The 144,179-nt window shown below is 40.6% G+C and overlaps 3 protein-coding genes and 1 non-coding gene across 8 annotated transcripts; all 4 read left to right on the top strand.

The window, feature by feature from the left end:
* Positions 1 to 18,986: 18,986 nt before the first annotated feature.
* Positions 18,987 to 28,803, top strand: Pex26 (peroxisomal biogenesis factor 26). Of its 2 annotated transcripts, XM_071610262.1 has the most exons (6): positions 18,987 to 19,092; positions 19,199 to 19,567; positions 21,053 to 21,193; positions 21,632 to 21,927; positions 23,402 to 23,548; positions 25,797 to 28,803. In XM_071610262.1, the coding sequence occupies exons 2-6, from the start codon at positions 19,302 to 19,304 to the stop codon at positions 25,898 to 25,900; spliced, it is 954 nt and encodes a 317-aa protein (XP_071466363.1). In that variant the 5' UTR covers positions 18,987 to 19,092; positions 19,199 to 19,301; the 3' UTR covers positions 25,901 to 28,803. The 2 variants fall into 2 exon arrangements, with proteins under 2 accessions (XP_071466363.1, XP_027806940.2); XM_027951139.2 differs by having other exon boundaries at positions 18,987 to 19,567.
* Positions 28,804 to 43,413: 14,610 nt separating this feature from the next.
* On the top strand, positions 43,414 to 60,199 carry Tuba8 (tubulin alpha 8). 3 transcript variants are annotated; one of them, XM_071610261.1, is made up of 5 exons: positions 43,414 to 43,565; positions 54,215 to 54,437; positions 55,462 to 55,610; positions 57,452 to 58,132; positions 59,612 to 59,881. In XM_071610261.1, exons 1-5 carry the CDS (start codon positions 43,563 to 43,565, stop codon positions 59,696 to 59,698), a joined length of 1,143 nt encoding a protein of 380 aa, XP_071466362.1. In that variant the 5' UTR covers positions 43,414 to 43,562; the 3' UTR covers positions 59,699 to 59,881. The 3 variants fall into 3 exon arrangements, with proteins under 3 accessions (XP_071466362.1, XP_027806939.1, XP_027806937.1); XM_027951138.2 differs by lacking the exon at positions 59,612 to 59,881 and adding an exon at positions 59,888 to 60,199 and having other exon boundaries at positions 43,416 to 43,565; positions 54,373 to 54,437; XM_027951136.2 differs by lacking the exon at positions 59,612 to 59,881 and adding an exon at positions 59,888 to 60,199 and having other exon boundaries at positions 43,416 to 43,565.
* Positions 60,200 to 64,544: 4,345 nt separating this feature from the next.
* Positions 64,545 to 64,617, top strand: Trnai-uau (transfer RNA isoleucine (anticodon UAU)). Its single transcript has one exon. It is a non-coding gene; the product is annotated as a tRNA-Ile (tRNA).
* Positions 64,618 to 72,341: 7,724 nt separating this feature from the next.
* On the top strand, positions 72,342 to 95,579 carry Usp18 (ubiquitin specific peptidase 18). 2 transcript variants are annotated; one of them, XM_071610260.1, is made up of 11 exons: positions 72,342 to 72,484; positions 79,137 to 79,393; positions 80,370 to 80,466; positions 81,304 to 81,449; positions 86,635 to 86,714; positions 86,993 to 87,139; positions 87,549 to 87,638; positions 88,177 to 88,344; positions 93,067 to 93,198; positions 93,738 to 93,787; positions 95,126 to 95,579. In XM_071610260.1, exons 2-11 carry the CDS (start codon positions 79,243 to 79,245, stop codon positions 95,169 to 95,171), a joined length of 1,107 nt encoding a protein of 368 aa, XP_071466361.1. In that variant the 5' UTR covers positions 72,342 to 72,484; positions 79,137 to 79,242; the 3' UTR covers positions 95,172 to 95,579. The 2 variants fall into 2 exon arrangements, with proteins under 2 accessions (XP_071466361.1, XP_027807073.2); XM_027951272.2 differs by having other exon boundaries at positions 79,120 to 79,393.
* The last annotated feature ends 48,600 nt before the right edge of the window (positions 95,580 to 144,179 follow it).

Raw genomic sequence — 144,179 nt, 5'->3', positions numbered from 1 at the left:
CACTTTGAGATCAAGGCCATGGGAGGATTCTCCTATGTTGTTTTTTTTTTAAACTGTGGTAAATTACACATAATGCTTACCATCTGAACAACTGTTAAACATATTGGGTTCATTAATCAATGTTAAAAAGTTTTAAGTGAGCCAGACGCAGTGGTGCATGCCTATAATCCCAGCATCTCAGAATATTGAGGCAGGAGAATCACAAGTTCAAAGCCAGTCTCAGCAAGTTAGCGAGACCCTAAGCAAGTCAGTAAGACCCTGCCTCTAAATAAAATATAAAAAAGGGCTGGAGATGTGGCTCAGTGATTAAGTGCCCTGGGTTCAATTCCTGGTACCTCCTCCCTGCAAAAAGAGTTTTAAGTGGCATTAAGTACATTCATGTTATTGTGTTACCTTTATCACATTCCTTGGACTCTTGACTCTTGCAAAACTGAAAATCTGTCCCCATTAAATAGTAATTCCCTATTTTGCCTCAGCTCCCACTGATGGCAGTCCCCAAACAGCCCCTGACAGAAATTTTTGTCTTTATGAATTTGACTATTCTAGATAGCATGAAACATTTTTCCTTTTGTGATTGGCTTATTTCACTTAGCACAATGTCTCCAAGTTTCATTCATATTTTAGTATCAGAAATTCACGTCTTTTTAAAGTCACATGATATTTCATTGAATATACTTTTATCCCTTTTAAACTTTTGATTATGGCCCACAATAAGAAATGTAGTTTATAACATGACCTGTTACACATGCATATGTTATGTTTTTGAAATAATGTTATCAGTATTTGATCTTATATATGTCATTAAAATAAATGTTTTATCCCAAACCACCCTTCCTAAAGGTGAAGCACTTTAATATTTCTATTCCATTTCTTTAAAAGAATACTAGGGGCCAGGAGTGTTGCTCAGTGGTAGAGCACTTGCCTCCTCACATGTTCACATGCACGAGGCCCTGGGTTCAATCTCTAACACTGAAAAACAAAACCAAAAACTGGTTACAATCCTCTAAATCAATCTCATGACACACTAATGGATTGTGTCCCTAGCTTGTAAATAATTGGTCTGTTTGGATGTTGAAGTCACCCAGGATGATAGCAAAACTTAGCATGGAGTAGTACCAGTCTTTAACAAAAAAGGAGGGACAAAAACAGCTTCATGCATTTGTCTTCGTGAATGGCCTATAATTTCAGCACAATTTATTAAGTAAAGGACTAAACATTTATACCTGTTTCTGGTACAAACAGGATAATTCATGGATTTGCTGTTTTTTTCCAATGTTTTCCAACTGCCATGGGTCTTTTGCTTCTATTTATTCATTGCCAGGGAACGTTTTTCTATCTTGGAAAAGCACCAGATATGAAGCCACTATTCATATTTATGGATTCCCACAATCTGATGAAAAGGGGATGGGGGATGGGCACCTCAGCCGCCGGTGACTGTGGCCTCTAGACCTTCCAAAGGATCCAGCTGTCCAGAATCTCCCAGAGGGAAAGGCAATATAGGGAGACGGGGGAGTAGGATTGGGCCTCCAGGCTGGATGCTGAGGCATGACTTGCCAAGAGAAGAGAGAAGAGTCTGGGAAGTATTGAAGGTCAAGGGCCAGGCCTCTCACTCAGTGAGTGTTCAGTGGGAGAAGAACTGTAGCAACTGGTGTCCTGATGATCTAAGAAGGTCAAAGGGTTTCTCCATTGTCTCCCTGGGTCCTTACATACAACTCTGGCTAATTCATGTTAAACATTAACACCAAGTATCCAGAAAGCTTCATCATCATTAATTAGGTAATCTCTGTGGCATCCCCACAGGATGAGGTCAGAATGATCACCATTTTCAATAGCAATGAAAAAGTAAGCAGAGGTGGGAAGGGAAACCAGAGAGATACTCATATATCCATCAAACTTTTACTGTGCTCTGCACTGCACTAACTGTTGAAAGTATGATGAGAACAAGAAAAAGTCTGTGCTTTTTAAATGTTGGCTTAGGATGTGAGGTAGGAATGATCAGACCAAGTATTTTCTGTAGAGGATTGCGAAGTTCCAATGATGAGAAAATTGACTTGTTTAGAAAAAATAGGATCAAGGTTGTTCATGTCAGGGGTATAGAATTCAAGGGTGAATGACTAAGTAGGGTCTAATCTTATTAAGATTTTGATGAGACTGGGTAATTAATGAAAATCACAGAGAACCCTAGGATGCCTCAAAGCTTAGACTTTATATATATAAATCATTTCTCTATGTGGCACTTTATATTATTCATTGTTCTATTGTATCAGCCCCTTTTCCTTGATAAAGGAAGTGAGGGTGAGGGGGTAAGTAACTTATTCTGTGCTAACTGGATAAAGAACCCGCATGGTCTGACCCAGACCTAAGACTCTCCACTACTCTAGGACACTGTTCAGGTCTACACTCTCCCCTCCAACCTGCTTCTGCCCAGCCCTTCCAGCTCTTACTTGCTGGAAGAACTTCCCTGGCTCAGAGAAAGGACACCTTGGGCTTCCCTTATGCTTCTCTTCAGAGATAGAAATGTATATGCCATGTCCATGTATTTGATGGGCACAGTGAAATTGGTCCTCTTTTTTTGTTTGTTTGTTTTGGGGCCAGGGATTGAACTCAGGGGCACACAACAACTGAGCCACATCCTCAGCCCTAGTTTTTTTTGTGTGTGTGTGTGTATGTATGTATATATATATATATATATATATATATATATATATATATATATATATATATATATGTTTTAGAGGCAGGGTCTCACTGAGTTGTTTAGCACCTCGCTTTTTCTGAGGCTGGCTTTAAACTCGTGATCCTCCTGCCTCAGCATCCCAAGCTGCTGGGATTACAGGCATGCACTACTACGCCTGGTTTAGTCCTCCTTTTCATATCACTTCTGAGAGGGAAGCGTGGAGCTTAGACTAGACTGTTCCCTTTCTACTAGCTAACTCAGGGAATTGGTTCCTCTGGGAAGAGTCCAGGGACATGGAGCCCAGGGACATGAAGGGAGGCCTATTCATGGTATAATAGGCAGCAATGATATCACATTTCTGGGTCAGAAGTATGTCTCTGATATTTAATCACAGCTAACCTCAGGCAAATTTCTTTGCCTTTCTAAACTTCAATCAAATGACAATACGAATAAATACCTCGAAGGATTTTGTTAAAATTAATCCTAAACTGTGGCAGTGGTACGAACCTATAGTCCCAGAACTCAGGAGGGTGAGCTGGGAGGATCACTTGAGCCCTGGAGTTCAGAACCAGCCTCGGTAATGTAGTGAGACCCAGGCTCAAGGAAAGAAAATGAAAGCTGGATGTGGTGACACATGTCTGTAATCTCAGCTACTTGGGAGCCTCAGGCAGGAGAATCCCAAGTTCTAGACCATCCTGGGCAATTTAGTGAAACCCTGTTTTAATAAAAAGATCTGGGGATATAGCTCAGTGATAGAGCTGTACCTCTGTACCTCTATAGAGTAATAATAGGAAACAGTAATAAAACATCCTTTTACTATCACATTGGTTTCCTCACTAAGTGGAGAAGTTGATGTTTTATTTTGTTTATTGTTTGTTTGTTTTTAGCATGTGCAAGCCTCTTGGTTCAATTCTTAGCATTAAAAAGAAAAAAAGAAAGAAAGAAAATGACAAAAGTAAAATAAATATTAAGCCTGATCATAGTCTTCTTCCAGTGAATAGTAGCTGGAAGTTAGAAATGGTGGAAGGAGCTGTTGCTACACCAGGAAGTTTAGAAACCTCAGTGGTTTTATCTGAGAGTCCTAGCCCTGCCCTCTCTGCTGATGGGCTCTGAACTGCTGAGATTATCCACTTAACCCAGAGTATCTTGCACACTGAAGGCCATTGTTCTGGGATGCAAAGGGACTCTGCAGTATAGCCTTAGGCATCCTGATCTAGTGAATTGCTTCCTTCAGGAGTGGCACTTTCCCATTCTGCTGGGACTAGTTAATTTACTGCAGATCCAAATAGCTCCCATGGAACTTGAGTCTGGAAGGCTACATCTGACCTTTGGTATGGATTTCCAAGGCAGGAATGGCTTTCAGTGGTCTCACACTTACTCCAACCCTGACTTTGAGTAGACAACCCTTATAGTGGAAATCTAATCAAACACTGAGTGAATCAAGGAGGTTCTTGTCGGCAGTGAATTTCTTTTCTTCTAGTTTTATTTCCCGAATCTGCCCGAAAGAACCCCTAGTATGGGCAGAGTTCCATCAAGTCTTCCAGCTAAATACTGATATTCTCCTTTTTTCTACTTTGTTGGTACAAATGCTATTTTTCAAACTTAATTCATTTCTCACCTCAATACCCTCTCTCAGGTTTTGTATTCTCTCCTCACATCAGATGGGGGCTTGGGTAGATGGGGATGGAGTCTGATCCAACAGTTTGTAAAGGGTGCTTAATTTTACCTCACAGGTAGAGACCTGCTTTAGGATACTGCATAAAAGGACAGACTCTTTTTGGTAATCCAGAGAGACTTAGTGCTCCTTCAGCCAAAGACACAACCGTGAGAAGCCTCAGGGCAGAGGGTTACAAGACACGGTGGTGAGGACTAGGTGGGGTAGAGGATGGGGGGCGGTGGTACTTGAGAGCATGAAAGGAGAAGTCAATGTTTTGTAAGACCTATAGGTGGCCTGGAGAATTGAGACCACTGCCTTACTTCTTCTTCTTCTTCTTCTTCTTTTTTTTTAAAAAATATTTTTTTAGTTATAGGTGGACACAATACCTTTATTTTATTTGTTTATTTTGTATGTGGTGCTGGGGATCAAACCTAGTGCCTCATGCATGCTAGGCAAGCGCTCTACCACTGAGCCACAACCCGGGCCCCTTCTTAATTTTACCTCACGGGTAGAGACCTGGTGACTCATTAGGACAAAGTATTCTGATTATTCATTCATTCAAGGAATATTCACAGATTGCCTCCCTGGGTTAGGAGTTGGAAATACAGAAATAAATTGCCACAGCTGAACTCCAAAGGAGTTAATAATGATTTAGTAGGAATGTATTTCAGTAAACTAGTGATTAGCGGGCTGCAATTCAGGTAAGTACAGGATGCTACAGGGACACAGACTGGGGAGCACTTAATCTACATTAGAGAGGTGAAAAGAGGTTCATGGAAATCTTCTTGGAAGAGGTTTTAATTAAATGGAACTCTGGAGGGTTAGCCAGTCCAGAAGCAGTAAAATCTTCCAAGAAGAAGGAATAATTTGCTCAAAGTCTCAGGTTCAGAGAGAGCAGAGTGGACCGGTAGATGGCAGAATGAACTTCATGATTGGAGCTGTAGGTATGAAGAAGGAATGGTGGCAAAACAATGGCTTCCCATTACAACAAATACAGTGAAATCCACTTCTGTTGCTCTTATAAGGCCCTGAGTGATTTGACGCTAGCTTAGCTCTCTGGCTTCATTTCCTACTGCTCTTGCCCTTATCCTCTTTCAGCTCATCTCCACCTTAAGGCTCTGTACCTGCTGGCTGTTCCCTCTGCTTAGAGAACTTTTCCCCCAGACATCAGGGCTAACAGAAAATAACATCTAGAAAAGCTAAGCTTTCTCTTTTGGTGTATTCACCATTGTGTTCCAAGTGGCTTAGAACAGTGCTTGGCACATGGTGGGTGCTCAGTCAATAAATAGTGAATGAAAATCATACATAATACACTGCCTTGCATTGTCTGTGTTTTTCTTAGTTCTGTTCCATCTGTCTTATTTTCTATACTCCCCCGTGCATGGTAAGCCTCCTGAGGGCAGATATCTATCCTGGGTTTTGCATCCCCCTCAGTCTCTAGCCCAGTGCCTCTAGCTTGGGGTGGTTTGATCAATGTTTGCTGAAAGAATGAGAATGGGACTGGTGGAAATACTTTTTTCATGCCTTTCCCACCAGGCAGGCTTAGCAGCCTCTGAGGCAGAAAAAGAGTAACCCTTGTCATCCCAGTCCCAGGGTTGCTATCCTTTGGATCAGAAACTTTGGTTTCTTTCCCATCACTACCACCATCATTCTCTGAGCTGCTCGGGCTCAAAAAAAAAAAAAAAAAAAAAAAAAAAGGGAATCTGATCTTTTAGAACTGCAACTGCTCTGTCATTACACACACAATTCTGGAGAAAACAGTATTTGGTTGAATTAATTGCTTGATTTTTAAAAGTGAGATATTCTAGAAAGATTTATTAAGAGATCATGAATTTGACTGCTATATTTCAGAGACCTGGCAGACATTTAGGTGATAGAGTTAAATATTCCAAACTTACCTCATCTCTCTCTCTCTCTCTCAAGTGTAAGCATTTTGTTCCTCTTCCAAAACCCAGACCTTCTCCATATTTGGGAATTTGGAATGGGCACTAAGGGCACAGCCTTGTCTCCTCTCAGTGTCTGCTGGGAGCTGTAGTTCCAAGAGAGTGACTGATGCTCTTCTGTGGCCAGCAAGTGGGTTGTCCTTTCTCAGGAGGATATATGCAAACAGGAAACCTGTATAAATGAGATGGAGGGGTGCTGTTAGGAAGCTTGCCTTCTATTTTACAGCTCTGGTTTTGATCAAGGCACCACTCTTATGTGGCTTAGTCTTCTGAACTGTAAAGTGGGAATAATTACCTCTCTCTTTTCCTAGCTGCAATTGTTTGTTGGGTGGGGTAATTAGCCAGCATCTTTTAAGTGCTTTGAGCTCATTCCAGCAAGGAGCAATTTATAAATAAAAATTGTTATCTCTAAAGGGTAAAATATTAATTTTGATTGCCTAATGGCTTCCATAAACCAACTCTTTGCCTATATGTCAAAAAAATGCTGTTGAATGCCTTGTATATCTTCCACCCTGTGTTTAAATTGTTTTCCTACATCTCCTTCTATTTTCTTTCATCATCTCTAGTTTCATATCCTCAAGAATAAACACACTCTCCCTCCTCTCTGAAAGAAAAGAGTGCCCTATGACAATGGTATAAGAAATTCACAATGAAGGAATGACTTGGACTTGATTTTTTTTTTAAAATGTTAACAAAAAGTTTATTATTGGTATTTTTCTTCCCTGAAATTTTAAATTTATATTTATTGGATACAGATTGTAAGAAATGAGAAACTAAAATATCACCAGAATCTGAATAGATGAATTACATATTATTTTGTCAGATAGACCATCAGTTGCTGAATATATCTGATCACATTAAAACTCCAAAGTAGAATTCTGAATTATGCTGATGCTCCAAGCCAAAGTTTTTTATTTTTATTTTTATTTTTTTATGTGGATGGACACAGCTTTATTTGGAATATGAATGTTATACATCCTTAACACATTCAATTTTTTTCTATAATTTTTTTTTAAAATTTTTTATTGTTGGTTGTTCAAAACATTACATAGTTCTTGATATATCATATTTCACACTTTGATTCAAGTGGGTTATGAACTCCCATTTTTACCCCGTATACAAATTGCAGAATCACATCAGTTACACATCCATTGATTTACATATTGCCATACTAGTGTCTGTTGTATTCTGCTGCCTTTCCTATCCTCTACTATCCCCCCTCCCCCCCTCCCCTCCCTTCTTCTCTCTCTACCCCCTCTACTGTCATTCATTTCTCCCCCTTGTATTATTTTCCCCTTTCCCCTCACTTCCTCTTGTATGAAATTTTGTATAACCCTGAGGGTCTCCTTCCATTTCCATGCAATTTCCCTTCTCTCTCCCTTTCCCTCCCACCTCTCATCCCAGTTTAATGTTAATCTTCTTCTCATGCTCTTCGTCCCTACTCTGTTCTTAGTTACACTCCTTATATCAAAGAAGACATTTGGCATTTGTTTTTTAGGGATTGGCTAGCTTTACTTAGCATAATCTGCTCTAATGCCATCCATTTCCCTGCAAATTCTATGATTTTGTCATTTTTTAAAAATTTTTTATTGTTGGCTGTTCAAAACATTACATAGTTCTTGATATATCATATTTCACACTTTGATTCAAGTGGGTTATGAGCTCCCATTTTTACCCCATATACAGATTGCAGAATCACATCAGTTACACATCCATTGATTTACATATTGCCATACTAGTGTCTGTTGTGTTCTGCTGCCTTTCCTATCCTCTACTATCCCCCCTCCCCTCCCCTCCCCTCCCCCCTTCTCTCTCTGCCCCCTCTACTGACATTCATTTGTCCCCCTTGTATTATTTTTCCCTTTCCCCTCACTTCCTCTTGTATGTACTTTTGTATAACTCTGAGGGTCTCCTTCCATTTCCATGCAATTTCCCTTCTCTCTCCCTTTCCCTCCCACCTCTCATCCCTGTTTAATGTTAATCTTCTTCTCATGCTTTTCGACCCTACTCTGTTCTTAGTTACTCTCCTTATATCAAAGAAGACATTTGGCATTTGTTTTTTAGGGATTGGCTAGCTTCACTTAGCATAATCTGCTCTAATGCCATCCATTTCCCTGTAAATTCTATGATTTTGTCATTTTTTAATGCAGAGTAATACTCCATTGTGTATAAATGCCACATTTTTTTTATCCATTCATCTATTGGAGGGCATCTAGGTTGGTTCCACAGTCTTGCTATTGTGAATTGTGCTGCTATGAACATCGATGTAGCAGTGTCCCTGTAGCATGCTCTTTTTAGGTCTTTAGGGAATAGACCTAGAAGGGGAATAGCTGGGTCAAATGGTGGTTCCATTCCCAGCTTTCCAAGAAATCTCCATACTGCTTTCCAAATTGGCTGCACCAATTTGCAGTCCCACCAGCAATGTACAAGTGTACCCTTTTCCCCACATCCTCGCCAGCACTTGTTGTTTGACTTCATAATGGCTGCCAATCTTACTGGAGTGAGATGGTATCTTAGGGTGGTTTTGATTTGCATTTCTCTGACTGCTAGAGATGGTGAGCATTTTTTCATGTATTTGTTGATTGATTGTATGTCCCCCTCTGAGAAGTGTCTGTTCAGGTCCTTGGCCCATTTGTTGATTGGGTTATTTGTTATCTTATTGTCTAATTTTTTGAGTTCTTTGTATACTCTAGATATTAGGGCTCTATCTGAAGTGTGAGGAGTAAAGATTTGTTCCCAGGATGTAGGCTCCCTATTTACCTCTCTTATTGTTTCTTTTGCTGAGAAAAAACTTTTTAGTTTGAGTAAGTCCCATTTGTTGATTCTAGTTATTAACTTTTGTGCTATGGGTGTCCTATTGAGGAATTTGGAGCCCGACCCCACAGTATGTAGATCGTAGCCAACTTTTTCTTCTATCAGATGCCGTGTCTCTGATTTGATATCAAGCTCCTTGATCCATTTTGAATTAACTTTTGTGCATGGCGAGAGAAAGGGATTCAGTTTCATTTTGTTGCATATGGATTTCCAGTTTTCCCAGCACCATTTGTTGAAGATGCTATCCTTCCTCCATTGCATGCTTTTAGACCCTTTATCAAATATAAGATAGTTGTAGTTTTGTGGATTGGTTTCTGTGTCCTCTATTCTGTACCATTGGTCCACCCGTCTGTTTTGGTACCAGTACCATGCTGTTTTTATTACTAATGCTCTGTAGTATAGTTTGAGGTCTGGTATCGCTATACCGCCTGATTCACACTTCCTGCTTAGCATTGTTTTTGCTATTCTGGGTCTTTTAGTTTTCCATATGAATTTCATGATTGCTTTCTCTATTTCTACAAGAAATGCCGTTGGGATTTTGATTGGGATTGCATTAAACCTATAGAGAACGTTTGGTAATATCGCCATTTTGATGATGTTAGTTCTGCCTATCCATGAACAGGGTATATTTTTCCATCTTCTAAGATCTTCTTCTATTTCTCTCTTTAGGGTTCTGTAGTTTTCATTGTATAAGTCTTTCACCTCTTTTGTTAGGTTGATTCCCAAGTATTCTATTTTTTTTGAGGATATTGTGAATGGAGTGGTTGTCCTCATTTCCATTTCAGAGGATTTGTCGTTGATATACAGGAATGCCTTTGATTTATGCGTGTTGATTTTATAGCCTGCCACTTTCCTGAATTCATTTATTAGCTCTAATAGTTTCTTTGTAGACCCTTTTGGGTCTGCTAGATATAGAATCATGTCACTGCAAATAGTGATAATTTAAGTTCTTCTTTTCCTATTTTTGTGCCTTTAATTTCTTTCCTCTGTCTAATTGCTCTGGCCAGTGTTTCGAGAACTATGTTGAACAGAAGTGGTGAGAGAGGGCATCCCTGTCTTGTTCCAGATTTTAGAGGGAATGCCTTCAGTTTTTCTCCATTCAGAATGGTGCTAGCCTGAGGCTTAGCATAGATTGCTTTTACAATATTGAGGTATGTTCCTGTTATCCCTAGTTTTTCTAGAGTTTTGAACATAAAGGGATGCTGTATTTTGTCGAATGCTTTTTCCGCATCTATCGAGATGATCATATGGTTCTTATTTTTAAGTCTATTGATGTGGTGAATAACATTTATTGATTTCCGTATATTGAACCAGCCTTGCATCCCAGGGATGAATCCTACTTGATCATGGTGCACAATTTTTTTGATATGTTTTTGTATCTGATTCGCCAGAATTTTATTGAGGATTTTTGCATCTAGGTTCATTAGAGATATTGGTCTGTAGTTTTCTTTCTTTGAAGTGTCTTTGTCTGGTTTAGGAATCAGGGTGATGTTGGCCTCGTAGAATGAATTTGGAAGTTCTCCCTCTTTTTCTATTTCCTGAAGTAGCTTGAAAAGTATTGGTATTAGTTCCTCTTTAAAGGTTTTGTAAAACTCTGCTGTATACCCATCTGGTCCTGGGCTTTTCTTAGTTGGTAGTCTTTTGATGGTTTCTTCTATTTCCTCAATTGATATTGGTCTGTTTAGGTTGTCTATATCCTCCTGACTCAATCTGGGCAGATCATATGACTTAAGAAATTTATCGATGCCTTCACTCTCTTCTAATTTATTGGAGTATAAGGATTCAAAATAATTTCTAATTATCTTCTGTATTTCTGAAGTGTCTGTTGTGATATTGCCTTTTTCATCCCGTATGCTAGTAATTTGAGTCCTCTCTCTTCTTCTCTTCGTTAGCATGGCTAAGGGTCTGTTGATTTTATTTATTTTTTCAAAGAACCAACTTTTAGTTTTGTCAATTTTTTCAATTGTTTCTTTTGTTTCGATTTCATTAATTTCAGCTCTGATTTTAATTATTTCTTGCCTTCTACTTCTTTTGCTGTTTCTTTGCTCTTCTTTTTCTAGGATTTTGAGATGAAGTATGAGATCATTTATTTGTTGGTTTTTCCTTTTTTTAAGGAATGAACTCCAAGCAATGAATTTTCCTCTTAGAACTGCTTTCAATGTGTCCCATAGATTCCGATATGTTGTGTCTGTGTTTTCATTTATCTCTAAGAATTTTTTAATTTACTCCTTGATGTCTTCTATAACCCATTGATCATTCAGTAACCTATTGTTCATTATCCAAGTGATGCATGATTTTTCCTTCCTTCTTTTATCGTTGATTTTCAGTTTCATTCCATTATGATCAGATAAGATGCATGGTATTATCTCTACTACTTGGACTTGATTTAAGCCTACCATACTTTGTCTCATTCTCCCCAACTAGTATGATGTGACAGAGAGCTCAGCTCCTAGGAAGAGGCTGATTTCATTGCAGTAGGAAGGACTCTTGAAAGATCTTAATAAGAACTTTTCTAAGACTTTTTTTCCCCCTTTCAGTACTGGGGGTTGAACCCAGGACCTCATGCGTGCTTGGCAAGCACTTTACCACTGAGCTATATCCCTAGCCCAAGACTTGAGAGTTTTGATACTCAATATCTCTATTTGGAGGAAAGAGATCTATAGTGTGGTGGAAACTGCAGCAGATGTAGAATCCGAATGATTAAAATACTGGCTCTGAGACTAAAGAAAACCATTAGTCTCTCTGGCATGGGTTTCTTCTTCTATGAAACTGAGATCACAATATCTGGTAGAGTGTTTTGCAAAATGCTGCACAAAGACTAGTTGTTATAAGAGGCAGTATGATGCTGTGATTAATAACAGGAACTTTTAAAACCAGACACACCTGGATTTGAATTCACTGAGGATTAGCTGTGGAAATCTGGTTAAATTACTTAAGTATATAAGCCTTAGTTATATTATCTTTAAAAATGGGGTAGTGAGGATTAAATGAAACAATGCATATATTGGACCTAGAACAGAGCCTGGTACAACCCATTGCTCAATAAATGTAGTTATGACTATTAATATTTTTGTGACTTTTATCATGTATCTTACTCTTGATCATCTCTTTTGGTGAAAAATCTGTGAAACACTGTGAAGATGCTTTTTAAGATTTAAAGTACTGCACATATGGAGGGATGATTATCATTAAACACACAAAGAAGAAAATTGGATGTCCCAGAGTTTTTCTTCCAGCTTCAAAACTATATGGGATTGGGGCTGGGGATGTGGATCAAGCGGTAGCGCGCTCAGCACTACATAAAAATAAAATAAAGATGTTGTGTCCACCGAAAAAACTAAAAAAAAAAAATATTAAAAAATTCTCTCTCTCTCTTTAAAAAAATGGGATCAAGGATGCACAATGGTTTTTTGGCTACAAAGAACACTAACAAGTAAATTGTTATTAGCAACAGCAGGATTTTATTTCTTGTTTAGATAGTGGGTACTACCATTATCCAACAGAAAAATAAAAAGGACAGTTTTCAGGGTAGCATAATAGAGTATAATGGCAATGTAGACTGCAATTTATGGAAGGATATTCATTAATGTGTTAAAAGCTGTCGTTTTGAATGGTGGGTTTTCAGATTCTTATCTCTTTATACTTTTTTGTTATGTGGACTGTTTTACTCTGGGTATGTATCATTTTCACAAAAACAATGAAAAGGCAATAGACAGCAGCTGCTGAACAATCAGATCTCAGGTGGTAAATCATTGGAGGAGCCTGCAGGGTGCTCCTTTGTCCCCACAGAATGTTTTCTTAGGTGTAGAAAATGAAGTTTCTGGCAACAGGGAGCAGTTGTGAAAATCATAACGACAAAAAGTCAGAGAGGAATGGAGTTCCCTTCAAGAAAACCCTGGGAAAGGAGGAAGAGATGCCCTTTCATCTCTGTTTCTTTCATGGCTGTAATAACATGGTAGTTTCAATCATAGGCTGTGTACACATGAATTTCCTTGTTTGCAATGGTAACATGGGAATCTTGTTTTTCCACCTCTTTCCCTTCTAGTCCCTTAGACTCTGGGTGTCAGAGGGAGAATGGTAAACTCACCCATTCATCCATGCTTTTGTCATGAGGAACTAGAAAAAGGGTGTGGTGAACCTACCTGTAATATACTGCCACTGTCCCGCTATGTTTCAGAACCAGACACACAGGCGAAAACATGATTCTCAGCAGGACACAAAATAGAAGAGTGGTGGCAGCATGCCTTACAATGCAGGACAATCTCTCCAGAGAACTTTCCACAGGCAAGTCGGCACGTGTTTGGATGCAACTGGTTCTGTTGGGTGCACATCTTCACCGAGGACAAGAGACTGAGGTTGAGGGAATGGGCACGTTCTTCAGAATCACCACAAACAACTGAGAGTGTTCCTAGGAAGAACTCAATGAACTGAAACTTAAGCATCAAAGTTATTGTGGAGTAGGAACAACTAGGGCTGCCATACTTGGAGTTGCAGGTATAAAACCACACAACTCCAGAGAGTGCTGTTCACACAAACTAGAACCTACTAGAGTTGTTCCAGGTAAATCCCAGTAAAGATGATTTTCCTGGCATACTGACTTACAAAGAAAGAGATCTTTACAAAATCCATTTGGTAGGAGCTGAGCAGTCCTAAATTTTTGAACTGAGCAAAACTGCCATTAGTTAAAAAATATGCTCTGAGCCAGATGTGATGGCTCATGCCTGTAATCCCAGAGACTCAGTAAGCTGAGGTAGGAGGATCATAAATTTGAGGCCAGGCTCAGCAATTTAGCAAGGCCATAGGGAGTTAGTGATACCCTGTCTTAAAATAAAACATAAAAAAAGGGGCTGGGGCTGGGGCTGGGGCTTAGTGGCTAAAGGACCCTGGGTTCAATCTTGGAACCAAAAAAAAAAAAAAAAAAAAAAAAGCTGTGACACCTATTTTCCTCTTTATTAACACTTTAGTGTTCCATCTGGTGTCATTCTTAGTCTGTTTCAGAAGCAGCTGCTGGGTGGAGTCTCAGTCTCCTTGACTAATGTGATAAAGCTCTTTCTAGCTTCAAAATTCTTGCAGAGTAACAGGTTTATTAGATTGTTGCCAAGGAAATAAAGGAAGAATATGCTAGAAAGGACATTAAGAATTACTCGTAGATAAGAAGCAGACTGGAACTTCTGGAACATCTAGGGCATGTGTGTTTTCAGTTTCAACCTGTTTCTCCCATTGGTCTCCAGCAAGGGTGCCAGAATGTCAAGACCAAATGGCACAGAACAGCTCTGGAAAACTGCCCCCTCTGGAGCGTTGCTTGCCTGTTGTTTTGCAGGGATGCAGAAATGAGTGAGACCCCATCCCAGTCCTCCAAAGGGCACAGTCCAATAGAGGAATGACATCAAATAATTAAAAGGAAATGTGGAAATTGAGAAGGACCCATAGGAGAGGCATGAAAAAAGCAAAGTACAGTTGGGAGTTTGAAGGAAGGGGTGGTCAGTTGATTTAGGTGAGAACAGCAAAGACTCTGGGGAGGAGAGAGAATATTTACACCCTTCCACATTGGAACTAGGGCCGAATTATCTGTCCCTAGAGAGTATCCATTACTCATTCCAAAGAGCAGTCTTGGCCTGGAATCAGGAAGATTTGTTCAGTTTTCGCTAAACAGATCTTCTTGGGATGGGTGAGAGAAGGTCTCTTTAGAAGGACTCCCTAGTCACCTTTAATGTAGATGAAGAGGAGTGACTGATGATTCTTTAGTTACCCTTTCTGCCTGCCTTCCCTCTTTCTTTCCTTCCTTCCTTCTGTCCTTCCCCCTCTCTCTCTTTAGTGTTGGGGATGGAACCCAGACCCTTGAGCGTGTTAGGCAAGTGCACTACCACTGAGCTATATTTCCAGCCTTGATTTGTTTTTGTTTGTTTGTTTGCAGTGCTGGGGATTGAATAGTCACTGGGCATATGATCTGCTAGAAAATCTCCAGTTATTATTCCAGCTTTGCCATTGAAATCATGTGCTTTGAGCTTGGGTAGAGTTTCTGAGCTTTAGTTTTCCTTCAATAAATAGGGATAATGATAATAACAATAATACCTTGCTCTCAGGTATACTGTCAAGCTCAAATAAGACAAGTGTTATGTTCCAGTAAGAAGAAAAACTATGGGGCCAAAATGCCCCATTAGGTTTTAAGCCCTTCCTTGCCATAGGCATGTTGTGTGACCTTGGACAAGTTACTTAACCTCTCAGTACCTCAGTTTCTTCATCTACAAAATAAGGACGATATCAGGACCTTTGTCATAGGGTTGTTGAGAATTAAAATGAGTTAAAAGTTCAACATTCAGAAGAGCACCTGGCACTTAGCCAATACCATGCTATATAAATTGAGCTATCATTATTATTGTAAAGTACTCTACAGGATGATTACTTCTTAGATATAGAAGCAGAGTTCTGCTGTGTCTATAATGGAGGAGAAAACAGGAAGCATTGAGTTTTACCCTGAACTCCAAGTCCAGGCTTTCAAAAAGAGCCATAAAAATGCTATGTAGCTGACAAAGATCTGGAACCAGGGAATCACGTCCCTTGTCCAACCTGGGAAACATTCTCTCCACCCTGCCCGCAGTTATCTCCTTAGCTTATGTCTGACCAAAGGTCCACACTTGGCATGATCTGTTGCTTGCAGTGTGTTGCTTTAGATGTCTCTGTACTGAGGGACTCTGGCTGGGTGGGATAGGTTTGAGGGAGCAGCTGTGGATGCTGTTTATTAGTCTGAAGTGTGGAACCATTTTGGAGGGAGCAAGATAGGCCAGGCTGACTGCAGGTGTGGGGATCCCTGACCTTAATGTGGAAGAGTCAAGAGTTGGACTCCAGGTCAGAAAGTAAGATTACAGAACAAGGTAGATAAGAGTCTTCCTGCTCCTTATTTTTCCTCCATACATTACACCTTGTATTAATCTGAATGATTTCATAAATGTAAGGGATTCAGTGGGATGTCACAGGCTCTCTTCTGACCCTTGCCACTGCCTTATGTGACAGATGTTGGTGTTAGTTTCCTCAGATGAGAAGAATAAGGCACAGAGAAGTCAGGTGACTATAAGTCACATGGCTTCATCACCAAAGGAGCATGTTGAACAAATCTGAATCTGCAGACTAAGGAAGTGCCCTGAGCACTTTGCCAAACAGAAGGAAGAAAACCAAGTTCCAGAGCTTGGACAGGGTTGAGAATGAATCATAATTTGGATGTTGGTGTCCCATTTTCTCTGCAAATGAAACAATTTCAACAATACAAATATTAACATGAGCCAGGCCTTATAGATAGTGGAAAACAGTTCTTATTTCTATTCCTTGTTTTATTCCAAGGATAAAAAAATGAGAGAAGGATGGGTTGGTTGCATCATGATCCCTGAGTCAGAAAGAAGGTTAGCTGGGTAGGTGTAATATATAATACCTGTTCACACTCCCACAGATAGATTTCTTTCACTTCTCTTTAAGATTTTTGTGTCTTAGCTCTAGAAATTCTGAGTACACTCATATAAAGGAGATGGTGTATCGTGGTTGTGTGTTGAAAAATCAATTTATGGGCATAAACTGCAAAGGTCAGATGATTACATACAAACTACTGTGAAGCCCTGTATATTTAGTTGAAAATTGGGTGAAACACACAAATGGAACACAATCTTATTTTTATATGATTTTGAGCACTCCCCATTCCCTCTTTAAATATCTTGACCTCTATTCTGGCTTAGTCACCACTAAATAAATTTATTTCTGGCAAATCTGCTTCTTTTAAGGCTGTGCTGCCATCTCCTGGACAAATTTGGAACACCAAGAAATTTGCTAGAGATGAAGGAAGGACTTTTCTGGGCAGCAGTCCTCTAAAAGTGGTATGCCTGCAGGATGTGGTTGCACCAGCTTCATCTTGCGAAGGTCCACTCAGGTCTATTTTCTGCTGCTCTTTCTGCTTTCCTGTTTTTTCATGGCAGAATTCAGTTCTGAGAAACAGTTCTGGTTTGGTGTGGCTGTTTTTGTTGTTGTTTGTTTTTGTAGTTCCAGCCTACTAATTATATTATTACCTACAATCTTCATGATTTAATGTTAAGTCTGAGGCAGAGCTGATTAAACATTTTGGCATGCTCAGTCTTAGAGTGACTCACACTTTCTAGGCATCTCTACTTTTTCTCTAAAGTTTGCTGTGGGGGAATGAATATTGCCTGGTGAGGAAGAAGGACTACTCACAAAAACGCTGAGAATTTGTTGGTTCTAGGGCAGTGTTCCAAAATGAATAGTGACTCCAATGATAGGGACTATTGCTGAGCACAAGGGACATATTTTCTTTCTATTGTGTCCTCACCCCTGAATTTACTATTAAAAAATGAAATTAAATGCAGATACCATTTTTTACCTCCCCACTGTTATCACTTCCATTCTCTCCTCTCTATTTCATTTATTTCTCCTTTTCATATACCACCATTTGATATTATTCTTTCCTCTCCCTTTCTTCTTTCCTCCCTTTTTTTCTTTCTCTCGCTGGGGATGGAACCCAGGCTCTTGCATGTGTTAGTCAAGTGCTCTACCACTGAGCTATACTCCCAACCTTATTTATTTCTTTTTTGTTTTTTTCTTCCATGATGGTGTAAGCTAAGTAAAAGAGACATTTTTGTTTCTTTTGTTCACTGTGGGATCCTCAGGGCCTAGAACAGTGCCTGCCACCTAGTATGTATTCAGAAAATATTTGTGGAATATTTATATTTGTGGCATTTTATATGGTCACAGTGTCCACACTTCTTTTTCCTGAGTCTGATGGACTTGATGTTTCTGCCTTATTACCTTTCTGCAGAGAGCTGTAAACCCAGAAGATGGATAAGTCTATACTCAGTGACAGAGGAAGGAAATATACATGTGAGCAAGCACTTACCCTGTGCCTGGCCTGTCTGATCTAATCAATAGGGGAGCAAATGATTCTAGGGACGCTTTGGAGAGCGTTCAGAAGGTAGAAAACCGGGGAGAAACTGAAGCCAAGAGGTTCTAGTATAAATGTGGGAGGTTAGGCAAAGCCTTGGTGAAACACATACTATAATAATAGATGTAATTTGTGTAACTATTCAGATTAGATAGTTATTATAGCTGCGATTTATCAAATACCTTTTCTGGTCTTAGCATTTCATTGTAAATTGCATTACACACCGCATGACTTTGATTTTCACCACATACTTAAATTATGTGGGCAACAAGGGTTCAAGGAACTTACCTAGCTTGTTTGTGTGATGACTGCATCCCCTGAATAGAAAGTATAGACTCAGTTCGGCTTCTGAAGAACCGACAGTGGTTAAACACATGCCATCTACCCAAAGTGCCTTACTTTGACAGTATTTCTGTTACTTCCTAGTTGTGTGACCTTCAGCAAATTATTTAAGTAGGGTCCAATGTCCTCACCTGTAAAACGGGGAGGGAAGAATTAAACGATCGCACACAAAGCGTGTTGTACAATGTCAGGCCCATTTAAAACATTGAATGAACTGTGAGGTAGGTTTGAGAAGGCTGAATATATTCTGAAAAAGCGGCCAGCTTTGCTGTTTTCTTTCAGTAATTTTCCTAGACTTCCTCCAGCAGTTCTATTTGCCACCCCAGGAGAAACTCAAGAGTTAGAAGCGTGCAGGTCGCTCCGCCTCCGTTAATGGAATTTCTTCCGTTTCGCCTCTGCCTAAACTGGCTAGCGAGGGTACCTCCCAAGACTGCTGTGGTTTTGCTAGTAGTCCATTTGCCCTTATTTCTCAACCCCTGGGCGCAGATGTTTTCTCCCAGGACCGTGACAGCTGGTGCGCGGCGTGGTGGGAGTTGTAGTACAATCTTTTCCCCGTTTCTAGAGGGCGGTTTAGTCGAGCACTGGAGACTACAACTCCCAGAGTCCCGGAGTCCGGAGCAGGCGCGTGTCCACACGACCGTCAAAGATGTCGGCCCTCGCTGCCCCATGCAGCTGCTGCCGGGCTCTGTTAGCCGGGAGAGCTCTCCGGAGTTAATAAGGCCAGGTATTCCATAGATGCAGCAATTCTGCAAACCTGACGTGTAGACTGGTTCTCAGAGTGCCAGGCTGTTGGCGAGCTTTTGTCTTGCCCCCTCCTCTTCCTTCTCCAGAATCGACCTTCGGACAGGTTGTGGGGAAGGGAAGGAAGACTTCCCCCTCCTCTCCCAGGCAGACCTAGGATATCGCGGAGTCTCGGGAGAGGCGGTCCTTCTGATGTTTGAGGAGACAGGCTTTGAGCCGAGGCTGGCGATGAAGAGCGACATCTCGACCTCTGCAGCCCCTCTTAAGGGGCTCGGGGCCCCCTTGCGGAGCAGCGAGCCCGCGCGCTTGGTCCCGGCAGCGTCTCCCTCAGTGCATCTGCTGGAGGAGGCTGCCGACCTCCTGGTGGTGCACCTAGACTTCCGCGCGGCACTGGAGACCTGCGAGCGGGCCTGGCAGAGCCTGGCCAACGACTCCTTGGCAGAAGAGCCCGAGGTCACGTACGTGCTGGGTTCGATTCTATTCTGGGTGCTCTTGGGGAGGGACTCAAAAGTTGCAGGATTTCTTTTCCTTCCTTCCTTCCTCCCTTCCTTCCTCCCTCCCTCCCTCCCAAATATAACATCTGGCTTTCCTCCCTCCCTTCCTTCCACCCTCCCTCCCTCCCTTCCTTCCTTTCTCCCTCCCTCCCAAATTGCACATCTGGCTTTCATGTTTGTGCATCTTGGGCCCATGCTACAGAGGAAGAAACTGAGGCACTGCATAATGAAGATGCGGTGGTGTAACCGAACCTATTGGCAATCCTTACTCCTGGTTCCAGCGTATAATGGCATGGTGGGGAGGTTGAATGTGTATCAGGTGTTCAACAGTTAGCTGGTTCACTAAGCAGGAAATCCTTCTTTAGGTACTCCCAGCCCCCATCCCACAATTGTTCACCCCAGACCGTGGCTGATCTTGGAAATGGTGGTGGTGGGGGGGTGTCAAAGCAGGAGTAGTGTTCTGGTCCTGTTGAAGGATTGGAATAAAGAATTAATCTGGGGCTGGGATTGTGGCTCAGCAGTAGAGCGCTCGCCTAGCATGGGCGGGACCCTGTTCGATTCTCAGCACCACATTAAAAAAATAAAAAAAGGCATTGTGTTGTGTCCATCTACAAAAAAGATATTCTCTCTCTCTCTCTCTCTCTCTCTCTCTCCCCCCCTCCCTCTCCCCCTCCCCCTCCCTCCCTCTCCTTCCCTCCCTCTCTCTCTCTCCCTCCCTCCCTCTCTCTCTCCCCCTCCCTTTCTCCCTCCCTCCCTCTCTCCAAAATAAAAAAAATAATAATAATAAAAAAAAGAATTAATCTGGAGAAGATCTTGGTTCTACATTGTTCTTTCTAATCCCACAGCCTACTCTGGCAGTTAAGGGCACCATTTCTCTATGGATTGTAAATTTGGGTTAGGGCACACTTGGAGGGTAGAAAGTCAAAGCTGACCTCAGAGAAGGATAAAGTGTGGAACTCTGGTTGTGCTTTTAGGGAGCAAGAGAGTTTGTTATAGTGAATGTTGAAGGCTTTGCTTCTGGACATCTGGAGGTACTTTACTAGGTAGTTCTCAGAGTCCAGTTGTGGAGTTCCTAAACCTATATGTAGCCAAAAGCTTTGCTCCAAGCCCATTTCTTCACTAAGCATACACTTAGTTCCAGCTTTCTTTAGATACACATGTCTGTGTTGAACCTTGATATTTTCCCCTCAGGATACCCTTTATGTTAATTCAAACTTGATTTCACCTCCATACAAAGATGCATGTTGGGCAATAGCTGATTTCCCTCTATAAAGTAATGAAGGGCAGGGAGGACCACCCATGAGACCAGTTGTGAATCCCCCAGGATGATTGGGATGGGAGAGGTAAATGGCTGTTAAGTTGGGAGCAGGAGAATAGTCCCAGGGTGTAGGTGGAAATGGAATTGAAGGGGAACTACTTCTAAACCAGAATTGGTCTTTCTGCTGACAGCTACTTGGAGGTGAAATGTTCTCTGTGTATTGTGGGGATCCAGGCCCTGGCAGAAATGGATCGGTGGCGGGAAGTCCTCTCCTGGGTCCTTCAATATTACCAGGTCCCTGAAAAGCTACCCCCGAAAATCCTGGAGCTGTGGTAGGTCCTTTTTGCTGGCACTAGATCAGTACTGGAACAAGAGGATTTTTCTCTTCTCTCCTGAATCTGGATCTAATACTTCTTCTTTCTCCTTCCCTAACCATTTCCCTCCAAAGCTAATCCTCCCTGCTTTTGTCAGACCTCAAAATAGCAGTAAAGGATGAGAAAGGGGGATTTTAGGACTGGGATAGAGGAAAAGAAGAAGAGGAGATAGGGAATAGGAGTGAGGTGGGATGACCAGTAGATAGAACTGAAGGAGCTGCTTGCTACTTCCTAGGAATTCCTAATTCTTTAACAATGTCAGCATTCTATAGGGAATGGCTGGAGGACTTGGGAGGGGTTTGATAGGAGAAGCATAGTGGTTATGAGAAATAACCAACTATGGAGCACTGACTCTACTTTTTTTTGTGGGGGGAATTGCATTATTTGGGGATGCAGTATTCTTTTATACAGCAAAATGCAAGAGCCTGGAGCAGTGCTGAATGTGGTCTGTTCCTGGCTTCAAGACCCAGACAACCAGCGCCTTCCAGAATATGGAGCTTTGTGTGAACTCCACCTACAGCGGGTGCTGCTGCCTCTGGGCCGCTTTTTGGAGGCTGAAAAGCTTGTGATGGGCTCTGCAGCCTTTGGTGAGGAGCAGCGACTAAAAGTGCTCCAGACCATTCATGCAGCGAGGCAACAGCAGAAACCGGAACATTCAAGCTCCCAGGAGGTCCAGAAACTAAACCAGGAAGGTAGGATTATACCTCTGTGGTCTCTATAGAGTGGAATTGCGGACTTTGCCTCCATCTTGAGTCCTTCAAGGCTTTCCTAAGACCTTGGGAGCAATTCTTTGTATGAATAACTCTTGAATCACAGAAACTTGATGAATTGCCTAAAAAGCCAACCAGACCCTCTAAAGTTTGCAATGAAATGAGACTCTCCATAAAGGGTTGGGGTTTATGGATCTCTGAATTGTGATTCTGGTCTTCTGAAGGTCACCTTCCTTTTGAGGGCTGATCAGTCATCATCTCCTTGAGGTCCTCTCATTAGATATCTTGCTTCTACCATAATAGCCTGGTGGGATGTCAGTCCTCCTTTAAATGCTGGCCCCAACACAGACAAATATGAGATATACTCAGGATAGCTGAGAAACTAACATCATAATTTGGTAGCTTGACTTTATGTAGTAAGTATTACTTGTTTTCAGCTTTTGGTTCCTGCCCAATTCCAGTCTACCTTCACTTAACTAGAGCTTTTGAGTATTTCTATTTTCTTGAGGTCTAACTTGCTCATTTGGATGCAGTTTTACACAATGGCTTCTAGTTAGCATCATTCTAGGATCACCTACACAAAGGTGAGTGTGGGGATTGTTCTGTTACACGAGAATTTAAAGGCCCTGTACTCCAGACCCTGCCCCTGATCCTTAAATCCTTTCATCTCCCTTTCCTTGAGTTTTTGTGTGAATACTTGCAAAGATAGAACATTCATTATCTCCTGAAACAGCACATTCCATCTCTAGACAGTTCTGCAGAAAAATTCTTTATTATGCTAAATTTCATCTGGGAGTCTTTTTGTTGTTTTGTTTTTTAATTAACAAAGGTCCTTCAGTTTAATTAGGAGACTGTAATCCTGTTCTCAAAAATATTATTCTTGGTGTGCTTAAAAGCATCAACCTGCTGAGGTAGAATCACTTCTTTGCAAGCAGGTTGCTGGCTTCAGGGATCATGTGTGGCTGCCTTGGCCCTCTACCCTGCACCTCCTGTGAGGGAGAGGGTGAGAAGAGATGTTTGATGGCAAGTCCAGATTCTTCTTTCAGGACTGATACCGCTTGCCTTTGTGCTGGCAGTATTCATGCTTATATTCATAATCCAAGACTATTGAATTCTTCACTATATATATTAAGTGCCTTTCATTTCACTGTGTTAATGTAATAGTCAGAATTGTGGGTCTGTGTTACTCTTATGTATGTGTCATAAGCCAGGCTATAAATAAGGCTATAAAATAATGAGACCATTAAAAGAAACACCGTATATGCTGGGTTTACTCAGCTAAGTAGGTGTTGTCTGCACATGACAGTCAGTTGGTGATGCAGTCTGTCCTCAAAACATTTTCGAAGCTTTTGGAATTTCCTTTTGAATAACTTCATGAGGTAACTCTTATAATTTAGCTCAGAACTGAACCTATCCTCCTAACTTACTCTGAAGTTACACTCTGTCCCCTGACCAGGCTCATTTTCCCACAAGTTCCTGTCACTACTGATGCTGCTTCGTCGGCTTTGGGACTGTGCTCTGAGCTACTTTCTTTCTCTATCCTTCAAGAAGAGCCTCCTTGCCACATTGATCCTTTGTCTCTTGGTGGTAAGGTTTGATCCAGGTAAGTGAGAACATTCCACACCCTCCTTCCTGGGGAAGGGGTCCTTGACAGTGATTGGGCCTGTGGGAACAGTTGCTTTTCTGTACTCCCATCAGAGCCCTGCTGGGGATGGAGCCATGGACTACAACATTGTTCCCTAAGCCTCTGCCACAATGAGGATTTAAGCAGAAGTCAGCCTTACCTGGAAGGAAAGACTAGCTGTAGACTCTATGGGAGCAGTTTGGAGAAAATCCACTCTGCAATTTGAGTGTTCTGAACACTGATGGAGTCATGTGGATGTCTGCTTTATTTAGGGGTGAAATCTGACTAGCACCTCAGAATTAAAAACAAAACAAACCTTCTTCATTATGAATATTTAAAAGAGTGTTAATCTAAGTATAATGTCTAATTAATGTTTATAAAATTGTTAATGTTACAAATATTAAATTGTAAGTGAAATACTTTTACATTTTAGAAAACTGTGGAGATAGGCACAGTGGTACATGTCCATAATCCCAGCTACTTAGGAGCTGAGGCAAGAGAATCACAAATTCCAGACCAGCCTCAGCAATTTGCCCAAAATTAAAAAAATAAAAACAAGGCTGGGGCTATGACTCAGTTATAGAGTGTTCCTGGGTTAAGTACCTATTACTGCTAAAGTGGGGAGGGGAGTGGAAAACAGAGAAAAGCATAAAGAAGAAGAAGAAGAAGAAAAAAAATCACCTATGCTTACTATTGCAGTGGTTAAACTTGCAGTCTTTTTCTATAGATATGGATATGGTAGTATGGTAGGCAGTTTTATGTATCATAAGTATTCTTTTAAGCATGGCTTTAAATAGCCTAAATAATATTTCAATTTATAGAAATTCCCATAATTGATTTAAATATTCAACATTCTGATGACGATTCTGTTTTCTGTCTTACTACAAAGTAGAAAGTGATACTTTGGACACCGTTGATTATTTCCTGAATTAACTGTTCAGATGTATAAACACTGGACCAAGGTTAGACAAACGTGTTTAGATTATTTTTTTCTGTTACTTTCTGTGAGTTATGATCTAATTTCCACTCTGTTTATTAACTCAGACTTAAAGTTATATGACTTTAACCCTTTTGCTGTATTCTGAGTAGAAATTTCCTCCAGAAAGTCCTATTTGCTGTACGAAGTCACTAGGTGGCTCTCAAAACTGGTAAGGATAGGGCTGGGATGTTAGATTGGTGGTGGAACACTTGCCTAGCTTGTGCAAGGCCCTGGATTTAATTCCGGGCACCACAAAAAAAAAAAAAAAAAAAAAAAAAGCTAGTCTGTGTTCTTTCTTATTATCTACCCTTTGACTTTCTACTTTGTACCAGAGACTTCATAAAAACTTAGAAATTCCTTATGGTTCCTCTAAGCCCTTTAGTTTCATAAATGCTGATCTGAATGGGGATAGCAGGCCATTTGAACTTGCTGCTCAGAGCTTCTTCAGAAGTGCCTTGGCCTAAAGGAGGAGAGGATCTGCAAGTGGACCACAGTTAGAACTGCTAGAAAGGATATAAGAACAGTTGACTATTAGTAGCTTTAAAAACAAAAAACATTTTTTAAGGGTGGAGGGTGAAGTTCAGTGGTACAGCATGTGCTCTCAGCATGTTCAGAGTTCTGGGTTCCATCCCTAACGCCAGACAATTTTTTAAGTTTCTCTTTTCTTGTTTTGTTTTTTTTTTTCATTTTTATATGTGGTCTCACCATGTTGCTCAAACTGTCCTTGAATCCCCGGACATAAATGATCCTCCTACCTCAGCCTCACAAGTATTAGGCCCATTTTTTTTTCAAAGAAAAAAAGTATATTCCCTGTTAAATCAGTAATTCAAACAAAGAAAAGAAAAAACCTGGTAGATCTTATTTTATATTATTTTCAGTATAATTAACTTTTATAGTAAATTATCATATGGCTTCAAATTTAAAAGGTACAGAAAGGTACAAAATGTAGTGAAAGATTATCCCCAAATTATTCTTCCAAAGACAGTCACTGTTGCCTGTTTTTTTAATATTAAAAAGTTAGATTAAATCCAGATCTTTTTCTTAGAAAATTTAAGGTCATTGTAATTCAAGTGGAGAAACCATATCCCAGAGAAAGTGAGATTCCTTATTATTGAAGAAGATGCAAATACCATGAAGCACCAAGTACATATCCTCAGGTGGCAGAGCTCCTGAGGACCAAGTAATGGGTGGAGTGAAAAGGGGCGTGTGAGAAGGGACACTTACCAGAGTCTTTCCCTCTTCCTACAGCGTCTCCTTCTTCCCTGCCCTTCCTCTACCAGCTGGCTCAGCTCTTCCACCGGATCCGGAAGGCCATGTTTGCTCGCCTCTACCAGCTTCCCCTCCATGACTGAGTAGTCTTCCACCTGCACCCTGGCCTCTCATTTTCCACCTTTGTAGGAGAATATTCTTTTCCCTGATGCCAGCCAGGTCCCTGTAGTAATTGGGGCGAGCCTCATTCCAGGGGGAACATTCTGGATGGGTGAACTTTGTCTTGCTGCTCTTATGCCCTTCTCTCTGCACCCTTTGCCTCTCCTTGGTGGAGAATGTGGAAACAAAGTGGGGCCAGAGCACACAGCTGTCAGAACTGCACCCTCTTACACTCAGGCCTCTTGGGAGGAAGGGGTTTGGGAACGGGGAATGTGTCCCTGAAACATTCCATTTTCTTGGCAAAGGCAGGGGGTGACCTTCCAGGTCAGGGTGTTGACAGAGCAAAAAGTTCAGAAACATCCTAGTGGAGTGACCCTTGACCTTTTACTTCCTTGAAAAACTTATTTCTGAATATCCTCTTACAGGGCAGCACCTTAATTAGAGTGAGTGAGATCAGAGAGAACTTCTCTCTTTTCTCCTCTATTTCTCTCCACAGACCTGTTATAATTGTGAATCAAGTCACTGTTCCCCCGGTCCTGCAGTGGGTGTGAAGGCTTCCTGAGTCTTGAGGCCTCTCTCTGCTTGGAATGGGGCATGGCTTTCAGAACACCAAGGTGACCACTGAAAGCAAAGTGAGCCCGCTCAGCCTTTATCACTGGGTAAAGTGATCTTGCTTGGTGCCTCTTGGTATTCAGCTCACTTTTCCAGCATGTCAGTGGCCAAATCCTGCTCAATTACATTCAGTGTCCTTGCCCACTCTTTCAGCCTGCCACTTTCTCTCTCCTTCCTGAAAACTGCCCCATAGTTGTTTATCCAGATTCTGTCTGTATCATTGTGACTTTGGTACATGCGGTGGCAGATCCTCCCCGTCATGTCTGTCCTAATTATGTTCTATCGTTTGTATAATGCCCAAGTTTTTCTGCTTCTGTAGGCTTGAAAAGTAGGTCAGCCTCAGAGGCTGACGAGCTGAAAATGGAACTGGGTAATCAGGTGAGCTGGAAGGAATGTGTGGGGGGCTGGGCTGAGGTAAGATGTGGTCTTTGAAGCCAGTGAACAATAGGCTTTAGAGGAGGAAACACTGGATCCTCGGCATTGAGGAGTTGAAACATTTCAGTTTTTTTTTTTTTTTTCTCCTTGGCCACAAAAATCGTACACATTTCTTTGTAAGTAAATGTAGAGTACTACTGTATGTCAGAATCATGAAAACTTCCAGCCAGGGCTGGCCTCTTCATCGAAGTCCAAGCAAGCTGCCCATACTGGGACCCCAGTCAACATTGATGCCAAGGATACTTACTAGCTTGTGTTGGTCCATTTTCAGGGTTTGTGAGTTAACAACTTCTCTTTAGAGAAAACAAACATCACAGACCCTTGGAATTAAATCTAAAACTCTAGGACATGGTCCAACTCTTTGCAAGAAGCAAATCTATGCTTTGTATAATAGCCTTTAAATTGAACTTAGAACCCCAGAAAGACAAAGGGAATCAGGCAAAGTGTGAGATCCCTCCTTTGGAGTAAATTTTTCTTTGTTTTTGAGGTGGAGGTCTTGCTGTTTTGCCCAGATTGGCCTTAAACTCCTGGGCTCAAGTGATCCTCCTGTTTCAGTCTCCTTAGTTACTGGGACTTACGTACCTGGCTTAGGATGATTTCTCAAAAATGAAAATCTGGTCCCATTCACAACCCTAGAGAAAATCTTTAGTGGTTTCCATGATCCCTAGGATAAAATCCAGATTCTTCATGTTTGTTAAGGCCTGTTAGGTGTAGGTTTCGGTGAAATACCTCCATGTGTCTGGGGCCTCTATTCCTTAGACATGCTGCTTCCAACCACCAGGCAATCAGGGTTTCCTCAGGCCTCTGTAGCTTGATGCTCCTGCTGGAAGGCCCTGTATTTGTTCTCTGTCTGGGGAGCTCCTCAACTTTCTAGTCATGTTCCAGGGAGCCTCTAGGAATCCTTCCCCAAGCCCTCCTGCTTCCAGGCCTTTTTTTCTTTTTTCTTTTTTTCCCCTTGTTATCCCTTGTGCAGTCATGACCTATAGTTGCATAATTCCTCATTGCTTCTGGTGTGCTGAGCTGTTTGAGGCTGGGGAGTGTGACTGTGGTGGTTTTTAAGAGTAGGGCTCAGATCCTTTATGTAATCTTTTATCTTTCTCAACCTCAGGCTCTCATTTCTTAAGTTCTTATCCCACAAGGACTTTTGGATGAGTAAAGAGGTTGTTCATAAGGAAGCACTTAGCACATTCTGCCCTAGGGGGGAGCTCTTGTGAGTGTTTGCAGTTACCAGGTCCAGTTGTATCCCAGGGCCCAGCAAGGAGCCTAGAAATGAGAAGGTGCTCAGAGGGGTTAATGAGTGGATTGATGTGACATAAGAGGGCTACATGCTTTTGGTAAGTTTGTGCAATTTTGTGTTGTGAAAACCCTGAACATAAAGACTTGATTATCCCCAGCTCATTGTTTTGCACTCTCTGAAGCTCCCCAGTGTCATTCAGCTTGCAGGCCTTTAAGGTCTCTGTTCTGAACTCTGCAGTGCTTGCTGGGTACAGCCGCAGCTACCTGTCTAATCAGGTGAGGAACTATGGATGTAGGCAGGTGCTCATATGGGTCTTCAATTCTGGGCTTAATGAGGTCAAGTGAAGAGAGGGCTTTCTTGTCAGACTTACTAAACTTGCACTATTCAATACTTTGGCCATTAGCCAAATGTAGCTTTTGAGCATTTGAAATGTGTCCAGTCCAAATTGAGACATTCTGTTTATGTAAAATACACACTGGATTTTGAAGACCAAATTAAAAAAAAACAAAAAAACGGAAACTCAAAACTATTTTTTTTATGTTGATTGCATGTTTAAATGATAATTTTGGACATATTAGATTAAATAAAATCTATTAAAACTAATTTCATCAGTTTCTTTGTATTTTTTGAACTGAGGCTCCTAGTCTGTTTAAAGTGACCTATGTGGCATGCACTAGGGTGGTGCTGTTCAACACATACAACACACACCAGCAATTTAGAGGGGGATCAGAGAAGTGCAGTGTATGGTGGGATTTGGAGGATATTAGAAGTGGAAAGAGCCTCAGTGGCAGATCACATCTTATAACCCTCTTTTTTAGCTAAAGAAATTTAGACCCAGAAAGGTAAAGCCATTTGCTCCAAGTCACAGAGCCTCAATAAGAGTCAGGTCTCTCAACTCTTGGGCCTGGTGTTCTCACTTGCTCTCCAAATCCTCACTGTCACTGCTAGTATAAAGTTCATTATAGGCAGATATATCCAAAAGGGGAAAATTTAGCTAGAGTTAGCTGGTTAGTTCTGTAGGGTTCTGAAGGAATGCAACATGGGAGAAAGATTTTTCACTTCAGTGGTGGTTAACAGGGGTATGGGGGTCTGAGAGGATGGAGTATAGTGGAGAAGAAAAATTAGGCTACTGTGGGAAATCATGGGGTGGAGGTGGGTAGGCAGCAGAATAGCTAGTACCTGGAAGAGGATGTAAAATTCTTCTAAAAAGGTGATCAGAAAGAATGTCACTTCATGGCCTCATGCAAGTGATCCCCACTCTTGCATGTAAGTATCTGCATGTATGTATATGAAGACCATATAGAATTTTATACATACGGTATAGAATGCAAAAAGGTACAAAATTTATGGAAAGGAAAGTTTATTTTTCTACCCTGTTCATTCTGAATCCCCCATTTCCTGCCCAGAGGCAACCACTGCTTTGAGTCTGTTTCTTTTTCCAGACATAGTCTCAGATGTTAAGTTTCTCTTTCTCTTAAACAAATGATAGTATACTACACCCTTACACACAACTTTTTTTAAACTGAATTCGGGATCTTTGTTCCCTGTCAGCACATGTAGAACTTCTTAATTCTTCACTGCTAAGTATTATTTCATTGTGGGCTAGGATCACAGAGCCTATCCCTTTTCTGTTTTTTTCTAATTGTAGAGATAGGTCTTACTATGTTGCCCAGGCTGGTTTTGAACTCCTGGGTTCAAGTGATCCTTCTGCCTTTGCCTTCCAAGTAGCTACCTTTTCCTTTTAAGTTTGCCGACATCTCTCATACATTTTTATTGTTACTTCTCTGCAAACACAAAGCAGGCTGCTCTACCTGCCCAATAACTACCCAAACTGCATTGGGTTCGGGAAGGGCTTTTCACACTCTGAACATGCAATGTACCCCCCCCCCCAAAAAAATCTGCACTCAATCTGTCCTTCCCACCTGGTTAGAACAGCCAGAAGAAATAGCAGAAAGAAGTCCTGATCTGACTGCAAATAGGGTACTACCAAGAACCTCACCCTTGCTTTCCTCTCCTTGCATTAACCTCAGGGTTAATAGACTTTGACCTCAGCTGCTCAAAGGTGTGGTTGTAATTCTACTGATTTTACCTTGGCCTTAGTTAAGCAGCTGCATGCAATCTGGCCAAGGTTGGCCTCCCTACCCTGCCCTAGCACATTGTTAGAACTATACTACTTGGAGTGTTTACTAAAAAAATGTAGGGCCCTTTTGCTTCTCTCCCTTTGGAAACTAGTATTTAGGGCTGGAAAGAAGCTAAATTAAAGGCCATGGGTGCACTGCTTCTCTTGGCAGCTTATCAGTCCCCTCTGTGTCCCTTCTTCTCCAGTGATGAAGAAAGGAGGAAATGGGGGTCCTGATACCATTTGAGTCTCTAGGCGTCTTGATAAAACAGTAAACAGTTTCTTAAAAAAAAAAAAAAAAAAAAAAAAAATATATATATATATATATATATATATATATATATATATATATATATGTATGTTACATGTAAATATATTTGACATAAGTATATAAAACAAATATATTTTAAGTTTTTACTTTTTTGCAGTCCTGGGGATGGAACCCAGGGCCTTGCTAATGCCAGGCACAAGCTCTATCACTGACCACATCTCCAGGTCTGTTTTGCTTTAAAAGCAGTCCCCACCTATGCCGGGTTTTGCTTTCCATAGTTTTAGTTTTCTGTGGTCCACACTGGGTTGTACTGAACCTTTATATAGTTACAGTAAGATTTTTTGAGAAATACCATATTCACATAACATTTATTACAGTTTATAATTGTTCTACATTATTTTTGGACATTGCTAATCTCTTCCTCTACCAACTTTATAAATTAAACTTTATCATAGGAATGTGTGTACAGGAAAAAACAGTAGACACAGGGTTTGCTATTTTCTCCAGTTTCTGGTACTAAATTCAGGGTCTTGAAGTATCCCCTTTGAATGAGGAGAAGAGGACTACTGTAATTATATTTTAGAAAATATTAAAAGTTAATGACTACATGACTAATGATTCTGCAACATGTACATTCAGAAAAATAAGAAATTATATTCCATCTATGTATATCAAAGTGCATAAATGCATTCTACTGTCATGTGTAACTAATTAAAACAAATTAAAAAATTTAAATAAAAAAAAGTTAAATAGAAGAAATATAGATAGGCCTTGTGGTTCCACTCATTGATGATCACTGTTAATATCGGTTGATTTTCTTTTTTAAATTTAAACACCCAATCCTGTAGACAGCCCTGGCCTTTTGAGAATCTTGTGAAAATGGCAGTTTGCAGACAGAATGATTTGTGTATTTACAGGGACCAATAGGCAGCTGCCCCAGGAGAAAAGGTGATCTCAGAAAGGGAAGACTGGGGACAAGGAGCTGGGCAGAGTTGCTCTTCTCTGTGAAGCTGAACAGCTTGTGCTACACATGGAATCATGGCATGCCATTGTGTGCCTGCTCTTGCCAGTAGGCCAGATCCAAATACATGGCTGGGATTTTATGGCTCACTTCTAATTTTATTGCTGCAGACCCAAGTTCATATTTAATTTTATTTCCCAGTTTATGTTTCCCAAAGTTTAGGAACTTTGAAACTTTTAATATCTACTTATCACTTTGTACCATTTGAGGTAGAGGCAGGGGATCATTAGATTTGATGGAGACTGAAAATATAAGATAATGTTTAGAGACTTCATTGAAAACCCAAAGGAGTTTTGTGGAAAAGTGTTAGTTTGGGAGTGGGGGTGGGGCACTTTAACAATAATATCAATGCTATTTGTATGGAAAGGTTTCTTAGCCAGAAAACTGATTTGTAGAACCCTTAGAACATAACCAATGGATTCTCACCTTCAGAGATCTTAAGTTCTGGGAAAAAAAGTATTCAAATTTTATTTTACTTTACTTTTTATTGTCATGCTGGGGTTGGAACCTAGGGCTTCACACACACTAGGCAAGTACTCTACCAGTAAGCCACACCCTCAGCCCCTATATTTTTTACAAAAAGGCTTATTTTCAAGTGCAATAGAACACCATTCCTTGCTTGGCTCCTTGCTTCATCTGTAGCCTCATTGACTCCTCTTTCTCTGTTTCGTTATATGGTTTCTCATTTTCTTTGGGCCTTCAAACTTGAAGTGAGTGAACCCTCAAGGTGCTTTTCTGTTTCTACATGTTCTTTCTCTCGGAGAGGGTTTTTTTTTCTTTTTTACTTCCATGATTCAGCTGTTTCCTTTATCTGAATGTTTCCCCATCTTTAGCTCCATCCTTGACATCTCAGGGTTTGTCTAATTCCATATCCAATTGCAGAGAAAATTTGGACCCACACCCTTCTTGCCGTGTTCTCCATCTGGCCTCTTGGCCTTTGTTCTGGTTGTTGGTCATCTTCATCCCCATACCCACTCAGGCTGTTCCCTGTATTTCATTTTTCCATACTCTGTTAGATATCAACTCACTACTTAGCTAGATTTCTGTGTAAGGCCTTTGCTGGCCACTATCATAATGATATTTCTCTTTCTAGTCATTCTCTTGCACTTATTAGTCAAGCCACTTATTTCATTAAGTCAGTAGATATTTGTTCTTAAACTGTTTTAATGGGTCATATCTTATCTCTCCAGCTGGATGGAAGTCTTTGGTGTGAAGTAGGACCATGTCCTTTAGCTAACATTTGTAAGGTGTTTACCAGGTGCCAGGCCCCTTTCAAAGCACTTTTTAAAAAAATTTTTTCAAGAGAGAGAGGGAGAGAGAAAGAGAGAGAGAGAGAGAGAGAGAGAGAGAGAGAGAGAGAGAGAGAGAGAGAGAGAATTTTTTAATATTTATTTTTCAGTTTTTGGTGGATACAACATTTTTATTTTTATGTGGTGCTGAGGATCGAACCCAGCGCCCCGCGCATGCCAGGCGAGTGCGTTAACCGCTTGATCCACATCCCTAGCCCCTTTTTCAAAGCACTTTACCTATATTAATGAATTGAATCTTATAATAAACCCATGAGGTAGGTATTATAATCTTTATTTTAGAGATGACAGAACAGACACAGAGGGGCTTAGGAACTTGCCCTGCATCCCACATTAAGTAGTAGAGCTGAGATTTTAACCTAGTTTGATTTTAACTTCTAGTTTCTGGCACTAGAAGTCTTTTTCTTGCCACCTCTGCAGCACCTAGAATGAACGCCATGTATGGAAAAGTCTATGTAATAAAGATGTGTTGAATGAACTTGAATTTGGGCTTTGGATATTAGAGGAAGGAAGAAATTGGGGAAAGAAGCAGCAAAAATTGGGGAGCAATAAGGTAAGCATCAGGGCTGATGGGTGAGGGTGGAGAGAAGGAGGGACAATGGCTTTGGCACCTGCTTTAGCAGTGGCATTCCTCAGCCCATCAGAGAGAAAGAGCAGCAGGTGTTCCTTTTCACATGTACCAGTGATGACAAAGACAGCCTGGCAGGCCACATTCTGTAGATATAAATACAAGCTGATGGTTCCATTAGATGACTCACCGGATGAGTTAAGCTCCTGATTACCAGCTACTGTAGCTGAATTCAAACCAATAGGCTGTTTTCTCTGAAAGAAGCCTCTCTATTGTCTCTGATCTTCTCCAAACAGTTGCCTGAGAGTTTTGCTCATCTTCACTAGTCTAGTGCCAAGCTGGAAGCTTATCACCCTGCAGGAGACACCCAGCCCATTCCCAGTCTTTCTGAGTCTTTGGACTTAGGCAATAGATGACAATCTCCTTCTAGCAGGTAGCCACTGCTCTGGAACATTCTGAGGGTCATACCCCCTCCCATTTTAGCGCTTATTTTGTATTCTATCTTATTCGTGAATTTCAAATAAGAATTGAAATTCTTATTTGAAATTCACGAATTTCAAATAAATGAAATTTGCCTGTTTTCAGAGATGCTAAAAGACATGCCCCATTAATCCTCCCAAAAGACACATAAGTCATTATAGGGTTTTGTTTTGTTTTGGTGCTGAGGGAATCTATGGCCTTGTGCATACTATGCACTGAACTATATTGCCAGACCCTGCAAGACTCCTTGAGAAATAAAGGCTAAACCCAAATGGAATACTCTTGCTATTCAAATGATGGGCAGTGTGAGACGGTATATAAAAATGTAGACTCTGAGACCATAATGCTCAAGTTCAAATCTTGGCTCCCTTTCTTTGACCCTGGGCAAATCACCTTTTCTGTGCCTTAATTTCTTAATCTGTAAAATGAGGACAATATGGTATTTATAGATTTATTGAGAGAAATAAATGGTACTAAGACATATGAAACAATTAAAAATTGCATGAAGCTGGGCATAGTGGCACCCATCTGTAATACCAGCTATTCAGGAGCCTAAGGAAGGAGGAAAACAAGTTTGAGGCTAGCCTAGACAACTTAGAAGAAAATTAGAAGACAAAAGCATCTGGCATGTATCGAGGCTCTAGGTTTGATCCCCAGTACTTAAAAAAAAAGTGCATGGTGTGCCATGAGGAGAAGATAGTAATTTATTTATTTATTTTGGTGTGGGGGAGGCTGATACCAGGGATTGAACTCAGGGGCACTCAACACTGAGCCACATCCCCAGCCCTATTTTGTACAGGGTCTCACTTGAGTTGCTTAGAGCTTCACTTTTGCTGAGGCTGGCTTTAAACTTGCCATCCTCCTGCCTCGGCCTCCCGAGCTGCTGGAATTACAAATGTGTGCCGCCACGCCAGGCTAGTTATTATTATTGATGTTAAAGGAAGCGTGAGATGGGGAGGACTGACCCAGTAGTGGTAGAACTCAGTATCACATACATATGCATCATAGCACAGGAAAGGGAACCTTTCTTTGATTCCTGATTCTCAGCATAGGAACTATGCTCTGCAGATGGCTTAAATTACTTAAAGAAGTGCCAAACATTTTTTAGATGTTCATTTAAGAACATATTTATTTTTCTAAATATGCAATGCTTTCATATGGCCTTTTTAAAAGTATGAGGAGATGTTAGGGATATGAGTCAGAGGTAGACCACATGCATAGCATGGGTAAGGCCCTAGGTTCAACCCCTAGCATCCCTCTCCAAAACAACCCAAGAAATATGAAAAGATCTGTTGTGAAAAGCCCAAAATTCTTTCATTGAGCAAGTTCCCCCACCCATGGGGAAAGCCACTGCTATTTGTTTCTACTTTATTCTTCCAAAGTTTCTTTATATGTACAAAACAAATATATCCTATTTTTTCCTTAAAAATAGAAAAAAACCAAAATATGGCTGGGTGCAGTGGTACATGCCTGTAATCCTAGTGGCTCGGGGCTGAGGCAGGAGGATCTCAAGTTCAAAGCCAACCTCAGCAAAATTGAGGCACTAAGCAACTCAGTGAGATCCTGTCTCTAAATAAAATACAAACAATCACTTAATTTGGGGGGTTTCAATTTCTTCACTTCACAGACTGGGAATGTAGCTCAGTGGTAGAGGATGTGCTTAGCAGGTAGAAGGCCCTTGGTTCCATCCCTAGCACTGCCACCAAAAAAAGAAAGAAAGAAAAAAAAGAAGATAAGTAGAGGCAAGAGGTATGCTTCCCCTACATGGAAGCATGTACAGGTGGGTAAGATTTTGGTGAGTACTTGAATTTTAAAATGTGGCTTTTGTGAGGCATAATCACTGGGTCAAAAACCAAAAAAATAAAAAATAAAATTGATCATAAAAATAGTGTGGGTGCTATCCTGGCTCTGCTTCACACAGGATGACTGGACTTAGGATATGAAATGCTGTCTATTCATTCAAACAATCTTACTTAAAAAATAATCATGAAAATAAAATAGTCTAGATAGTCTCTTCAATATACATGCATATGTACTCATTATAAACACATATCTACTATTTTGAGTTTTGCATCTTTTTCCATATACTAACATCCTCTATTTCACTTCCATCATTCTCTATGTCTTTACCATATATATTTATTTCTTAGGGCTGCTGTACTAAATCAAAAATTAACGGCTTAAAATAATAGACATTTGGGCTGGGGTTGTGGCTCAGTGGTAGTGCACTTGCCTAGCATGTGTGAGGTGCTGGGTTTGATTCTCATCACTGTATATAAATAAATAAAGTCTATTGACAACTAAAAAAAATATTAAAAAACCAGACATTTATTCTTCCACAGCTCTGGAGGCCAGAAATTCAAAACCAAGGTGTCTCTCACTGAAGGCTCTAGAGGAGAATCCTTCCTTGTTTCCTCCAGCTTCTGGTGGCTCTGTGTTCTTTGGCTTGGGTCAACATATTTCAAATCTCTGCCTCTATATTCATTCAGTTTTCTCCTGTTCTTTTTAAAGGAATCATGGTTTTGAATTGGGCCCAAACTAATCCATCATGGTATCATCTTGATATCCTTAATTAAATCCACAAAAACTCTTATTCCAAGTAATATTATATTGAGGTTTGGGGTAGACATATTTTTGGGGAGGGATTTATTTCAACCCACTAATCCATAGAAGTAACTTTCAGTTCTTTCCAACTTTTTGCTAATATGAACATAGCTCTAAACCGATAGCATATGAAAATACTATAAATCACTAAGTCCTGGGAAAACCAGTTAAGTTGACAGTACTATTTTGTGGGGAAGGGGTATTTCTTGGGACAATTTTCAAAAGTGGATTTACAACATTAATAGTGAGAGGAGTTTTTTTTTTTTTTTTTTTTTTTTTCTGTTCTTGTAATATACTGCCAGGGTGTGATCCAGAAAGATTAGATCATTTTGCAATACTCTATAGCAATATGTGAAATAACTGAAAGAAAAACAAAGGGAGACAATTTGACAAGTCATTTCAATATCTGATAGGAGAGAAATATTGAGAATGGTGAAAAATAAACTATATACCACGTATGTCAGAGAGAAGGAAAAACAATGACCTGACTGCCTTATCTTTCCTGTGTGCTACTCTATCCCACACAGACCTCTTGGTACTGTTTTCAGGGCTGGCAGCTGAAGAAGATGGTTACCTGAGTCTTAGATGAAGTGAGGGTAAGAGGTTAGGTTCTGGTGTCTAATCTACTTGAGCCAATTTGTGAAGGAGATAAGTTTTTTCTTGGTCCCTGAACATTCTGTGCTTGGCAAGTCTGTCAAGTGCCTGAGCACATGGGGCTGGGAGTTAAGAGCAGATTAGTAATTTTCTTCTGCTGAGTTCTGTGTGAATGACTGGGGTCATTTTAAAGCCCTAGTCACCCTCCCCCCACCCTCCAGCAGGTTAACAGGAAGCAAAAGTTCAAATCTAAAGAATTAATAAATTAATACCTGAAAGTTGTAATTTCTGATATCAACCAGTTGGGAGGAGTGGGAACAGAGAAGAATCAGAGCCAGCAGGAAGATATAACCTTCTGTAACTTAAAACAAAACAACCCATCCCTCATCCCCCAAGGTTGGCTTTGATGGAGGAGAAGGGCCAGCTAAGACTGTGTGCTCCCATAGTTGTCCTGAGATTCATGTTTTCTTTGGTGATCTATTGATTACTGCTGCTGGATCCATGTATACTTCAAAAGGGAACTACTTTGTTTGTGATACTGTGACCAAAATATTTACCCTTTCCTTCCCTTAATGTCCTGTGATGTATACAACAGGACTCAAGGTTGGAATATTAACATTTAAATATGTGTATTCTTGGGGGCTGGGGATGTGTCTCAAGTGGTAGCGTGCTCACCTGGCATGCGTGCGGCTGGGGTTCGATCCTCAGCACCACATACAAACAAAGATGTTGTGTCCGCCGAAAACTGAAAAATAAATATTAAAATATCTCTCTCTCTCCCTCTCTCTTTAAAATAAATAAACAAATAAATAAATAAATAAATAAATAAATAAATATGTATATTCTTAAGGTGCTAGGGGATAACCAATTTAATTACATATGCCAAGTGCTTGAATCTAGATGATGGATGATATTATTTGTTTTCTAGAATTCACAGGCTAACCCCAGCAGTGTGGGTGCCTGGAAATTGATGGCTCTTCCTATGTCTTTTCCTTAGGGCTCCTAGGCTCCCTTTGCAGGGGGAACTCCATCTTTTATACCCTTCATCCGGCAGTACCATCCTAGATATTTGAACTCTCGGGGTCTAAGCTGAGAGACTAAAGAAGCCCTTTCTATCTAAGCTTTGCCCTTCCAGTTCTAGTTCATAGTAAATTATTAAATGTGAGTTCATCCTCTGCTGTCAGATCCCCAGGGTATAAACTCCTGCTCTGCCACTTATCAGTTGTATGATGAGGGGCAACAGTTAACATTTCTAAGCCTTAGATTCTTTTTTATTAGTTCAATATAGACATACATAATATTGGGAGTTCATTTTGACATATTTGTTCCAATTCAGTTCCAAGTACTTCCCCTTTTCCTCCCCACTTCCTTCTTCCTGTTCCCTTTCCTATACTGATCTTTTATTTATTTATAGATTTTTAAAATTGGTGCCTTGTGAATATAAATAAAGATGAAATCACTGTGATATATTCATATATGTATACAGGAAAGTTTGGTCATATTCATTTTACTGTTCTTCCCTTTTTCCTTCCCACTTCCCTTCCCTTCCTCTATCCACTAATCTTCTATTTTCATGGGATTCCCCCCACCTTTTTCTTTATTTTCCCTTATTTTGGTCTAGCTTCCACATATGAGAAAAAACATTCAACCCTTGACTTTCTGGGTTTGGCTTTTTCACTTAGTATGATATTCTCCAGTTCCATCTATTTGACACCAAATGCCATAATTTTGTTCTTCTTTAAGACAGAGTAAAACTCCATTGTGTATATATAGCATTTTCTTTATCCATTCGTCTGTTGATGGGCACCTAGGCTGGTTCCATATATATATATATATATATATATATATATATATATATATATATATATATATACATACATATAGTATAAGTTGTGCTGCTATAGACATTGATGTGGCTGAATCCCTATAGTATGCTGATTTTAGATGTTTTGAGTTTATACTGAGGAGTGGAATAGTTGCATTGTATGGTGATTTCATTTCTAGTTGTTTTTTTTTTTTTTTTTTTGGAATCTCCATACTGCTTTTTCAGAATAGATATACTAATTTGCAGTCCTACCAACAATGTATGAATATACCTTTTTCCCATATCCTTGCCAACATATATTATTATTTGTATTCTTGATAAAGCCTCCGATTCTTCATCCTAAAGTGAAGACAATAAATTTTTAATTTCAGAGGTTTTGTTGTGAGGAGTAGAAAATCCTTAGCATGACTTTTGATATACAGAAGGTGATACAGAAGGTGCTCATATCAAGAAATTCTGTATAATTATTATGCAAATGATACATGCTAAATATACATGTATTATGCTAAATACATAAATATTATGAAGACTCTTTTCCTTGGTGAATAATAGAAATTATCTTACCTTCTTATTCAAATGAATATGGCTCAAATTTTGGGGTCACCATTATAATTATTACATTGGATAGTATGACCTTACAGAACAAAAATTTATATAAGGAGAAATACATTCATACATCCTAACTGGATTTAAAAAAGATATATTTGTAACACTGGGGATTGAACCCACATTGCTAGGGAAACACTTTACCACCAGGGAAGCTATACCCTCAGTCTTATTATTATAAAGATTTGACTTATGCAATTATGAAGGCCAAGAAGCTATATGTTTTACAGTGAGCAGACTGGAGACTCAGAAGAGCTGATGGTGTAAGTACAAAGGCAAAAGAAGACCAATGTCCTCGCTCCAACAGCCAGGCAGGAAGAAGTCCACTCCTATTCAGTCCTTTCATATCATTTTGTATTCAGTTGATTGGATGAGGCCCATTCACATGAAGGAATGCGATCTTCTTAATTTGGTGCACTGATTCAAAAGTTCATTTCATCCAGAAACACCCATACAGAAATCCCAGAAGAACATTTGATCAATGTTTGGGCACTCTGAGCCTCTGTTATATGGATACATAAAATTAAACATCAAGGGAATAAAAAATCATGTCCTTTTACTCTTCCAAACTTCTACTCAGGGAAAAAAGTGTAGGGTAGGGTGGGATGGGGGATATTTCCATAATAGATCTGGGATTTCACAAGTCAAATAATTTGAAGAAGGAGGGCTTAACAGAAAAGAGCTACATGTTTTTTAGGCCAAATAATTGAAGGCCACTGTCTTAGTCTACAAGGGCTGCCATAGAAAATACCACAGAATGGGCAGCTGAAACAACAGAAACTTAACTTTCTCATGTTTCTGTGGCTGGAAGTCCAAGATCAAGGTGCAGATAGGGCTGGTGTATCTTGAGGCCTCTTTCCTGGGTATGTAGATATTTGCCTTCTCTCTGTGTCCTCACATGACTTTTCATCTGTGTGAGCACACTCCTGATGTCTCTTCCTCTTCTTTTATGGATGTCAGTCTTTATGAGACCTTGTCTTTATGACTTCATTTAGTCTTTTAGGGCCTCATCCTCATTACTTCATTTAATTTCTTATTTTGGAGGTACTGGGGATTGAATGTGCTAGACAAGTGCTTTACCACTGAGCTACATCCCTAGCCCTTTTAATATTTTGAGATAGGGTTAAGTTGATGAAGCTGGCCTTGAACTTGTGATGTTCCTGCCTCAGTTTCCTGAGTCACTGGGATTATAGTTGTGCACCATCATATCAGGTACTTTTAAAAATCTTAATCATCTCTTGTAATCTTAAAGATTCCATCTTCAAATAATCACATTGGGGGTTAAGGCTTAACATATAAATTTGGGGTGAACAATTCAGTCTACAACTGGTAAACTTCTTTTTATCTCCTTGAAACCAAAAGATTCAGCTTTTATGGTGTAGTCATGGCTTACTCAAAACCCATTCAAGGTGTAGATAAGATGGTTTGATGATAATTTACTAAGTCCTCTATGTATAAGCAGGCAAATCATTATATTCTGGTACCCCTTCAGATGCAAAGATGATTAAACATGTGTCCTAACCTTAAGAAATGCATAAATTGGAAAATCTGTGAACAGTTGGTCAGCCAAACAAATTGTTATATGCATAAGGAAAAAAACTGTTTTTATTCTCTACTGGCCAGAGATAGGCACCTCTTATGAGTGTCAGGAAAGTAAATCTCAATTTGTGCTTGGAAACTTGGAATCACTACATCCGGTCAAAGCAGCTCTATCAGCAGAGTAACAGAATTAGAAGCTGTTTTTGCTGAAAGTACCTTTGCTTGGCAGATGCCAATAGGTAACTAAAAGCAGGAAAATGCTTGGCACTTCTGCTTTTTTTTTTGTATTTGTCTTTTTTATTACCTTAAAATTTGGGTCAGATTCCTGCTTAACTCTGCACACAGTCATGTTAATCACTTAAAGAGTGTTCATCTGAAGCTGTTCATCTCCCTGCTTCCAGGCTAAAGACACCAAGATAAGAGTAATTAAAGTATTTTCAAGATTGGCAGGGACATTCATTTGCCAGCTTTTATAACATCCTGTTCTAGACCCCTTGGAATGGCTTCTAGAAGTCTTCTGTTATCGCTCTACACCTTCCAGGAACAATGGAACCTTGTAGGCAGATCAATGGTGAGACCACCCCCTCTCAGCAGGATTATTTGTTTCCTGGGAGCAGAATTGCCCTCTTTCCAGAATCATAGGTCTGATAGATAAAGGTCCTGAGCAGCAAGTGGAGATGGCTCCCTCAAGTGATAAGAACTTACCTGGAGCTATCTAGCGGAACCAGATCTGAAATAATGACCAATCAGACCACAGTTTGACCAAGACCCGTTGATCTTGGTCAAATCAGTACCCCAGAGATAGGACTGAGATGCTTGATCTTACCTCTCAACATGGCCATATTGATTGTAGTTCCTTTCCTGCTTTTCATCATTATCTTTTCTGTTTGGATTTGAGGTAAGTGGTCAGACCTGTTCTTTTGGGGACCCCCCCCCCAAGAGTTGTACCTCTGGCCCAGGACTCCCATAATGTCAATGTCTTCAGGAAAAAACAATATTGCTTGCAGTGACTTATTGGTCATCTGCATCTCAGTCCTGTCTCTGGATACTGATTTGACCAGATCAAACGGTCTTGGTCAAACTGTGGTCTGATTGGTCATTATTTCAGATCTGGTTCTGCTAGGTGGCTCCAGGTAAGTTCTTATCTCTTGAGGAGGTCATCTCCACTTGCTACTCAGGACCTTTATCTATCAGACCCATGATTCTGAAGGAGGGCAATTCTGCTCCTAGGAAACAAATGGTCCTGCTGAGAGGGGGCTGTCTCATCATCAATCTGCCTGCAAGGTTCCAGTTGCCTCAGGAATGTGGGAGGGGACAGAAATTAGGTTACACCCTTCAGCATGAAGTGGCTCTTGGTGGGGAATTTTGCAGTAAGACCAAGAAACAAGAACCATCCAACCACCCACTCAGTTTGGGGAGGCAAGGGGAAAGAAGAATGAGTTTGATGAAGTGACCAACATCTAAAGTGTACAGAGGGGCTCTTTAAGACCAAGTCCACTTCCTCCCATCTCTTCCCAACTAGAGGGCAAATAAATTCCCTTGTCCTTCAACATCATCTGTGGCCACAAAGAGAAGGTCTTATTATCCAGCAAAGAGGTAGCAGGAACCCTGATATCTGGTATACTTAGGAAAGGTGACATGGGCATATTTGGTGCTTAAAAGTAGGAAGGCATCAGGTAGGAATGAATCAATTAGTTTTGAAAATAATAGTGTAGGGCTCCCCCACTATTGTGGATGTGGTAAAAATAGGAACAGATACATTCTGGAGCACCTACTGTGTTACAGGAGCTGAATGCTTGTCATTTCGTTTAATTCTTCAATAACCAGGTGGGCCTTGGTGGAAGCACCATTAACAATCTGCCAAAGTACACACTGATAATAAGCAACTGGCCTGTGAGTCCTTCAAGATGCCTGATCACTCTTGACCTCTCCTGAGTGAGGGTGACTGAGGTCAACGAAAACGGTGCTATTCTGCCTGGGCCAGCTAGTGCTGGCAGCAGGAAAAAAAAAGAAAGTTTGGGGAAAAATAATATTCTCTCTTATGGAATTTTTACATAGCTTTACTGAGCAGCCGGAATTAAAATGGCTGATCTTCCAGAGTGTATGTGGAGAATGAGTACACGTGCGCTTTGCTAATAGGACTGCCTCTCCAGCGGAGCTGCACCTTAGAAGTCGGGGCAGGACCACCGACCAAGGAGTCCGGCTGGGCTGAAGCTAAGTCGCTGGTGGGCGGGGAAGTGCTATTATGACCTGCCCGGGTCCCTCCCCTCAGCGGGCACTGTGATGCCGCAGGGCAGCTGCTGGCCCGGCATGTCTGTCCCCGGCCCCCTCCCGCCCAGTGTGTCACAACAGCGGAGACGGCTGTATCTGGAGCAGTTGGGGTGGGCAGGCTCAGCTGGGAAGCGAGCGGGTGAGACGAGCGGCCGCGATGGTGAGCTTTCCAGGGGCTGGTGCTGGGCATCTGGGGTCGGGGACGAGAGCGGGAGCGCCGGGCAAGTGCCGGGTCAAGAGCCGGGGATTCGTATGGTGGGTTGGGGGTGGGGATTCATCACTTCGGCCCGCGGAGCTAGTTGTCTCCAGCAGAGTGTCAGTTCAGGGTCAGGGGGCACACACCTTAAGGCGGGAGACACTTGGTGTCACTACCTTTGTCGTGTGGGCGAAAGTGGAGAGCAGGGAGAGTTGCCCCTTAAGGAGCCCAAGGGAGATTTGTGCGCGCAGATGAGAGGTGGCAGGCCATGGGGAGCCCGGTGGAGAACCAAGGGAGATTCTGAAGGATCCCAGATAGGCAGCTTATGGACCAGAGTGGGAAGAAAAATGGAGCCCAGGGGTTCCGGACCATTTGCTTGGGTCGGAGAGGCTCAGGGAGTGGTACAGTCAAGTCCCCAAATCCAACCAAATGTGAACAGGGTTCCAGAAAGTGATAAGGGACTTAGGGCATCACAGCTCCCCTACGTTGAGGTTGTTCTCGGCTTGTATCCTTGGTTGAGTTTGGGGAACCCACAACGCCAGCATCGCTGGGTCCTCCAGGCGCAATCGGCTGCCCAGGCACCGTCAGCTCCAGGCACCTAGCACCGGTGCCAATTAGCCAGTTTTTCTAGCGGTCAAAGTCAGGACGCCTTTCGCACTCAGAAGTCTCCCTCCCAAGTCCAGCCTTTTGGTTTCGCATCCTACCCTGGCTTAGGGGGACTCAATGGCGGCTCCTTCCTCCTCCTACATCTCTATTGACAACTGCTTATCTTATTTGCCAGAGAGGCCCCCTACAAACTGTGTAGTTCCAGCCCCGCCGGGTTAAATTTGCTTCCAATCCATTTGCCTGAATGTCTGGAAACCCAGGGATCTCTCCCAGAGCCCTGATATTTCAGCAGTAGAGAGGTGGTTCGGAAAGGTTGGGAGTGAAGGGTGCGGGCAGAATAAGCATATTTCCTGGGCCAAGGCAGGTTCTCTGGTGACTCTTGCTCCAGGTGTCAGTGACAGAGGAGACCAGCAGAGAACCTCCCTTCCTCCCCCTCCCCCTGCTGTTTTTGGAAAGAGCCCAGAGCTTTCTGGCTCTGGCCCTAGCAGTGCTTCTTCCAGCACCCTCCCTCTCCCCAGCAGGCTCCAGTACCGCCTGGGAGTTTGAAGAATTTGGGAATAATGGCCAGAGGAACCTATTTCTGTCTGAGGCCCCTGGTGTGGGGCCATGGAAGGACCTCAGAAGCTAGAGTTCAAAAATTTGGCTCCTGGCTCTGCAGTTAACTGTGTGACTTCTAGAAGGTTACTTAACCTCTCTGAGATGGTTCTTCTCATCTATAAAATGAAGTGTTTTTAAACTTCTAAGGCTCCACGTAGATTTTATTCTTAAAAAACTTTTTATCAGGGGCTGGGGTTGTGGCTCAGCAGTTGAATGCTCCCCTAGCATGTGTGAGGCCCTGGGTTCAATCCTCAGCACCAGATAAAAATAAATAAATAAAAATAAAGGTATTAAGCAAAACAAAACAAAACAAAAACCCTTTTATCATTGAGAATTTCACACATATACAAAAGAGCAAGTGTTATAATGAACTATTATATGCATCATCCAGTTTCAACAATTACCAACCCTTTCCATTATTTCAAAGCAAATCCCAGGCCACATACTTTAAAATTTATATTTAATTTATATAATGCCTAGCATGTAGCTATTGCTTTATAATTTTCAAAGTGCTGTCCTTTGCATATTTTAAATTTGACTGAATGTCATAGTTACTTTCCAAGAAGAGCTTAAAGGAAGCTTACAAGGGGTGCTGAGGATCATAATCCAGCCCTTGCACAAATTTCCATGTGCATGCAATAGATGAATTTTTAAAAAAACTTTAAAAAACAGTAAAATCTTATTTTAAACATGTTTAAGAAATTTTGAAATGTGCTTAAGATTAAAAAAAAAAAAACCAATGGTTGAATATTTCAAAAAGGCAGTAACTTACTTATTTTGAAATACTGAGATTTGTATAGTGGGTTCTATTGAAAGCATTTCCTTGTGTACCAGCAAACATATGGACAAACATTTTTTTATTAAATACTTTCTACTCATAGAGCCTTAAAATGCTTTGGGGGCTGGGGTTATTGGCAGAGTGCTTGCCTCCCACATGTGAGGCACTGGGTTCAATCCTCAGCACCACATAAAAATGAATAAAATAAATAAAGAGGGCTGGGGTTGTGGCTCAGTGGTAGAGTGCTCACCTAGCACATGCAAGGGGCCCTGTGTTCGATCCTCAGCACCACATATAAATAAATAAAATAAAGGTATTGTGTCCAACTACAACTAAAAAATAAATATTTAAAAAGAAAAATAAATAAAGATATTGTGTCCATATTAAAAAGATATTTTAAAAAATAATGCTTTTGACTCATCCCCCCTCCCTTTTTTTGTGGTGGTGGGACTCAAGCCCTTGCTTCTGCTAGTCAAGTGCTCTACCACTGAGCTATACCCACTGCCCCTGACTCATTCCTAAAAAGCTAGAATGATACATTTATAAAACTTACCCCAAGAATCCCACCCTGTGGATTTCTTCCTCTAGTGGATTAAGTTTCAGGCATCTGCCCATATTCTCCTTTCTATTAGCCTTGGAATTTTTGTAGATTCTGAATAAGAAATATATAACTAATCCCATGTATATTTTTAAAAAGGCATTCCTGCAGTTACTAGACAGATGGACTTTTTTGGTGTGTTTGTGAAACACTCCCCTTCTCCCTAGTCACCCACAACACCATACTACCAATATCCTTTAGCATTTCCAAACTGGAGCCTCAAGCTGCACAATTGGTAAGAAGACCCAAACCTAAACCCCACTCAATTTCAGAGCCTCTGTTCTTAACTCTCAGATCAGCAGGATAATCCTACAGCTGAGCTTTCCCATCTGCTGCCTATGTCCTAGGGAGCAACTCTCCTAGGAACTGAGACTGTGACACCTTTTTTTGGGCTATAATATGGAGAATTGTGGGCAGATACCTGTCAAGGGAGTTTCTGTGGTCTATGCAGAGGTGGGAATTCGAATTCTGTAACACAGCCTCCTTAGCTCCATTACTTCTGCACTGGGGAGCACCAGTTGAGTTCTGATGGGAATTGGCACCAAATGATGACAAAGATCCTGACACATAAAAATTGGCAGTTAGAGAAGAGGGAAAAGTGTTCTGGGGGGGTTGTGGCACTGCCACGTCTGTGGCCCTCTGCCATCTGCCTCTTAAAGGCAGTCATAGCTGTGATCTGACCTCAGAGCACTGTGTGGGGTTCCCAACAGACAGCAAATAACTGCTGTTTCCCTCCTTCCATTACTAAATGCAGGAGGTCACTGGGCATACCTCTGAGTGAAGGAGCCTCCATTCACAGAGCAGTAGCTAGGGCAAAACTGCTGGGTCAGTGAGAAAGGACTGTTAGGTTTTTTTTTTTTAAATTAATTTATTTACTTAGTTTTGTTTTTGTTTTAAGCCATCCAATGCATGGCAATTTTTTTACAGTAGCCATAAGCAACCGATACATTCATTAAATTGGATCTTTTAGAAAATTGATTTTTAAAAAGTTTTTTCCAAGCTTTTAGTTCCTGATGTATAAATATCCATAGTTAATTCATATAAAACTTAATTCGAACATGTAGAAAAAACTTATAATGTCAAACCCCAAACACAAGTTCAATTTTTCCAATTTCATAAACCTGGGAAAAGTAATATACAATACTAATTGGCTTCTTTACAGAATTTTCAAATATTTGCAGCCCTGTATTCCAGTAAGCCTATTATTATATTATTTAGATGATATTCTAGATAAGGTATAATCCCATTTGTAGGTTTTGATGGGAAACTTCCAGGCTCAGGTAAGGCCCATGCAGAGCTGGAGTGTGTATGTGAGGTGCCCCTGAATGACCTTGAAAAGAAAGTAAAAAGTTAAAAAATAATTTCTGAGGAGGAACTAGTTGGTGAATACAAGGCCAGTGATGGGGGAGGTTGGGAGGATGTAGTGGCTTAATGGGAGGAAGTGGATCAACTGCTCCCTTTCCCTGGGGCTGTCAAGGGACTGACAACACTATCTATGGCTTTGTGGTTAGCATTTCCTGGGTTAGTATCTCCTTGTTAGGATGTTCCCCAGTTAATGAGCTGTAGAAGAGAATTGGAACTTGCAGTGGGCAGTGCTTATTTCTTGTGTGACTCCTATGCTTGCCCCAAGGTCAGTTAAAACCCTTTTGACATCTTAGGGTCTTTTGTGCTGGGAGTCTACTTACCAAACATTCCTATCATCCTAAAGTAGGTCTTAGGTCAGTCCTATTGTTGCCTTAACTGCGGAGCCTATGATCTGAGCCCTTCTCCTGAGCCACCTCTTTATTCTTGCTGTTTCTTGCTTGCTATCTATTCTTTGTTCTTAATGGTTCCAGATAATTCTAATTGAAGGCTTCTGAGCAGAGACAATTTCATGAATCATATTTGTTCTTACTTTAATTATCCTACTGGAACACTGGGGATCTACTTTTCTCTTGCTGTCTCTGACCTAAGTCCTAAAATATATTGATGTATTATTCTAGCCTGACAACTAGAAATAATTTGGTGTAATAATAGGCTTCCTAAAAGCAACTGAGGTATTTGAGCACACAAGTGGTCAGGGGACTGTGGAGTGGTTTCAGGTTTTCACATGTAAACACTGTTGGCTGTGTCAGTTCTTTTCCCATATAATATGCCAATTTTACTGTTTCGTGATACTTTGAAGTGATTTTTTAAAAGTATATATATATATATATATATATATATATATATATATATATATATATTTTTTTTTTTTTTTTTTTCATTGTAGTTGGACACAATACCTTTATTTTATTTGTTTATATTTATGGGGTGCTGAGGATCGAACCCAGGGCCTCGCATATGCTAGGTGAGCACTCTACCACTGAGCAATAATCCCAGGCTCTTTGAAATGATTTTTAAAGCTTCAAAGCCTTCTACTGAGGATAGTGATTAGTCTGTCTTAATCTTCTGAGAACAGAGCAAAGAGAAATGACGTGTTAAAATGGAAAGCCAAACATTAAATAGAATTGGCATAGGGAAAGGTTTCTTGCAGTGAAATTCGAAAAGTCCTGCAAAGTTCTAGAATTTTCTTTTCTTTTTTCAATGTTCTGCAAAGTGTCTGCTCTCCTCTCCATGCAGCATGGTCATAGGGGGCACAGATGTTTCATCTCCTCTGCCTTTCAGGGACCTATACCTCAGACAAATTGGGCAGTTGTGGCCATGGTCCCTGCCCTAAATTTTTCTGTCTCTTGTCACACTGCTCTTAAACCCTCTTAAATGCCCGCAGGTCCTCTTGGCATTTGGCATGTCCCATGTCCCTGTGACTATTCCTTCTTGAGGAAATCAGGCCAGCAGTTGTCTTTTTCTCATTTGAACTCTTATTGAGCTTGATCTATGTACTTCTTGGGCACTGGCTACTCTCCTTATTAAATGGCGTTTAAGTCCAATGATCGTTTCTTATTCTAATCATCTCTAAATTCATTGAGTACCTGTTAAAATTCAAGCACTGTGCTTTGTGCTGGGGATGGTGTTCCTTATCCCCATAGGGCTTAATCTCTGTACTAGAAAAGCCAGAAAATTGAAAAAGCAACTATATAATATGGTGTGAAAAATGCAATGATGGGGAGATAAAGGGGATTGTAGCAATTCACATCAGGGACTTGCCTACTACCTTCCAATGCCTTCTTGCATGTAACAGCACAAAAAACATTTGTCGTAGGAATGAACAGAGTAGGTGACTTTGGTAGGTTTCTCAGGGCTAAGTCTGTGTGAGAGGATGTCATACTTTCCTTGAGGAAAGGGACTCCCAGGTCTATCCACTTCCTTATCTTCTTCACCTTCTGGATTGTTAGCTTCAGCAGCACAGAGGGGACTCCTCACTGGGACCCAGGAGAGCAGAGCTTGTCTGAGGCTCTGTAAGCCCAGATTCAAAATAAAACTAGAGAGAGAGAGAGAGAAAAGAAGAAGATGAAGAAGAAGAAGAAGAAGAAGAAGAAGAAGAAAAGAGAAGAGAAGAGAAGAGAAAACACTCCAATTAGCTAAAGAAGGAAACCTGAAATATGAGTTTGAAGCAAACATATGACTTAAATATCTTCTGCTGGGTCAGCTTACCCTTGCCCTAGTAACTCCTCCCCCTGCCAATGGCTGTGCACACTGGTTTGGAGAATCAGTCTCCTTGGTTCTGTCAAAATGATCCATTTCAACTAGGTTACCACCCTGATCCATTCTCAGTTTCTCTCTGCATTAGAATTTTTCCTGTTTGTAGTTTTGCTCTACAAGCTTGATCTTGGTGTCCACCATCAGGCTGGCACTGATGTGAATGTGTGCACATCTCAAGGCCCTGGAAATTCAGAGTGAAAGTGAGGCAGGAGGTTGTGCAGTACAAAGGAAAGAATTCAGGATGGGGTCTGAAGTCATAGATTCTGGTCCAGGATTTTTTGCTGCAGAGCTGTGAACTCGTGAATTTGTTACATACCTTTATGAACCCCAGATTTTTTTTTTGTCTGCAAAATAATGGAGGGGGAATCATATTAGGTGAACATAAAGCCAATCCAGCACTAGAATCCTAAATATTTTGAAGCTAGCATCACATCCTTGGTTATGAAAGGAGGATGCCTTTTCTTGGGCAATGAGGATTGGTCTCCCAAGGACATCTGCACTGGGTCTGTTCTGTGTTTATGCAGAACTTCCGGGCAGAAAGATTCATAGATGATCAGAGTAGTTGGAGGAGGCTAGGTCAGCACCTGAGTTAGAGGAGTTCTGTGGCGGAGCTTTGAAATGTTCCTTGTTCCCCTAGGTGTTAGTAAGTTTTCTGTCACTATAATAAATACCTGAGGTAATTTTCTTATAAAGTGAAAAGGTTTACTTTGACTCATAGTTTTGTAGGTTTCAGTCCATGATTGGTTGACTCTGTTGCTTTTGGGCCTATGACGAGGCAGCATGTCATGGTGGGAACAAAATCACAACCCTCATGGCTAAACAGGGGAAGAGAGGAAGAGCAAAAGACTGGGGTTCCACAATTCTTTCTGAGGGCAAATTCCCAGTGACCCAAAGTCCTCCCATGAGGTCCTACCTCTGAATGTCTCCAATACCTCCGAATAGTGCCAGTCCTTTAGAAAAGGATGGGCCTTTAGGGAACATTCCAGATCCAAACTATAGCACCTGACCAGAAGCAGGTGCAAAGGCCCAGAGGAAGGTTGAGCATGAGCACAGACCTCAGAGTTCCACAAAGCCTCAGACAACTTGTAATTTCACTTGTGATTTCTTCATGTAACTTTGAAATCACTGTTTGACCTCATAAATTAAGGTCTTAATAAATGTTAGTTCAATAAATGACTGTGTGAAGTGGGGCAAGAAGAACCTGGACCCACAAAAGTTGAATGGAGTCCTTATTCCTACTCTTGTTTTATTTAGTTTTTTTACTTTAAAAAACATCAAACATCCAGAAAGTAGATGAGTATAATGCCACCTATATATTTATCATTTAGACATAATATTAAGAATTTTTTTTCCATATTTACTTATCTTCTGTGTTAAAAGTATTTTAAAATAGGATTAGGGATGTAGCTCAGTGGTGTGCTTGCCTTGTATGTGCCAGGCCCTTGGTTCAATCCTCAGCACCAGGATGGGAGCCGGTGGAGGAGAAGATATTTTGGATCTTTTTTAATATATCCTGTCTCAATAAAAAAAAATAATGGAATTACTTGATTGAAATAGAGTGTATAAAATATTCAAAAGAAATATATTTTTTTGGTGGTATCAGGGATTTTACCCAAGGGTGCTCTACCACAGAGTTATACCTGCAACCTCATTTTTTTTTAAAATCTATTTTTAGATAGGGCTTTGCCAAGTTGCTAAAGCTGTCCTCAAACTTTGCAATTCTTCTGCTTCAGTCTCTCAATTTGTTGGGAATACAGGTGTGTTCCACCATGCCTGTCCTTCTCCTTCCCCCATGACCCCACACTATTGGAGATGGAATTTAGGGCCTTGCCTTGCGTATGTTAGTCAAGTACTCTACCATTGAGTTACATACCCACCCCTTCATTATTCTTTCTGGTGCTTGTCTTTGGCAGTGGGACTCTTCAAGTTGGCTTGACATCCCAGTCTTTGTTAGCTTCTGCGCTTTCAGGCTCTATAAAATACTTCAGACTTATCTGATACATTCCTCAGTTCAGACCCAGAACTCTCTGTTGCTTTAAGGTTCACTGGTTCTGTTAGTAAGGAATAATATTAAGAGACCTTCCTCTTTCCCCCTTTCTCTTTTTGTGGTAGTGAGAATTGAATCCAGGGTTTCACACTGAAATGCTCTACCACTGAGCTACATCCCTATCCCCTTTTTAAATTTTTATTTTGAGACAGGGTCTTACTAAATAAAATAGTTCTTTTCTTAAGGGTGTGTTTGTGTGTGACAGAGCTGGGGGGGATTTTATCTGTGAAAATGCATATTAATTGTATGAGATTAAAGAGGGCATCAAACAGAGTTTGATGTAAATGTCACATGTTAGTGGTTTCAGGTCCACCAGATTCTTTACTCTTTGTCCTGTGATCTTTGCTTTTCCTGTATCTTCTGTGGAAAGACCCAGAGTATTCCAGAAGAGAGGTCAACCTAGGGACCAGGCAGTCCCTGAGATGGGTTTAGAGGGTGGTTGGGGTATGGTAGTGAACAAGGCTCAGAAAGCTAAGGGTCAGGGCCATGAAGGATATTGTCACTTAGGAGAAGATATAGGATGAGGTTCCTTTCAAGCCTCTCTAATGTCCCCTAAGTTTTGAATATCTCTCTAGGAAGCCATGGCTGCTTGCTGAATGTGAGATATGGTCTGGGTCAATAACACGCTGGTTTTGGGCTGGTTGATGGACACAAAATGTGCTTTTCTTAGTCCTGAATAGAGTCTTAAGATGGAGGTTGAGAACAGACCCCAAAATAAAGGAGTGAAGAATGGAAACCCGAGCTCTCCGACTTCCTATAGGTGCTTCTTGCTTCCTATAGGTGGAGAAAAGAGCTATAAGAGAGTATAGCTGAAAATGATAATGGTAAAGACAAGAACAATAATAGCAATTATGGCTAATTTATTTTCAGATGAGGAGAGAGTGAGTAACTCAGTTAAGATTGCACAGACCAGCAAGTAAATTGAGAAGGCAAGATTTCAACCTTGGAATGTGGGCAACCTTGTGAATGAAGCCTTTTCCCTGGACACTGGGGAATACAGCTGGGTTGGGTATTCTGTACAGGGTTGTGTTCCATACTGGCTGCTGTGAATGCCCATGCTCTTTTCTTCCCCAGGGCAAGTGGCAACTATCAGTCAGCTCTAGCACAGATAGGTGTAGAGTAGGGACTCAGCTGTAAAACTGAATAAGGGAGAAATGGGTCCTGACACCGTTGACCCTTTGAATGTTGCTATGCTTGGAGACTCTTCCAACTTCCCAGGAGTCCTGGATGTGGACTCTACTTGTTTTCATGCCCAGCCGTGTTCTCTGGAGGCTCTGTTCCTGGCTTGAATTACTTAGAGCTGGAAAATGACAAGTCAGGTCATGGATAAGAATAGAAACCCACAGACCAAGCACATGCTTCCAGGTTGGGTTCTGGCGAGTGTCACATACACAGAGCTGTTATGTTGGCCACTCTTCCCCACAGGCAGGATATGGGTAGGGGAAACGAGTTCATCTTCCTAGTGAAACTTCATGGTATGTTTCTAGTTAAGCACACACCTCCCCATCTTAAGGCATTAAGTACTAAGATCAGTCAGGTAATTGTGGCTTCATATTAGAGTAGCACAAAGATAAGAATACTCTAAAGGTTAGCTTTATTTAACACTTGGCCTGACATAGGCCAGGTGGTAGATAATGGGGGCTCCAAAAAGAATTTTCCACTTTGTCAGAATTTGGTAAGAGCCTAATTTATGCCCCTCAACCTTCCCTTGATAATGGAGGCTCCAAAAAGAATTTTCCACTTTGTCAGAATTTGGTAAGAGCCTAATTTATGCCCCTCAACCTTCCCTTGATGGTGTACTGATCTCTTCTCATTTCTACATTTGTCACCATAACACTAATGACACTAATAATACTAATAATACTGCTCCAAACCATATTCCTTCCATGAGTATTCATCTGCTCTGTTAGTCTGAGTGTGTATGTGTCTGTGTGTGTGAGATGTCAAGTTGGGGATTAGTATTAATGAATGTGAAATCTGCCGCTGGGTGTGGTAGTAAACTTAGGAATATTTTCTGCTATTCTCATGGGTTTCTTTGGTATCAGAGTCTGATGGTTTAGAATTAGCTCCTTGTTTCACCTCTGCAGTAGCTTTTTTTTTTCTTCCTGGTACAAAGAATTAACTATGGAAAGCAAACTTTAGAGAAAGCCATAGAAAAAAACATGTCTTCTTTGGAGCCCAAGTTTTGGTCCATTTGCAGTTGTGCCCACGCACTTGCAACCTCAGATACCACCTGATTACCAGGGTAGCATGGATGGAGGGATGGGTGTCCTGAAGATTGAATACAGGAAGAGACAGGTCTGCAGATGTGGAGCCTCAATCTGTGGCCAGGGCTCTCTGACCCTGATATTGTCCTCTCCCCACAGCGGGAATGCATATCTGTCCACGTGGGTCAAGCTGGAGTTCAGATTGGCAATGCTTGTTGGGAGCTCTTCTGCCTGGAGCATGGCATCCAGGCAGATGGCACCTTTGGTGCTCAGGCCAGCAAGATCAATGACGATGACTCCTTCACCACATTTTTCAGTGAGACTGGCAATGGGAAACACGTGCCCCGGGCTGTCATGGTGGACCTGGAACCTACTGTAGTAGGTGAGTATGGGTTAAGATTCCCTCCACATAAAACAATACAAAACCTCAGAGGCTTTGGCTTAATGAACGATAAGGAAGCTTAAAAGTGGGGGTGGCTCAACTAGAATCCACCAGCCCTTGTGACTTCTGTCAGCTCCTTAGGGAATCTTGCAATAGGGATTGAGGATCCCTGTTAATCTGTACAATGTAAAGTGCCCCTTAAGCCTGCTGAGACAGTCTGAAATGAACAAGACTGTCACTAAATGCTAATAATTTAAAAAACCTAAATAATTTTTGGAAATTATAATAAGCCCCTAATTAGTCAATTTCCCAGTGTAGGTTTCTGATTTTATAATAATTGCAGTCTATTCTCACAGGTCTAGTCTAACCTTGAAGTACCTTACATACAAAATGATAAAACAGCAAGCATATTCACAGCCAGGTGTTGCAGTTGTTTTAGAATGAATCTCATTCAGTTAGTTACACAGCAGAATTTCCTAAGCTTTAAGGCTGGCTCATCAAGCAAGGGGTAGACAGGTTGCACAGAGATATCTGGACAAATGCTTATAACACCTGAACAGTGGTTTCTAGAGGCAACGAATGACAGGTACTCTACCCTCTGGATGTTTTGTACAAATGCAAAATAATGGGGGTCACCTTCCCAGGTGACTGCACACTTGAATGATTTCTCTGAAGGGGGGAGTAGAGGAATCCCAAAGAGATGATGAGGTGAGGCGGATCAATCTTCATCTGCCTTGCACCTACCCTGTGTGAACCCTTGGAGGTAAGCCGAGCCCCTTGAAGGTCTCTCAAAGGCTCCTGCTCTTCCAGGACCTGGAGTACAATTTTGCTTAAAAGCATTAAAAAATATGTCTTGGACTGGGTGTGTGGCTCAGTGGCAGAGTGTGTGCTCAGAACGCATGAGGCACTGGGCTTGATCTCCAACACCAAAGCCAGAAGGGTGTCATATGATAGTCTGATGGGGAGGGAGGCTTCTCCTCTGGAAACCAGGTGGTAAGACCTAATGGTCCCCCTCTCTTGGTAGATGAGGTTCGGGCAGGAACCTACCGCCAGCTCTTCCATCCAGAGCAGCTGATCACAGGAAAGGAGGATGCAGCTAATAACTATGCCCGGGGTCACTACACAGTGGGCAAGGAGAGCATCGATTTAGTATTGGACCGCATACGGAAGCTGGTAAGCATCTGGGACAGAAGATTGGTGAGTTAGGCTAGAGTGAACAGGCTTGGATCTATATCTCTTGGATAAGGCTGGGTAGATGGAGCTATACATGACTTCTGGCTACAGGATAGAGCACCTAAGGTTTGGGAATTTTTTCCAGTGCTGGTGACTAAATTCAGGGCCTCATGGATGCTAAGCACACACTCTACCATGGAGCTATACCCTGGTTTTATATTTTGTAAAGGGCATTCCCAAGGATTATGCCTTTCCCCTACCTAGATATCATGGACTATCCTACAGGCTGATGCCTGAAGGTACCTATCAATACTGTATGGTGGTATCTGGGGAAGATTCCAACTATAAGGAAGGCTAAGGCCTTGCTTATTGGAATAATGGTTTACAAATCATTAAGTTAGAAGAGGAGAGGAAGAAATTGTTACACATTTGAGGACTTGCAAATATTATACATATCAAGAACATTCCTTCATTTTTTTCTTAATAATCATACAAAGGAGGTCTCTTCCCTGTACTTTACAGGTAAAGAAATTGAGGGCCAGGGTGGTTAAATAATTTAGCTTGGTTTACACAGCTAGAAAGTTGGCAGAGTTAGGATTTGAACCAGGTTGATTTGACTACAAAGCTCTGAGTTGTGGGCAAAGTCACTTTGTTTAAGCTCCTATTTCCTAATTTATATGATGGAAAATGTTGGATGTAGTGAAGTTTTTTTTTTCTTTTTTTAACCTGGGTGCTTAGGATGTTACATTTTTGTATATGTTTACTTTTTTTGTTTAGAGGGTTCTAATAGAGGTCATCAGTCTCAAAGCCATCTGTAGTGTTACTAAGTTTTGAAGCACTGGATTAAATAATACATCATATTCAATGGAAAAATTCTGTGACTCTGAATTCTCTTTGTTCTGATAGGCTAACATTGAATGCTTAATAAGCATCAGATTTTTACTCAAAACATTATGCTATCTCATTTAATTATCACAATAACCTTGTAAGATAAGGATTTTTTTTTACAGGAAATCATAGTCTTTTTAAAAAAATATAATTATTAACACATTAATTGTAGAAGATAATAGGTTTCACTATGTATTTCCATACTTACCTCTATCATGCTTTGATCATATCTACCCTCCCTTCTACTCTTACCCTCCCTTTTCTCTCTCCTTCCCTCTCCCCTTTTCCCTTCTCTAATTGTCTCAAGATGAGGATATTTTTCTTGTCTCCACTTTAATCAAGAGCAAACAAAAGTTTGGAGAGGTTCAATAACTTGTTCAAGTTTTTACAACTGGGAAGCACATGGATGGGTTGGTTGGTTTGACTTGGTCATTCCACAGTGTATGTAAAAACTGTAATATCACTTTGTACCCCATAAATATGCACAGCTATAAATTTTCAATATAGAATAAAATAAAATAAAAAAGGAAACCTCAGGTTCCCTAATTCCTTTTCTTAAGTTGGTACTCTGACCTCCCTTTCAAGGTTGGGTTGAGAGGTATAGGTAAACAGTTCCTACAGAATCATAGGGCAGGGGTGGTGGGCAATTTGGGGCTCTCAAAAGGCAAAGTCACTGATCATTGTGGCTCTGAAATTTTCATTCCTGTTTTAACTAAGCTGCTGGGATGAAACTTTCATGTTCCTAAAGGCATATGTAGCTTGCTGTCCCATAATTCAGCTACTCCTCCCAAGATCAAAACAACTGCCTTTGTGTTTCCTTATTTCTTTAAGGTTTTCATGATTTCACTTATATAAAAATGTTGGATGGGATGGGGCAGAGGGAAGGATTTGTTACCTGGGAGAATTCTCAGAACTTGTCTTCATGATTTCTTCTCATTTCCTGCTTTCCCCAGACAGATGCTTGCTCTGGCTTGCAGGGCTTCCTGATCTTCCACAGTTTTGGTGGAGGCACTGGCTCTGGCTTCACTTCTCTGCTGATGGAACGCCTCTCCCTTGATTATGGCAAGAAGTCCAAGCTAGAGTTTGCTATCTACCCAGCACCCCAGGTCTCCACTGCAGTTGTTGAGCCCTACAACTCCATCCTGACAACCCACACCACACTGGAACACTCAGATTGTGCTTTCATGGTAGATAATGAAGCCATCTATGACATCTGCCGCAGGAACCTAGACATTGAGCGCCCCACCTATACCAACCTCAACCGCCTCATCAGCCAGATTGTGTCCTCAATCACAGCCTCTCTCCGCTTTGATGGGGCCCTCAATGTGGACCTCACTGAGTTCCAGACCAACCTGGTGCCCTATCCCCGCATTCACTTCCCCCTAGTCACCTATGCTCCCATCATCTCTGCTGAGAAAGCCTACCATGAACAGCTCTCTGTTGCTGAGATAACCAGCTCCTGCTTTGAGCCCAACAGCCAGATGGTGAAGTGTGACCCAAGGCATGGAAAGTACATGGCCTGCTGCATGCTGTACCGGGGAGATGTGGTGCCCAAGGATGTGAATGTTGCTATTGCCGCCATCAAGACCAAGAGGACTATCCAGTTTGTCGACTGGTGTCCCACAGGCTTCAAGGTGAGAGCTGATAAATTACAAAGGGGCTAGATAACTGGAAAAGCAGAAACAGAAGACAAAAAATGGTAGAATGAAATCTTGGGAGCCTCAGGTTTTATGTGTTGATATGGGGAGAGGAATTGAAACCACATGTAAAATTAATTTCATTCAGCTTTGGCTGAGACACAAATGCTGTTGAAATTTTGTCATTTTAGAGCCAGGCATGGTGGTCCATGTCTGTAATCCCAATGATTTGGGTGGTGAAGCAAGAAGATCATACATTTGAGGCCAGCATGGACAATTTAATGAGACTTGTCTCAAAATAAAATTTTAAAAGGGATTGGGGATGTAGTTCAGTGGTGAAGTGCCCCTGGGTTCAATCCCTTATAAAAAAAATTTTTAGAAAACATGAATTTGAGAATATTTTAAATTGGTTTACTATCTTTGATTTTTTTTTTAAAGCTGAGGAGCAAGTAATGATTTTGGAATGGACCTGAATCACAATGCTTTTGGAGATCATGATTCAGTTCAATTTATGTTAAATTAGTTTTAATAGACATTTTCCATTTCCAGGTATTTTAATTTTAGAATTGACTAAGTTATTCTTGTTATTAGAGAGGTATAATTTTCTCTTCTAACAAAAAATGTGTTCCCCCAGTTTATTTAGAGAAATTAAATACCTATTCTGTAAGACTTAATTAATTTGGAGAAATTGTGGGACATATTTTGTTTATTACATGAGTTACTCATGTCATAAAGGCCTGACATTTTCCATTCCTGACAACCAAGATGTAACTTTTCTTTTTTAGAGCAAGGGAGTGTAGCATTCCTTCTCATTGTTCTACTCCTGGCTACATTTTTAATCTTCCTTCCCCAAGACGGGCTGGGGTTAGCTGGGAGGACCCTGACATGCCACCAGAACTTGGGAAGTTAGCTTCAGGCAAGACCTTTAATTATCTTTGGAGGTCTTACTTTTATTCTGAGAATTCCTGTTTTCCAGACATAACAAGGCCTGGTTTACATTAATGTAATCCCCAAGGACCTTTGGATTTTTAAATTTATTGTTCTGGAATATCCCTATGACTTCTTACACATCTCTTCACCCTTGGCAGAGAAACTTACCCAAATTTATTTGCACACAACTAAGAAGAACTTCAGACATCATCTGGGAAGAATAACCTTCATGGGCTAGGGTTGTGGCTCAGTGGTAGAGCACTTGCCTGGCATGTTTGAGGCACTGGGTTCAATCCTCAACACCACATAAAAATAAATAAATAAAATAAAGGTATTGTGTCCATCTACAACTAACTAAATATATAAATATAAAAATAAAAAAGAATAACTTCACAGCAATTTCAATTCCAGTGATTGAAATTGAAGGTATTTCCTTCCCTTTTAGAGGCAAATCATATACTCTACCTCCCATGAAATAATAACTTTATTCATTGCTTTCCTTTGTCTTTTTTGCTATTTTCCACTAACATTTCTTCCTGGTACCAGCCCTCTCTTTTTCTTTTCCAGACTTTAAATCCTCCAGCCCTTGCTTTGGAATTTGCTTGTACCAATACCATTTACTTTTCTCTCTAGTGCCCACTTCTTTCTACCTGCTCACTCTCCCAACTTCTGGGTTCCTTCTTCTCACATTCCACCCTGCAGTCTGCTCTCCACACACAGGACCCTGACTCACTAACATACCTTGTTACAAGACATGCCCTATGAGTTATCTTTTGGCTGACTTGCATATTCTGCTGTTGCTCTTCCTCATTTGTTCCCCAGGTGGGCATCAATTACCAGCCACCCACCGTGGTGCCAGGAGGGGATCTGGCCAAAGTCCAGCGGGCTGTCTGCATGCTGAGCAACACCACAGCAATTGCGGAGGCCTGGGCCCGCCTTGACCATAAGTTTGACCTAATGTACGCTAAACGGGCCTTTGTGCATTGGTATGTTGGAGAAGGAATGGAAGAAGGAGAATTTTCTGAGGCCAGGGAGGATCTGGCTGCCCTGGAGAAGGATTATGAAGAAGTGGGGACCGATTCATTTGAAGAAGAAAATGAAGGGGAGGAATTTTAAATATACATCTTCCTCTTGGCTGTGTCTTTTTATTTATGCTGCTCCACTATACACATTTAACTAGTCAAGAGTAACAGACCATTCTCCCAACCCCAGCCTGTCTTACACAGGAGGAGGGCACCTGACTCTAGTACCCATGGGTGATGTTACTGGCCAAAAATAGATGCTGAATTATTTCAGACCCTTGTTTGAGCCAAGAGTAGATTTGTCACTAAAGAAAATGAAGGTTATTGTTTCTGGGTGAAGGTGAGGCCAAGTTATACATGTGAAGAGGCCTAATCAGTTATTTTAATTCTAGATTAGGCTGGGTCCACCCCACTTAACACTGTCTGACCTGATCTCATTCATTTATAGGTACTTATGAAGGCAGGAAATATGGGTCTGTTTATTACTAACTCTCTAGCTCTTAGGACAGCTAAGACAAAGGTGCACAAGGGACCCCTTGGAATCCTGCTGGACAAAGACTGAAGAAAGGAAAGATCTCTCCTGAAAGATTCCAGGGAGAGAGTGAACAGAAATTCACATTAATGGATCTGTAGCATGGCCTTGGCATCATCTGGACTTATCACACATTCATTCATTCATTAAATATTTGAGTACAATCTTCTATCTTATCTTGGGGCCCATTCCAAGATACTACTAGATACCTGAAACTATGGAGAGTACCAAACTAAATAGTTAGTATGCTTTTTCCTGTGCATACATACCTATAATAAGGTTTTAATTTATAAATTAGTCACAGTAAAAGATTAATACTAACTACTAATGCAACAGAACAATTTCACAATAAAAGATTAATACTAACTACTAATGCAACAAAATACTGTAATCAAAATTATATGAGGGGCTGGAGATATAAGAGATGGAATGTGCACTTAGCATGTGTGGAACTCTGGGTTCATGCTGCAGCAAAATACACAGAGTTATGTGAATGTGATCTCTCTTTCAAAATATCTTAGTGTAATTGTACTTACCCTTTTCCATGGGAAACTTAAACTACAGAAAGCAAAACTATGGATAAAGGGGCTTATTGTACATCTTCTGTTTTAGACCCTGTCCCAAGAGCTAGAGAGTTAGTGATAAGACAGACATGCCTGTCTTCCTAAATACCTATAAATTAATGAGATTATATCAGATGGTATTACATGATATTAAGTGAAAACAGTGATGAGAGAGTGTTGAAGGAGTGCCTCTGTGGATAAGGAGGTCAGAAAAGATCCAGATGACATAAGGAGTCAGAGGACACCTCCCTACCCCCACCCAGGCCAGCAAGTTCCTCTGGTGTCTGATAGGTGTCTGGTAGAGAATTTGGGTCAGGAGCTGCAGCCCCATCTCAGAAAGGGGCATATTTTCTCTTGAAGTAAGAGTCCTATTCATGGATTTGGATAAGTCTCAAAGAATTTCTGAATGTGTGAGTATGACCCCCTAGGCCAGGGTTTAATGCAGGGTGAATCACTTATATTCCTTTCTTATAGATTTATGTGAATTATGTTAAAATAAAAATGAATGATAAAGTCACAAAATTGATGCTAAAGGTATGTGTAATTGGGTGGGGCTGCAAGAAAGTTTGGGGGATTATATGTAAGGGATTTAGATGTATGTCCCTTGCCACCATATCTCTTCTTCCATTTTCCTCCTTTTGTTGAATCCCTGTCCAGCCTCTAGGCCTACTCAACCCTCAATCATTTTGAGATTCTTGCAGGGTTCCAAGGGGTGGTTAGATATTATGTATATATTCCTGCCTTAAAACCTACCAAACACTTTTTAAGTGCTTATAGCACTGCTTAGCTTTTAGGCCCTGTTTAGAAGATAGACATATCAAAGCACTGAGTTTAAGAATGGGACATAAGGGTGCCTAGTAAGAAAGTGGGCAAGGAGGTGGGTGACGCTCTGCCATTCCCCAAATTGGCAGCTGTATCAGTCTTTCCCTAGTATGGGATTGGCTTGAGGCTTCTTAAACAGCAAAGCAGGGTTGGAAGATACTAGATAAATGATAAAGAATTGTGCAACACCCTTGGTAGGCTACTTGTTTAGCTCACTGAGCTAACCAATTAGATAATTCAGACTCTTAAAACCCAGTGCTAGCTCTCTCAGGGATGCCCTAAAGTCATATTTACCAAGATTTTAAAAAACATTTTTATATTTTATTCCTGGAATCAGTAGAACTCATAGTTAACACAATACTCCAGTGAAATCTTCTTTCACTTCTTAATTTATCAGATATATTTCTTGCTTATCTCTAGTTTGGGAGTATGGGCATTCATATATTTTTTTATCACTCTAGTATTTGCATTCCTAAATCTCAACAATAGGGACAAACCTCCAGATTTGTTTTTGTTTTTGACAGAAATCAGCTTAGGTTCCAATGTTAATCTACTAAGGGGAAAGACAATATGTTTATTTTCTCTAAATTTGCTGGTTCTATCAGCAAATCTGAATTGATGCCAGTGGAATTATCTTTCCTACTATAGTACACATCTACCAAAGGGATTGAAATGTTCTCCTTTTCCATTTTGTGAGCCCAAACTCTCCACATTGGTGGTGGTGGGGGGATAGTGTCATAGCTAGCTTTGAAAGCTCTTTTGGCAAATTTTTGTTTGTTATTTTAAGAATGATGAGAGTGAGAGGGTGAGTGAGGATATTAATATGAACTAATTAAATTTTGTAGTGTTTCAACTATTCTTCTTTTCTTATGCAACAGACTTTTCAAGGGTAAAGGTGAGACCTCACTTATCCATTTTCTTCATGAATATGCAGTACATATCCCTTATAGAAACTTGTATACATGATGCTTGGAAATTAGGAACTAAAGTCTAAACTGTAAGACTGCTTTTTAGGCTTATGGTCAGAACATAGTCTCTCTAAGCAGGTTCCATTATCTTTCAGTGGAGAGGGGGAATAAAAATACATAAAATAGTCTTACTTATAAATGTCAGTGCAAAAATAATTAGTAAAATATTAGTTAGTAGAATCCATACCACATTGAAAAATGACAGTCTGATCAAGAGAGATTTATTACAGGAATTCAACCATGGTTCAATATTAGAAATTCCATCTAAAAGTCATTATGCCAGTCAGGAAAACATTAGGGACATTGCAGTAAGATCAGGAACTATGGATGGTCTTGAATCTCAACTATCATTTAAATTGTACTTATAGTATTAGGTAGTGCAATTAAATAAGGAAAAGCCAGCAGAAGAAGAATAATTAAAAATGAAGATGAAAATCTCCGTCTTCTCTCTTTGTAGGTGATGTGACACACTATCTGGAAAATTATATGGAATCAATGATAAGACTCAGACAAAATTTTGTGATTTTGTAAAGACAATAACCAGTTAGTAGAAGAGAATAGTAGAAGTTGGATGTAGAGGTCCATGCCTGTAATCCCAGCAACTCAGGAGGCTGAGGCAGGAGGATCACAAGTTCAAAGCTAGCCTCAGAAATTTAATGAGCCCCAAAGCATTAACAATAGGAAAAAAAAGTTAAATACTTAGAAATAACAACTTAGGAAATATTAGAAGACCTTAGGAGAAAAACTCAGACACAAAAGTAGGGAAGTACATTTAAAGATATTTCTTATTTTTAGATAGTATGTCTCAATGAAGCATACATGTTATTCTGAGTTACTTAATACATTTAATACAACCCAATAAAAGTACCCGTAGCTTTCTTTTTAGTATGGGGGTACCGGGGATTGAACTCAGGGGTACTCAACCACTGAGCCACATCCCCAGCCCTATTTTATATTTTATTTAGAGACAGGGTCTTACTGAGTTGCTTAGCATCTCGCTATTGCTGAGGCTGGCTTTGAACTCACAATCCTCCTGTCTCAGCTTCCTGAGCCACTGGGATTATAGGCATGCACCACCATGCCCAGCAGTACCCACAACTTTTTTAAAAAAAGAAAAATTCTTTTGTTGTGAAATAATTATAGATCCATAAGATGTTGCAAAAATAGCAACGAGATTGGGAGAATCCTTAACCCATTTCCTCCAGTGATTCCATTTTATGTAACATTAAAACCAAGAAAACAACAGTGATATAATGTGTGTGTATCTCTACAACATTTTATTACATGTGTAGATTTGTATAACCACTGCATCAATAAGGATAAGAAAGAAAAAAAATTACTCATACTAGACCACCTCTACCACTGAAGTTTATCAGCTTTTAAAAGAACTAATACCAATGCTCCTTAAACTATTTCATGAAACAAAAAGGGAAAGAACCCTTTGGAAACTCATTCTACCAAGCTGGCATTACCCTGATACCAAAACCAGTTAAGGACACAGACAATAACAGTAAAAAGAAAAGTATAGACCGAAATCCTTGATGACATACATGCAAAAATCCTCAATAAAGGGCTGGGAATATAGCTCAGTTGGTAGAGCATTTGCTTTATGTGCACAAGGCCCTGGGTTCAATCCCCAGCAACACATACACACACACACACACACACACACACACACACATCTCCAATAAATATTTGCAAATCAACTTAGATAGCATGTTTAAGAGATAATACACCATGGTCAAGTTGGTTTCATTCCAGGAATAGAAGGATGGTTCCATATATTCAAATCAATAAACAAAATAGAGCATATATATAGAATCAAGGGTAAAAATCACGTAATTATCTCAATAGAAGCAGAAAAATACTTTGATGAAGTTCAACACAACATCCTTCATGACAAAAACCCTGAAAAAACTAGATATAGAAAAATCTTATGTTAATCTAATAAAGGCTGTATATGACAAACTCTACCCAACATCATACGGACTGGGGAAAAACTAAAAGTATTTCTTTGATATCAGGAATGGGGCAAGGGCATCCACTCTCATCACTCTTATTCAACATAGTACTTGAAATTTTAGCCAGTGCCATCAGGAAATAGAAAAGGATGCAAATAAAAAAGAAGAAAGTCATATTATCCCTGATTAAATAATACTTAGGAAACCCTAAAGACTTCACAAAAAACCTCCTTAGAGGGCTGGGGATGTGGCTCAAGCGGTAGCGCGCTCGCCTGGCATGCCTGCTACCGGGGTTGGATCCTCAGCACCACATACAAACAAAGATGTTGCGTCCGCAGAAAACTAAAAAAATAAATATTAAAAAATTCTCTCTCTCTCTCTCTCTCTCTCTCTCTTAAAAAAATACCTCTTTAGAACTGATTAAAGTAGCAGGATACAAAATCAATACATGAAAACCAGTAGATTTTTCTATACACCAATAATAAACCCACAGAGAAAGAAATCTGAAAACAATCCCATTCATACATCCCTGCCCCCAAATGTCTAGGAATAAATTTAACCCAAGAGGAGGAAGGCCTCCCAAAATGAAAATTACAAAACACTGAAGAAAGAAATTGAAGAAGACACTAGGAAATAGAAAGATCACCCATTTTCATGGATTGGGAGAATTAATATTGTTCAATGTCCAGATTCAATGTAATCCCCATAAATATACCAATGACATTCTTCACAGAAGTAGAAAAAACAATCCTAAGATTCATATGGAAGCACAAAAGATCCCAAATAGCTAAGGCAATTCTGAGCAATTACTCAAAAAGAGTAACAAGGGAAGTATCACAATACCAAATTTCAAAAGACACTACAGAGCCATAATAAATAATACAGAATGATACTGACATAAAAACAGACATACAGACCAATGGAATAGTATGGAAGACCCAGAAATAAACCCATGCATCTACAGTCATCTGATTTTCTACAAAGGTATTCAAAACATTCATTAGGGAAAAGACAGTCTCTTCAACAAATGGTGCTGGAAAAACTGGAAATCCACATGTAGAAGATTGAAAGTAGATCACTATCTCTCATCCTGTACAATAATCAAGTAAAAATACATGAAAGACCTGAAACTTTGAAATGGCTAGAGAGAAATATAGGGGAAACACTTTAAAGTGAAGAGACAATCTACAGGATGAGAGAAAATCTATGCCAGCTATTCATCTGACAGAGGATTAACATCCACAATATATAAAGAACTCAAATGAACAAGCAATCCAATCAATAAATGGTCAAATGATCTGAAGAAATACTCCTCCAAGAAGTCCAAATGGCCAGTAAAAATATGAAAAATGCTTAACGTCTTTATTCAACAGGGAAATACAAATCAAAAGTTCGCTGAGATGTCATCTTGACCCAGTCAGTATCAAACAAACAAACAAATAAATGAAATAATACTAGAGAGGATGTGGATAAAAATGAACACTCATACACTGTTGGTGTGAATGTCCATTAGTACATACACTGTGAAAAACAATGGAGTTTCCAAAAAAATTAAAAATAGATCTACTACACAATCCAGCTATATCACTCCTGGGTAAATACCTGAAGGAAAATAAGTAAGTATACAAAAGAAATACCTGCATACCTATGTTTGTTATGGTATTAGTCACAATAGCCAAGACCCATCAACAGATGAATAAAACTAGATACAAAAAAGTATTGTATATATGGACAATGGAGTTTTATTCAACCATAAAGAAGAATGAAATCATGTCATTTGCAGGAAAATGGGTATTATTATGTTAAGTAAAATTAGCCAGACACAGAAAGATAAATATTGTATGTTTTCTCTCATACGTGGAGATTTAAAAAAAATATTACAGGAAAATAGAAGGGTCCTGGGGACTGGTGCGGAGTGAGAGGGAGAGTAAGACAGAGTAGTAGAGAGGGTGAATACAATCAAAGCATGATATAGTCACGTATGGACATGTCACAGTGGAACCCATTAATTTGTACGATTAACATGGTTGAATTTTATAATAAAGAATAAATAAATTCATATGTACAAAAACATTAATCATCACCAATTGTAAGACAAATTGAAATTAGGTGGCTCCTGAAGTGATGCACAGAGAAAGATATAACATCATATAGAGAGTACTATTGTTAGAAGTGTGTAACCTGAATCAAATCATGTGGAAAAAAGCCAAACCCAAATTAGGGGTCATTTTAGGAAATGACATGGCTATATTCTTTACAAATGTCAATGTCATGTGAAAAAAGAAAGATCAAGGATTTGTTCCAGATGGAAGGAGACAAAAGCAACATTAAAATGAAATGAAGGGTTGGGGTTGTGGCTCAGTGGCAGAGTGCTTGCCTAGCATGTGTGAGGCACTGGTTTCAATTTTTAGGACCACATTAAAAAAATAAATAAATAAAATAAAGGTATTGTGTCTATATACAACTAAAAAAATGAAATGAATAACCACAATGATATCATATATCATCTTCCAGAATGACTAAAATAAGTAATAATGATACCACCAAATGCTGGGAAGGAAGTGGGCAACTGGGTCACGTATACATTGCTGGGGGATGAAAAGTGGTATAGTCATACTGGAAAATAATTTGGCACTTAAAAAATTAAATATAAAACTATATAACCCCCAGCAACTGCAGGTAGTCATCTATCCCAGAATGAAAGAAAAAATTTTCAGTAGAAAAATGACAAAAATTTTAAGAGTGGTTTTATTTATAATGGACAAAACTCAGAAATAATTCAAACCTTCTTCAACAGAAGAATGTTAACAAACAATGGTACATTCATCCTATGGAATACTACTCAATAATAAAAAGGAATAAACTGTTGATAAATCTTGATAAATTTCCAGAGGATTTATGCTAAGTGAAAAAAAAGCTAATTCTCAAAGATTACATACTGTGAGACTTCATTTAGATAATATGTTTGAAATGACAAAATTAAGAAATGGAGATCAGAAGAGTGGTTGTTGAGGGTTAAAGAGAGAAGAAGGAAGGACATAGGTATGGCTGTAAAGGGCACCATGAAGGACTTTCTTATTGAAAGGAATGTTTTGTATTTTGACTGTGATAATGTCAATATCCTGATTTTGACATGTACTTTGATTTTTATAAGATGTTATTATTGGGAAAACAAGGCAAAGAATTAATTTTTATAGCTACATAAAAATCTACAATGATCTCAAAATAAAAATAAAAAATCTAAATGAATGAGATTATGGATTGGATCTTGTATTGGAAAAAAGAAGTTGCTGTAAAGAATAGTACTGGGAAAATTTGCAAAATTTAAATATTAACTGAATATTTTTGAAAATTGTATTGTACCAGCATCAGATTTCCTGAATTTGATGATAATTGCATCAGGGTTAATGAATAAAACAAAACCCCAAACAAAAGAAACTTTGATTCTAGGAGATATACATTGATTTATTTAGGGTTGAAGAATCTTGATTTCTGTAATTTACTCTCAAGTACTCTTGCAAAAAAAGAAAAAAGTGCTATACAGATGTGTGGGCATATGTGTGTGAAGAAGAGAGAAAAACAAAAACCAATTGTGTCAAAATGTTAATAATGAGTGAAAGGTTTATGAAGTCATTGTAATGTTTTTCATAGTTTTCCCTATGTGCAAAGTTGACTTTTCAAAATAAAGAACTGTAAAATAATTTTAAAACGTCCTCCATTAAGGCAACAAAGTAACAGAAGAAAGAATTACTGGAGAAGGTGACAATGCTGTCATAGTCTGTTTTAGTTGGCCCCTGAAATCTATGCCAGGAAAGTGAAACTTAGAGTTTAGTTTGACTGCTTTAACTTAGCAAAATCCTCTATTTCTTTTAGGAATGTATTTACTGAAGTGAATACTGTGAAGGAGAATCAATTTACATCCCTCAAAAAACAAACCTATTATTTATTAAGCATGCAAAATATGGTAAAATATAAAAACAAACAAAACAAAACAGAAATGGGCTGGGTAGGCGGCTCAGTGGTAGGGCACTTGCCTAGCACATGTGAGGCACTGGGTTTAATACTCAGCACCACATAATAAATAAAATAAATCTATTGTGTCCATCTATAATAAAAAAATAAAACAAAACCAAAAACAATATCAACAAAAAAGCCTCCCAAAACTTGACAAAATGCAGAGAGGAAAATAGGAAAAAGAGGTTTATAGAGAGAATGAGCACATAAGTCACACGAAGCCATTTGTATTTGTAGAGAAATGAGTTTTATAGAAAAGTATCAAAACTTTATTAGTTACTGATTCTTTTTTATTAAAACGTCAATTGCTCTTGCCCCATGCAACAAACCTGGCCATTTTCACTAGTATTCTTCCCCTCAGGCAAATAGTTTTTTTCTAAAGTAGCTTTTCACTGTGAAGGATTACTAGATTATTCCATGATGTCAGCCAGTATCTTCTTTTTTGACCAAGACTTTAGGCAGAATTTTCAAGTTGAACTGGTTATGTGTGGTCTTTAATCTCTGAATTCAAATTTAAAAAAATAGGAAGTAAGATATTTAGCTGATAATAATTTCAATGTCCCTGGAAATATCCCAAATAGGCAGAAATACAATGCAAACTCCAGTAAATGCATCTCAAGGTCCAAGCTTTCTTTTGAGACAAGTATTATATCAGTTTCCATTTAATCTCTTTCCTGCCTGGTATTGAGAAATTTTTTTAACCAGTGCTTCCAAAAAATACAATCATGTGATTTTCAGAAAAAAATCAAAACAAGACACACACAAAACCCCCTAACACCCCATAATATTTTTCATATTAAACAACTTTTTTTTTTTTGGGGGGGAGGTGTAAGGGTAAAAGAAATTGAAGTTAAAGCGTAAAAGTTAAAGAGTAAAAGACCGGGTGTTGTAAAGTTTCTAAGCTGCAAGGTCTGAGTTAAATTTCTGTAGCTGTTAAGACAATGCTTGGAACTGCCCAGTAATAAGGGCTCTGTGTGGTCGCACATAGGCATTGCAGGGCCTGGACCAATCAGTTTAAATGTAACCCCCTCCTTAGGAATGACCTATCACTCCAGCCTGACCTGTTCCCGCCAATGAATGAACCAATCATGTTTAGGAGTTGTTGTTCAATTTTCCCGCGCCTAATGATGATTTGTTCTGATGTATACAAAGCCCTCCGCCCTCCCCAAAAAGTGTACTTAAGCAGTGCTCAGCCCCTGCTCGGGGCTCTGGGCTGCTTTCCCTTCTTGAGTGGGCACGGAGCCCCAGCATGCTGGTTCAATAAATCCCCCTTCTGCCAATTGCATGAGTGGTCACTTGGTGGTCTCTTTCTCTGACGTTTCGTGGGACCCTTACAGAGGGTATGGGTGATTGAACTAGGGGCACTTAATTACTGAGCCACACCCCAGCCCTTTTTGTATTTGATTTAGAGACAGGGTCTTGCTGAGTTGCTTAGGGCCTTGCTAGGTTGCTGAGGCTGGCTTTGAACTCACAATGATCCTGTCTCAGCCTCCCGAACTGCTGGGATCACAGGCATGTACCACCATGCCCGGCAAAAATTTTTGAAATAGTATTAAGCTTACAGAAAAGATGCAAATATAGTACAAAGAACTTTTTTTCTTAAATCACTTGAGGGTAAGTTTTTCATGTGATGTTTCATTCCCCGCTATACCTCAGTGGGAAATTACTACTTCCTAATTCTCAGACCCCATTCAGTTTTCACCAGTTGTCCCAATATTGTCCTTTATAGCAAAAGGATTCAGTTCAGAATCTCCTGTTACTTATAATGATTTATTTGATCTGCCAGTCTAGAACAGTTCTTCAAACTTTTCTTTGATTTTTATTTCCTTGACACTTTTGAACCTAATGGGCTGGCTGTTTTGCAGAATATCTATCAATTTTGAACACTCAGAGTTTCCTTATGAATGGGTTCAGGTTAGCATCTGTGATAGCAACATCACAGAAGAGATGCTGTGTTCCTTTAATTTCATCCTATTAGATGGCATACAATTGCAATTGTCCCATCACTGCTGCTGGCCACTGCTGGCCACTGCTGCTGGGAAGGTACTTCTTTCTCCGGTATAATTAGTATTTACATCAATTATAGCATTTGCAATTGTGATGTAATATTACATATGCAATATTATTAGTAATTCATAATATGCATTTTGTGGGAAGTATCAAACCATGAGAGTATCCTCTTCCTTAGCAAACTTTCAGTTTATTCAATCATTAACTTTTATATGGATTATGGTTTCCTATGTTATTTAATGGGTCACAATATTATCACTATCATTTTAATTTGATGCTCAAGTTATTTTAGAGTTGGCCAGTGGGAGTATCTTCAGGATGGTTTCTGTGCTTTTTGACACATCCCCAACATCCTTTGCACATTTCCTTACCTTCTATCAGAAAAAGATGTCATAGGCTTATTTTGTGCTTTCTCTGTCCTAACCTTGGAAACAGCCATTTGTCTAAGCAACTCTGGTTCCTTTATTAGAGAATGGTAATTAGAAGTCAAATTCTGGGTGCTAGATATACTTCTGGGGTGTCAGTAATCCTGGGCACTCTCAGTGGACCAACTTAAGTAATATATGCATGCATACACACTTTTAGCTCTTTATTTCCTTATCATTTGTGTATAAAATCATGGATCCAAACTGACAACTCAGTTCCAGGTTGATGCTAAAGTTTTCACTTTTACATTCTTTTTTTGCAACATTCTTTTCGACAATTTCAAATCTGGAGCTTGTTATACTTAATACATGTTTACTTATTAGATCACCCCCCTGTATATAACCAATCTCTCATCTCTACCAGTATCCTCCCTACATGGACCATACTTTTGATCTTGCCACCCACCACATAGAAACTACTCTCAAATTACCTGGGCTCTGATGCCCAGGCTGCACCTGCTGCACCTGTTCCATGTGTGGACTGACACCCATGGTTCTGACACCCGTGCTGCTGGCTCCGAAGAGCTATACAACAATAGGGTATCGATTTTCATCGAATCTACAAGCCATCAATGTCAAAACACGCATTTTAATAAATTATAGCATAACAGAAAGGGGGAAAAACCCTGATATTATACATATACTGTAAGATGCCAAATGGTTGTGATTTGTTCCCTACTGCAGAGATTTTGAAATGTCAAAAAGCAGCGTGTATTCGTGGACTCAAGGACAAATGGCAGAGATGGAGAAATACGCTACACTGCCGCGTCGCTTGTAACAGTACTCCTCCTGGAATCTCTGGACCAGGTTGCTAAATTTCCCTACAGCCCGATCCGCCCCCGTCCGCACCCAGCAACTCGCTGAGTTTCACTTTCAGTTTAGTGGAAAACGAAAGCCTAGGGGCTGGGGCGGAGCGGGGAGGAGTGGCGGCTGCAAGGAAAGGGGGCGCTCAGCCAAACGCGGGCCAGGTGGCAGGCAGAGGCCGCGCGCAGCGCGGGTTGCCACCGGGAGCTCTGCTTACCGTGCCGAGTTGGTGAGGAGCTCATCGAGACCGGACGGGAATTCAGTTTCAGTGGAAGCTCGAGGCTGCTAGGCCCTTGAGGCAAGTTTGAGGCTAATATTGGAAGTTTTCTTTCTAGGAAAGATATCCAACGGAACTCTGCTTATAGTCTCCAAATAATTAAGAAATTTATTTGGGCTCTGCAAGTGATAATAATGCATGTTTTCATTGAGTGAATATATGGGGTCAATAATTTCCCCCCCCCAAACTAATATATTTATTTGAACTTTTAGCATGTCTTTGTGTTTAATTAAAAAAAGAAATGACAAAAGTTTTGCAAACTTGTAAAAAATATGCAAGTAACGCAGACAAATGTGTAAAGTAGAAACCAGGTTCACTAATATTGAACATTTTGTGTTTACTTTATCAGTTTTTAAAATTCTTTTCTAAGTTCAACTTAGTATATCATGGACATCTTTTCATGTCAAGACATATAGATATGTCAATGGCATACATTTTTTATAGGTACTGTATGGGAAGTACGTTATTTAAACAACGCATGGACATTTAGGTTGTTTCCAGTTTTTACTGGTTTAGATGAGCCAGCACTGAATATAATTTTATGTGCACATTCTTGCAAATATATGAATATATTTGTGAGAAATTCCTAGAAGTAGAATTGCTGGGTCAGTGGAGATATATATAATTAATTTTGTCAAACTGTACAAATCAGAGTCTTTTAGTCTTAATCACTCTCCTCCCATTTTCTTGGACGAAAGCTAAATTTAGACCTTTAAACATAAAACTCCATTCCAAATATCCCTGAAAATCTGAATCCAAAGTGTTGGGAAATTAAAGCACAGGCTTTATTTTCATACTTAACAACCTAGTTATACTTTGAAATCTTTCCAAAAAAACAAAGCAAATATTTTAAAATATTTCATGTGATGTTTTCTTTTGGGTGTTATACCGAGCAAAGCCAAGTGGAGAGTTTAATGTAGACATCCAGGTTATCCTATGAGTTCACAGGAACAAAATAGAGAAGAAAGAACACAGTTATACAGCTCCATCTTGATTTATGATGCATTTAGCAAAGAACAAAAAAAAAAAAAAAAAAAAAAAAAAGAGGGGACCTCTTTTGTTTTTCCTTTTTAAATCACTGAAATTGTGCTGTGAATTTGACACTTTTATGCAGTGTTGGCTCACAAAGGGGAAAATGTTTAACATGAAGAGAACCAAAAAGAAGGTAAGTCGTTCATTCTTTGGGGGAGAATAGCTCAAACTTTCCCAATTACTTTGGATTTTATCTGGAATACTCTAATTTGTGTCCAGCATATTGCCATTACCCATGAAATGTAAACAGGTGAACAAATCATTAAGAATGGGTTCTAAACTGGTTGGGGTGGCTTCTGCCTATTGTCCCAGCTTTGGAGGCTGAGGCAAGAAAATTGCTTGCGTCTAGGAGTTTGGGACCAGCCTGGGCAGCAAATAGTGAGAATCTGTTTAAAAAAAAAAAAAAAGTCTCAATATGTTGTCATTGGATTTGAAAGACAGGGAAGTTGCTTATATATTGTTGCCAACATATTAATTTTGTTCCTCTTATAGCATTTAAAGTTGGAGGCAGTTTTGTACAATTTCCCACAACCTCTCATTGGTTTAGTAGTGCATGAAGTTAGAGATCCAGGCAAAACCAGGTTCTTCCTACCATGTCTTTGGCACTTTTGCTATATCTCTGTTCTCTGGCTACTATGGTGGTGGGTCTATACATATATAATATATATATTATATATGTATATAATATATACAATGTATATTCTATATAATAAGAGTTATTTCCATCACTCTTATTCAGAAAGGGTAGAGCTAAATTGGTTTAGTACTTTGGAGCTCCCCCCACCTTTTTTTTTTTTGTAAGGGGTTAAGTTTGGAGATTCATCTTCCTTGAAATATATTCATTCTCTTTTCTCTGGTGGATGTTTATTGCACCTGCATAGTTCACGTGAACACCCTCTCTGCCCACTTTGCCTTTCCCCATTTTCTTCAGATCTTTAAGTTTCACTTTCTTCCCTTTTGTTGCCCTACCTACTCATCTCCCCTGTGATCAATCTTAAAATGTTGCTGCAGTTTTGTGTTTCCCCTTTGGGACCTGACCTGTCTGCCTGTCCAAATGATATATTCCATTGCAGGACCTTTTCTAGTCAGTTTTATTAGATGTCTGTCAATGATGATCTCAAGTATTTATTTTTAGTTGATGAAATTGTCTGCTGTCACCATTTCTTTTTCAGCTTGACTCCACTACAAGCTACTTGGCCTACAAGCTTCATAAGGGACAACTCTTTATAACTATCTTTTAAAATAGTTAGCAAAGTGTGGTGGTAGCATGCCTGTACTCTTAAGTGATTCTCAAGGCTGAGACAATAGGATAACAAATTTGAGTCCAGCCTCTGATTCTTAGTAAAACCCGATCTTTTTTTCTTTTTTGGTACTGGGGATTTAACCTAGGGGTGCTTTACCACTGAGCCACATCCCCAGTCATTTTTTATTTTTTATTTTTTAAATAATTTTTAGACAGGGTCTTGCTAAGTTGCTGAGGCTGGCCTTGAACTTGTGATCCTCCTGCCTCAGTGTCCCAAGTCATAGGGATTACAGGTATGCACCACCTCATCTGGATCCTTTTCATTTTTTTTTTTTTTTTTGATTTTAAGATAAGGTCTTATAAACCAGGCATGGTGGCAAACTCCTGTAATCCCAGCAACTTGGGAGGCTGAGCCAGGAGGATCCTAAATTTGAGCAACTTAGCAAGGCCCTAAGCAACTTAGTAAGACCCTGTCTCAAAATTAAAAATAAAAAGAACTAAGGATGTGGTTCTCAGTGATTAAGAGTTCTTGGATTCAATCTCCAGTACAAATTATTAAAAAAAAAAAAAAAAAAAAAGAAGGAAAGAAAGAAAGGGAGGAAGGGTGGGAGGGGCTGGGGATTGAGGATGTAGCTTAGTGGTAGAGTTCTACTGGTTCAATTCCCAGTACTGCAAAAAAAAAAAAAAAAAAAAAAAAAATTGACATATTCTTTGTACATACTTATTGAGTACAGTGTGGCATTTCAATACTTGTATGTAATGTGTAATGATCAGATCAGGGTAATTGGAATTTCTACCACCTCAAACATTATTTCATTATACTGGTAACATTCAAGCTAGCTATTTTGAAATGTACAATCAATTTATTTCCACCATAGTTACCCTACTGTGCTATTCCTTCTGTCTAACTGAATGCTTAACTATCTCCTCTCCATTCTCCTTCCTCCTATTCTCTTCCCGGCTTCTTGTAACCACTATTCTGCTTTGAACTTCTATGAGATTAACTTTTTTAGTTTTCACATACAAGTGAGACATGCAGTATTTGTCTTTCTGTGCCTGACAATAAGTCACCTGACAGAATATTCTCTAGGTTCATCCATTTGTCACAAATAGTAGGAATTCATTTTATCATTGAATAATGTTTTGTTGTGTGTATGTACCATATTTTCTTTATCCATTCATTTGTTGATGGACACTTAGGCTGTAAATCTTTGCTGTTGTGAATAATGCTGCCATCAACAGTGGCATACAGATGTCTCTTCCATATTCTAATTTCCTTTGGAAATATGCACAATAGTAGAATGACTGGATCATCTAGTAGATCTATTTTTAGGTTTGATGATCCTCCTTCTTTAGTTTGGATCTTGAATGTTTCCCGAAGGCCCACCTTAAAGGCTTAAAAGGCTTGATCTTTAGGGTAGTGCTGTCAGGAAATGGTGGACCCTTTAAAGGTGGGGCCTATTAAGAACTCTTTTCTGGGGAGTGTGCCCTTGAAGGGGATTGTGGAACAGTTAAGTCTGATTCATTCTACTGTCTTTTTTCTATTCCCATCCTTCCTTCTTTTCCTTTCACTTCTGAACTTCTATTCCTCCCTCCCCCCATTATTGTGTGTTAGCATCCGCATATCAGCCTTTGGTTTGGGGGGACTGGCTTATTTTACTTAGCACAGTAGTCTCCAGTTCTATCTGGCAAAAGTTATAAAGTCATTTTTTTAAATGTACCCACTGCACTTTCAATATGTGCCCTGGTAATGGGTAGTAATGACCAATCTATCCATACAACTTATGATTTTCAGATTATATCTTTTATTATTTGTCCTTTAATGTGTGCTAGTCTTAATTTATTTGGTGCATTGCTTGGCATCTTTCAATTCATTTTTACCTGGATATTCCTCATATATCTCACTAGGAAGCAGTTTCTCCATCCCCAAACTTGGTTTGACTTCTGCTTTTCTGTGTTAAAAGACAGGACTTTGTGAAGTCCCTTCTGCCTTTTACTGAAAACTCCCATCTCAGCCAGTCAAAACTGAGGGTTGTTGGGGCAAAGGCAGGAAGGAATTTGTAACTGAGATTTGTCATCCACTGTGTCAGTTCTGCATTGCCTGTTGGCGCTGTGCTGTGTGCTCTGTATACGAGAAAGATGATTTGATTCCCTTAGGCCTGTGTCAGACCATGTGTTTTCCTTAGAGTATTAGCCTTAATTCTACATTCCAATTAATTACATAATAATATAATAAATACTTATGAAACTCCTTCAACACTCAGCTAAAATATTATAAGCAATGGCTCTCCACTGACTTGTTCTCCTGCATTCCCCTCAGAGTAATTGGCATGTGGTTTTCATTATCTATTTAAAAAGTTTAATAAATAAATGAATGAAAAAAAATAAAAAGTTTTATCGTACATGCATATATTGATGCATAAGCAATATAATGTTCTATTGAGCTTGAGTTTAAATCTAAAGAATTCACATTATATATGTTATCTTCTGGGAATCGTTTTTTCGAGTTAACATTGTGTTTCTAAGATTCAGTATCTTGTGACGTACATTATGGTTATTCATATTCATTGATGAATAAGTGAGTAATATCCTTGTATTCTGCTATATAAGCAGTGCTGCTATGAGTATTGGTATAGATGTCTCTGGGGACACATGTAAGAATTTCCCTTGCAGTCTGGGTGTGTTGTTCAGTGGCAGAGTATTGCTTATTATGTCAGGGCCCTTGGTTTGATCCCCACCAGTAGAATAAACTAAAACAAAACAAACAACCAAAACCCCAGAACACTTGGAATTTTGGGGTTGAGGTTGAGTGGATGTTTAACTTTAAAAGATAATGCCAATTTTTTTTCCAAAGTGATTATACCATTTTATGCCCCCATCCTTGTAGTAGATAAAAATCCTATTTATCCAGGTCCCCTGGATCAGAATTTTTTTCTGTGCATATTTTTAATTGACACATAAGATTACATATTTATAGATTACAACATTACATTTCAGTACATGTTTATAATGCATAATGATCAAATTCTATTAGAATTCCTAATTGTTACCAGTTGAATAGTGTAAATTGCTATCTCATTATGGTCCTGATTTGAGTTTGCATGTCTATTACTTAAGCAGTTATTTTTTTATAAAATTAAAATTCTGGAACACTTTTATAATTCTTCCATGTCAAGTTCCAGAATTTTAATTTTATAAAAAAATAACTGCTTAAGTAATAGACATGCAAACTCAAATCTTTTGATTTATTGACATTTTCAAGGGCAAGTTTCATGAAAGAGGTGAGTCTGGAACTGAGTTTATTAAAGATGAGAGGGAATAGTTTGAAACAAGGGATATCTTGAAGCACAGCAGGTTGTACACAAAAGATCAACTGGTAACATAGAATGTAAGTTTATGTGAGTGTGTGCTGCTTATAGTCCTTTGCACACACTCACATCCTCTTTCCCCAAACTCTTGATTTTTTTTTCCAAACTCTGATCTTTTTTGTACAACCTGCTGTGTGGCAGTGACGTGGCTGCTACCTAGTGGAGATTTGAGGGAAGTGCGTAGTGTCTTGGTATCCATGGTTATGAATTTGTTGTAAAACACATGAGAGATCCCTCCTGGAATTGCATGCTGGGGAGAATTTACAGGTGTCAGGTCTGTGTTGTCAAGAGGAAGTAAAGAAGTAGAATAATTTGAGTACTGTAGTTTTTATGTCCTCATCCATGCAAACCTTTGGTTTGCATGGAGAAGTGCTCAGTTGTATTCTGTCAAGAACCAATGCTCCTCTGGGCCTGGGGAATGTGTGTCTGTTGAATGTGTGTCTGTGAACCACCACATCCACAAGTGGAGAGACAGCTATTCCTCACATTAGGATACAATTAATTAATTATTTGAATAGCTCTGTGCATAAAGTGCACAGGAGCATAGACAACATCTAGGCCTTCCTAAGGACCCAGCACAAGCTTCCCAGAAGACAGAACATTTTGTTGGAACTTGGATGTCTGTAGGAGTATCCCAGTAAGTTAGAGGTGTGGATAGCAAGGAATTTGCTGTGAGAAGCCTTTAAGCTGTGGAAGTGACAGTTGGGGATGGGAGTGAGGAGCAAAGAGACACTGGGCTTCTCATCTGGTCCCCTTGGTGAATGTTAGTTACATCATTTACCAAAAAGAGAATCTGGAGGTGGGGAGAAGAGTTCAGTGTTAGGGTATGACAGTCTACTCTGGAGAAGAACAAATGGAAACGAGGGTCAGGTGTATCTAGCTTAGTTGTTATTTACAGTCCTTGAGCTTTATTAGTCAATATCCCTAATCAGTTATCTCTTCTCTAAGACTTGGCTCTTTGAAATCAGAACTTATTGAATTAATATGCTTTCCTCCTGTCTTATTCTTATTAGGTTGTGTGTTTTCACAGAGGCTCTGTTGCACCTGGCCCATGTGAGCTCCTCCTGGAAGTTAAGTGGTGGAGTCCTGAACACCTGCCAGGCAGCCTTGGCCTGGGGATTTTGAAGTCATCATTAATGGGCAAAGTGTTCGCGTTCCTGAGAGAAACTTGCCAGTTAATCCTGGCTGAGTCTCAGCAGTACCCGGGGGAATCCACCTCGAAGAAGGAAGAGAACAACAACATGAAGAGGGAGAGAGAACATTTCAATGCCTGGGACAACCCTCATGGTCATTAGAACCTCCTATTTTTCTCTTTTTGACTTCATAGAAATGCTTCATTTACTTACTACACTCTGTTGCACTAGAGCTTTTTGGTTAATGGGTCCAGATCACTTGTGTCTCAGTTTCTGTGTCTGTGGAATGGAGATGATAATGGTAGTGAGCACAGAGGGTTGTTCCAGGGATTAAATGAGATAATCTGGGGAAACGGCTTTAAACCAATGCTTGCCACGTAATGTGCAGCATTAGTTTCTGCTTTTCTGTTACCCTTTACAAGTCTGTGTAGAATCGAGATGCTCTTACTGATTTGGGAGCAGAAATCTGCGTTACATGTTACACCTGGATTTTGATATTTTTACTGCCCTGTCTCTTATACACCAATGCCCATTCCCCAGGAATTCTGACATTTAGTGGTACTGCTTCCCTTTTAAATTGCTCACCTGTGGGGTCTGGTGAGTCTGTGCTGGGAAAAGAAAGGTTGGTTGCTAGTGGAACGGAGAATTGTTTTATCTTTTGGTTTTCTCATAGTTTGAAAGTTTCTACTGGATTTTAGTCTCTTGGGGTAAATTTAGAGTATGTGGATCTTCCCCAAAGTTTGACAGCCATTCTGACACAGCTGTAGAGACCAGTTGGGGAGGAAACTTGGTACCCCAGTTATGCTTTCAGAAAGTTTTTTTCCCTTTGCTCTTCCAACAACTGTTTGTGCAGAACTGTTTGTATCATTCATTTGTCAATGCATGATACACTTTTTGGGTGACATCTCCTTTCTGGTGGACTATTGAAACTTGTCTTGTTATTTAACTTCTCAAAGGTTCATGCATATCTCCTCTCAAATTTGTTTACAAGTTCCATAGTGAATTCTTTGTACATCTGAGATATTTCAAAGGATTTCATGTCCTCAGTAGATGCTAGAAAAACATTTGATTTTTGTTAAATCCTTTAACTGTGCTTTACTCTCAGTATTTTTTTTCTTTTCCTTTTATAGGCCTGGTTGGTTTACACAACATCGGACAGACCTGTTGTCTTAACTCCCTAATTCAGGTATTCATAATGAACGTGGACTTCACCAAGATATTGAAAAGGTAAGACTGTTATTCAGGTTAATTGATATGTATATTATTTTATGTTTTTTATTCAGTTACAGTGACTTGGACTTTAGAAGTCTTCTTTCAAAATTTGTCAAAGAAAAGATATTTTTTTCTGCTTTTCTGCATTAGAATTGCTTAAGAAGTTTTAAAAATACACAAATACCATATCCCACCTCCATTTACTTGGTTTCAGTTGGTCTGGGTTGGGGCCCAGACATTGGTACTTTTTAAATGCCTCCTTCTGTAGGTGATTTTTAAATGCAGCAGTCATTGAATTAGACCAATGTCAGAGAAACTGTCAGTGGAGCCAAGTGTGTGCATACTCATTCTTTTTGCCCCGTGCACTCTTCTTTTTTTCCTTCATTGACAGGAAAATTGAGAGATGCCTATAATTTAAGGAATCATTGCCTAAATACATGCCATCCCTTCATGTTGCACTTTCTACCCAGGACTTAACTTAGCATTTGCCTTTTCTGTTTGAAGTTCTTCAGACTGGACATTTCACTGCTTGCCTCATATGTGAACCCAGAATCTGGTGCATCTGCCCTTTATTCTAGCATGATTATTGGTCGGGGTGGAGTTGCTGAGGCAGCAGTTGTGTTGGTCCCCTTCTCAAGGGTATTCTGTTTAGCCAATTCACTAACATGGTGGTTCTTTACCTTGGTTACCCATTTAAATCATCTAGGTCCCACCCCCAGAATTCTGATTTAGTTTATATGGGGAGTGGTCTGGACATGGAGATTTTTTAAAAGTTTCCTAAGTGATTCCAGTATGTACCTCACATGGACGACTGTGGGTGAAAGGAGGTTCCTGGCTGTTCTTATTCGACAGGATAAAAGTGCCAAGGGAAGCAGGAGAACAGAGAAGAAGTGTTCCCTTCCAGCTTCTTTTGCTGCTGGAGAAGATGCAAGACAGTCGGCAGAAAGCAGTGCGACCCATGGAGTTTGCCTACTGCCTCCAGAAGTACAATGTGCCACGTAAGACAGTCCTTTCAGTTCTGGCTGCTGCCTACTGATCTAAAGAGGCTGGGAGCCTGGGAGGCAAGAGAGTGAGGAAAAGGGCAGTGAATGAATCAGGGCTCTGTACTTGGTGCACATCTGTGATTGTGGCAGTTTGTGAACCTGAGATAGGAGGATCCCAAGTTCCAGCTGGCCTGGCAACTTAGTGAAACCCTGTTTCAAAATAAAAAATTGGGGATATAGCTCAGTGGTACAACACCCCTGGGGTTCAATCCCTAGAAACACACACACACACACACACACACACCACACAATCACCAAGAAGGAAGTGAGGTGACCCTAGGCCCCTTATTTTTTTAATTTAATTTATTTTCTGGTTATAGGTAGACACAATATCTTTATTTTATTTTTATGTGGTGCTGAGGATCGAACCCAGTGCTTCACGCATGCTAGGCGGGCATTCTACCTCTGAGCTCCAAACCCTTATTTTTAAGGTATTGGTGTATATCTGAAATTTTTTTAAACTTTTGTTTATTTTAATATATATTTTTTGTGATTATTACCAGTTTACTATTTTTTCCAATGATTTTCTTTTTAAATTGGCATAACCATACGTTTATGGGATATATTATGGTAATCTGATGCATTTTTTATAAGTGTGTAACAGTCAAATCAAGGTCATTAGCATTTCCCTTTCCTTAAACACTTTCCATTTCTTTGTGTTTCAAAGCTTTGAACTCCTCTCTCCTAATTGCTTATAAAGTGCATAATAAATAGTTGTCAGTAGTCACTCTACTGTGCTCTAGAACATTAGAACTTACTGCTACTATCTAACTCTATTTTGGTACCTGCTATTCAACATCTTCCCATCCACCCTTCTCTCTACCCTTCCTAATTTCTAATGGCTACCCTGTGACTTTCTCCTTCTTTGAAATCAACTGTTTGGTTTCCACATATAAATGAGAATGTGTGGAATGTGTCTTTATGTGTTTGATTTATTTCACTTAACATAATGTCCTCCAATTCCACCCATATTTTTGCAAATGACAGGATTTCATTCTTTTTAATGGCTGATTGATATTCCACTGTGGATAGATACCCACATTTTTTCACTCATTCATCGATCCATTGGTGAACATTTAGTTTTTTATTATTTCTTGGATATTGTGAAGAGTGCTGCAATAAATGTGAGAGTCAGATGTCTCTTTACCCAATTGTGTGTATTTATGCCAGTACCATGCTCTTTTGGTTATTGCTTTATAGTATGTTTTGAAGTCAGGTGTTGTAATGTTTCCCTTTTTGTTCTTTTGGCTCAGGTTTGCTTCAGCTCTTCAAGGTCTTTTGTGGTCCCCTATAGATTTTTTTCTAGTTCTGTGAAGAATGTCATTGGTATTTTGATATTGTCTTCTTCAATTTCTTTCATCAGTGGTTTATAATATTCATTATAGTGTTAGGTCCATTTGCTCTATACTATAATTTAACTCTGTTGTTTCTTTGTTGGTTTTGTGTCTGGATGATTTGTTCACTGATGAAAGTGGAGTATTGAAGTTCCTAAGTATTATTTTATTATTTATTCAGTCTAAGAATGTTTGTTTTATACAACTGTGTGCTACTGTGCTGGGTGAATATATATTTATAGTTGTTATAGCTTCTTGTTATCTCTTTATCATTCTGTAGTTATTTTCTTGTCTTTTTTATAATGTTTTCCTTATAGTCTATTTTTTTATGATGTAAGCTAGCTATTTCTGCTTGGTTTTGGTTTCTGTTTGTATGTTATATATTTTCCTGTCCCTTAATTTTTAATCTGTGTGTATCTTTACTGGTTAAGTGATTTTCTCGTAAAGGCATATTTTTGAGCCTTACTTTTAAAAATTCATTCATCCAGTCCATATCTTAATTAAGAGATTTAACCTATTTACATTCAAGGTTATTATTGATAAGTTGAGACCTATTTCTGTGACTTTGTTAAAAATTTTTGATTTTTTTGTGTATTTCTTGCTCCTTTCTTCCTTTCTTGTCCATTCTTATTGATGGGTGGTTTTTCTGTATTGGTAGGGTGTGATTCTCTTCTCTTTTTCTTTTGGTTCCTGCTTGACCATTGAGTTTTGTACTTTTGTGCATTTTTGTGGTGGTGGTCATCATTCTTTCTCTTCTGCCGAACTCCCTTAAGCGTTTCTTGTCAGCCTGGTGATGAATTCCCTTAGTTTTTGTCCTGGAGACTCTTTATTTCTTCTTAATTTCTGAAGGATATATCTGCTGGGGATAGTATGTTGATTGGCAATTTTTTTGTTAGTTCAAGATTTCTTTCCTGCTCAATGGAGGACTTTTAGATCAAATCTATTGGGACTCTTTTAAGCTTCCTGGACGTGAATATTTGTATCTGTCCCCAAGATTTAGAATGTTTTCATTGATTATTTCATTGAATAGATTTATTATGCCTTTTTCCTTCTCATCTTTTCTTTTGGGGGGTTACTAGGGATTGAACCCAGGGTGCTTAACCACTGAGTCACATCCCCAGCCCTTTAAAAAAATATTTATTTTTTAGTTTTAGGTGGACATAATATCTTTATTTTAATTTTTATGTGGTGCTGAGGATCAAACCCAGTGCCTCATGCATGCTAGGCTAGTGCATGCTAGTTGTGCCACTGAGCCACAACCCCAGCCTCCCCCAGCCCTTTGTATTTGTTTATTTTGAGACAGGGTTTCACTAAGTAGCTTAGGGTCTCACTAAGTTGCTGATGTTAGTCTCGAACTTGTGATCCTCCTGCCTCAGCCTCCCAAGTCACTGGAATTACAGGTGTGCTCCACCATGCCTGGCTCCTTCTCATCTCTCAATTAAAAAATTTTTTTTGTAGTTATAGATGGACAGCATGACTTTATTTTATTTGCTTTTTTTTTGTATGTGGTACTGAGGATTGAACCCAGTGTCTCACATGTGCCACGTAAGCACTCTGACACTGAGCCATAGCCCAAGCCCTCCTTCTCATCTCTTGTAGCACCCACTGTATGAATATTTGCTTATTTATTTGTGTCCTGTGGACCTTAATGGCTTTTTTAGTTCTTTAAAATTAGCTCTTTTTCATTTCATTTCTTTTTTTCCCCCCAAAGACCTGTGTTCAAGCTTGGACATTGTTTCTTCTGCTTGACTCGTTCTTCTGTTAAGGATCTCAAATATATATTGTTCAGTTTTTAGCACCACAATTTTTGAATGGTTCTTTTTTATTATGTCTTTGCTAAATTTCTTATTTATGTCATGAATTCTCTTTGTATTTTTCATTGACTTGTCTGTCTGTATTCTCTTGAATCTCAATAAGTTTCCTTAAAAGTCATTCTTTTGAATTCTTTGTCAGGTAATTTGATGACTTTCTTTTCTTCAGGGTTTGTTCCTAGAGAGTTATTAGGTTCCTTTGGAGATATTATATTACCTTGTTTTTTCACGCTTTTCTTTCCCATATGTTGGAATTTATGCATCTAGTGGGTCAGTTTTCTCTATTAAAAAAAGTGAGTATTTGTGTTTCAGATTTAGAGGAAAAACTCAACTTCTCCCCTTAAGTATAATATCTTTGAGTTTTTCACATCTGACCTTTATTGAGTTTTCTTCGTATTTAAATTTTTTAGTTGTTGATGGACTTCTATTTTATTTATTAATTTATTAATATGTGGTGCCGAGAATGGAACCCAGTGCCTCACACATGCTAGGCAAGCGCTCTACCACTGGACTACAACCCCAGCCCTGAGTTTGCTTTCTCTTTTTTGCCAGAATTTTCATTGCTTTTACAGTGGAACAGATTTATGGAGGCCCTCACTTTATCATTTCAGATGTATTTTTTCCTTCTTTTAGCCTTTCATGGCTACAGAAAGGAAAGAATTTTTAGGGAATTTTTCTTTGAATTATGATTATTTGGATACCTGTTCTCCATTAGAATAGAGGTTTCTTGGTGACAGAAATTTTCTTTAGTATGTTTTTTTCATGGCAATTTTTGTGGCATCTGCCTTGTCCTAGCCGATGTTAAGTATGTTGTGGGACAGGCAAATGACTATTTCTTAGATGAATGGGGACTCTTGGTTCTGGGATGGCCAGATAATGGCAAATTGTCTTTAAATGGTAACATGATCCAATTTCCTTTACAATCGGTGTCAGCTCTGTGGTAGGACATAATTCTTCTGTACACTATTCCCTGGAAAGCACCAATTTAACCCTACTAATAGAATGTTTCTCTTTTGAGTTTGGAATTCACTGCATTGGAATGTAGATTAATCAATCTATTAACTTATATGTAAGTTATATGTAAGTTCACTGATTGAGTGCCAGATACTATAGTGCCAGGTTTCTATGCATAAGGAAATAAGGCTGAAAGAGTCTTTGCCTCCATGAAACTCACAGTTTAGAGTCAAGACAGACACAAAACCAAACCAAAACCAATACAAACTAAAAAATGTTAAGTACAAGTTGTGATAAGTATTATGAAGGAAAGAAAATGTTTTTTGGGTGTAAGATTTTAGCTAATTTACAATGACTACCTTTTCTTGCAATATCTTTGCATTTTTTGCACTTATCTGTCCTTTTTAAAAATAGCCCTCAGTGTTTTTCATTATCTTTAACTTTCTAGTTTTCTTTTTAACAATACTATTAAATTTGATTATATCTGCCTTACCTTCACTTATAAAACAGATATAGACTTCACTGCTTAATTCCTGCTTCCTCTTATCTATTATCATCTGACTGTAGGATGGACCTTTCCCTCCTTGTCCTCCTAGGAACCTATGGGAAAACCTAGGTCACATACAGGAATTGGGGATAGTGCTCAGATTTTAGGGCACTGAATAAGAAAACACATCAAGGGACAGAGAAATGAGAGACCTTAGGAGTACAGTGAGAGCATTGGCTTTGTGTAGACACAGGAGAGAATTACTGGATCTATCTAGGTGGGTCCCCTGGTGACAGTAGAGATGGACAGTGAAATTTGGGTCATGTAATGGTTGGACTATGGCTTAAGTTTTTAGACGATCTGTCAAAAATCAATATATAAATTACTTTTCATTTTTTGAGCACCTAAAATGTAGTGCAAACTTAGCTGTTTTGGGTGTGGGAGAAGGCTAGGAAAAGATGAAGTGGTGAATGAGCATCTTGGTAGCTAGGGCACAAGGGCATGAGTAGTCTCCAGGGATCTGGCTAATTGTGATGTTACTTCTTTTTGGCCAGTGTTTGTCCAGCATGATGCTGCTCAGCTTTACCTTACAGTCTGGAACCTAATTAAGGACCAAATCACTGACATGGACTTGGTAAGATCCTGGAACAAGAGAACTCAGAGGTTTAGGATGCTACTCATATAACTCATTCAAAAATGTTTATGTAAGACGGAAAAAAGAATTAATTCATATACAATGCTTAGTACAGTTCCATAATATAATTACTCTTTTGCACCTATATATGTAAGACAATGAACTTTAGTGGCTACCATTTCTGGAGCTTTCGTCTTCTTGATCCAACTTCTGATAATAGGCCTGAGATGGTTTAGGGCTTTTTCCCTGACTTACCTCTTTCCTCCTTCCTCTTGCAGGTAGATAGGTTGCAGGCCTTGTACATGATCCGGATGAAGGAGTCCTTGATTTGTCTAGACTGTGCCAAGGAGAGTAGCAGAAACAGTAGCATGCTTACTCTCCCTCTTTGTCTTTTTGATATGGACTCAAAGCCCCTGCAAACACTGGTGAGAAACTTTTCTTGGTGGATTTGAACACTCCAATGTTGCCAATCCCTCGTTGCTTCTTTTATCCACCTTTGGCTTTGTATTTCATTTCTGTGGCTTTGCTCAAGTTCTCCTTTGACTGGCAAAATCAATCAATTAATTAATTAAAATTAATTAATAAAAAACTTCTCACCTACTTTCACTTTACTCAAAATGTTTCCTTAAATGTGCTCCTCCCATTTTATTTCTCCAAATAGTGGAATCTTTATTCTTTTTGAGATTCTACTTAATGTACTGCACTGGGCCAGACATTTAGGGGAGCTTGGAGAAAACTGGACATAAACCTTGCATCCCTACCATAGGGGTGTAGGGGATTGTTCTCTAGATGGTAAATACCAACATTGCATTTTTCTTGTTCTGGATGAGACAGGAGGATGCCCTACGCTGTTTCTTCCAGCCCAGGGTGTTATCCAGCAAGTGCTTCTGTGAGAACTGTGGGAAGAGGACACATAGCAAACAGGTACTTCTTAAATTCAGCTACTTCACTAGTCTGGGTTTGCCCCTAGTGGACTTCCTGATATCATCTTTCCAGACCCCTAAGGGTACCTCATGCTGGTTGAGGAGGGAATTTGGATTAGGCTAGTATCTGGTGTTTTAGGGCTTCTGATTTTCATAGCTGTGGATGTGGCTTCTCTCTCACTGAGAGAAACAGAGCCTTTTAAAGAATAGAGAAGATTCGAAAGAAGTGGTTAGGTTTTCCCCTATGAGATAGACTAGCTTTCTAGAGCAGACTCCATAGTTGCTCTGGTTTCAGGAGCCTCTGTAGAACCCTGGGGCTGCTGGTGCCTTCTGTGGAAGATGTGCAATGGTGTGGTAGTCAAATGTCACATGACTCTTGGAGGAACCCAACAGATTCAGTGAAATGGAACCCTTAACTCTATGTTAGATCATGCTGAATTCCTCTTTTGGAGAAGAACATTCTACTAGCCCTGATATTTTTCTGTCTTTCCATTTCAAGTGCTTTAGGACTTCACTCCACAGTGATTTTGCTTTTTCAGGACTTGAAGCTGACCCATTTGCCCCAGACCTTGACCATCCACCTCATGCGATTCTCCATCAAGAATTCACGGACAGAAAAGATCTGCCACTCACTGTATTTCCCCCAGAGCTTAGATTTCAATCAGGTTCTTTCAAATGAGCAAGTCCTCGGTGATGCCAAGGAACAGGTGAGATGTTCTTTCCCATTATATATCAATCTTATCAGGCACCACAGCCTTAAGATTCTGCCTTCCTGGACCCCTCAGCTGCTAGAAGTCGCCTGCTCAGAAGTTCTATAGTCCACATCAATGATGCAGTCTGTGTGGTAGAGTGATGTCAGGTTCCAGACTGTGATGGTAGAGTCAAGCAGCATCATGCTGGGCAAACACTGGCAAGGTGAATGGGAGCATTTCAGTTTTCGGTGGACACACATCTTTATTTTATGTGGTGCTGAGGATCGAACCCAGTGCCCCATGCATGCCAGGCGAGCGCGTTACCGCTTGAGCCACATCCCCATCCCCTATCTGAGAAATCTTGTCCTCTGCTGCCATGTTGGGATGTTCAAAGGGAGGAAAACCCAATCATAGCTTGGTGTGATTCATGGAAGCATACACAGATTCAAGACACACTTATTTTTAAACAATATTTAAATGTGGTCTTATGGAACAATGGCAGATTTTATCACCTCACTCTTACTACCAGACTTTGCTGTTGATTATGACTTTAATTTTCTCTTAAGATTCAAAAAACTTTCTTATTTCTAAACATTGGGTCTGTACTTAAAGGCCTTGAAGGATTGAGGGAAGGAACTCATAATTCAGTTCTTTGCTTTTAATTTTAAAAAGCGTGCATTGATGAGCCACACAGTTCTATCCTGACCCCTGCATCACAAATGGTCAGATTTCATACTTTAAAAAAAACTTGATTTCATTTATGGCTCTGTAGACATTTGTGTATGCTTGAATGGTGCTTGATTTCTAGTTTTTATTTGTCATAGTCTCTTATAAAATTTGCATTATTTGGCAAAAATAATGTTATTTTGAAAAAAATAACACATGGAATAGGTATAAATGCATAAGTGCAACTTTATTATTAAAATAGCCAAGGCCTACTTTGAAGGTAATAAGAAAGTAGTAAGTTGATTGGGCCAGATTTAATCAGAGGAAAGTTTCATTTAGTTGTCATGATATGACATTATATTCATTTATGGACATTATATTAATTTATTGGGAGATGCTGAGGAAAAAAATGACATAAATATCCTTTGTTCATAGGTTTGAAATACTACATTCAACAAATTTTGCATTTCCATATATATGGGTCAGTTTTTAGAACATTGTTTCTTTTACATTTTCTGTTTGTCTATTTATGCTCAGAACCATGCTATTTAAAAAGTTAAGTAAAACCTTAAGTCAGGTGCTGTGGCCCATACCCATAATTCAGCTACTCAGAAGGTTGAGGCAGGAGCATCCCAAGTTTGAGGCCAGACTGGGCGACTTAGTGAGATATTGTCTCAAAAGGGCCCTTGGGTTCAATTCCCAGTAATGAAAAATAAATTAAGGACTGATAATATGTTACAACAATATTCAGTTTATCAGGACCTCATAGGATTCTTCCTTTCTCTCTTTCCAGTTTTTCTTATTTCTCCCTACCTAGTTTTGTCTGATGAATTATATTTAAAATTTCTTCTGCTTAAAAAAGACTTTGTTATTAAAAATTTCAGATACATACCAAAGCACAATGAATTCACATGTATCCATCAAAGAGCTTAACAGTTTCCGAAACTAATGGTCAATCTTGATCTATCTCCACCTTCATCCTCTTCTTTTATCCCACCCTTAACTAGATTCAAGACACACTTATTTTTTAAACAATATTTTAAAGCAAATCCCAGACATCATGTGCTGAATTTTATGAATATTTCATTATGTCTCTCTAAAGAATAAACACTCTTTTTCTAAATATAGCTAACTCTAACTTATAATTCCTTAATATTTTCAAATATCTAGCCAGTGTTCAGATTTCTTCTTTAATTTGTGTGGTTTGTTTGAATCTAGATCCAAACGAGGTCCATGTTTGCATTTGGCTTCCCTTTCCCTCCTCCTTCCCTTCCTTCCTGTTAAATTTATTTTAGGTTTTGCCTGCCGTTTTTTTTTTCTTGTAATTTATTTTGTTGAATTTTTTATATTCCATAATTGGCTGGTTGGTGTCATTTAACATATTCCTCTAAACTCTACTATTTCTTGTAAACTGATCATCAAATCCAGGTATTGTTCTGCATTTCAAAAAAAGTTCAATATAGAGCCCTTAAGTAAAAAGAAGTATAGAGTAAGTGGGGCCCTCCATTTTGAGTGAATTAACTTCACTTGCTCTGCCTCACACCCTATCCCCTTCTTCCATTCCATTTCCAAAGTCTTAGGTTAGGGGTGTTTATATGAATGTGGAGAAACTAGAATGAAGTGTTCCTTTTTAAAAAAGTACTTTACAGAAAATGCAATTTTATTTATTTTTAAAAAATCTAAATTAGTAATTGATTTTTACTTTTTACATGCTATTTTAATTTTAATAAAATAAATTCATATTACATAGAACAAGTGTATCAACTACACTCATTGTTGATAAAATTTTAGAAATATTTGAAATTGGTTAATTGATCTAAAATAACATAAAAATTGTGTATGTTTATGGTGTACAACATGATGCTTTGATATACGTATACATTGTGGAATGAATGATTGGGTTAAACTAATGAGCACCTTCATTACCATATGTATATATTTTTTGTGGTAAAAACATTTATAATCTATTTTTTTAATTTTTGTGTGGTACTGGGGATTTAGCCCAGAAGCATTCTACTTCTGAGCTGCATCCCCAGGCCTTTTTATGTTATTTTTCAGTCAGGGTCTTGATAAGTTGCTCAGGCTGGCCTTGAACATGTGATCTTCCTGTCTTAGCCTCTCAAGTAGCTGGGATTATAGGTGTGTGCTACCAGACCCAGCTTAAAATCTATTTTTTAAAGTAAAATTGTAGTTTCTAATATATTACTGTTAATTATAGTTATTATAGTTACTGTACTGCACAAGAGATTTCCAGAACTTCTGCCTCATAATGGAAACTTAGTATTTCTTGGCCAACCTCTTACCATTCCCCTCTACTCCAGCCCTGGTAACTACTATTCTGCTCTCTGCTTCTGTTGAATTTGACTTTTTTTAGAGAGAAGAATTGTTGACATGTTGACTAACATGGAGATCAATCAAAACTCTCTCTTATCAGTATTCCTTTTTCAAAGAGAATTATCTCTTTTTTGATTTTCTAAGATTTTGAGGGAGTAGAATGATTTACTGCAATGTCTAATGAATGCTTTTGGGCTTTTCCCCTAAATATTTCTGTGATATTCCATGTTATTGATACTTAAAAACATCAACTTACCCTAAGTTTCTCGCATAGGGTTTCTTCTTCCATTGCTAGATCATTTTCTGCATGTCAGTTTAGCTGAAACGTAGGTTTAGTTCTATTCCTTCTTCTCTCAATATTTTGAAGATCATCTCATAAATTCTAATGGATTCAATAATTGTCTCAAACTGAAGGTTTCTGAGTCCATATCTTCTGTTGAGTTTTTTTCTTGGTCTCCACACCAGAGTTTTTACCTTCCAATTTAATATTCTCACAGTCTCCAAATTCATTGTCCTTAATTTCAAACAGCGCTGTTTCATGTTGACTTTATAGTATCAACATCTACCGAATTACCAAGCCAGAAATCTGGGATTCATCCATGTGATGCCCCCCATGCCCCTACCTAATTCAATCAGTTACAAAGCACCTTTAATTATTTCTGCCTAATTTTGTACAAATCTGTCCCTTCATTTCTACCTTTACTCTTATGTTCTTCAGAGTATGAACTGGGTTTCAATCTACCTCTTTCATTTGTTTTGGCCTTGGTTAAATTATCTTTTTTTCCAGAGCTCAGATTGTACCTCTGTTAGATAGAGCATTACTAGTACCCACCTCAGAGTGTTGTTTATTAAATGAAATAATTTATGTAAAAACCAACTGCATACTAAATGCCAAAAGTTAGCTAATAATAATGATTATTATCACTTTAATGACTAACACTGACAGTAATCATTCAGGTTATACCATTTCTTCCTCACTGTATTTTTGTATTTTAATTTATCTCATTGACTTCCTATCACACATGAACTTTCCATTTATTTTTTCAAGGTACATTGTTTCAGTGGTTTTTCTCAAAAATAAATCTGATGATGTTGTTTTTTCCTTAAAATTGTTTGAATGTTCTCCCTCATTCATGGGATAAAGTTCTAATTCTTTTCTTTTTTAAATTTTGAGATAGGGTCTCACTAAGTTTTCCAGGGTGGCCTTGAATTTGAGATTTAAGTACCTGGGATGAGAGGCTAAAGTTCTAATTCCCAACTTGGTCTGTGAAGATTACCATTTTCTTAATATTCTTTGCTCTGTTAAGCTGCTGAATCTTTGCAGTTTCTGGGTTTGCATTAAAAATACTGCCTTCTTATAACTTGCCTGCTGATCTTATCCATCCTTTAAGGTCAGTTAAAACAGTCCTTCACTGGTAAGCTTTCCCTAGCCCCTTAGCCCTTCCTTAGCTGTTCATTCCTTCTTCTTTTTTTGGGGCAAAAATGGATTCTTCCAAAATTACCTGTAAATATACTTTTTTTTAAATAAAACATGCCATTATAGTTCGGTTTATATACTTGTTCTTCCATTAGCAATGAGATTTTTGAGGTCAAGGACTTTTTCCTAGTATCTTTGAAGTACCAGTGCCTGACAAAGAGCAGGAAGTGAATAAATGTGTGATGACTTAATATTTCATTTTTCAAGTCTGAGTTTAGAAAAAGAGGGGGTGAATCATTTTATGCTTTGTCTTCTTCCAGTCTGAAGGGCAGTTTGAACTCTTTGCTGTGATTGCCCATGTGGGGATTGCTGACTTGGGTCATTACTGTGCCTATATCCGGAATTCTGTGGATGGAAGATGGTTTTGCTTCAACGACTCCCATGTTTCTTGGGTGAGAAACAACACCAAAAATTGCCTCTTACCCTGAACTATCCACCTGTAATAAGTTCTGAGGATCTTCCTGGATCCTCAAGGCCAAGACACAGTATGGTATTGTTCTTTGTGTGTGAGGGTGGGTTATGACTTCAAAACCCTATTCTGCATGAAATCCCTATCTGGTTTATAGCTTTGTAAATCTCTGTAAGAGGCCATTACCTCAATGTCCAGGTTTCTGGTGCTGTGGACTCCTTGCTCTGTAGCTCCTTGCTCTGTGGGAAACTTCTGTAAAGCAAGAAGAGTTATAGATATGTAAGATATATACATACATATGTATGTAACTCTGGGGAAAGCATGACCAAGTTCAAGAGGAGGAATGAGGCTATTAAAAATACTATTATGCGTGACATACTATAATTAGATGCTCCAGCTCTTGGGAGTTACTAGGGTGGGTTTGTCTAGAGGAGTGAAAGAGGGCAAATTGCAGCATCCTATATTCTGTGGATATTTAGTAAATGGTCAGCCAGGTGCTGACTTCTGTTTATGTACTTCTAGGTGTCCTGGGAAGACATCCAGTGTACCTATGGAAATCGTAATTATCGCTGGTAAGAGAAGTATTTGGGTGATGGAAACCTGATGAATTTAAGCTGATTCTTGGAGCTGTATGGAACTCTCATGGACTTAGCCATTGCTTATATTCTGATGGCTTTCCAGGGACTAACCATTCAGCCTCATTTGTCAGCACCCATCCCTCTACACCATAGTGTTCTAACAATTTAGACTCCAGTAATCCTCAAGTATAAGTGACCATGTCTGCCATCTTCCCCTTCTAACTACACATAAGGAGTTTCTGCATTGCCCTCTCCTGATTTACCTTTTGTGCAAACTCCCCCTCACATTTCAATACTCATGACTTTCTCTGCTCATCAAAGTCTTATTGGTTGACCTGATCAGATTTGTAGGGGCTTCTTGTGTGCTTTTATTGCATCTTGAGCATAACTCCATCATAGCAGGAATCACGCTGTTTTTAAATTGTTTTGATACATCCTTTCTTTCACATTAGACCTTTGTACTCTTTGGGGAGAGAAAGATCATTTTTTTCATATTTCTTTGTCTGGTATAGTGGCTTGCATTTAATAAGTATCAAATAATACTTTTTAAATTGGTAACTATGTCAGGGAAGGAAGCTTTAACTTTATCAAGTTAAAACAGAGAGACTTTGTAAGTTTTTCTGGCTGAGTTTCTGGAATAGGAGTGACAGTGTATGCCAAAGATGATATTAAAGATGATTTTCAGTTGCAGAGATAGGTTCTATTATTTGAAAGTAACAAATTAGGTGTAATTTGTGTTTGAAGCCTTTCTCAGGCTTCTTCTTTTTCATATTTCTCTTCTATTTCTTCTAAGCTATCTTTCTTACATGTCCAGTCTTTGTTGTAGTTATTGATTGATCCATGATTTAGATTAGGGATTGTCAGACTTAACTCTGTAAAGGACCAGAGAGAAAATATTTTAGGTTTTATGGGCCATAGTCTCTGTTTCAAGTACCCAACTCTGTCATTTTAGCATAAAAGAGGACACAGACAGTACATGAATGAATTAATTTAATTGGCTATGCTTCACTTACATTTATTTGCAAAAAACAGGGTTGGTCTTGGCTCATGGTCCCATAATTTGTCAACATATGATTTAGATATTAACTAGTAGCATATTTAGTGGTTATTTCCCACCAAGTCACTATTTTGTTTCTCTCTGAAGAGTTGTTTTTTGTTGCTGTAACAAAATACATGAGGCTGAGTAGACGAGGCTGAGTAGATAATGGATAGCTGAAGGTTTGATTCAACAGCCTGGAAGTTTGCTAATGCTTGTCCTATCATGAAATAATAATATTGTTTCACTATCAGTGGTTCATTTTGCTATGCTGATGAATTTTCTCATCTTTCTAGGCAGGAAACAGCATATCTTCTGGTTTACATGAAGACTGAGTCCTAATGGATATTTATTCTATATCTTCAGAGATTGACAGACTATCATTTTCCTTTCCTATTCTTGGATCTATTGACTCTTGTATGAGATTCTACAATGAAAAAAAGCATCACTTTCCAACTGTATAGTTACATGTTATTTATAATCAGGTGGGGATTATGTTTTGGATCTGGTTTGTCTTTCAAAGGTTCATGTGCTGGAGACTTGGCCAAACATGGCAGTGTTGAGGTGGTGGAAACTTTTTAAGGGGTGGGGCCTGGTGGGAGGTAAGTAAGTTCATTGTTTTTCCCCTTCTTCATGATGATGGTTCCCTTTCACTTCTCAACCATGTTCTGATTGCCAGCTTGTTGGCATCATGCTGATAAGACCTTCCAGTCACCAGAATGTGAGCCAAATAAATGTATTTACAAAGTACTCAGCCTCATGTATTTTGTTATAGCAATAGAAAACATATTAGCCCAATTATCATACTAGTTAACAATGATATTGCACAGGTCAGAATCAAAATGTGTACTTTTATCTGTAGATCCTGGCCACATGGCTAGATAAGGGTTATCAGTGTTACTTACTTTGAAAGACATTAACTCTCTAGTTGGAGGATTGTATTTAGTTGAGGGAGTCCAAGTAATTCCCATGGAAAAAAACACTGGTAGTGGAAGGCATTTGGATAGCAAGGGGCAGTGGTAGGGAAGTCAATATTTCAATATTTTACAACTATTGGGACCATACTGGTTTGTACTGGCTGAATATCAGTTCCATTTATAATTTGTTACTCATTTAATTGGAAACTATGTATTGATCACCTGTTCTCCATCAGATAATGTACAGGCACAATAACATTCTTTCCATCGAAAGGAGTTTGCAGCTTAATCAGGGATAATTAAAACCCATAGGATACTGAATGTTTGTGCTATAGGAATTCAAAGGATGGTTAATCACTTCTATTGTGAGGCCATAGGAGAAGACTTCAGACTGGAAAGAGGTTGGGTTGAAGAACAATCCATTTGTAGGGAAAACATACTCAGTGGCTTGAAAGGTTTGAAAAAATCCACAAACCTGGATTCCCTACACAAAAGAAAAAGTGGTTATGGGAAGGGAGGTGAAGCTCAGAATGTGTGAGGCTCAAACTAGCTAAGAAATTTGTTTCAAATTTGAAAGGAAATGAATTTAAGTGGCTAAAAAAGTAATCATTAGTTGTGTTCTGTTAATTAATCTTTAAAGTGGCTGGTGATGTGGATTAGATAAAGGTATGATAGTGGAAATGGAAAGACATTCAGAGCCCCTGGAGCCATTTTGGAGGAAAACGGATGTGGGTGATAGGAGAAATCCAGAGAGTCCAATACCAACCAGTAAGGTGAGCAGGGTGGGTGTTAACATACTCTGACCTTTGCCATCCAGGAGGCTCAGTTATTGGTTTGTGTTAGGTAACCTGCCAAATTCTGGGAACTCAAGGATAGGATATTAAAGCAGGCAGGATATTAAACATGACCCTTTGTGTCCAATCATGCCAAGTTCACAGGAGAGTTTGTCTTAACAACAGGCTTCAGTTCATAAAGGGCTTTGTTGTGTGGTTAGTGCTAGGAACACAACTGTCCCAGGGTCATCTGCCTGGTGTTATAGTTTAGTAGATGTGAGTGCAGGCCTCTCACATTTTTGAGGGTGATGGGAGGCATCTTTTGCACAAACATCATCCTTAACTGCCCCCCAAAACAAAGGTGTTTGGATTTCTTAGTCTGAGAGTGAACATTGGATCATTGGTATCACAATGTTTGCATCTAAGAGAAATCAGCCTTTTGCTTCTGTCATACAGTGCCCATTGTCATGTCAATTCATGCTGACATACCAGGTTTGTGACAGTTGGCCTCTGCTCAATTCTCTTTTTCAATTTTGTTTTTGATTTTGCTACAGCCTGACTTGCATTTTTTTCTTTGCATTTACTTACTGTAACTGTCACACAACAAAAAATTTTAAATTATTTTCTAAATAAATTCTGGTCAGTATGATACCAGAAAGTGTGCATCTTTCCTCTCCCTGTTTTCTGCATTTAAAAATGGGACAGAGCACTTCAGTTTGTTTTGTTTTTGTTTTTGCTCTGTCTTTAAAATGTACTTTTAAAGTTCATCATGTACCCTTTTGCCATAAATTCCTTTTGGCTCAAGAGAGAAATATTTTTAAAACTTGGTTAAAAATTTTTTTTTGTAGGACTCTTGAATTTGGGGTACTGTTTTAGTTACCAAAAGATCTGACAAGAACAATGTAGAGAAGAAAAGATTTTAGTCTGAGGCTAATGGTTTCAGAGGTCTTAGTCTGTTAGGTTGTAGTTAGCAAAGAGCAGTGAAATGCATGGCAAGATAGGTTTACTTTATGCTACTCTTACTGTTAAGTGGAGGTGGCTAGAACAAAGTACCAAGCAACCATCACATGCAAAATAGCCACGAATCAGGCACTGATGGAATCGCCTGTCAATCAGTGGGGTCTCCTGGCCAATCCTGGATCTTAGCCAGCTCCCCCGCAACCCCAGTAGGACAAGGGACTCTAAAAACCTCTTTTCCTGTCTCAAGTCCTCCCTTCCTGCTCTAAGCCCAGTAAAAATTCCAGTCAAGTTGAGGCCCCCCCTGTGCTTCTCCTTAGACCCTCTTCTTACTTGCTCTGTCAGTCTGAGGGTTCTGCCTGGGAGTGAAATCTCAATAAAGCCTCGTTCAGTGGCCTTTTAAAATCTGCCTCCTTTTGGTCACCGCTGCCTGACCTTATACTTAAAGTCTTCTTTAAGTCACTGCCAAGGTGGATAAGTAAATAATTTGTAATGGATAAACTGCAGAAAAACATTGGTAGAGCCTGTAGAAACAATTGGGAGTGTTCTCTGCTTAAGCCTCACTTTGCTTTTACTTTATTTTCACCTCACTTTCACTCTACTATCATGTAAAATAAAGTTCTCTTGCATGACTTTTGATGTCTGACCTTACATTTTCTTTCACTGGAACACAAGACTGAGGTTTGAAGTTTCAGTTCCATGCTTTCCTGTGACAAGTCCACAGTTGGCTGACTCCTTTGCTTTGGCCCAAGGTGAGTTAGAACATCTTGGTGAAAGAGTATGGTGGAGGAAAGCAGCTCAGGACATGGCAAAAGGGAAACAGAGTAAGCTCTGCTCACCAAAGACAAAATACAAATCCTTAAGACATGCACACAGAGACCCTTACCTCCTCCAGATACACACAGATAAGGATTATTCCTCCTAACCATAAAATCTATAAGAATTTATGGTTAAGAACTTAATTAGAACTAGTCAACATGGGCCAAAGGGACCTAGAGTTGTCATGGCAGTGGGAAATTGAGTCTGATGTCATTCTGCTGTCAGTCAAAAGTCAAAAAGTGGACTTGGGTGGGACTCTCTGGAAATTTCTGTGAGATACCCAATAAAACTGGGATTCAGGAGAGGCACACTATCCTCTCTCCTCTCTGAGAGGACCCACGCTCTCACCTAAGAGTGTCCCCTTACCCTTACCCTACTCCTTGAGTAAACTCATTGATATTACTCTGAGCAACATATTTGAAATCTTTCTGACTTGATTCCAAGAATCAGAGGTTGAAAGAGGTCCTTTGCACTGCTCAATTTTCTGGAATTCCCCAGCCCTGTAACAGTTTGTCTTTGAAATACCTTAATAAGCTCTCTCCTTTATTTTTTAGTTCCATTTCAGTTATGGAGAAAAAGCAAAGAAAATGGCGCGGGGTGGGGGGATACTGCTATCATGAGGTAAAATAAACCAATATTTTAAATCAAGGGCAAGTGACTCAAAACCACACATGTACACATAAGACCAAATAATAATAAGACTTTAAGCAAGATCTCTAAAGAGTGAAAAAAGAATAGGGGTGGTGGGATATCTCTCTCAAAATCCAGAACAGTTCTAATGTTGGCCTAATGGAATAAAGATTTACTAGTCACAAATGGAGGTATAACAGACATTTTTGCCTGGTCATAATTTGGGGGTTTATTTATTTAATTATTATTGGCTGACTGATAACCTTATGAATGTTCCCTTAAAGAGTCAAAAAGAGATAACACCTGGCCTATGAAATTGTAGCATGAAGCATGGGGTTGAATGGACCAGATGAGAGCAAAGTGACAGATTTATTATAGTAATAGAAAGAAAGCAGAGGGAGGGGTTCCAAGAGATTGATACTGAAGAGTGGCTATTGTCTAGAGGTTTGTTTAAGTCTATAGGTTTAAGGAATCCAGTCCTCTGCCCAATCCTGGGTAAGGTACTCCGTGTTTAGAAGGTATTCATTAAGGCTTTAGTCCAATCAAAATATCCATTAGGAATTTTTTATTCTTTGAAGAGACATGGATCCCAGTCACATAGATCTGATTTAAAATAGCCTCTTTTCAAGTGTTTCAGCAAATATCTGCAGCTGCTGTTGCTCTACTCTCCAGGGTGAAAGGTGAGTAACTCACCTGAGACAGAGATTCAACCAAGAGATTTGATTGGGGGACTGCCTGAAGGAGAGGCAGAGAGCAGAGAGAAGAGGGCAGAGAAAAAGAGAGGAAGAGAGCAGAAAGCGGAGAGAAGAGAAGAAGAGGAGGGCAGAGAGAGAGAGAGAGCATGTGCTTACAAGTTTTGGCTTTAGAAGGGTTGCATAGGGGACATGGCTGGTGCTGGTTGGCAGGGTGACTCAGGACCAGCAAGCAGACACTGGGTCCTGTGTGTCCTGCGGGGATTGGTTGAGAAAACCTTTGAATTTGGCTATCTTCTTCAGCTTGGTGCCCTTTGGAGAGGAGGGGGAGGGGTAAGGGATGCCATGATGTTCTCTCAGAAGGGGGAGTCTCCCACACACCCAACATTCCTCCCTTTTTGTTTTTGTTTTTGGGAGTAGGGTGAAAAAACTCTCTGGCTACTTCCTGCTGGACAGGGATGAAGAGTAAAGGAAGGAAGGAATGGTCAGGGTGTGGGGACAAGAGAAGCATAGCTGTAAAGACCAGGGCACTAAAGATGTGAATTTCCTTGGGGCCAAAATCAATGAAAGTTCCTCGAAGCCATAGGTCATGGATAGTCTTGATCCAATCCTTGTTCCTGCAAATGGGGGGAGTCAGCCAGCTGTCCTGTCAGAGGGCCTCCATGAACTCCACGAACCAGGTGTGCCACATGGTGAACCTAAGAACACCAAAGATACCCGAAGGCAAGGAGAAGAAGAGGGGAGAGGATACACCACATTATCTTCTGGGGGGAGGTCCAGTGAGAGGAACTGGCTGAGAAAAGACCAGAAGTCAGGAGGAGGCACACGAAAGCAAATGGGCCTAGAAACCCTGGGAAACAGGCTAGTGAAGTTCTTGCAGTCGGGTTTCCATTTTGTAGCTCCATATCCATGATGGTGAAGTTCCGTCAGCCATTGGTGAGGCCTTCACGTAAGGGACAGGTGTCCTCCAAGGTAGCAGATAGCTGGAAATACCTGAGGAGCAGCTGGTTAAAGTTCTGATTAGATATTTTGCTTATTTGATTCTATAGGAATTTATGATACATGATAGAAAGGCACAAAACAAGAAAATCCGAGTTAGAGGACAATCTGGGATGTCTGACAAAGCAGACAAAGTAGGTGTGAGAGAAGTGGATGCCAGGAGGGTGGCAAAGAGGAGGGTGGAACTAGAGTGAGGCATGTTGTTGTGAGGGTTTCTTGGCTTGAAGAAGGTCCTCCCTGGGAAGGGGGAAAGGAAACCTCAGGTGTGAGATGTGGAGCTTTAAAGGATAGAAAGATGGCCCTTCTTGTCCTGGAAAGGGAGGTAGTAACAAGCCATGTTAATTCAGCCTCACTGTACAGAGTTAATTGAGGGAGCAAAGTGGAAGGAACACAAAAAGCAAAGGGCATGTTGAGGCTTAGATTTTTGTTAGGGTACCATTGCACCAGAAAAAGAACCCTGGCGGAGCAAAGGTTGGGGAAGAAATTCGAACCATCTGGTCACAGGGTACTGAACCAGAGGCAGTGTAGCAGCAAGGGAAATTCCCTGATGAGTTACAAAAAAGGAGTACTTCCTCAATGGGAATCACAGTTAACAGAGTACAATCCAAACCTGCTCAGAGGAAAACAGCCTGAAATGCTCTTAACTTTGGATAAATTGAGAAGCTGAAGTCCCTGATGTATTAGGGCCATCCATGAGAAAGAGTCAGCTTTAGGATGGGCAACTGCATCCAGTTGGTGTTGGAGTTCCTTCTCTTGCTCCTGGATGGTTATGTGAATTTGAGGGAACACTTGTATGTTGATGTCTGGTGTCAAGGAGAGGGTTTTGAGGTTGTTTAAAAGGCATTGTAAGGGAGAGTTGACTGGCAGAGAGGACCCATTACCCATGTTGCAAATGTATAAGAGAGGGGGAGGGAGCTGATTTATTGGCAAAAGGGGCGACCCACTAGAGCCCAAAATCAGACAGTGCCCAGTGGCAGGTTTGAGCTGCAGAAATTGGTCGTCACCGGGGATTTTGAACATAGTGGCGGGTGGGGAGGCAGCACTCCCATCACCTCCTCAACCACGCAGACAGAGAGAGACCTCAGAACAACTGGATGCTGCCTGCTAAGAATCTCCTAGCAAAATTCGGCTGAAGTGAGACCTTGGGCCTCTCAGAGGCAGCAGCTTGCTCAGGTGCAGGTGAATCTGGGCCACCCGGAGCGCGGAGGTGCTGGCCAGTTGGCAAACGGAGGCGTCTCAGCACTACCGGAGACCCGCCAGCGGCGTAGAGAAACAAAGAGTTGGACCCTTTGAAGAAGTTGCTAACCAAACCTCCATGAGACATTGGACCGAGAACTGAGGCCAGGACCTAGGAGAGACAGACCAGACCCACCATTCCCATCGGTCACCGTGGCAAGGGAGTCCACCATAGCAGAGAACTGACGTCACCAGAGTTCGGCAGACAGGATCCCTTCCTAGGGAAATCGGCTACAACAGGTGTGTGACTCTCACCCCACCAGATATGTACAGCGGGGAAATCTCATAAATCTCTCCCCAGCTCCCCATGGGCATGATTATAGGAGCCAAGGGCGTCAGGAGGGACACCTGACCTCCAACTCTCCCTACCACCAGTGGCAACAGCCAAGGCCTTTTTCGCCAGGTCCCAGGGGCATGGCTACAGGAGGGGACCAGGCAAAATAAGCTAACAGCCCCAAGCTCACCCACTCCACAACATAGGGGTCTGGGTGAATGGCAAACAGAGAGAGTGCCCAGTCATTTAGGAGAATAGGGCACCCAGGGGGCTGCAAGTGTAACTAGATCTGTGGAGAAAGGCACTGGTGAGTGGGGCCTGGCTGGCAGGAGAAGGGGGGGAGGGGCTGGAGACCAGAAATGGCCCTGGATGACCAGGATTGGAGAGCCGCCCAGCTGGGGAGGAGGAGCCGCCTCACAGGGATTGTTTCCTGCGTATTGAGGGCAGAAACTCGACTCAGAGGGCACAGCTCCACCTACTGGAAGAGAAGATAATAGAACTCTAAGACTGCATTTATCTTTTTTTTTCTTTTCTCTATTCAATTTTTATTTTTCCCTTTTCTTTTATTCTACCTATTTTTCTCTCCCTCTTTCTCTTTAAGGACTTCTTCTTTCCCCTTCCCCTACATTTCATACCAAGCACTATGACTTTCACTACATGTAATTTACTTAACACATATAGGTGAATGTTCCGAGGCAGTCTCTCTACAGTGCTCCCAAGTCCCTAGCTACCCCCAAATACTCCGGTCCATTCTCCTGTTAAAATCCCCCTTCAGTAGAGCAATCTTCCAAGGTTGCTAAGATATACCAACCCCCATACCATCACATTACCCAACCCAAACATAAAGTCCTAAAACCAAACCGCAGATCGCTGTACGCCTTCAGAATCTGTATGCCTTTTATGAAATGAATGAATTTGCTTTAAAGTACAATAAAACCCAACATCTCTAGACATAGTCTCCCATCACAAAGGAGAGATCCTGGAGATATACAAAACCAAAACAAATTTATAGGAGTAAATAGTAACACAGCAGTCAAACAGAGCCAGAAAGTAATGCAAGCATCATGAAAAAACAAGGAAAAAAAGGATTACAAACAATGCAGGACAGCCTAAATCTACTGGAGAACCTAGTGGCATCAGAAAAAGGGTCAGATAAAGATCTCAAGGCATACCTGACTCAGATGGAATGGAATCTTAAAGAGGTCATTAGAAAGCAAATGCAAACAATAAAAGAAGACTTCAACAATGAATTACATAAACAAATTCAAGAAGCAAATCAACAACTCTACTGGGAGATAGAGGTTATAAAAAAATCAAAAAATAATCCTAGAAATGAAGAAAACTATAAACCAAATTAAAAACTCAAATGAGAGTATTATTAGTAGAGTAGATCAAGTAGAAGTCAGAACATCAGACAATGAAGACAAAATATATCATCTCGAAAAGAGTCTAGTCAACTCAGAAAGTCTGGTAAGAAACCATGAGCAAAACATCCAAGAGATATGGGACATCATGAAAAAAAAAAAAAAAAAAAAAAAAAACTAAAGAGTCATTGGGATAGAGGAAGAAAAAGAGAAAGGAGGCAGATTACATTCAGGGGTAAACCAATTAGGTTAACAGGTGATTTCTCATCACAGATGCTGAAAGCGAGAAGATCCTGGAACAATGTATTTCAAACGCTGAAAGATAATGGGTGCCAACCAAGAATATTGTATCTAGCAAAATTAAGCTTCAGATTTCACAACGAAATAAAAATCTTTCACGATAAACAAAAGTTAAAAGAATTCGCAGCCAGAAAACCAGCACTGCAAAGCATTTTGGGCAAAATAATACATGAAGAGAAAATGAAAAACAACAACCAAAACCAACAGTGGGAAGTACCTCAGTAAAGTGTGTGTGTGGGGAACTAATAAAAGAGGGAAAAACAAACCAAATTAAAAACAAACAAACAAGAAAACATGACCGGAAGTACAAACCATATATCAATAATAACCCTAAATGTTAATGGTTTAAACTCACCAATAAAGCAACATAGGCTGGTAACCTGGATTCAAAAAACAGATCCAACAATATGCTGCCTTCAGGAGACTCATCTGACAGGCTGAAGGTGAAAGGTTAGGAAAAATCATACCACTCACATGGTCCTCAGAAGCAAGCAGGGGTGGCTATCCTCATATTGAATAAAATTGACTTCAAGCCTAAGTTAATCAAAAGGGATAAAGAAGGACCCTATATACTGTTAAAGGGAACCATTCACTAACAAGACATAACAAGTATCAATATTTATGCACCAAACAATGGTGCTGCTACATTCATAAAACCTTTCCTCAAGTTCAAGAGTCAAATAGACCAAAACACAATAATTATGGGTGACTTTAACACACCTCTCTCACCATTGGACAGATCTTCCAAACAAAAGTTGAATAAAGAAACTATAGAACTCAATAACACAATTAATACCCTAGACTTAACCGACATATATAGAATATATCAACCATCATCAAGCGGATATACTTTTTTCTCAGCAGCACATGGATCCTTCTCAAAAATGGACCATATATTATGCCGTAGGGCAACTCTTAGAAATTATAAAGGTGTGGAGATAATAGCATGCATCTTATCTGATCATAATGGAATGAAACTGGAAATCAACCATAAAAGAAGGAAGGAAAAATCCTGCATCACTTGGAGAATGAACAACATGTTACTGAATGATCAATGGGTTACAGAAGACATAAAGGAGGAAATAAAAAAATTCTTAGAGATAAATGAAAATACAGACACAACATATTGGAATCTATGGGACACAATGAAAGCAGTTCTAAGAGGAAAATTCATTGCTTGGAATTCATTCCTCAAAAAAAACAAAAAAACAAAAAAACAACAAACCAACAAATAAATGACCTCACACTTCATCTCAAAACCCTAAAAAAGAGCAAAACAACAGCAAATGTAGTAGAAGGCAAGAAATAATTAAAATCAGAGTGGAAATCAATGAAATTGAAACAAAAGAAACAATTGAAAAAATTGACAAAACTAAAAGTTGGTTCTTTGAAAAAATAAATAAGATCGACAGACCCTTAGCTATGCTAAAGAAGAGGAGAACTCAAATTACTAGCATATGGGATGAAAAAGGCAGTATCACAACAGACACCACAGAAATACAGAAGATAATGAGAAATTATTTTGAAACCTTATACTCCAATAAAATAGAAGATAATGAAGACATCAATAAATTTCTTAAGTCATATGATTTTTCTTGCAGAAATGTCCACTGCCATTCATATATTCATAAATGCATGGCCAAGGGCACCCTGGAACTGAGAAATATGTTTACCCTTGAAGACAGTGATGTCATCCTGCAGTGGTTCCTAGGGGAGGCCTTTCATTGATGGTGGTGGCCACAAAGCAGGGTATTGCAGTGTTTGTTGCTGGGTGGAGGTAGCAGTGCCATAGTGGAGCAATAGACCTCCATGCAGTGAGCAGCTCCCTGGAGAGCCCATCCCAGAAAAGACCCTCAGCCAAAGGAGCCAATATTAACACCAAGTCCAAAATTGTGTCTTTGGCAGTTTTTATAAGTTATAAATTTTATAACCCAGGCAGGGTGGTATACATACCTGTAATCCCAGAGATTTGGGAGACTGAGGCAGGAGGATCACAAGTTCAAAGCTAGCCTCAGCAACTTATTGAGGCCCTAAGCAACTTAGTGAGACCATCTGAAAAGCAAAAGTAAAAAGGGGTGGGGTTATAGCTCAGTAGTTAAGTGCCCCTGGGTTCAATCCCCAGTACCAAAAAACAATAATAATAACAACAACAACAAATATATGAAATAAAGAAATTTTAAAGACAAAACAGAGCCCAGGAGTTAACTAAGTGACTCTTAATATGATAACTTATATAAAAAATATACCTCAGAAAGAATAGTGATCACATAAGATCACAGATTAAAGAAGAAATATTGTGCAAAGAAAAAAGGATATAAACATGGACTGATGAAAACAAACATTATTTATCTTGATTACTGAGGGGTTTTTTAGTGCTTTCTTAAATTTTGTGCCCAAGGCACGTTCACTTTACCATAACTTGAGGAAGTATCTCAGCATTCAATGTGAATAATTTCACATTAACCTATATTCAATTTGGTCCCCTCACCTCCTGTCTCCATCCTTAGCTATCCAGAGTTTGGCTCAAAAAATTATTTTGAGATAATTAACTTCTAGACTTATTCTTGGAGGAAGAAAGGAGATCTGAGTCTAGCAATTGTTGTTATGCAGACACCCAGAAAATTTCCTGCTTTTATCCTTACATGGGAGGCGTTTTATTAATACTCAAGTATTTTCAATTCCTGCACTTTTCAATCCCCAGTACCAAAAAAAAAAAAAAAAACAAAAAAACAAAAACAAAAACAAAAACAAAAAACAAACAAAAAAGGATGAAACAAAGACATTTTAACGACAAAACAACTCAGGAGTTAACTAAGAGACCCTCGCTATGATAATTTCTAAAAAAAAAAAAAAAAAAAAACCCTCAGAAAGAAGAATAGTGATCACATAAGGAAGATCACAGATAAAAGAAGAAATATTGTGCAAAGGAAAAAAAATATTGTGCAATGTCAATTGACTTCTTTTAGGGCTTTCTCCACTGCCAGCTTAGGTTTCAGTTTCTTGAGGGTTCATAAAGTCAGTTATCAACTATCTCTCCAAGCCTCCAAAATTGTGTTCTTCTCTTCTATTATCAATGCCCTTGTGAATTTCTGTTTCTTCAAATTTCTTTTCCTAATGCAAATTAAAACTGCACTGAGATTTCACCTCACTCCAGTCACAATGGAAATTATCAAGAATATAGGGGCTGCGGTTGTGGCTCAGTGGTAGAGTGTTTGCCTAGCATGTTTAATGCCCTGGTTTCGGTCCTCAGCAACACATAAAACAATAAATAAATAAAATAAAGGTATTTTTTTAAAAAAAGACTATGAGAAGAAAAATTGCTTTAAAAAAGAATAAAGTGACAATAATTGTTGGTAAGGAAATGGGGGAAAGGGTACACTCATACACTGCTGATGGGAATGCAAATTGGTGCAACTACACTGGACCAATTGAAGATTCCTTAAAAAACTAGGAATGGAAACACTTTTTGACCCAGTTTATCCCACTCCTTACTATATATCCACAGGATAAAATCAGTATACTACAGTGACACAGCCACATCAATGTTCACAGAAGCTCAATTCACAATAGCTAAGCTTTGGAACCAACCTAGGTACCCATCAACAGATGAATGGATAAAGAAAATGTGGTATGTATATACAATGGAATATTACTCAGCCACAAAGAAGAATGACTTTATGACATATTCTGGTAAATGAGTGGATCTGGAGACTATCATACTAAGTGAAATAAGCCAATCCCAAAAAAACAGAGGTTGAATGTTCTCTCTAATATGTGGATGCTAACACAATGGGTAGGCGGAGCTGGTCGGTAAAAGTTCAGTGGATTAGACAAATGAGAATGAAAGGCAGGGAAAGGGGATAGGAATTGGAAAGACAGTGGAATGAATCTGACATAACTTTCTTGTGTACATGTGTGAATACATCACAGTGAAACGGGACATCATGTACATCCACAAGACTGGGATTAAAATACGATATATTCCGTGTTTGTATAAATATATCACAATAGATTCTACTGCCATGTATAGCTAAAAAGAACAAATTAAAAATTTTTAAAGAGAGAAAAAAATTCCTTTTTTCCTAGCATGTTAAAGGAGTTTTGGTTGGATGTGGAGATTTTCCCAGTCTGCCATATTTAACTTTTAGTCCATCTCCTGTGACTGTATCTTTACCAGAGATTTCCCCAGCAGACTTTTCCTTTCATCTTAACCCTCAGAACTAAGTCACACTCCTAATCTCAAACTGACTTAAAGAAGGAGAACAGACTGTCGTGCTGATTTGGGGTGGTGTGAATGTTTGAGACCCACCACAGCAGTCCCTTCTGAGGTTTGGATGTGATTGTCCTCCTAGGTCCATGTGTTGGGATCCTCAGGGGGGCAGTATTGAGAAGGAGTGGATCCTGTAAGAGGTGAGGCCAAGTGGGAGGACTAAGGTGATTGGGAGGGTGACCTCAGAAGGACACTCTGAGGACAGAAAAACCCTGGTTTCTGTCTGATGATGTGATTTTTTTTAAAAATATTTTTTTTTTAGTTTTCGGCGGACACAACATCTTTGTTTGTATGTGATGCTGAGGATCGAACCCCGGCCGCACGCATGCCAGGCAAGCGCACTACCACTTGAGCCACATCCCCAGCCCTGATGATGTGATTTTTTCTTCACCATCTCACATCAAATCACAGGATGTGGCAGAGCCAAGAGGGCCCTGACAAAAGCCATGCCTTTGAACTTCAAAAACTATGAACTAAATAAAACTCTTTTTTATTTTTTTTTAAGAAGTTAGACTGCCTCAGGTATTCCATTACAGCCATGCAAAAGTGACTATGTATTCACCTTCAAAAACCTTAATCAGGGCTTAGAGAGTCAAACTCCAAACCACTACTCAAATTAGGAAGTAACCTCTTAAAGGCAATGGTCATATTTCTTAATGGTTTCTATCTTTAGCAATGGCTGTGGGTGTTTGACTGAGGGAGTAATCTATTACATAAATACAAGACATGGAGAACATATTTATGTGTAATAGTTATAAAGGCAAAATAAAACTGAGATAAGAACAGGAATAGTGGGGAAGGGAAAGTTAAAGTCTGTGTTTATACTGCCCAATTTGCAATGAGCTATCCAGGAAGAGTGACCCTTTCTTTTTGTGTGAAGAGGCATATTAAATGTCAAGAAGCTAAAAGACAGGATTAAGGTAGCTCTCAAGCTAAACACTAAATCAAATTACTTCAAGGCCTGTACTCTTAAGGTCATGTTGATATAACAATGGCCAAATTGCACTAGGCTAAAAAGTTTGGGCTGTTCTCTTTACTGTGGTCTTGTGTTTATACCTGAGACATTCATTTGGAAATCCCAGTTCTATTCTGCAAGACAGTAAAAGAGCTTCTAAAAAATTTAATCAAGTGATGTTTGAGTCTGAAATTAAAATTGGACACAATCATAAGTTTGGCTTAATATGGGATATTAAAGAGAATATCAATTCACTAACTAGAATAAGTCATAAACATTGTATTTGAGGAGGAAAGAATTTGAGACAATGAGCCCCCCACTGCCATCCCAACCCCCTTGTAGTACTGGGTGTTAAATCCAGGGGCTTTTGCATGCTAGGCAAGCACTGTACTACTGAGCTGCATCCCCAGCTACAGAACTCATTTTCCCCCCATTTCCTTTACAGTGTTTTTTTTGAGAGTACTGAAAGTACTTTTAAAATTTTATCCCTTTATTTTCATTTTTGGAAACATTTAAAAATCAACACAAAATAATTCTACATATTTATTACATATAGTGAGATGTTTCAATATATGTACTCAGTTTATCAATTTTTGTGTTTTGAGCATTCACTAAATGTACTCTTTTTAAAAAATTATTATTTTTTTAGTTGTAGTTGGACAAAATACCTTTATTTCATTTATTTTTATGTGGTGCTGAGGATCGAACCCAGGGCCTCACATGTGCTAGGCAAGTGCTCCACCGCTGAGCCACAACCCAGCCTTGCTTTAAAATTACACAAAAATAAATAGTGCAAGTACTTTAGTGCTTTTTGTCTGTGTTGTTCTGTACGATACATTGATGAGACAATTTACTTTCCTGTACATGCCACAATTTTAAATGTATTATGTATGTGGGAAAGATAACAAGTTTCTAAATATGACTTCTTTTTCCAGAAAATGTCTGAGTTTTGACAGAGCTGAAGAAGCTGAGTGTGGGGTGCTCTGATCAGGTGGAGAAGTCGTCTTCAGGGAGATGGTCTAATTGGGCTTGTGAGGTCCTTAAGGGGCAGACAGCTCTGGCTTTGGAGGACAGAATTCCCACCTGCCCTCGCCACAGCCCCTTCTATCTCCTTCAGCAATTGTGAATATTTGGTCCCTAACACAACCACACCTGTAGAATAACCATGTTGAATTGTTAAAACTGGCATCGATGGGGCCAAGCCTCTCCCTTTTCCAGACAATAATGCTCTGGCTAAAGGGAGTGTCACCTTCAACATCACCACTGCTAACACCAATCAACCAAGTGCAATAGCTGTGCCTAGAAGGGCCGCTCCCCTTCGGGCTATATAGCACAGGAGTGCACATGCATATCTAAGAGACAGAGCAATTTCTGGAGGCTGTGCCCTGCCCTTCCAAGTACCCCAAACTGGCAGCTTGGAACTCTGAGTTTAACACAGGTGGGCTAGTCATATTTGCCAAGTTTCCTTCAGAATTAAAACTCAGCACTTCAGTGATCATCTCTCGAGAAGGGGTTCCTAAAAGTTCTGAAAGTTTTAGACAATGACTTGGCATCTCTCCTTCCAGAAGACCAGTTCTGAAGATCAGGGCATCTCCTAGGTGCCATTTCTGCATAGCAGCAAGCTGACCCTGGCTGACTGCAACCTGTTGCCCAAACTGTTAAGATTAGGAGGACTCTTTAAGGTGCACTAAGTGTATTATTCACAGTGAGATGGACATAACCTTTTTTGGATCAGGCGTGGTATGTGATGGTTTGGAGATTAGGTGTGCCTGAAAAGCTCATTTGAGTTAATGGAGGAATGTTCAGAGGTGAATAATGTGATTATGAGCATGGTGACCTAATCAATGAATAAATCCTTTGGGTGGATTAATAATTAGAAAGGACCACTGTACTGGGTTGTAACTGTGGAAAGGTGAGGCATGGCTGGAAGATGGAGGCCACTAGTAGCATGCCCTTGAAGATAATATTTTGCCATTTGCTCCTTCTTACTCTCTGCTTTGTGGCTGCCATGAGGTGAGCAGCTGCTCTTCAAAATGTCCTTGTGCCCTAATGTTCTGCTTCATATCAGGCCCAGGGCAATGGAGCTGGCTGCCCATGGACTGACACCTCTGAGACATGAAATGTTCTGCATCACTTAGCCCCAAAGCAATGCAGTCAGCCAAACATGGACTGAGATCTCTGGAAAATGCAACGCTAGGCAATAGGAAGAACACTGCACACCTTCAATATGGTGTAGAGAGAAGGATGTGTATATGCTTTGGTCAGGATGAAAAGAAACTCTTCCCAAAGAAAATGTACATAATTTACCTGAAGTAACATCACAGTCAGGCACCATTACTAGCTCAAGGATTCTGTGGGACAGTTCCAGGGACCACTGTAATGGTTTTCTAAATTGATAATAGGGTGGGAACTATGGAGGAAAAATTGACTAGAGCTATCTGGGGGCAACTGATGGTGGTTTGAATGTGGACGGGTGCAGTCGTGTCCAGTAGAACCATGGAGATATTTTTGGAGCCAAGTAGAAGGACTGCCTAAGTAACACAAAGGAAAGCAGCCTCAGAATGACCCTCTGGAGGGTGAGAATAACTGTGAGGTGGGTGTGGGAGAAGCAGCGCAGAGTCGGGAGGAGCCTGAGCTCAGACCAAGTGGGGGTGGGGGTCTCTTCACCCTGGAGCCTTCCTTTGACCAACCGTCTTGGCCCAAGTCCTTTCTCCATCACTCCTTCCAGCCACACGTCATAAGGGCTAAACTCGAGTTCAGCCTTTGGTCGAAGGAGGAGCTGGCTTCTCAGCCAAGCTGCTCTGTGCTGACTAGCATTGGACTAGTGTGGACTTCTGCCTAGTGAGGAGCCCCAGGTGCCCTCCATGGGCAGTCTTTTGACCAAGTGCGGTAGCAGGCCACACTGCAGGGCCCTCTTGGGCCATCGGACTCCTCTCTGCCTGGCCCGCAAGGCTCCCTCTCCTCACAGGGACCACCCCACTGCACCTGCCTCTCCCCTCAGCCCTGCCAGCAGGCATTTCCTCCAGGATCCCCAACCTCGGGGGCCTCCTGCTGCTGGCAGGGAGACAGGCCCTCTCCTCTGTCCGGGATCCTGCTGCCCGTGTCCTGGGGGTCCTTCCACAAAAAACCAGTGCTATCGCGGATGTTTGGACCCTCGACATCAGTAAGGATCCCCCCTCCTGGGCGCAGGCCACTCCTCCTGCCTTCAGTTCCTCAGCTCATCCACCAAGCTGAGGGGCCCATGACACCTGCTCGTTGCCCTGTTGGTGATTCTAAGGAAGCTGAGCTCAGGGCCCAGGAACAGTGTGAAGAAGGCAAGATCCACCAGGAGGAGGAGGAGGAGGAGAAGGAGGAGGAGGAGGAGGAGAAGGAGGAGGAGGAGGAGGAGGAGGAGGAGGAGGAGGAGGAGGAGGAGGAGGAGGAGAAGGAGGAAGAGGAGGAAGCAGAGGTGAAGGAGGAGGAGCAACAGGAGGAGGAGGAGAAGGAAGAGGTGGAGGAGCAAGAAGAGGAAGAAGAGGAGGAGGGGAAGAAAGAGGAAGAGGAGAAGGAGGAGAAGGCCAAGGAGAAGGAGGGTGGTCAGTGACAGAAACAGAGGCAGGAGGGTCTGCAGAGGGGTGCCCTGGAGACTCGGGGAGACCTCAGTGCCCTGGAGCCCTGTTAGTGGCCCCCAGAGGGAAACAGCATTCTCGAGAGGGCCCAGGTGTCTCCCAAGAACTTGTCATGTGGGAGCCCTGCCACCTGCAGCTCCCACCGCCCTGCTCAGGGAGTGCTCTTCCTGCTTAAAGCTGAGGGCCGCTCAATGCTCCACAAGTGGGCCCAGGAGCCTGTAGGTGAACTGGATCTGCCCATTTCTCCAGCCTCCCATGCATCCATCCAGGGAGAGCAGGGCCTAAAGCCGACCTGTGTTCTATCCCAGAGTTGGCCCTCACTAACTGCTGCTTCAGGAGGCCGAATAAAAGAAAGCAGCTCATGCCAGTGGTCCTGCCACCACTGATTTCCTGGCATCAGGATGGGCTGCCCCCACCTGCTAAGTGGCCACTTTTATGTACAAAAGGCACCCTGAGGAGGGTTCAGAGTGCCCAAAGAAACAACGTGAAGCCTGAGGCAGAGGTCTCACAGGGCAGAAGAGAGGCTCTGGAGGACTGCACCACCACTGTCCATTCATCCTCCCCACCTGCAGGCCCTACCTGGAATGCAGGCCCCCTCCCCCCACCCACTGACCCCTCCCCCATAGCAACCATCCTTGCCAGCAGGCAGTTGGAGTTCCAGCCTGCTGGGTCCCTGAACCTATCCATCCCTCCACCTTCCCCCTCAGCTAATAAAGATGAGGGGGAAATCCCAACCTCCATTCCTCTGCCTCTTCCCACTGGACCTCCTTCTCCCTTCAGCCCCAGTCCCCATGTCGGAGTTACCCCTAATGTGTTTCACCCAACCGCACAGCTGTCAAGACCTGTGATACCTCCCAGTTCCCACCTCCCCACACCTCATACCCAGGTCACTTTCCCCTCCAATCCTACCTCTTCCAGAACAGAATCCCCAACTCCCATATGTATTGATCCTCCTCCTCCTCCACCACCTCCTCCCCTTCCTTCTTTTCCTCATCCTCTTCCTTCTCCTCTTTTTTCAAATTTTCCTCCTCCTCCTCCTCCCCCTCCTCCCCCTCCTCCTCCTCCTCCTCTTCCTCCTCCTCCCCCTCCTTCTTTTCATCCTCCCCTTCCTCCCCATCCCCCTCCTCCTCCCCCTCCCCCTCCTCCCCCTTCTCCCCCTCCTTCTTTTCCTCCTCCTCCTTTTCCTCCTACCCCTTCTCCATTTCCACTTCCTCCTCCTCCTCTTCCCTCTCCTTTTCCTCCTCCTCCCCCTTCTCCATTTCCTCTTCCTCCTCCATCTCCTCTTCCTCCTCCTCCTCTTCCTCCTCCTAATCCTCTTCTTCCTCCTCCTCCTTTTCCTCTTCTTCCTCCTCCTCTTCCTCCTCCTTTTCCTCCTCCCCATTCTCCATTTCCTCTTCCTCCTCCTCCTATTCCTCCTCCTCCAACTCCTTTTCCTGCTCCTCCTCCTCTTCCTCCTCCTAATGTTCCCTCTCCTTTGGATGCTCCTCCTGCTGCTCCTCTTCCTCCTCCTCCTCATTCTTTCCCAAGACCCACTTCTGTCCCTTCCACCCACAACCCCAATACCCAGGGCCAGCACTCCGTCCCTCCAACCCTCATAGCCATGTCATCGGCTCACCTTTTCCAGCATCCCACTGTGCTGCCTGAGGACATGGCCATGGACACTACCCCATTTTCCATGGCAGTCATTTTCCCATCTTCTGCGCCCAGTGACAGCTCTGGCCCACACCGCAGTGTCCATGGCCATAGGCAGCACAGGCAGCCAGCAAAGGGACCAGTCTTCCCTGGCCCCCCAACCCTTCAGTTCTCTCAACCCAACCCCAATCTGTCCCATTCCATTGTCCCACCACCCACCCCTCAGCCTGCATCTGGGAACCCTCCTGGACAGCAAAGAGCCTCTCTTCCCAATGCCCCTGTGGTTTCCATGCTGCCCGTGAAGGACCACTCACTGGCCTCCATCCTGGCACAGAGGGCCTCTGCATCACCAAACTCCCAGGCTGCCAGTGAAGAGCCCATGGATACGACCCCTCCTTCGAAGGCTGTCGTGTTCTAGTCACCTCCTGCCTCCCAAGTTCTTAGACTGACTCAATTTGGTAAGCATTTTAGACACGTCGACAGCCATTTCTATATTGTAGGCCTGGTGCCACATATTTGGTGTTTGATTTCTGCTTGCTATTTCTTTCCAATGTTACTTTTGAGGTAAAAGATGGTTTGCAAATGTTGGCTTTTGACATAATAGCTGAAGACATAATCACCAATGAAGCAGCATATGTGTGTATATGCACACACACACACACACACATGCACACCAGAAATGCCACAGTCTTTGTCTCTAAATTTCAGAAGTAGGTAAACTTGAAGATTTTCTAAAACTATAAAGGAGACTAAAGAGATGTGATAAGTATATGAACTGTGGGAGCCTGGAGGATCAAGCATGGAGGATGACAACAGGACAACTAACAAATTGAGCTATAGACTGGAGGAAAGTATTGTGTCAATGTTAGTTTCCTGAATGTAGGAATTTTTCAGGGTTATGGGAGAGAATGTGCTGTCCTGGACAATTCACAGCAGAGTAAAGGCATTAAGTGTCCAGGGGTGTGAGACACAAAGACTCTTCTCAAACTGTTCAGAAATGTTGAATTAGGGAAAGAGGCAAGGTAAAGTACATGTGGCAAAATGTGAAAAGTCTGTGACTCCTCCTAGAAATTCCAAATAACTCTCATGGAGAGGCAGGAAATAAAGTTTGTCCAGGCAGTTTCAGTCATCTTCCCTCCCCCACTAGGAAGAAAAATTTTGCATTCATTTGCAAATACACTGACTTCAATATTTCACATGTGTATATGAATATTTCAACTATTATAATATAGATCTCTCTCCCTCATTAATGACGTGTTAAAATCTTTAAAAGCTGTTTGCTCAACAAGGTTGGTCAACAAGATTTGTTCTATCAATTAGAAAGGCCATATAGGGATTCTCTTAACAGTATTATGACATTTCTAAAGTTTAAAAATCCTGCAGAATAAAAAATATCTAAAATTAGTATAAAGAATAAATAACTGTGGATTCGAACTAATGTAAGAATGAAGAAAGTAGAATTGGGCTTTACAGGAGGAAATGTGACCAGTCCAGAAACAGGGCAGCAATGAAGTTATGTAAGTTGTCAAGAGTTGGATAGCACCATGACTTTGACCATGAAACTGTTCCGTGATGCATGCCCTAAGGAGAACCCTGAGGTGCCTGTTTCCATGACTCTGTACACTATGCTTTGCTTTGCTTCACATTCTCTATATTGAAGAACCTGGAGTAGAGCAGCTTTCTATTTCTCAAAAACATTCCATTTAATTTCAATTGGAGGAAGACCTTTCTAATATGTGGGACATGAGTAGTCACATTGGGTTTAGCCTTCTGATCCTCAGGTGGGGTGTTTGTTATCAAATATAGCAGTTGTCCTTGGAGAGGATCGTATTCAGGGTCAGTACCAAGCAGCAGAGAACTCAGCCCATCACAGGTTGAAAGCAGAGCACTGCAGCACCAAGGGAATAAGGACGCTGTTCTTTTACATTTACTCTCCAACAGTTTTCATTTTCAATCAGAGTACTTAAGTAGGATTGATTATTCTTCCAATGGTAATGTCCAGTTCTTTGTTCTCTCAAGAGCAATGTGTACCCATTGTAGCAAAAAAATAACTATTTTGCTTAGAGTTTCTCTATTACATTGAGCCTTTATAGTGTCATACACTCTGTGCAAAACATCACATCATTTTATGTAAATTTCACAATTCTCTGAACTAGATATTATGAGTCCCGTTTTACAGGTTCATAAAATGAGCGTTACGGAGGGAAGCTTTTTTACTTTTCTTCCAAAGACACTCAGTGGTAAGAAAGAGCAGAGGTGATGTCAAATCTGATTCCAAATTCATAATGATTAACCTGTATACTCAACAAACTTTACAACATGGACTTGCTGAAAAGAGGCTTACAAACTGCTTTATGAAGAGTTTGTTATAGGAAACTTCACTAATTAGGCATTCAAAATATGCTACCATCCATTCAGTAACCATGTGTGCCAACTGTCTTGTAGGACCCTGACAATGAAATAACTTGTTGAAATTAATCATGGAATAAATATAGAGCAAAAATGCAAAGAAGAGATATTTTCACAGATTATTTAAAATTAGTATGAAAAGTACATTTTAAAAGGAACTAACAAATGGTAATAATATTCAAAATGCAATATTTGAGTCCTATTTGTGCTTAGCAAAAAACTATATCAACACTTTCTTTCCAAATCCTATGACTTTTCTGAGGATAAATTTGACTTTATTATTGTGAATGTTATTCAAATCATAGCTCCATTAGGCGTCAGATATTTCAAAATATCTGATTTCCTCTTAAACACTAACCCTGTGCCTTCCATTTCTGATTTCATCTTCAGCACTAACCCTGTCCCTTCATTGAAAGGAAGTTCAATGAAGTTCAATTCCCCCCAAATTACTGAAAAATATCAAATTCAATTTTTTAAAAGGTCTGAAAGAAACAAGAGTTTAATAAGATGCTGACCTTGGTTTCTGTTCCTCTCATCATTTCCTTGAAGGATCTTGACTCAGCTAACCATTTTTAATGAGGCTAAGGCTTATTGAGTATTTGTTGATACTTGCCCTCAACTAGCTTTGAACTATGAATAAATATACTTGAGCAGCTAGCTATGACAGAGGGCAAGATGCCTTGAAGCACCCAATAGAGAATAGTATGAACCAATGTTCTTTTCCCTGGAAGTGTCTTTCTTACTCTGATTTTTCTACTCCTTCTCTTTTTTTTTATTGGTTGTTCAAAACATTACAAAGCTCATGATATATCATCTTTCATACATTTGACTCAAGTGGGTTATGAACTCCCATTTTTACCCCACATACAAATTGCAGAATCACATCGGTTACACACTCACATTTTTACATAATGGCATATTAGTGACTGTTGTATTCTGCTACCTTTCCTATCCCCCCCTCCCCTCCCCTCCCATCTTCCCTCTCTACCTCATCTGCTGTCTTTCAACTCTCTCCCTTGTCCCCCCCCTTTTCCCTCACAACCTCTTATGTGTAATTTTGTGTAACATTGAGGGTCTCCTACCATTTCCTTATGATTTCCCTTCTCTCTCCCTTTCTCTCCCCCCACTCGACTCTGTTTAATGTTAATCTTTTCCTCATGCTCTTCCTCCCTGTTCTGTTCTTAGTTGTTCTCTTTATATCAAAGAAGACATTTCGCATTTGTTTTTTAAGGATTGGCTAGCTTCGCTTAGCATAATCTGCTCTAATGCCATCCATTTTCCTGCAAATTCTATGATTTTGTCATTTTTTAGTGCTGCGTAATACTCCATTGTGTATAAATGCCACATTTTTTTTTATCCATTCATCTATTGAAGGGCGTCTAGGTTGGTTCCACAGTCTAGCTATTGTGAATTGTGCCACTATGATCATTGATGTGGCAGTATCCCTATAGTACGCTCTTTTAAGATCCTCAGGGAATAGTCTGAGAAGGGTGATAGCTGGGTCAAATGGTGGATCCATTCCCAGCTTTCCCAGGAATCTCCATACTGCTTTCCAAATTGGCCTCACCAATTTGCAGTCCCACCAGCAATGTACAAGTGTACCCTTTTCCCCACATCCTCACCAACACTTATTGTTGTTTGACTTCATAATGGCTGCCAATCTTACTGGAGTGAGATGGTATCTTAGGGTGGTTTTGATTTGCATTTCTCTGACTGCTAGAGATGGTGAGCATTTTTTCATGTACTTGTTGATTGATTGTATGTCCTCCTCTGAGAAGTGTCTGTTCAGGTCCTTGGCCCATTTGTTGATTGGGTTATTTGTTATCTTATTGTTTAATTTTTTGAGTTCTTTGTATATTCTTGATATTAGGGCTGTATCTGAAGTGTGAGGGGTAAAAATTTGTTCCCAGGATGTAGGCTCTCTATTTACCTCTCTTATTGTTTCTCTTGCTGAGAAAAAACTTTTTAGTTTAAGTAGGTCCCATTTGTTTATTCTTGTTATTAACTCTTGGGCTATGGGCATCCTATTAAGGAATTTGGAGCCTGACCCCACAGTATGTAGATCGTAGCCAACTTTTTCTTCTATCAGATGCCATGTCTCTGATTTGATATCTAGCTCCTTGATCCATTTTGAGTTAACTTTTGTGCATGGCGAGAGAAAGGGATTCAGTTTCATTTTGTTGCATATGGATTTCCAATTTTCCCAGCACCATTTGTTGAAGATGCTATCCTTCCTCCATTGCATGCTTTTAGCCCCTTTATCAAATATAAGAAAGTTGTAATTTTGTGGATTGGTCTCTGTGTCCTTTATTCTCTACCATTGGTCCATCTGCCTGTTTTGGTACCAGTACCATGCTGTTTTTGTTACTATTGCTCTGTAGTACAGTTTGAGATCTGGTATCGCTGTACCTCCAGATTCACACTTCCTGCTTAGAATTGCTTATGCTATTCTGGGTCTTTTGTTTTTCCATATGAATTTCATGATTGCTTTATCTATTTCTACAAGAAATGTTGTTGGGATTTTGATTTGCATCGCATTAAACCTGTAGAGAACTTTGGGTAATATCGCCATTTTGATGATGTTAGTTCTGCCTATCCATGAACAGGGTACATTTTTCCATCTTCTAAGATCTTCTTCTATCTCTCTCTTTAGGGTTCTGTAGTTTTCATTGTATAAATCTTTCACCTCTTTTGTTAGGTTGATTCCCAAGTATCTTATTTTCTTTGAGGATATTGTGAATGGAGTGGTTTTCCTCATTTCCATTTCAGAAGATTTGTCACTGATATACAGGAATGCCTTTGATTTATGCATGTTGATTTTATATCCTGCCACTTTGCTGAATTCATTTATTAACTCTAGCAGTTTCTTTGTAGACCCTTTTGGGTCTGTTAAATATATTATCATGTCATCCGCAAATAGTGATAATTTAAGTTCTTCTTTTCCTATTTTTATGCCTTTAATTTCTTTTGTCTGTCTAATTGCTCTGGCTAGTATTTCAAGAACTAAATTGAATAGAAGTGGTGATAGAGGGCATCCCTGTCTTGTTCCAGATTTTAGAGGGAATGCCTTCAGTTTTTCTCCATTTAGGATGATGCTGGCCTAAGGTTTAGCATATATAGCTTTTACAATGTTGAGGTAAGTTCCTGTTATCCCTAGTTTTTCTAGTGTTTTGAACATAAAGGGATGCTGTACTTTGTCAAATGCTTTTTCTGCATCTATCGAGATGATCATATGGTTTTTATCTTTAAGTCTATTGATGTGGTGAATAGCATTTATTGATTTCTGTATATTGAACCAGCCTTGCATCCCAGGGATGAATCCTACTTGATCATGGTGCACATTTTTTTTGATATGCTTTTGTATTCGATTCGCCAGGATTTTATTGAGAATTTTTGCATCCAAGTTCATTAGAGATATTGGTCTGTAGTTTTCTTTCTTTGAAGTGTCTTTGTCTGGTTTCGGGATCAGGGTGATGTTGGCCTCATAGAATGAATTTGGAAGAGCTCCTTCTTTTTCTATTTCTTGAAATAGCTTGAAAAGTATTGGTATTAATTCTTCTTTGAAGGTTTTGTAAAACTCTGCTGTATACCCATCCAGTCCAGGGCTTTTCTTGATTGGTAGTCTTTTGATGGCTTCTTCTATTTCTTCCTTTGTTATTGTTCTGTTTAAATTGTGTGTGTCTTCCTGACTCAATCTGGGCAGATCGTATGACTTAAGAAATTTATCGATATCTTCACTATCTTCTATTTTATTGGAATATAGGGTTTCAAAATACTTTCTAATTATCTTCTGTATTTCTGTAGTGTCTGTTGTGATATTGCCTTTTTCATCCAGGAAGTTAGCAATTTGAGTTCTCTCTCTTCTTCTCTTCGTTAGCATGGCTAAGGGCCTGTTGATCTTATTTATTTTTTCAAAGAACCAACTTTTAGTTTTGTCAGTTTTTTCAATGTTTTTTTTTTGTTTCAATTTCGTTGATTTCCGCTCTGATTTTAATTATTTCTTGTCTTCTACTACATTTGCTGTTGTTTTGCTCTTCCTTTTCTAGGTTTTTGAGGTGTAGTGTGAGTTCATTTATTTGTTGGTTTTTTCTTTTTTTGAGGAAAGAACACCAAGAAATGAATTTCCCTCTTAAAACATTGTGTCCCATAGATTTCGGTATGTTGTGTCTGTATTGTCATTTGTCTCTAAGAATTTTTTTATCTCCTCCTTTATGTCTTCTGTAATCCATTGATCATTCAGTAACATGTTGTTCACTTTCCATGTGATGTAGGATTTTTCCTTCCTTCTTTTATCATTGATTTCCAGTTTCATTCCATTATGATCAGATATGGTGCATGGTATTATCTCCACACCTTTATATTTACTAAGAGTTGCCCTATGGCATAATATGTGGTCTATCTTTGAGTAGGATCCATGTGCTGCTGAGAAGAATGTGTATCCACTTGATGAAGGTTGATATATTCTATATATGTTGGTTAAGTCTAGGTTATTGATTGTGCTATTGAGTTCTATAATTTCTTTATTCAGCTTTTATCTAGAGGATCTGTCTAATGGCGAGAGCGGTGTGTTGAAGTCACCCATAATTATTGTGTTGTAGTCTATTTGACTCTTGAACTTGAGGAGAGCTTGTTTTATGAACATTGCAGCACCATTGTTTGGTGCATACAAATTGATAATTGTTATGTCTTGTTGGTGGATGGTTCCTTTTAACAGTATATAGTGTCCTTCTTTATCCCTTTTGATTTACTTAGGTTTGAAGTTGGTTTTATTCGATATGAGTATGGCCACTCCTGCTTGCTTCCGAGGGCCATGTGAGTGGTATGATTTTTCCCAACCTTTTACCTTCAGCCTGTGTATGTCTCTTCCTATCATATGAGTCTCCTGAAGGCAGCATATTGTTGGATTTGTTTTTTTGATCCAGGTTACTAGCCTATGTCTCTTGATTGGTGAATTTAGGCCATTAACATTTAAGGTTACAATTGAAATATGATTTGTACTTCCAGTCATGTTTATTTATTTATTTATTTTAGTTTGGCTAGTTTTTACTTTTTGGTTATTTTCCTCCCCCTTTACTGAGATACCTCCTGCTGTTAGTTTTGGGCACTATTTTTCAATTCCTCTTCTTGTAGTATTTTGCTCAAAATGCTTTGCAGTGCTGGTTTTCTGGCTGCAAATTCTTTTAGCTTTTGTTTATCGTGAAATATTTTAATTTCATTGTCAAATCTGAAGCTTAATTTTGCTGGATACAGTATTCTTGGTTGGAATCCATTATTTTTCAGCGTTTGAAATACATTGTTCCAGGATCTTCTCGCTTTCAAAGTCTGTGATGAAAAATCAGTCGTTAACCTAATTGGTTTACCCCTGAATGTAATCTGCCTCCTTTCTCTCGTAGCTTTTAGTATTCTCTCCTTTTTCTGTATGTTGGCTATCTTCATAATTATATGTCTTGGAGTTGGTCTATTGTTAGAGTCTGTAAACAAGACAAAATAACACCTGGCATTTTGCCAGGGGAATGTTAGAGTTCGTAAACAAGTCTGGATGGTGCCTGGCAAAATGCCAGAGGGAGTGGTTTGAGAAGTAACAAAACCGAGCCATTAAGTGTGGAGATTCCTGATTTGTTGCCTGCTGTATCTAGTTTATGCTAATTAGATAAGCTGTGTGGAATGTATAAATACTGCTCCTGTCCTGCAATAAACGGCTCCTACTCCTGCTGTATCAACATACACAAGTTGTTCGTCACCCCCCCGGTTATTTTGCTGCAGCCGGACTGCGGAAGTCTATTACGGTTTTGAATGTTTGGGGTCCTGTAAGCTTCCAGGATTTGGCAATCCATTCCATCTTTCATCTCTGGGAAGTTTTCTAGAATTATTTCATTTAATAGGTTGTCCATTCCTTTGGTTTGAATCTCTATGCCTTCTTCTATCCCGATGACTCTCAAATTTGGTTTTTTTATGACACCCCATATCTCTTGAATAGATTGCTCATGAGATTTAAGCATCTTTTCTGTGTTGACTATATTCTTTTCAAGTTGATAAACTTTGTCTTCATTATCTGATTTCTGACTTCTACTTGATCTAGTCTATTTGTAATATTCTCGTTTGAGTTTTTAATTTGGTTTATATTTTCCTGCATTTCTAGGATTACTGTTTGATTTTTTTTTTAGGATCTCTATCTCCTGGTAAAGCTCGTTCTTTGCCATTTGAATTTGTTTGTTTAATTCATTTTCAAAATATACTTTCATTGCTTGGACTTGCTGTCTCATGTCTTCTCTAATATTCCTTTCCATCTGAGTTAGGTATGCCTTGAGTTCTTTCCCTATCCATGTTTCTGATGCTTCTAGGTCCTCCTGTAGATTTAAGTTGTCCTGCATTGTTTGTACTCCTTTTTCCCCTTGTTTTTTCATGTTGTTCACGTTACTTTCCAGCTCTATTTGATTGCTGTATTTCTGCTCTCTCCTATAGATTTGTTTTGGTTTTGTATATCTCTGTTGTCTCTCCTTTGTGTTGGTAGACTATGCCTGCTAAAGTGGATTCTGCTGGGAAGGAATTCCGATGGTCGAGCTCCAGTGACGTCACCTCTCTGCTATGGCGGGCCCCAGGCTCCTTGCCGGGGTGTCCGAATGGGGGGGGTGGGACTGGATTGTCTCTGGTTGGTTTCAGCTCCCGGTCGCCGGTGGGTGAGCGGTCTCCAGCAGCCCAGTCGCGTGGGCAGCGGGTGGGCTGAGGCCAGCGGGAGGGCGATCTCTAGCCGCCCAGTCATGCAGGCGGTCTCCAGCCGCCCAGTCGCTTGTGCAGTGGGCCGGCTGTCACCGGCGGGCGGGCGATCTCTAGCCACCCAGTCGCGCGGTCGGTCGCTGGCGGGCGGGCGGTCTCCAGCCGTCCAGTCATGAGGGCCTGGCCTCTAGTCCCCTGGTTTCTCCTGCTAGTCCTGGCTTCTCCTGCTAGACCAGTCTTCCCCTGAGTGATGCCTCTCGGCAGTTCAAACTGTACTCTGGGCCTGCCGTTTGCTGGGTGTGGAGGGGGGCTATTGGGAACCCTGGCACTCTATTGTTTTGATTTTTTCCACTTGCCCCTCCCCCAGCGCTGGCAAGACAGGTTTCATTTTCACCGCTGATGGGAGGGGGAGTTGGAGGTCAGGTGTCTCTAGCTTTTCCCGCGTCTTTATGCAGGCTCATTCTGATAATTCCTCCCCCGGAAAGCCTAGGAGAGATTTTATGCGAATTCCCTGCTGTATGGGAGATGGGTTGAGTAACACACACCTGTTTTATTGTTGCAATCTGTCGGAGACTGGCGATGGTTACGTCAGCTCTCCAAGATGGTGGCCGCTGGCTTCCTTGGTGGAGGTTCCGTTGTGGGGGATAGAACTGGACTGTTTCCTTCCCTTCCTGAAATCCCGAACTCAGCCCGGGGCTCAGTGAGGGCACAGCCGGCAGGATTCCACAGAATCCGTAGCAACAATTCTCTCTGCTTGCTGGTCGCTTCTCGGCAGCGCCCTGCCATCTGTAGCCGTGGGGCGGGCAGCACGGATCAGTCAGCCTGGATCTCCGGTCGCACAGTTGGCTCGTGTTTGAGATTCAATTACCGGACCTCAGTGCTGGAAATCCTTCCTCTAGGTTTCGGTGCACCCCTATTTTGCTGTAAATTCCTAACAAGATAGTTTTTTGTCGTTCTAACTCGTTATTCACTTGCGCAGTGACGCGGTACACAGGGTGTGATGCACTCTATTCGCGGCCATCTTCTCTACTCCTTCTCATTTGCAGGCCCCACCTCCTTTGCCACAGGAATGAACTCACCACCTGGACTGGCCCATCAGGGAACTCAAACTTCCCCAAAGTAACAAAGGATTCAAGGTGGAGAGGTGTTCCATATGGAGACCACCCAAGTCCTGCAGTGGCTGACTGCTGTGAAAGAGAATCTCTCTCCATCTGAGATCAAGAACTAAACAAGCCAGATATATGTGCCGCCCTGTGATATATGTGCCACCCTGTGTAGGTTCTGTGAATGGGAACACGTGGACACAACATGGCTGCATTTTACTCTCGTGGTGGTGCTAGTCACCTACTAGACTGCTGTTAGTAAGGCCAGGCAATCTCTGCATCTCAGCTGTTTCCTTCTTGTCCAATAAATAAAGAGCATCCCTGCTCAGGGAATGGAGGGTGGGTTTGGAGTTTTCATTCTGATCCAACCCTTGGGACAGCCTCCATTACCATGACCAAGAAGGTGACTGAACATTCTAGAGCCAGACTGGATTTCCACACTTCTTGTTCTGAATTTTGTTCTATCAAGCACTGATGCACGAGTTAGTTTCACGTCACAAAGTTGGATGACATGTACCATTAAGAATTAATTTTGAAAGACAAAACATGTCAGTTGGGCAAAGGCTTTCCTAAAATGCCATTGGCAGGCCAGATGTTCTCTTACTTGATGGAAATACTATTTAATAACATATGTTAAAGTTAGAGAAAAAGCAAAACTAGAGGTAGAAACATAAACAAGGAGTAGAAAGAGGGCACCATGAAATTGCCCTTGCCCTTGCCCTTGCTCTGAATGAACTTGGGGTCAACTGAGGATTTTTTTTATTTGATTGTCTTTCAGATTTTATTTTTTATTCCAATTTGTTATATATTATAGCAGAATGCATTACAATTCTTACTACTACTATAGAGCACAATTTTTCATATCTCTGGTTGTATACAATGTAAATTCACACCATTTATGTCTTCATACATGTACTTAAGGTAATAATTTCCATCTCATTCCAACATCATTTTTACCCCATGCCCCCTCTCTTCCCCTCCCACTGCTTTGCCCTATCTAGAGTTTATCTAATCCTCTCATGCTCCCCCACCCAACCCCACTATGAATCAGCCTCCTTATATCAGAGAAAACATTTGGCATTTGTTTTTTTGGGATTGGCTAACTTAGCATTATATTCTCCAACTCCATCCATTTACCTGCAAATGCCGTGATGTTATTCTCTTTTATTGCTGAGTAATATTCCATTGTGTGTGTGTGTGTGTGTGTGTGTGTTTGTGTATCTCACATTTTCTTTATCCATTCATCTATTGAAGGGCATCTAGGTTGGTTCCACAGTTTAGCTATTGTGAATTGTGCTGCTATAAACATTGATGTGGCTATGTCCCTGAAGTATGCTGCTTTTAAGTCCTTTGGGTATAGATCAGGCAGTAGGATAGCTGGGTCAAATGGTGGTTCCATTCCCAGTCCCCCAAGCAATCTCAATACTGCTTTCCATATTGGCTACACACAGATATCCACACACAAATTGGAAAATTTAAATAGAATTAAGTAAAATATTTCTCTACAAGAAAAAATGACTAGTTATCAATGAAGCAGCTGAAACTGAGAAATGTGAATTCTTTTTGCCAGGCACTAAACCAGGTAGAACAGTCAGAATACTAGATTTTCTATGCCCTGTAGAGACTGTACATTTGGGAGTCCCATCAGCAATGTATGAGTGGGCCTTTTCCCCCATATCCTTGCCAACAGTTGTTTGTGTTCTTAATAGTTGCCATTCTGACTGCAGTGAGATGAAATCTTCTAGTTTTGATTTGCATTTCTCTAATTGCTAGAGATATTGAGCATTTTTTCAAATATGCACCATCCATCCCCCAACCCAGCAGGGCTGCCGATGTATCAGCTAGATTCGAGGGCCCCACTGCCCCTTCTAGCCATACCAGCCCCTGATTTCCCAAACACAATTGTACCATCCCCACTACAACAATTCTATGTACCAAGTGCCCACTGGGATACTGCCAGCCAAGTGGACCCACCCTTCTTTTTTTCACTGCAACAGGAGCCTGTGTCCCTAGAGATATACAGCTTAGAGGCATAATTGGAGGGTCCTGGAGTCAAGGGGTCTCCTGGCTCCCTATTTGTGACCACCATGTCTTGAGGGGAACTCCTAGCACTCTGCTGTGTAATATCCTCTTAGAACAACCACAATAATCTGGTTCTTATATTCTCAGCCCCAGGCCTTGCCCTAAGAACTATTGCCCTCTTGCTATCAGATTGGTCTTGGTAACACCAACAGGTCTAGCCATCCCCATGATGATTGGCTTTTCCTGGTTACAGACAGATAGGGAGGGAGATAGTCCAGCCTCCAGGCCAGCCACATCTGGAAGATGGCAGCCTGGGTGGAGTGGAAGGGAGGAGGAGAGAATAAGCAGAGAGGCAGGGAGGGAAGCAGGAAGGAAAACAGACCCTGCATTTGTCTGACCCAAGATCTTGGAACACAAGTTGCCCACTAGATGCCAGCAGAGGACAGGGTTCCTGGGACCTCAAGTAATGACAGTAGTCTCTGCCTCCTGTGATCCCATGCCAGGTCCCAGGTGAGCATGAGGGCCACCAGGCAGTGGTGTCAGGGAAGAGGACATCAAGTAAGGAGAGTATGAGACTGGACATACCTGGGTACTGAGAGATCCAGGATCAGGCTTGCATTTGGGACATGGTGGTGGGCAGAAGAGCAGAGTCCTCTCATACAACAGCCACAGGTTACACGATCCAGGTTACACGATGTGCCCATACACTGCTCCCCCAAAGATGCATTTATTACTTGGTCTACAAATGGGAGATTCTACTGACACCCACACAGACACTGGAGTTCACAGAGGTCAGAGAACGCCCCTCACATTACCCTTTTTTACATCTGCCAGCACCTGCCCCTTCCAATGTTGTGCTTACACCAAAGGGTGCTGAGCTTTCCTGGGCAATGCATGCCAAGAACTGCTGATTGCTGAAGCCCAAGAGGTTCTGCCTCTTGGAGGTGCTGCACTGGGTCCAGTGTCTCCCTGTCTCTGGCACTCACTGACCATGTGCCTCAATTTACCCCTCTATGGCACAAGTTAAAATCCCACCCTGCATGTCTGGGGGCGACGTAAGTCCAGTACAAACAGTTCTGTGGCTGAAGCACATGCAAGTAGGACAAAAAGGCTCCTGTCCTCTCTTGCCTAGGAATGACATCCATCAGGCCATAGGCAGGCCAGCCAGATATGGAGGGCCACCTCTTGGGCTGGACTGGAGAACCTTGTTCTCAGTTCACGTCATCATACATGAGGTCCTCAATGCCCTGGGGAATCTGGGGTGGAATGGAAGTAGACCAGCCCTTCATTGTCAAGCCCTCACAGGTTATCCCAAGGTAGAAGGATCAAATTCAGACTCATTTCTAAAGCTGGTTACCACCTGGAATTTGAGCTTTGGAATGAAATGAAGTCTTGTGGTTACTATCTCCAAGCACCTGGTTTTGCCTACTGAAGCTGGTTGTATCTGGAGTGTGCAAAGTCTTGTCAGGTAGTAATTTAATATCATCTATGAAGTAGAGGAACCCCATATGACCCTGAAGCCAAATAAAATCTCCTCACCCAACATCTTACCCATAGACACTATGCAAATGCTTTCTGTTTGTTTTTGTTTTGTACCAGGTATTGACCCAACAGGCCCTTCAACACTAAGCCACATCCCCAGTGTGATTTTTATTTTTTATTTTATGACAAGGTCTCACTACATTGCTTATGGCCTCTCAGTTGCTTATTCTGGCATGTGATTCTCCAGCTTGAGTCTCTCAAGACACTTGGATTGCAGGCATGCTTCCTGCAAATTTTTAACAAAGTTAGAAAAGCTTGTGAGGTCAGTTGGAACCAGACTGTGGAAGATTAATGAGGCCTTACCAGGATTATCCCAATTAATCCTGGAAAGAAATCTGCCATTATTGAATCTATTGGACAGGTGAAGATAGTGGGGTTGGAGTAAGGCATTCTGAGCTTGGATAGGAAGCAACCTGCAGCCCTCCAAGTCCAGATAAGGCCAGCAAACAGAGGTGGTACAGCTCACGCTACATTCCACTGTAGATCTTTCAGGCTTTCTGGGTGGCCTGCCCTCCACCACTTCAGCCTCCTTCATGTAGCTGCAAGGTAGGGCATGAGGGTGCAGGTCTGGGAGATGTCTGTTGGCAGGGACCAAGCTCCTACATGTGCAGGTGCTGGAAGGAGAAGGGGCACCCACTGAGTAGACCACTATGGGAAAATCCCCCCACTCAATTCCATGATGCTCTAGTAGTTAGGATCCAACTCTCCAATAACCTTTGCAGCTGGGCAGGGACATAGCCTCTTGCCAAGGAGGTGCACACACTTTGCAGTCTCCTGGAGGGTTGGACAGTAGCCAAGCAGTGCATGATGAGAGGGGAGTTGTGATTCTTCCTCTGTGCTGGCCCCATTGGCTGTCCTCCTTGTCCCTCTAGTACTTAAGTCAATGAACAGGGGAGATGGTGAGAACAGTGTTGGGATTAAAAGGTGTCACCTGGTCATGGAGGCCATTAGCATACATGAGATGGGGCTCTCCAATAGGGTCACATTCCATCTTATAAGTCCATATTGTGGCTTTTGCCAAAGTTCTCATGAACTCAGCCCCTGGAGTTGGGGGTCTGAAATAAAAGGAGCTTTCTTTCTGCTCAGGACCCCAGAATGAACACTGGGAAATGCAGAAATAGCCCACCATGCCCGTTGAGAGCCCTGCAGTTTGTCCAGGAGATGTTGTAAAAGCTACTTGCTGTGGCCATTATGCCAGGTGCATGGGGCATGGAGAGATATGGGGTTGGGGACAGGAACAGAATTCAGGTGGTACCCAATGGGTGTCCCTTCCCCACCAAGCATCAGTTTCCAATCCTAATGCCTCTTCCTTCCATGCACAGGCTCATCTCCAGTGCTGGTTAGATCCTTTCCTGCCTGTAGCTCTCAGCAGCAAATGCTCATCTGTGCCAGTGGAGGCGAGAAGGCTCCTAGGCTTTGGGAGCCACAAAGGCCACTGCCTGGCTGAGTGGTAGTGTATAGGCCTGTAGGCCTGGGCGGGGTCCACAGCTTCCTTGGGAGGCAAGCTCTGGCTTCTGCCCTCCAGGATATTGGGCACCAAAGTGATGAGGGTGACTCTAAGGTCTGCAGAGGAGGAGGCCAGCTCCTTAGTGGGTGAGCAGGTCCACCACTGGGCAGAAAAGATCACTGTGGCCAGGCTCCTATACTCTGACCTCTCAGACTAATAGATGCCACTGCAGCTGTCCAACTCTCCAGGAGACTGCAAAGTCTGCGCACCTCCTTGACAAGAGGGTATCTTCCTTCCCTGCTGCAAAGGTCATCAGGGACATTATTGTAGAGCTGGATCCTAACTACTAGAGGGTCATGGGATTGAGTGGGGGAATTTTCCCATAGCAAACCATGAACCTATCCAGAGCATAGCTCTGTGATGGCCCACAGCTGAATTCAGAGCTGTTTAAGCAGTGCCAACTCTGGTCAGCTCTCCCTATACCCCTATTCTGTGTGTTCTTGGCCTGAGCAAAGGCAGAATTTCATGGCCAAAGCCCATGACAGAGGAAAGCTATTCTGTCTCATGGCAGCCGGAATACAGAGAGACAGAGCAAGCTCCTGGGGACAAAATATAACCCATAAGGGCGTGCTCCCATGGACCTCCTTCCTGCTGACTCACATCACCTGCTGGCAGTTACCACCCAGTACCTTAGTCCTCTCAAATAACCCTCTCAAAGCCATCAGGGTCTTTTAGGTCAACTGTTAGGTCGCAGCACTAGAATCTGACCACTTCATTTGCATTCCTGCATTGTCTCCCATGAGCTTTGGGGGACAACTCATATCCAAAGCATAACACATTTTAATTGCCAAACAGCAAATACTTTTTGCTTAGTATATAAGTAGGTTGATCATCACCAAAACATACATGCTGTAATTCTGTCCATCCTGTGGCCTTTCACTAGTTTCACTACTGCTTTCCAGGACTCCTATGGAAGTTCCATTAGATCCATAAAGCACACCAACATGTTGGCTAATATCTACACCCAATTATGTCCCATCTCAAGTTCCACTTCCAAAGCAATAGCATCGGGTACCACCACTTACAATGCAGCAGTTTTTCTATACCCACTGGAGTCTTTGAAGCACAACTGCATTTTCAGATGATGCTTTGTTCAAAACCCCACACTGCTTTTGTCTTAGAGACGGTGCTACATCTTCATACTTCACTCCACCTTCAATTAATGCTACAGCAACCAGCACTGGAGCCCTCCCAAGGCCCACATGCCAAAGACAGGAATGAAACAGCCAGATCTGGATGGAGGATGGTACAACATCAGTAAAAGGCCAATCAAGCACATGCATGCCTTTTTTCTCCACAAGAAGAGTGTCTAGAGTGGCTTCACATACTCTTACTCTTGGTGTAACTCCAAATCTCTTAAATTCTTCTGCCAATTGACCTACATTTTCATTGGCTAGATCCTGTGTAGGAAGGAATCTTACTTCATAAACATGACATTCATTGGAGAAAAGATAGCCTCTTCAGGGGCTGGGGTTGTGCCTCAGTGGTAGAGCACTCCCCTAGCACATGTGAGGGCCTGGGTTCAATCCTCAGCATCACATCAAAATAAATAAAATAAAGACATTGTGTCCAAATATAACTAAAAAAATATTTTTAAAAAAGATAGCCTCTTCAACAAATGGGCCTTGGAAAACTGGAAATCCATATGTAGAAAAATGAAATTAAACCTTTATCTCTCACCCTGCTCGAAAGTGAACTCAAGTGCACCAAAGACTGAGGCACTAGAAGACAGACCCTGGATCTAACAGAAGAAAAAGTAGTCCCAAGTTGGCTGAGAAACTTCCTTAAGAAGACTCCTGATGCGCCAGAAGTAAAATCAAGAATCAATAAATGGGATGGATTCAAATTAAACCTTTTCCTCAGTAAAGGAAACATCAGTAACATGAAGAGAGAGCCTACATAATAGGAGAAAACCTTTACCACATGCACCTCAGATAGAGCATTAATCTCCAGAATATATAAAAAACTCAACACCCCCCAAAAAACCCCAAATAACACAACCAACAAATGGCTAAGGAACAGAACACAGCAGTCCTGTTCTGTTTGGATTAGAAAGAGGAGAGTGAAAGGAAGGGAGGGAGTATGGGTATAATAAGGATAATAGAATGAATCAGACATTTTTACCCTATGTGCTTATATAATTACATGACCAGCGTGATTCTACATCATGTACAACCAACACTTCATGGAAGAAGAATACAGTCAATCAACAACTATATGAAAAAATGTTTAACATCTCTAGCAATTAGAAAAATGTATACCAAAATTAAAATTTCATCTTCCTCCAGTCAGAATGGCAATTATCAAGAATATAAGCAACAGTAAATGTTTGTGAGGATGTGGGAACAAGGTACACTCAAACATTGCTGGTGACACTGCAGATTGGTGCAACCATTATGGAAAGCAGTATGGAGATTCCTCAGAAAACTTGGAATGGAACCAACATTTGACCCAGCTATCCCACTCCTTGATATATACACAAAGGACTGTAAATCAGCAAACTACAGTGATGCAGCTACATCAATGTTTATAGCAGCTCAATTCATAAAAGCTAAACTATGGAACCAACCTTAATGCCCTTCAATAGATTAATGGATAAAGAAAATGTGATATATTTACATAAAGACATATAACTCAGCCATAGAAAAGAATGAAATTATGGCTTACGCTGATAAATGGATGGAGCTGGAAAACACCACACTAAGCAAGATAAGCCAATCCCAAAGAATCAAAGGCCAAAGGTTTCTCTGATATGCAGATGCTAATCCATAATAAGGTGGGTACCTTGAATTAGACAGAGGGGAGTGAAGGGAGGGGAGAGGTTATGGGTATAGGAAGGATAATAGAATGAATCAAACATTATTACCCTATTGCATACATGATTATAAGAGCAGTGTGATTCTACATCATGTACAACCTGAGGAATGAGAAGTTATATTCCATTTATGTATCATGTATCAAAATGCATTCTATTCTCACATATAACTCATTGTAACAAATCAGAAAAAGAAAAACAAAGAAAAACTGACTATATTATTTGATTCTCAATCACAAAGGAGAAAAAAGGAAGATAAATAACATACAATTCTGATCTTTTAACACTTCCACATGAGCAATGCATTCAACTGAATAGGTAATGGATTTGGTTGAATGTGGCATATGTGCAAAAAGTGATATATCATATATCTTGACACACCATGTCCTTCAATCCTCGGATATAGAAATGTGACCCAAGTCCTAGGAGGCTTCACAGCAGCTGAGGAGTTCCAGGACTGGGATGTGTCCCAGCTTATCCCTGAAGCCACAGTGTCCCTACTTGAGATCAGGACTGCTTGCCCACAGGGGAGCAAATCTGGGTGGAGTGGGTGGTCCTGCCTGCATGAAGAGCCTGGGAGACTCTGAAGGCCAGGTTTTCCCAGTCCTTCCACACCTAGTGATTCACTAACCATGGCCCTGATGAGTTGGGAGTTGGACAGGCGGAGTGGTTGTCAGTCCCTGCAGAGTAAGAGATTGAACCTCTCTAGTGGCATCTCCATCAGGGACACAGTGGGCAGCCCCCTCTGAATCACACACCCTGGTGCCAGCAGCACCTGCAGCCTCTGCGTCTGGATAAAGGAGATATGGAGACTCAGCCTGGCAGCAGGAGGAGCAGCTCTAGAGTGGTGATGGATTCCCTGGGAGAGTGTTCTGGGGCCTGCTTAAATGAAATACATGGATTTCATCCTCTTGTCTCCACTTGTGAGCTCACACAGTAGCAGGTTCTGTAGAGCTCCCCTCAGTTTGTCTGGTTTCTTCCTATGTCAACTCCCAAAAAAGTGAGCAGGGCACTTTAGAACATTGTCACCTGTTTGTCATACTCTGCATCCACCCCCCGAATCTCACACTTCCCCTCTTACTCTCAGTTTCCTCTCATCTCCTTCTTCCTATAAATTGGATTCTGGTGCAGGAGGTTGTCATTCTCCCCTCATCTCGCCACAATGGTGGGGCACATACTCATCCCAGACAAAACACTCCTGAAGTATCCAGTCCTCGCTGTGCCCTGTTATCCAGATGTTGACAGTGAGGAAGAGAAGGTGATGCTGCTGCACATCCTGAACCTGCAGAGAGTGGATGCACTGCCCTCTCTCCACCTGGCATATGACAGAAGAACTTTGCCTCCTGGCTCCAGGTTGTGCCTGTGAGAGTTCCACCCCCCAACCTCATACCCTGTCCTCCTGCCTTCTGCCATGTGCAGACATAGCAAAAATGCCCTCAGCAGTCCAATGCTCAGCACCTGGATCTGGGACTCCATGGTCTCCAGGGCTCTGAGAAAAGAATTTCTCTTTCTCTTAGGTGACCATCCCCAGGTAATTTGTTGCAGAGCAGAAAGAGTCTAAGCAGAAATAAACACTAATTCCAAATAAGATCTCCTGGGCTTGTTGCCCAAGAGGTCATCACCAATCAGAGCCCAAGTCTAGATGTTTAGGTGACAAGGGGAGAACGATCTCATCTCCTGGCAAAGGTCAACTTTCCATGTAAGGCTAGAAAAGGTGGTTACAAACACAGCACACTCCAAGTCATGGCATCAGATCTCTTGACACAAGGTCATTAAGATATGAAAAATATAAAGACATTTCCACTCAGACTCCATCCCCAGGTTCAAAAGCAGCAGTGTCCTTCAGCTGTTATACAGACTTGCTTCTACAGTGTCCTACCTTCAGTCTGACTGTCTAGTGGGTCATCCAATTCACTGCTGAAAACAAAGATGCTCTTCGGGATCCAACCATACAAAATAGAGACATAAACACCGGGTGGCTACAGAGTGGCTCTGACATTGCTCCTACCTCTGAGTCCATGCTGTGTGGACAGCATCTTCTTGCTCTGACTTCCTGTTGCCAGGCCCTGACTGGGTTCTGTGCAGAGGCCTTCCACAAGACAGTGTAATCAGAACAAAGCCTCTTCCACTTGGAGTTTCAGGAATGTATGCCTCTAATTTGGAAGTTCTTCAGCGGGATCCACAGGATGTTCTAAAAGAACATAGAGTTAAGTGTCAGTCCATGGATATGGTTGAAGATTTTCTCAGGCAGCAGTGTATGTGGCTGGAGTGGTTGGAGGTGGCTGAAAAACAGCCAGAGATAGAGTTGCTGCTGGGACATGATCTATGGTGGACAAAGAAAGGTAAAGGCACGGATCAGTAGTGCATGAGAAGGAGAGCCTTGGCTTCTCTAGCTAAAGCCCTGCAACGTGGGATGGTGAATTTACCAATGGGTTAAAACATAATAAATGCACTGTACAATTGGATGGCAGCATCTTACCACTCCTCCTGCCCATTGTGGAGTCCTGTCAACTCCCCACTGTTCTCTTTCAAGGTTTCATGATCATTTGTCTTTCTTGTATCTCCATCTGCTTCTATTGTATTAATCATCTCTCCTCTGAGAGCTTTAATAGTATTGAAATAGGTGCTGCTTCCTGTGCTCTCTTTGGCTGGATGGCCCACAGGCCACTCACTGCATTGCCTACAGACCCAAGGCCCCAGATGGAGGTGCAGATCCCGCCGGCAGGGCGCGTACTGTCCACTATGGTCCTCTGAGTGCCCGCTCCCGCTGAGAAAGCCTTGTGTTGGCACCTGGCGGGACAGAGGTGCCACTCTGGTCGCGCTCTAGCAGCTGCCCTTGACCTGGCTTCCGCGGGCCTGACCCTGCGCTCCGCCCATCGCAGGCAGGTGTGCAAAAGTGGACGCTCTGGGGCCGCCCTTTCCGCAGCTGCTACAGGAAGTTGGAGGAAATGAAATAGATTAGAACATAAGTGAAGAATGCTTCCAATGCAGTCACCAATGAGCTGCCCACAGACAGACAAGAAGAAAATAAATGAGCTTACCAAATGTCAATAGAAAATGCTTTTATTGGAAATTTTAAAAAATGAGAATGGTAAAGCATACAGCATATCTAATTTCTTGGGAAGATTACACAAAAATATTTGTAATGGGAAACTTAGAGGAACAGAGAAAAAGATCTAAAAATATTTCCGTTAATAAACACTAACAGTTTTACAACATAATGATAGACAACAAACTACAGGTCCTGAAATCTCAGAGACCATCAAGCAGGATAAATACTAAAAATGAAATGTATGCAGAGGTATATCATAATCAAGCTGATGCATATCAGTGAATGGAGAAAAATTTGAGGACAATAGAAAAACATAAGTTTATAGTGCACATATCATATACAAACCACAACAAATCATGAACATAAATGCCATTGATGTGTTCAGAATAATTCTACTACTAATATTAAGGATACTCCCCTTGTTTTAGGTCTTATGTTTATCCTTCTATTGCCGTAAATATATTCTAAGCTTTCAGATCAAATGCCAAGTGTTTTCCTTTTTATTTTATGTGAGATCACATTAGTGTGTTAATGAGGTTATAAGGTGATCATTTGGATGTAATCCAATGAATTTTGTGAATTCCTAATTTATGAGATACAGGATCTAATATAAATCAAACGGTCTCTGACTTGCAATGCTTTGACATAAGATTCTTTTTTTTTATTGGTTGTTCAAAACATTACAAAGCTCTTGACATATCATATTTCATACATTTGATTCAAGTGGGTTTTGAACTCCCAATTTTACCCCAAATACAGATTGCAGAATCACGTCGGTTACACATCTACATTTTTACATAATGCCCTATTAGTAACTGTTGTATTCTGCTACCTTTCCTATCCTCTACTATCTCCCCTCCCCTCCCCTCCCATCTTCTCTCTCTACTGTAATTCATTTCTCTCCTTGTTTATTTTCCCATTCCCCTCACAACCTCTTATATGTAATTTTGTATAACAATGAGGATCTCCCTCCATTACCATGCAATTTCCCTTTTCTCTCCCTTTCCCTCCCACCTCATGTATCTGTTTAATGTTAATCTTTTCTTCCTGCTCTTCCTCCCTGCTTTGTTCTTAGTTGCTCTCATTATATCAAAGAAGACATTTGGTATTTGTTTTTTAGGGATTGGCTAGCTTCACTAAGCATAATCTGCTCTAGTGCCATCCATTTCCCTGCAAATTCCATGATTTTGTCATTTTTAGTGCTGTATAATACTCCATTGTGTATAAATGCCACATTTTTTTTTATCCATTCATCTATTGAAGGGCATCTGGGTTGGTTCCACAGTCTAGCGATTGTGAATTGTGCTGCTATGAACATCGATGTAGCAGTATCCCTGTAGTACGCTCTTTTAAGGTCTTCAGGGAATAGTCCGAGAAGGGCAATAGCTGGGTCAAATGGTGGTTCCATTCCCAGCTTTCCCAGGAATCTCCATACTGCTTTCCAAATTGGCCGCACCAGTTTGCAGTCCCACCAGCAATGTACAAGAGTACCCTTTTCCCCACATCCTCTCCAGCACTTGTTGTTGTTTGACTTCATAATGGCTGCCAATCTTACTGGAGTGAGATGGTATCTTAGTCTCAGAATGAGACTAAGGATACAATTAAGACATGCCACGAGGTGTTGTTCCATATCTGTCAGGATACAAACGATAGTGTTATTCCTCAAGAAATTCACAGGAAAAAGATTGCAAATCGAAGTTCCTGAGAAAAGCTTAACAATTTATGCTAAGCCCCCATTCTAAAGCCACAACCTGTGCAACATACATTCCCCCCACCAATTGACCCTCCTTTGCCTTACACAGGAATTCATGATGAGAATGGAAAACACAATATTAATGGCAAATGGGTTGAGATGCAGAGCCTGCCTTTTAATTAAAGAATACAAAGATGTAAGACTTGTTGTACTTTGACCAAGGATCAAAGAAACTCTTTAAGAAAGCAGTTAAATAGGTCATGAAAAAAGGAAATTACCTTGGAAATTAAAAATAGAATAATGTAAAATTAATAAAGATATATTTTAGAGGCACTTCAGAGTAGTAGGCTTTTAAGTAATAGACTTTCTCTATTTTAAGTGTGTTTTACTGGGACTTTGGATTAGAAGTAAGAAAGCTTACCAATAATCATAGGTATGCTATAAAGTTAAAGGTTAATGAAATAATTATAGGTATACTTTAAAGTTAAAAGTTAGTAATAGGTCCAGAGATGTAGTTGAGTTGCATAGCCTAGCACCTAGTGGTTGAGGTGAAAATGTAAAAGCTTAATCATGATTTGCAAATGTTGTATAAAAATACTTTAAACAATGTATTCACTATCTTAGGTAATCAATATATGTCAGGAAAGATTGTAACTCTTGAAAATCATGTAAATCAAAGATGTTTTGTGCTTTGAAGCTATCCATTGACGACCTGAAAAAACACCTATAAAAAAACAGTATAAAAATAAAGTCCCCTCTAGGGGCAGCAGATCCTTCTGGAGGCTGCTTATAACTTGCAACCTGTCATCCCATCACTGTCGCCACTCATCCTTCAGGACCCCTGGGTCCCTGCTGGGGCTGGACCCTGGCAGCCATCAATGTTATTTTGAATGAAAAATTTATACCCAATCATGAAATTTGCACACAGGTATATAATGTAATGTATATATACAGATATAGATAGCCTCTTATAATATATAGAAAACAAATAAATATTTGTATATGTGAATATATAATGTTAAAACTAAACATAGTGCATGAGGAAGAAGTGGAAAGCCTGGATTTAACTTTGGGTGCATAAAAGCCCTTCTCTTATTAGTCAAGTGCACGTAGGGCACACTGATGAAAGAGCCATGCACTGTGAGGTTTACTAACACTGAAACATTTCTGGAAATGGAAATTAAATATTGATTAAAATACCACAGAATTGGAAATTTTGTTTGTCGGTCACATGAGTGCCAGGAATAAATGGAGAAGATCAGGTTTGGACTATGGTTAAAGCCAATGTTGTCCAATGTAAGTGTTCAGTGCATCAGTATTCAGTTCAGGGCCATCAGTATTACAATGCTCACAAATTCCTTAGGTAAATTGCTAAGTAATTCTGAAAGCTGCACAGAGGTATTCCTACCTCCTCTGGTCCCAGATGACCTTCTCACAGCCCAGCCCCTCTGGGCCTTCAAAGGGGAGACCTGAAAGATTCCAGTCCCGAAACTGGACCCCATCACCTAGCAGTGTTGCTGCAGAATCATGGACATTCAGTATAATTCTCCATGTCCTGACCCAATTCTCTGAAGGTTCCACCTCCCCTCCCATGTATAGAGACTTCCTCTGCCATAGCTATGCTACTGCCTGGCCAGACCCCCAGGTGGAGATGGTCCTCTTATTGCATCATCTGCATTTAGTGGATTCCTGGCAGGCACCTGAGTGCTGCCAGCTCTACCCCTCTGTTGCTGCAAAGTTTCAGGCCCTTGCTCTTGTAACCTGCTTGTAATAGTGCCAGGCACTGCCAGGTCCTCTCTGGTATTTTCTTCTCTATACATTAAAGGCATGCACTTATAAAATAATTTATATTCTCCAAATAAAATTTTCCCGTAATAGCACAAAATAATATTTATAGATAACATAAAATAATCACCATAAGACCTAGACAAAAATTCAAATAAAACTAGAAAACCTATTGCGGAGCAAAGCGGAGACATCCTGGTATGAATGTGGGAGATGTGGATAGGAAGTGAGTCATCAGAGAGTCACACAGGCTACAATGTTTGGCCTGACTGAAGGAATAAATCTCAGATCGTCAATGGTGTTCTTAGTACCTGCCATTTTGGTTTTGTAAGACACTAAAAATATAAGTACTGGGCTGGGTTATTTGGCATGTGAATTTTCTAAATTTCTAATGTATTGATAGGATTTTCACATGAAAACAGAATTAAAAAACATAAGCGAATATTGTATAATTTCATGCAAGATCAATTTGCAGAAATGAAAAGCATTGTTAGGGGATTTGCACTCTCCCTCAGGCTCCATGGGCCTCTCTCAGTGCCCAGGAACAACCCTCCCTGCTGTGCTTCTCCAATCTCAGCAGATGCCCAGGAGCTAGAAGTTATTGTGGAGCAGCTCCAGACCATGGATGGCCCTGACTGATGGTGGCTGGTATCTGTGGAATTGCTTTTGAGTCAAGGCTGCAGGCACAGGTGCCTGCAGGGCCTTTCTATGGCTGGATCGCTCCCTGTTGCCTTCCCCCTTTCCTTTCTCCTCCCGGTCCTCCTGTTTCCAGAGTGGGTCAGGACACCATAGCTCTCATGTAAGCAGTGGCAGGACCCCTGACCGGCTCCTTGCTGCTTAGCCCTTAAGTCTTGCATCTCTTCAGAGCTCCTTATGGACCTTTGGTGCTGAGATCTTTTTCCTGTGAGTGTCTTATTGAGCTGGGAAGACCTATTGCTCTTTACTGACCTCAACCAGGCCATGGCCACCAGCAAGTTGCTATGATCCAGTCAGGATGCCAAGCTGAGCTCCTTTGCACCCTAGTAGCGTGAGAACATGTACCAGACCTTGTTGCCCTCTCCAGCTAGGGATTGGCTGCTTTCAATGGTGCAAATGCCTCTTCCTACTTTCTGTAGCTATTAAAGCTGCAGCCATGGAGATGGCTAATCAATGTCTAGGGCCCAGCACCTGTGTGTTCAAGGCTGCCTAGCCTGCCATATCTTCAAGGGACAGGTAGTGGGCCCTTCTACCACATGGGCACTGTGGGGGTAGACTCTGGCTGGCCCCAAGCCTCAACCACAGTCCCCCATAAGGCTGTAGAGGAGGTTTGGCAAGTGGTTGGACCACAGAGCCTTGCTTCCCTGGCTCCGATGAGGGGCATACCTAGATGCCTCCCATACTGGCTAAGTCCTCCCATGGCCAGTGGCACCGCACAGAAGCCTGGTAAAAGCTACACCAGGCAGGAAGCCAGAATGCTGTCAGTATGAGAGGGCATCCTGGCCTCCATGTCAACCAGAAGTATCAGTACAGCTTGATGTCTGCTGATTGGCACCTGAACCAGATGTTATCACCATAACCACCACCAACACTGAGGCCTTACTCACCCTATATGGGTGCGCCACTGACACTTGCCTTGTCACCTGGAGCCTTGAAGACTCTGGTGCTGCACAGTCTATAGAGCCACTCTGGAGCCCAACTCCTGTTGCCTAACAGACCTGCTGGAGGACCTGTGATAGAGCCCCTAGTACTTGTACTGTGGTTCCATCCAGATGCTGCTTTGGCAGTGGGTTGGCACTGGCCACTAGCAGTGCAGGGTCTTAGACTATCTTGGAAAAACTGGCACACCAGGACAACCTTATGATGTAAAAACCCTGAGGATGAAACTGTGTACAAAGCATTTGGACTGTACATGAAACTCTAGGCATCTGTCAACACACTGATAAGTCTGTATAGTGTGAGTAACCTATAGGTTATTTTACATTAATTTTTTAAATGGAATGCCATATGGAAAACAATTTTACCAGAGTTTTAAAAGTAAAATGAGTATTGGGTTTGTTCTAAAAAAATGATAAGCACTTTTCTTGGTAGTCACTTTTTTGTCCCTTTTACCAAAATACCTGACAAGAACATTTTAGAGACGGAAAAGTCGTTTTCACAGTTACACAGGTTTCGGGCCATAATCAGTTGGTGCCATTGCTCTGGGTCTGGGAAGAGGCAGAAGATCATGGCAGAAGTGCGTAGCAGAGGAAAACTGCCCAGTCCATGACAGCAGGAAAGCAGAGATAGAGAGCAAGCAAATAAGGAGAAAATATAACCCCTAAAGACATGCCCACAGTGACCTACTTCCTCCTGAGTCACGTTACCTGCTGGCAGTTACCAACCAGTACTTTGGTCCTCTCAAATGATTAAACCTTCAGGATTAGTGCCCTGTTAGGACACAGCTCTCATGTCCTAATCACTTCTCTGTGAGCATTTCTGCATTGTCTTCATGACCTCTGAGGGACAACTCATACCCAAACCATAAACATTTTAATGCCAAACAGCAAAATTTTTTTTGCCCTGTGTTTTAGTAGGTTGACCATCACCAAAGCATAGACGGTGAAATTCTGTCCATCTGTGGCCTGGTGAAACTGCTTTCCAATGCTGCTATGAAAGCTCCATCAGACTCCTTCACCACACCAACACTTTGGATAATATTTATAACCAATTAGGTCCCATTTCAGCAATTCTTCAGTCCAGTGATGCTGAGGTAATAGTAAGGAAGGGTACTGAGGCTCACCCTGTCCAGGCTAGAACTCTTGTGAAATGCTTTGTGGGTTCAGTTCAACTCTTCTGCATCCAGGTGAAGTATTTTTATGGGGGTATCCTGTTAGACTAGATATGAATTTCCACAGTTCATTTATCTGCACAGATGTCATGATTTGCCTAGCAATAATGTCCACTGCCTTTCAGGTACTCATAAATGTGTGACACCATGGAATAGCTTTTCCCCTTGAAGACTGTGATGTCATCATGCATTGATTCCCAACAGAGTAAGTACATAAAGGTGGCTTTGGTGTGGTGGCTACAAGGCAGGGGTAGCAGTGTTGTCACTGGGTAGTGACAGCAGTGATGCCAGCCACAGTGGGGCATCCGATTCCCATGCAGTGAACAGGTCCCAGGAAAGTGTATCCCAGAGAAGGTCAATAGAGCCAATATTCATGGCAAGTCCAACATTACGCCTTCAGAAGTTTTTTAGTTCTAAATTACATGAGACAGTCAAGGTGGGATGCACAGCTGTAATCCCAACTATTTGCATGGCTGAGGGAGGAAAACAAGTTTGAGGCCAACTTCAGGCAAATTAACAGCAATGTGTCTCAAAATAAATAATAAAACTAATTTTTAAAATTGGGATGTCATATGGAAAACAATTTCACCAGAGTTTTAAAAGTAAAATGGGTATTGTTTTGTTCTAATAAAAAGGGCTGGGGATAAAGGACACAGGTAAATTGTTCCAGTGTTCAATCCTCGGTTTTGAAAGTGTAAAAAATAATGTTGGGCAGGTTGGTACATGCATGTAATCCCAAGTACTGGAGATACTGAAGCCAAGGGTTCCAAGATGGAAGCCAGGCTTGGGAATTCAGCAAGACAGTGTCTCAAAATAAGAAAAGAACAGTGTATGTAACTCATAGTAAATTGGTAAGTACTCAGTCCAACAAATGCTATTAGGCTGCTCGCTAAGTGTCACCGAGAATCACCCATTCTAAGGGTGGTGGATAGAGAGTGTGGCATGCTGTTCAGGGGCAACAGAGGGACAGATCTCCTATTTGCATTCACAATAGTTGCGAGGGTCCCTTGTGCATGGTGAGATGACAATACCTTCACTACTTCTGTCAGAGATGTCACCAGGTCATATATCTGGGCACATGTATTAGCACAGAATGAGAGACTCCAGGAGCAGAGGCCCTTCCTCCACTTCAGCTCAAAGCACAGTGACCATTTTTGACTTTTTTCAAATACAACATTAAAGGGAGATGCTCTGATGGTGTTTTTCTGGCAAAGACAAAATTGCAACACAGTAACTCTGCACAAAAAAAGTTATGGATTTTTGAAACTAAGAGTCAAAGAGAATTTCCCACCCATGTGCATTTGTCTCCAAACAGATACATGGCTAAATTCTTCCAAAAAGTATGAAGATGTCCTGTCTGCCTTGACTATCTCAAAAAACCCATGTGCCTGAAGTGTGGATGCATCCACCACATATATCTGTTGGATTCCCTGCAGAAGGAGGTATTCTGGTGCTTCCTGTGATCTGTGATCTCTAGGAAGAAGTATAAATGATATCCTTGCCAGTCTGTTGTTGGAAAAGCTGTTTCCAAGATGGAGGGAAGGGAGGCCCAGATGCAAGCTGCTCTACAGCTGAACCCAACAATGCAGAACTTACAAGGTGAGGCACCTCTATACCCTGCCAACTTGCCACCAGAGGACCAGGAAAAATTACCTGTGCAGTTGGTGCTGCATTCCTTATGGGGACCAGGTATAGCCTGGCACCTGAAATTTTGATGTTGCTGTCGCATTGATGGTTCTCAGTGCTGATAATGCATAGATTCACCTTTTGATCTTGAACATAAAGGCTGATGTTTTTGTAGGGGCTTAGACAGGGGATTCTCCACACTTGGTGTGCTGAGATTGCCTGGGGTGGTTGGTAGGGAGAAGAGTCTAAAGTGGTTGAGTTCATCCAGGATACTGCAGGCTGTGGACCACACTTAGAGAAGCAAACAGAACCACTGAATAGTAACTTCTTGGTAGATGAGACATCCAAGAGTCTAACATGAAAATTTCTCAGTACCTACAAAACTCACCAGTGTGGCCAGGAATTTTCTTCCTGAATAGATAATCTGATTTGGGACATTCTAGTTAAAGTTTAGAATGAGGCTCTACCTTCCTATGTGCTGAGCTCTGTTTCCTTTCTAAAGTGGTTGTGACCTGGATGGTGACAAATACACATGAGACAAAGCTCCATTTCTAAAGCAGGCACAGGAAGAGATTAACAGCAATAACTAATAGTAACTAATAGTGAAATCACACAGTAATAACAATACACTATAATAAAATTAATCTGAATGTAGTCCTTCTCTCTGAGAATAAGACAAGTAATATTTTTGTAGCTCTGCTGATCATAAGTAATTGAAGCCATGGAAAGCAAAGCTGTGTTGAAGGGGGAGCTGCTGTACGTTTCTCATTCTTGCCTTGTGTTCCAGGTGCAGCACAGTACATACGTAATATTCCTGTGATGTAAATATATAGGCCAGTTGGCTCATCTC

This window comes from Marmota flaviventris, chromosome 3 (genome assembly GCF_047511675.1).
Source record: "Marmota flaviventris isolate mMarFla1 chromosome 3, mMarFla1.hap1, whole genome shotgun sequence".
Classification (NCBI taxonomy): domain Eukaryota; kingdom Metazoa; phylum Chordata; class Mammalia; order Rodentia; family Sciuridae; genus Marmota; species Marmota flaviventris.
Note: the sequence above shows the minus strand (reverse complement) of the source record. Positions and strands in the feature narration are given on the sequence as shown.

What these genes read in the sequence shown, in the direction of transcription:
- Pex26 (XM_071610262.1), top strand. Translation starts at nt 19,302, where the DNA reads ATGTTTGAGGAGACAGGCTTTGAGCCGAGGCTGGCGATGAAGAGCGAC. An exon ending in GCAGAAGAGCCCGAGGTCAC is followed by an intron (nt 19,568 to 21,052) that starts GTACGTGCTGGG and finishes TTCTGCTGACAG; the next exon opens with CTACTTGGAGGTGAAATGTT. An exon ending in CCGAAAATCCTGGAGCTGTG is followed by an intron (nt 21,194 to 21,631) that starts GTAGGTCCTTTT and finishes TTGGGGATGCAG; the next exon opens with TATTCTTTTATACAGCAAAA.
- Tuba8 (XM_027951136.2), top strand. An exon ending in CCTGGAACCTACTGTAGTAG is followed by an intron (nt 54,438 to 55,461) that starts GTGAGTATGGGT and finishes CTCTCTTGGTAG; the next exon opens with ATGAGGTTCGGGCAGGAACC. An exon ending in TGGACCGCATACGGAAGCTG is followed by an intron (nt 55,611 to 57,451) that starts GTAAGCATCTGG and finishes TGCTTTCCCCAG; the next exon opens with ACAGATGCTTGCTCTGGCTT.
- Usp18 (XM_071610260.1), top strand. Translation starts at nt 79,243, where the DNA reads ATGGGCAAAGTGTTCGCGTTCCTGAGAGAAACTTGCCAGTTAATCCTG. An exon ending in TGCCTGGGACAACCCTCATG is followed by an intron (nt 79,394 to 80,369) that starts GTCATTAGAACC and finishes TTCCTTTTATAG; the next exon opens with GCCTGGTTGGTTTACACAAC. An exon ending in ACGACTCCCATGTTTCTTGG is followed by an intron (nt 93,199 to 93,737) that starts GTGAGAAACAAC and finishes ATGTACTTCTAG; the next exon opens with GTGTCCTGGGAAGACATCCA.